Source organism: Hevea brasiliensis, chromosome 17 (assembly GCF_030052815.1).
Source record: "Hevea brasiliensis isolate MT/VB/25A 57/8 chromosome 17, ASM3005281v1, whole genome shotgun sequence".
In the NCBI taxonomy this organism is placed as follows: domain Eukaryota; kingdom Viridiplantae; phylum Streptophyta; class Magnoliopsida; order Malpighiales; family Euphorbiaceae; genus Hevea; species Hevea brasiliensis.
The window spans coordinates 8772066-8911069 of record NC_079509.1 but is presented as its reverse complement, the minus strand read 5'-3'; the positions used below and the strand labels follow the sequence as shown (position 1 = coordinate 8911069).

General features: G+C 35.1%; 16 protein-coding genes, 2 long non-coding RNA genes and 1 pseudogene across 31 annotated transcripts; 11 read left to right on the top strand and 8 right to left on the bottom strand.

The window, feature by feature from the left end:
- The first annotated feature begins 12348 nt into the window (after window positions 1-12348).
- On the top strand, window positions 12349-19033 carry LOC110642813 (probable boron transporter 2). Of its 2 annotated transcripts, none has more exons than XM_021794976.2 (12): window positions 12349-13731; window positions 13906-13988; window positions 14083-14275; window positions 14367-14505; window positions 14763-14928; window positions 15199-15365; window positions 15492-15665; window positions 15793-15888; window positions 17107-17244; window positions 17329-17648; window positions 17933-18203; window positions 18497-19033. In XM_021794976.2, exons 1-12 carry the CDS (start codon window positions 13628-13630, stop codon window positions 18806-18808), a joined length of 2163 nt encoding a protein of 720 aa, XP_021650668.2. In that variant the 5' UTR covers window positions 12349-13627; the 3' UTR covers window positions 18809-19033. The 2 variants fall into 2 exon arrangements, with proteins under 2 accessions (XP_021650668.2, XP_021650670.2); XM_021794978.2 differs by having other exon boundaries at window positions 12353-12628.
- A 2463-nt stretch (window positions 19034-21496) lies between these two features.
- LOC110642814 (GDSL esterase/lipase At5g62930) lies at window positions 21497-24792 on the top strand. Of its 2 annotated transcripts, XM_021794979.2 has the most exons (6): window positions 21497-21765; window positions 21888-21965; window positions 22078-22218; window positions 23183-23259; window positions 23887-24051; window positions 24164-24792. In XM_021794979.2, exons 1-6 carry the CDS (start codon window positions 21667-21669, stop codon window positions 24330-24332), a joined length of 729 nt encoding a protein of 242 aa, XP_021650671.2. In that variant the 5' UTR covers window positions 21497-21666; the 3' UTR covers window positions 24333-24792. The 2 variants fall into 2 exon arrangements, with proteins under 2 accessions (XP_021650671.2, XP_021650672.2); XM_021794980.2 differs by lacking the exon at window positions 22078-22218 and having other exon boundaries at window positions 21591-21765.
- A 1297-nt stretch (window positions 24793-26089) lies between these two features.
- Window positions 26090-28056, top strand: LOC110642815 (transcription factor MYB98-like). The gene is made up of 3 exons (XM_021794981.2): window positions 26090-26745; window positions 26851-26977; window positions 27384-28056. The coding sequence occupies exons 1-3, from the start codon at window positions 26192-26194 to the stop codon at window positions 27993-27995; spliced, it is 1293 nt and encodes a 430-aa protein (XP_021650673.2). The 5' UTR covers window positions 26090-26191; the 3' UTR covers window positions 27996-28056.
- A 2524-nt stretch (window positions 28057-30580) lies between these two features.
- On the top strand, window positions 30581-32418 carry LOC131175573 (uncharacterized). Its single transcript, XR_009145751.1, has 3 exons — window positions 30581-30930; window positions 31674-31730; window positions 32293-32418. It is a non-coding gene; the product is annotated as an uncharacterized LOC131175573 (long non-coding RNA).
- A 12835-nt stretch (window positions 32419-45253) lies between these two features.
- LOC110642816 (phosphoenolpyruvate/phosphate translocator 1, chloroplastic-like) lies at window positions 45254-49451 on the bottom strand. Its single transcript, XM_058139394.1, has 9 exons — window positions 48883-49451; window positions 47741-47863; window positions 47499-47651; window positions 47130-47215; window positions 46892-46976; window positions 46570-46689; window positions 46394-46462; window positions 45784-45913; window positions 45254-45699 (listed from the first exon to the last, which is right to left on the bottom strand). The coding sequence occupies exons 1-9, from the start codon at window positions 49270-49272 to the stop codon at window positions 45623-45625; spliced, it is 1233 nt and encodes a 410-aa protein (XP_057995377.1). The 5' UTR covers window positions 49273-49451; the 3' UTR covers window positions 45254-45622.
- A 1438-nt stretch (window positions 49452-50889) lies between these two features.
- LOC110642826 (probable BOI-related E3 ubiquitin-protein ligase 2) lies at window positions 50890-53921 on the bottom strand. 3 transcript variants are annotated; one of them, XM_021794997.2, is made up of 4 exons: window positions 53573-53921; window positions 53102-53208; window positions 52227-52588; window positions 50890-51628 (listed from the first exon to the last, which is right to left on the bottom strand). In XM_021794997.2, exons 2-4 carry the CDS (start codon window positions 53202-53204, stop codon window positions 51098-51100), a joined length of 996 nt encoding a protein of 331 aa, XP_021650689.2. In that variant the 5' UTR covers window positions 53205-53208; window positions 53573-53921; the 3' UTR covers window positions 50890-51097. The 3 variants fall into 3 exon arrangements, with proteins under 3 accessions (XP_021650689.2, XP_021650690.2, XP_021650691.2); XM_021794998.2 differs by having other exon boundaries at window positions 50890-51625; window positions 53573-53920; XM_021794999.2 differs by lacking the exon at window positions 53102-53208.
- Window positions 53922-54391: 470 nt separating this feature from the next.
- Window positions 54392-57494, top strand: LOC110642832 (uncharacterized). Its single transcript, XM_021795011.2, has 6 exons — window positions 54392-54958; window positions 55056-55169; window positions 55522-55602; window positions 56106-56278; window positions 56443-56539; window positions 57103-57494. The coding sequence occupies exons 1-6, from the start codon at window positions 54650-54652 to the stop codon at window positions 57211-57213; spliced, it is 885 nt and encodes a 294-aa protein (XP_021650703.1). The 5' UTR covers window positions 54392-54649; the 3' UTR covers window positions 57214-57494.
- A 2621-nt stretch (window positions 57495-60115) lies between these two features.
- Window positions 60116-64469, top strand: LOC110642802 (uncharacterized). 4 transcript variants are annotated; one of them, XM_058140168.1, is made up of 9 exons: window positions 60116-60359; window positions 61494-61937; window positions 62106-62139; window positions 62258-62485; window positions 62571-62660; window positions 62776-62841; window positions 62921-63012; window positions 63096-63143; window positions 63259-63699. In XM_058140168.1, the coding sequence occupies exons 2-9, from the start codon at window positions 61570-61572 to the stop codon at window positions 63374-63376; spliced, it is 1044 nt and encodes a 347-aa protein (XP_057996151.1). In that variant the 5' UTR covers window positions 60116-60359; window positions 61494-61569; the 3' UTR covers window positions 63377-63699. The 4 variants fall into 4 exon arrangements, 3 of the variants coding, with proteins under 3 accessions (XP_057996151.1, XP_057996149.1, XP_057996150.1); XM_058140166.1 differs by having other exon boundaries at window positions 60116-60532; XM_058140167.1 differs by lacking the exon at window positions 60116-60359 and adding an exon at window positions 60625-60757.
- Window positions 64470-64658: 189 nt separating this feature from the next.
- LOC110642801 (uncharacterized) lies at window positions 64659-70635 on the bottom strand. Of its 4 annotated transcripts, none has more exons than XM_021794953.2 (6): window positions 70302-70635; window positions 68452-70228; window positions 66954-67949; window positions 66509-66734; window positions 65832-65974; window positions 64659-65184 (listed from the first exon to the last, which is right to left on the bottom strand). In XM_021794953.2, the coding sequence occupies exons 2-6, from the start codon at window positions 70192-70194 to the stop codon at window positions 64894-64896; spliced, it is 3399 nt and encodes a 1132-aa protein (XP_021650645.2). In that variant the 5' UTR covers window positions 70195-70228; window positions 70302-70635; the 3' UTR covers window positions 64659-64893. The 4 variants fall into 4 exon arrangements, with proteins under 4 accessions (XP_021650645.2, XP_021650647.2, XP_021650646.2 ...); XM_021794955.2 differs by having other exon boundaries at window positions 68452-68793; window positions 68884-70606; XM_021794954.2 differs by having other exon boundaries at window positions 68452-70194; window positions 70302-70606.
- A 1850-nt stretch (window positions 70636-72485) lies between these two features.
- On the top strand, window positions 72486-78346 carry LOC110642810 (M phase phosphoprotein 10). 2 transcript variants are annotated; one of them, XM_058139265.1, is made up of 13 exons: window positions 72487-73295; window positions 73618-73655; window positions 75633-75747; window positions 75933-76043; window positions 76187-76324; window positions 76673-76741; window positions 76846-76887; window positions 77033-77101; window positions 77282-77353; window positions 77450-77503; window positions 77588-77729; window positions 77869-77934; window positions 78023-78346. In XM_058139265.1, the coding sequence occupies exons 1-13, from the start codon at window positions 72606-72608 to the stop codon at window positions 78028-78030; spliced, it is 1614 nt and encodes a 537-aa protein (XP_057995248.1). In that variant the 5' UTR covers window positions 72487-72605; the 3' UTR covers window positions 78031-78346. The 2 variants fall into 2 exon arrangements, with proteins under 2 accessions (XP_057995247.1, XP_057995248.1); XM_058139264.1 differs by lacking the exon at window positions 78023-78346 and having other exon boundaries at window positions 72486-73295; window positions 75639-75747; window positions 77869-77990.
- A 495-nt stretch (window positions 78347-78841) lies between these two features.
- LOC110642811 (uncharacterized) lies at window positions 78842-81432 on the bottom strand. Its single transcript, XM_021794974.2, has 5 exons — window positions 81157-81432; window positions 80363-80467; window positions 79397-79652; window positions 79232-79309; window positions 78842-79152 (listed from the first exon to the last, which is right to left on the bottom strand). The coding sequence occupies exons 1-5, from the start codon at window positions 81193-81195 to the stop codon at window positions 79013-79015; spliced, it is 618 nt and encodes a 205-aa protein (XP_021650666.2). The 5' UTR covers window positions 81196-81432; the 3' UTR covers window positions 78842-79012.
- A 1954-nt stretch (window positions 81433-83386) lies between these two features.
- Window positions 83387-84987, top strand: LOC110642812 (uncharacterized). Its single transcript, XM_021794975.2, has 3 exons — window positions 83387-84554; window positions 84670-84720; window positions 84792-84987. Exons 1-3 carry the CDS (start codon window positions 83738-83740, stop codon window positions 84839-84841), a joined length of 918 nt encoding a protein of 305 aa, XP_021650667.2. The 5' UTR covers window positions 83387-83737; the 3' UTR covers window positions 84842-84987.
- Window positions 84988-86425: 1438 nt separating this feature from the next.
- LOC110642820 (anthranilate phosphoribosyltransferase, chloroplastic) lies at window positions 86426-90702 on the top strand. The gene is made up of 10 exons (XM_021794986.2): window positions 86426-86855; window positions 86955-87098; window positions 87350-87511; window positions 87617-87700; window positions 88660-88848; window positions 89388-89478; window positions 89627-89686; window positions 89895-90013; window positions 90148-90282; window positions 90371-90702. Exons 1-10 carry the CDS (start codon window positions 86592-86594, stop codon window positions 90413-90415), a joined length of 1293 nt encoding a protein of 430 aa, XP_021650678.2. The 5' UTR covers window positions 86426-86591; the 3' UTR covers window positions 90416-90702.
- LOC110642821 (glutaredoxin-C1) lies at window positions 90591-91681 on the bottom strand. The gene is made up of 4 exons (XM_021794987.2): window positions 91312-91681; window positions 91123-91211; window positions 90939-91037; window positions 90591-90821 (listed from the first exon to the last, which is right to left on the bottom strand). Exons 1-4 carry the CDS (start codon window positions 91413-91415, stop codon window positions 90736-90738), a joined length of 378 nt encoding a protein of 125 aa, XP_021650679.1. The 5' UTR covers window positions 91416-91681; the 3' UTR covers window positions 90591-90735.
- Window positions 91682-92943: 1262 nt separating this feature from the next.
- LOC110642798 (uncharacterized) lies at window positions 92944-93866 on the bottom strand (annotated as a pseudogene).
- A 4273-nt stretch (window positions 93867-98139) lies between these two features.
- LOC110642817 (uncharacterized) lies at window positions 98140-99094 on the bottom strand. Of its 2 annotated transcripts, none has more exons than XR_002492516.2 (2): window positions 98705-99094; window positions 98140-98512 (listed from the first exon to the last, which is right to left on the bottom strand). It is a non-coding gene; the product is annotated as an uncharacterized LOC110642817 (long non-coding RNA). The 2 variants fall into 2 exon arrangements; XR_002492517.2 differs by having other exon boundaries at window positions 98768-99094.
- An 11964-nt stretch (window positions 99095-111058) lies between these two features.
- Window positions 111059-118222, top strand: LOC110642796 (homeobox protein knotted-1-like 6). The gene is made up of 5 exons (XM_021794950.2): window positions 111059-111545; window positions 112033-112155; window positions 112491-112626; window positions 117584-117822; window positions 117900-118222. The coding sequence occupies exons 1-5, from the start codon at window positions 111243-111245 to the stop codon at window positions 118056-118058; spliced, it is 960 nt and encodes a 319-aa protein (XP_021650642.1). The 5' UTR covers window positions 111059-111242; the 3' UTR covers window positions 118059-118222.
- A 3802-nt stretch (window positions 118223-122024) lies between these two features.
- LOC110642795 (cysteine-rich receptor-like protein kinase 1) lies at window positions 122025-126546 on the top strand. The gene is given in 7 exon segments (XM_021794948.2): window positions 122025-123220; window positions 123449-123559; window positions 123652-123993; window positions 124100-124334; window positions 124461-124605; window positions 124783-125044; window positions 125047-126546. Coding segments are annotated over 7 exon segments (2019 nt in total). The 5' UTR covers window positions 122025-122436; the 3' UTR covers window positions 125187-126546.
- An 8180-nt stretch (window positions 126547-134726) lies between these two features.
- Window positions 134727-138490, bottom strand: LOC110642829 (LRR receptor-like serine/threonine-protein kinase GSO1). 2 transcript variants are annotated; one of them, XM_058139820.1, is made up of 2 exons: window positions 137441-138488; window positions 134727-137209 (listed from the first exon to the last, which is right to left on the bottom strand). In XM_058139820.1, exons 1-2 carry the CDS (start codon window positions 137816-137818, stop codon window positions 134885-134887), a joined length of 2703 nt encoding a protein of 900 aa, XP_057995803.1. In that variant the 5' UTR covers window positions 137819-138488; the 3' UTR covers window positions 134727-134884. The 2 variants fall into 2 exon arrangements, with proteins under 2 accessions (XP_057995803.1, XP_021650697.2); XM_021795005.2 differs by having other exon boundaries at window positions 134727-138490.
- Window positions 138491-139004: the final 514 nt, after the last annotated feature.

Here is a 139004-nt window from a genome sequence, read left to right as displayed (position 1 = left end):
TCTTCATGCCATTCCACCAATAGCTATCTTTCACATCATGGTACATCTTGGTGGAACCTGGGTGGATCCTGTACAGTGTGTAGTGTGCCTCTTGCATGATTTCATTCCTGAGATTGTCCACATCGGGCACACATATTCTAGAACCTTGCACTAGGGCGCCATCATTGGCAAATCCAAACTCACCACCTTCACCTTGCTGTACTTTTTCTACGATCTTCATCAATTGTTGGTCTCTGTGCTGGGAAACTCTAACTCTGTCCCTCAAGTCTGGCCTCACTGAAAAGTGAGCCAACAATACCCCCTCATCTGAAAGATCTAGGATTAAACCTTGATCCATCAACTCATGTACCTCCTGAATCAGTGGTCTCTTTTCTGCTGAAATGTGCGCCAAACTACCAGAAGATTTTCTGCTCAAAGCATCTGCTACAACATTGGCCTTCCCAGGGTGGTACTGGATGGTGCAATCATAGTCTTTCAGAAGCTCCATCCATCTCCTCTGTCTCAAATTTAAATCCCTCTGTTGGAAGATGTACTTCAAACTCTTGTGGTCGGTGTATATCTCGCACACTTCACCATACAGGTAGTGTCTCCAGATTTTTAGTGCAAAGACTACAGCCGCCATTTCCAAATCATGGGTGGGGTAGTTCTGCTCATGCCTCTTCAGCTGCCTTGAAGCATAAGCCACTACCTTTCCATTCTGCATCAAAACACACCCTAGGCCAACTCTGGAGGCGTCACAATACACGGTGTATCCTTCACCACTCACAGGTAGTGTCAACACAGGGGCAGTGGTTAGACACTCCTTGAGCTTCTGGAAACTCTCCTCACAGTCATCTGTCCAAATGAATGGAACATTCTTCCTAGTCAATTTAGTTAGGGGAGCCGCTATCCTGGAGAAATCTTGCACAAAACGCTTTGTGTAGCCGACTAAACCCAAAACTTCGCACCTCGGTGGTATTTGTAGGCCTAAGCCAATCAGTTACAGCTTCAATTTTCTTGGGATCCACTTGAATGCCGTCACTAGAAACCACATGTCCCAAGAATGAGATGCTTTCTAGCCAAAATTCACATTTTGAAAATTTGGCATATAGCTGGTGCTCCCTCAAAGTCTGCAACACTTTTCTCAAGTGCCACACGTGTTCTTCCTCGGTCCGAGAGTATACCAGAATGTCATCAATGAATACGATGACAAAGCGGTCCAAAATGGCTTGAACACCTGTTCATCAAGTCCATGAAAATTTCTTTGGTGCATTAGTGAGTCCAAAAGACATCACCAAGAACTCATAATGACCATACCTTGTCCTGAAAGCCGTTTTGGACACGTCCTCATCCATGATTCTCAACTGATGGTAGCCTGATCGCAGGTCTATCTTGGAAAAGAATCTAGCCCCTTGGAGCTGATCAAATAGATCATCGATCCAGGAAGTGGATACTTGTTCTTCACGATCACTTTGTTCGGTGTCTATAGTCAATACACAACCTCAACGACCCATCCTTCTTTCTCACGAATAGAACAGAGCACCCCAGGGTGAAGTGCTCGGACGTATGAAACCCTTGTCCAAAAGCTCCTGTAGTTGCTCCTTCAGCTCTTTCAGTTCTGCTGGTGCCATCCTGTAAGGTGGCATTGAAATGGGGTTTGTACCCGGCACAACATCGATGCAAAACTCTATTTCCCTTCCTGGTGGCAACCCTGGAAGCTCCTCTGGGAAGACATCCATATATTCTCGACCATGGGAACATTTTCCATGATGACACCTTCTACAGATGTATCTCTCACCAATGCCAAATACCCTTGGCATCCACGCCTCAACATTTTCCTAGCACTAATTGCCGACACCAAGTTATATGGAGCCACGCTCCTGTCACCATCAAAGCTAAACTCTTCCACACCAGGTATGTGGAAGTACACCTTTTTGTTCCTGCAGTCTAAGGTGGCGTAATGAGTTGCCAACCAATCCATCCCCAAAATTACATCAAAATCCATTACTGGTAAAGGAACCAAGTCTGCTGGGAGGATCTTTCCATCCACTACTACTGGGCTACCCGGAAAAACCATATCTACCTCTATGTTGTCACTAAGTGGGGTAGCTACAGACAAAGGGCATTCTAAAGTGGCAGGGTTTCTACCCAATCTCATGGCAAATACAGGGGAGACAAATGAGTGCGTAGCACCCGGATCTATTAAAACACGAGCCTCATAAGAACAGACCAGAAGAATACCTGCCACAACTGCGTTTGAGGCCTGAGCATCCTGGTGGGTCAGGGTGAAAACCCGAGCTTGACCCCTACCCTGAGTGGCAGAACCCTGGTACTGACTCCTACCTCCTGATCTGCCTCCATATCCACGTCCCCCTTGTCCTCGGCCCTGTTGGCCACTGAACTGACTGCCTGCCATGTGGGAAGCACCCGGATACAGCTGGCGAGGAACGTTGGCAACAGAACCCTGTGACCCCATCTGTGGCTCACTGAAAACGGGGCATTCCCTAGCAAAGTGACCTGGTTGGCCACACCTGAAGCACACTCCTGATCCCATCAAACAAGGTCCTGAATGCCCTCTTCCACATTGTGCACAAGGTGCCAAAGAGGATCCTGATCCAGACCCAGAACTACTGTACCCTGAACTCTGACCACTGCTGGATCCGTACCCTGGTCTGAATCCTCGAGGTTTATGCCTAAATCCACTTTTCTTATTTCTACTCTTTCCTCTGTAATTACTCTGGCCACCACTGTCCTGAGTACCCATGGGAGGGACACCTGAGGAACCTTCTGCTTTGTTCTTCTTTGCTCTTCCATTTGTCATCCGCGTATGGCGATCTCTATCTGTCTGGCTCGGTCAACCACCACGTCAAAAGACTGATCAGACATCATGGCCAGGTTCGCATACCTCCTGTCCAGCCCCTTTAAGAACCTCTTCACTTTCATAGTTTCTGTAGCAACAGCTGTAGGGGCATATCTGCTCAATTCCAGAAACTCTGTAGCATATTCATCTACAGACCGGCCATTCTGTCTTAAGGCCTCAAAAGCCCACTGTTTCTGATCTCTGTAGCTTTCTGGCACAAATCGATTGATGAAAAGTTCTACAAACTGAGCCCATGACAAACCCTCCATCCGGGGTAACACGTAGTCATTCATCCATTGCCTAGGCATAGGCCCCATGACATGCTGTACACACTCTATCAGTCTTCTATCAGTCAACTGTAGTTCTGTTCCTGCCTGTCTGCAGGAATCCAAAAACCGATATGCGTCATCTGACACATCAAAAATACCAGGCACCAACTTCTTGAAGTTTACAATCTGTTTGTAAGGTTCTTCTCTTGGTGCGGTGAACTGCTGCTGCTGTGGGGGGCGGACCATATATTGAGCCATCATGTCGATGGTTCTCTGTAACCCAGCTAGGGTAGCTGCCATTGGGTCCATGGAACCCTGTGCCATAAAGGACTGATCCTGTACTGGGGGTGGCTGCTCCTCTACTTGAGCAGCTCTAGGCCTCCTACCCCGCCTCCTTGGGGCAGGTGCCTCATCCTGTGCTGACACCTCGTCAGGCACATTTGGTTCTGGTGCAGTGGCAGCTCTCACCTTCTCTACGCATTTTCACGAAATTCAGACATTAGCCCACAAAATTCAAAACTGCACATTACATAGCTCTATAGACTCATATTTACACACAATATATGAAGCAGAAACTAGAAGCAAAGACGACAATGCAAGACGAATGTGGACCCTAATTTTCCGCATGTGACTCCTAGTAGACTTTTCCCAACACTTAGACAAATTTTCCCTAAGAATCTGGAGCCTAAGCTCTGATACCACATTTGTCACGACCCAACCTATGGGCCGGACCGGCACTAGGACCTGGGCCAGCCTAAAGCCCCCGAGGCCCGTAGTAAGCCTTAACTGTTCATTTACCCAATTCTAAGGCCCATTGGGCCCAAATTCAAGAAACCAAACGGACAGAGTCCGGCCATAAAATGGACTTTCCAACGGGGAGTTTTTGACTCACCCGACCTGTAAACACAATAAATACTCAATTGGGGAGCTCAGCTCACCCTCCACATACTCATCAACATAAAATAAATGGGAGCTCAGCTCCCTCATCCAATCCATCAACATGCATAACATATTTAAGTTTACAGGTCCAACATGATAAAAATATTACAGACCAAATTCAAATAAATACTGCTAACACATGCGGAAATTCTAGGAGTAATTAAAATTACACAAACATGGATAAACAACCTGCGAAGGATAAGCGAGTTAACCCGAATAAAATATCCTCCTGTGGCTGTAAAAATTTTTGAGCAGAGTGGCGTTCGACTCGAGAGTAAAATATCAATCTTAACTATAATCTCTATAACTATCTGAAACTAATGCAACCTGTAGAGTGAAATGCAACATTAACATCATATTCACATCATAGCATCAAAAAGGTAATTTGGAGCACTCACGCACCCTGTAGCATCAATCATAATATATTGGGAGCTGATCCTGCATACTCTCTTAAATCCAACACAGTGCGGTGAAGAACTCAAGCGGACTTTCGCAATAAACCAAATCGAGGGTCCCAGCGAAGAACTCAAGCCGTGACTACCCCTCGAAGGAACGGGTCCCAGCGAAGAACTCAAGCCGTGACTACCCCGTCCTATCCATAGTCCACACCACATCACACGCACGCCAACGCACGCACACTGCTCCAAATTACCACAACAACACTCATGGCACATTAACAGTTATGAATGCAACATAAATCGTGCCTAGAGTTTAACTACATAAATATATTCATATAAGTGATGCATGGGCATGCTGAACATATAATAATATCGAAATTATAATTAAAATTAATATTTTACTCACAGACTTGACGACAAATTACTGTGGCGGCTGGGCGGAGGAAGAAGGCTGTCCCGGCTCACCTGACAATTACATTACATCTAATTAATACAATCTGACTCAATACAAACAAAGAAAAAGACCAATTACGTCCTAAGTCGTGCCGAAAATCCGGCAGAGTCTCCCCTATACCTAGGACCTACCCAACCTGCAAAAGGGCTAAAAACGCACTTCTATATTCACAATCCATATATCAACAGTTCAATCATATCACACAGCACCTCGTGGTTCCATCTAATCAATAATCCATAACAATAGGGAAAATTTCAATTTATTCCTTATTTTTGATCATTTTTGCAAAAGCGCCCAAACAAGCTCTAAAAATTATAAAACTTTGCCCCGCGGTCCTTAGCAATATTACTAAGCTATTGCAAAAAGAATCGTAATTTTCTAAGCTACCACGAATATTTTACGGATTTTTAATCCTATTTAAGCACTAGAAAATTACGAAAAAACAAGGTTCGGGTTTACCTTTGCCGATTCCGACCTCGGGGACGCGCTCGGGACGTCTGACAATGGGGGGGTAGGCAAAATCTCGGCCCAATTCGGAGACTTTTCCAGTGCAGTGCATGCGGCGAATTTATGAACCGGTCAAGCGTCGAATTTCGCGAATTGAGAATACCTACGAAGCCCAGAACACGGGGGTTAGTACATAAATTTTTCAGAATTTTCTAAGCTCATTTAATGCTCGGAAAAACACTGCGAAGTTCCGTGGGACCCACCGAAAAACATTGTCGAAAAATTTTGAAATTAATATCCCGCGAAGCTCTCGTCGAGTGGAGCGTGCTGGTAGCCTCGGTTTTCTCGTGGGATTCACGGTTTTCGAGAAATCTAGCCCAAAAGTCGAAATGGGCGAAAATCTTCCCGAGCAAAAATCGGACAATCCGCTCGATGGATTTCGGCGTTCTTGGTGTCTATGGAAAGCTCTCGCCGAGTAGATGATTTTAGACACAAGACCCGGTCCAATCGGTGGCCGGATCGGCCGGATTTGGTCGGAGAAACTAGAGCGGCAGCGCGCGAGGAGGAGGAGAGAGAAAGAAAGAGAAAGAGAGAGGCGGGAGAAGAAAAAGGAAAGGGGCGGTTCGATTCGACCGGTCCGATCGGTCGGTTCGATTCGGTCGGTTCGATTCGAAATACAAAATTTTGAATTTTTACTCTGCCTCGGGACCGAAAACGAGGTCCAAAAATTCTGAAAAAATTCCAGAAAATTCAGAAAAATACGTAGACTCCAAATATATTTTTAGTTTTGCCACGTGGTCTTTAAATTAATTTTTTTAAAATCATCAAAGTTTATATTTTCGGAAAATCGAACCCGATTTTTAAAATCCGAAAAATCTCAAAAAAATTCCTAAAATTTAAATAAAATTTAAATAAAAAAAATACTCATAATTAATAAAATTTTGGGGTGTTACATAGGTGATCATGCATGTGGATTGAGGAATGAGGGGGCCGGCGGCCTTCTTCCCACTGCACCTAAAAAGCAACCCACAACAACTTTAGAAGCTTTTCTCTTGGAATCTAAAACTTTATAAGGGCTAATTATTAAATAAATAAAATAAATCCAATCCTTCTAAGAATTCTTATCTTCCCTTTAAAGAACTCCACACATTCTTGATCCCTAATTAAATTTATTAATTTAAAATTTGAGAAATTTTAAAGAATGCATGTAGATAGAGCCTGACTAGAAACTACATTTGTTATTATTAATAAATATCAATATTGTCATCAGATTGGAGATTTAATGAGCCATCTCATCGGCTAATAGCATGTTGTTATTGAATAATTATTAAATTAGTCTATGATGCAGTAGTTTGAAGATTTAAATTTTAATTATCAATTAATTTTAATTTAATAATATTAAAATTATTTTCAATTCAAATTTTAATCGAAGTCATTTATTTACTTTAAGATTTAATAAATTTTTAATTTATATTTTTTAAGAATATTTTTAAAAATAGCTATAGTAACAATCACTATAGCTTTTCAAATAAAAGGACAAATTATAGGAAAATATTATAATTGATAAACTTGTGCTTACTCTTGCATTACATCATTTTACAAGCAATAAAATAGGCGGCAGAAAGGACAATGATTTAGGTATACAAAAAAGACACTTAATTATTAAATAAGAGTCAAATAACTCAAATCAAAAAGGATTTTTTTTTTTAATCTTCAATTAATAAAATAGATATACAATATTTATAATTAATAATATCAGTATTAATAAAATTACAATTTAATTTTATAAAATAAAGTAAATCTCTTAAATTACTAATTAAAATCTCTTTATGACTCATAAATAAATTATATTAATTTAAAAGATTATATCAATAATAATTTAAAATTAATAGATATTTTAATAAAAATATGAAAATAACATTTAAAAATAGTAAATTCAATATTAAAAAATGGATATAAATTTATTAAAATAAATTAAGGGTAATTAAAAAAAGTTGATAGGGTGAAATGAAGAATTCAGTTAAGAAGATATAATTAAAAATTAGGTCTCCAATTGGAAACAATAATTGTGAGTTGGTCCGCAATCTAATCAAGCATTATTTACTATCATATTCATTCGTGAACTACATCATTTTTTTTTTCTTATTTAATTAATTAATTATTTATAATTTCGCATGCCCTGTATTTTATGATGCAAATTTTGACTTTTGAGGAGCAAAATTCCAACTAACAACTAGCTACTGATTGATTTAATTTATTAGTTTGCAATTTGGTAAATATAAGATAGTTCAGTTGAAAATCTTTTATTTTGATAAACCTTATCTGTGGTAGCAGGTGGGATATCTTATTTTGATATTTTATATAATTTTGGCTGAGAAAAGCAACTTTTCGATCTCCACTAAGCCTTCATGTGTTATATTAAATTCTATTGATTACATTATTAGTGATCAAAGTTTCAAAATAAATAATTTTATCATATGAGTATATAAAAAGATAATTGATCGAGAGGAAATTTTTTAATAAGGGCATTTTGATTTAAAAATGTTATTATATAAATTTTGTATGACGAGACTTCTTGCCCTCGTTGTGGTGCAAATGGTGAATCAATCTCCCATATTTCCCTCCATTATAGGTCATCATGGTTGGTTTGCTGTTGGGTTGTTAATTGGTGGGCGGTCCAGTATTGCATTCCTGATTTAGTGTCTTCGTTGGTGATTGAATGGAAGTCACTGGCCTTCAGAAATTTCCAAAATCGCTTTTGATCACAATCTCTTATGCGATAATTTGGTATCTTTGGAATCTTTAGTAACAAAATTGTGTCTACTGCGAATACTTATTGTTTGACTTACATCGCATTGCAGTGTGGATAAAAGCAAATAATGTTGATTTTCCTTATATAGGTCTAAGCTTGCTTCTCTCTTCTTCGCAATCAGGTGTTGGACTAGTTCTAAGAAGCAATGCCCAAGTGTTTTTTTAGTCTCCACCAGTTTTTAATTGGATTAAGTGGAATGTAGATGGATCTTCCTTTGGGAAACCTGGACCAAATGTGATTGGAGACGTTCTTTGAGATCATTTTGGAAATTTCATTTGCATTTTCTCTTGTTATGTAGCTGTTGAAGATTCAAATGCTGTTGAACTACTTGCTATTGATAAAGCTCTGTTATTACTGTCTTCTAGGCTTGATATAGTCCATTGCATCAGGCATTGTTCTAAAATCAGATTCATCAGTGGCATTAGCATGGATTTCTTCATTTGATTTGGCTCTGTGGCTCCTTGGAGGTACTATTAATGCTATTGCCTGCAATATTAAGTTGTTTCCTTTCTTCACCTCAAGCATACCCTTGAAGAGGCTAATTGGTTTGCGGATTCATTGGCAAAACAAGGGTTGCAGCATTGAGCAAATCTCATTGCTTGGCTATAATCATTATTTGCTATGTCCAATTCTGTAGTTTTTGCTTTTTTGTACTGTTCATGGTTGGATTATTTTATGTGTCTTTAGTGCTATTTTTTAGCTTCTTCTGCTCTTTTTTTAGGCTTCATGTGCTGTTTATGGCTAGGTTTTTTAATGCGCCTGCTGCTTTATTTTTATCTTGTCTTGGTTAGTTGCCATATGCTATTTTGCTCTTTGTTGAGTGGACCTCCTCACTCTTATTCCTTTTTTGTGGCTTGATTGTTCTTGGATTTAGCAGTTTTGGTTTTGCATGTCCTCTTGCCCAGATTTTTTCACTTAGCATATTAGATTATAGGTTAGGTGTAATGGAGCATACTTATTGATCTAGATTTAGTTAGATTTGTTCATACTAAATTTTTTCTGATTTTAATTCTAATAATATTATTTACTTAAAAAAAATATAAATTTTGTAGACTTCATTTCAAATTCTATCAAATTTGATAGGAATTAATTTTAGTTGTGACTACAAAAATTGAATTCTACTTCTTTTTTATTTTTATAAAACTAAACACATAAAACATGAGATTCAATTACATTCCATAAAATTTTACAAAATGAAATTGAACACACATATATATATATATATATTCTATTAACGGATTTAGAAATTATATAATGAAGCTAAAAAAAAAATTTGTTAATTTTTGAAATTATTTCTAAATAATATCTCTGTCGTATGTGATTTGATATTTTAATTTAGAAGGGAAGCATTGATACGCTTCCGTGTAGAAATTGCTGAGCATGGAAGAATTCATTTGCGTGAATGTTGAGATTAATGAGATTAATGACCGAGTGATCGATGCTGCCCACATAAATTGTATGACAACTTACAGAGATGCCAATCCCATAACCATAAAAAGATAAGACTTACTTTTCAGTCTTAAATTATAAATTACTTTTTATTTTAAAATAATAATTTATTTATTAATTCATTAATACTTAAAAAAAATAAAATTCATTAGTTTAATAAAAAAAATTTAATAATATAAATTATTTAATTTTATTGAAATAATATAAGTAAAAGAAATTTATTATTTTATTAATTAATTTAATGTATTTTTTTAAACTATGTGAAAATAGAGATAAATATATTTTTATAATATATTTTTTGAGTTATATCGAGTTATTCTCAAGATTTTAATTGAATAAAAATAAAAGTATATATCATACAATATATAAATTATGCAATATTTAATTTATCCATATTTTACCATTGCCATTCTTAGTATAGAAATAGAAATAGAAGTAATTAACCTAGATAAAAAAAAAAAAATATTGATATGCAGAACTAATACCAAAGCTTGATGGATGTCCACCTAAGTGACTTAGCAGAGAGCTTTCCAGTGAGGATTGTTTCTCTTTTCAAGTAATTTATATGAAGGAATTGTACGTTAAAGAACGGGAACACATAAGTTAGGTTTGGAAATTAAAGCAAGAGTACTGATTAGAGAGGTGACCCCCGATCAGACAAAAGCCGCAAATTACAAGAAGACATGGTCGTCCTAGCCTAGTGGGTATAGCAATTGTTTTGGATTAGACCACTTAGCTCACCCTTCATTGGCAAATGACACCACTTGATAGACATGATAATTGAGAATTGTCAACTTGGAGAGGCAGTGTCAGCTTCGTTTATATATAATCGAGATAGCGTATGGTTCATTTTTTCATGACTAAAGAGTGAACAAAAAGGACAGAATTAGAAATGTAGCTTAATGCAACCCGCACCCAATCAATGCTTAAGCTAGCTTTCAAGATTAGATAAATAGCTAATTGCTTGTCACCTGAGACCATGCACTTAAAGTTAAGGATCAATGACAAGCAGCTGGATAGAGTTTGTTTATTCCCAGAAATGTCATCAAACTGGAAAAGAAATGAGCCAATTGTTTTTCTCTGACATAATAGAAGCTTTATATATATAGACAAGAATAAACTGTAAATATTAGTTTTAAAATCTTGATCTTAAGAATCGTCATTATAGAATAATAGAAGTGGACATAGTGGTAGAAACCTTCAACAGCTAACATTTGCTACTAATTAAAAGTGCCCCTTGAGGCTAGCCCTTCGAAGAAACAGGCTAAATCTATGGGTGAAATTAAATAAGATATACACTTTAGAAGTAGATGTTATATGTATTCTGTAAACGGTGACGATAGAATGATAATTCAAAAAAAAAAAAGCAGGATTATGGACATCCACCAGAGAGGATGTGCAAAACTTGATCCCAAAATTCTCACAGCCACTTTTCAGTTTACCTAAAAGGTTCCTTTAATTAGCTTTCTGGTAAAGTTTAAGGTGTCAGAAATCTTCATCTGAATATATCATTAACTACTTATCAGTAATTAAATATATGTATTGTTAGTGCGATTAAGTAGTTGCCATGCTAAATAATGATCTCACCCTCAGACCCACCTTTTCACAGTAAAAGCATGGTATAAACATGCACCGTTACAGATTTGCATGGAATTATATTCCAATGTTGTCCTTACGAAATACTACAACAAACCCTTTCTCCCAAATTTTGAATCTGTCCCAAATGTGGATGAGAATCACTTATATGTATACAATCATATCAACATCATAATATATATATATATTTGCACGTAATAAACTCTGTAAGGGGTTAAAGTTTAGTGTGGAATGTCTCTTCCAAGTCTTTCTCTCTTCCAAGTCTTTCTTTTGATCTCTTACTTTTTTTAAAAAAATTTAAATTTTATAAAAATGTACTTTTTTTTGTCAATTTTTATATTTAATATAAAATGATTCTTTTTAACTTAAAACAATTTATTTCAAAAGAAATAAAATTTTATAAATAATTTCTGTTATATGCAATTAGTATATATTATTGTATGTTTATTATTTTTTTCTTTAATTCAAATTTAAGTCTTAAATTCATTTATTTTTTTAAGTAAAAAAAAATATTAAAACCTCAAAAAAAAAAAAAAACTGGGCGCGGCTATACGGCTAGTTTTTTTTTAGCACTAAGGGTAATTTGGACATATCAAATTGACCAAATTGCCTCTTATTTATTTATTTATTTATATATATATATATATATATATATATATATATATATATATATATATATATATTTTTTTTTTTTTTAAAGCCTTTCTTGCAAAAGCTCAAAAGCACATAAAGCTGGTAGTTGCATCACTGTTTTTGTCTCACAATTCTTCTCCTTCTTTCCAGCCTAAGTCCTTTTCCTCTAAGGAAATAAATCCATAACTTGCTTCACAAATAAAAATCAGCATAATCTAGCAAGCCACATTCTCATCTTCATCATTTTTATTTATTTTAAAAAAATTTTAAAGATTCAGTACTACAAGCTCAAGGACAAGGCCATGTTTTCATTTTTTAATTTATATCATATTTGACTTTATTATTATTGAATTAATAATTCAAGAGTCAAATATTAATCTCCCGTTTATCTTATTATGTAAAAAATTTAAGTTAATTTTTTATAGGCGAGATTGTATGATTTTTTTTAAAATTATTTTGCAAAATATTCTACCTTTTTTCATGTTTCTGAGATGTAAAAAGCTGCAATTTTCGTAGAAAAAAAGAGTTTTTTAAAGATTAGGCCAACCGTTACGGTATTGTTTTCAATCCCTATCTCTCTCTTTCTCTGTCAGTTGTTTGTTTTATACTGCGCTTGAAAAGAGGCATCACTTATTTGCTTAGTCACCGCACACTACCTGCCTCATTCACGCATAGTCCTTCTATTTCCGGCTCTCTGAAAAAATCTTTCTGATTCTTTCTCTCGCTTTTGCTCCTTTATAGCCTCATTTCTCTGTAGCTGCTGTGTCTTCTTGCATTTCTGTGCTCTTTCAGGTCATGTAACACGATCTTTTCTCATCTGCTTTTCAAAGTTCTTGTATTGATGCTCCCAAGGATTTCTTCTCGATAATGTGATATTGGTTTCGGTGTTCTTGTTGCTTATTTTTTCTGGTTTATTAATGCCCACTTGCTCAAAAGTGTTGTAAATCAATCTTGTTCTGATTTCAATCATGGCTTTTCGTTAAATCGTCTCGTCAAGCTATCTGTGTGTTTTTTTTTTCGTGGTTTCTTTTGAATTCTGTTAATGCCTATTAGCTTCAGATTGTTTTGAACGGTTGAAAATGTTGTCTGTGACAATGGGTTTTCGTTAATTTGGTGCTTTCTTCTTTTAGTCTCAGTACTCTTGAGCTCGACCACTATTTTTGCTGTTTTTACAATTTATTACAGTAACATGTAATTTGAATCCATCAGCTGCGTGTTTTCTTTTATGTTATTGTGCTTTTTGGCGGGACTTAGTTGACAAATAGAAAGCCTTGCATGATAATGAAGTAAAAATTAGTTTTAATGGATCTTAATTTCATTGAAGTCAAAGGCTAGTAAGATCTAAGCACATGGAGAGTATCTGTTCTTTCCGGTAATTTAGAATCTTCTATTTCATCATGGATTCTGTTCGCTAATATCCTTGATTCTTAAGTGACACATGGAATTTAAGTGATTTGATTCATTGCTAAACAATTCTTTTCCCTCACAGAAAATATACCGAAATAATTCTTTATATATTCCTTCAAATGCAAAATTATTCAACTTATACATTTACCTCAGAACTTTATACTATAAAAGTGATTAGTTTGGGATTATATTCCTGTTCTTCTTACTGGTCCTTCTGCCTATAGATTCTTATTCTTACCTTCACCTATGCAAGCTTAGTTACCATATTGGCCTCTCGAGTACTTAAAATTCCGGTTAGAGTTGTTTGTTGTGTGTTTTAGTTAGTTGTTTGTGAACAAGAATTCAAAGACATACATAACTCATTCTCCAAAACTTGGAGCCATCATGGAGGAAACATTTGTTCCTTTCCGTGGTATAAAAAATGATCTCAAAGGAAGGCTTTTGTGCTACAAACAAGACTGGACTGGTGGCTTCCGTGCCGGTATCAGGTTTGTGAATCCTTTTGGTCATCTTTAGTGGCAAATGTGTGCCCCATTGTTGCAAGACATTCTGATTTTATTGACCACTATTTTAATAGTTATGTCAATTATAAGGACACCGTTTGCAGATATTTCTTTCAAATTTGTCTCATCAAAGTTATCATCATTGTTTCTTTCATTTAGGATCCTAGCTCCAACAACATATATCTTCTTTGCTTCAGCAATTCCAGTCATATCTTTTGGGGAACAGCTAGAGAGAAATACAGGTAGGACAGCTTCTATTATTGCTACTATCCTGTTATTAAGTACTTCAATGGTCATCTGCTAAGACTTACTTTTTTTTTTTTTAACACGTTGCAGATGGAACTTTAACTGCAGTGCAAACTCTTGCATCAACAGCACTTTGTGGCATCATCCATTCAATTGTTGGAGGACAGCCCCTGCTCATACTGGGAGTTGCTGAGCCAACTGTTTTGATGTACACATTTATGTTCAACTTTGTAAAGGACAGGAAGGATTTGGGGCAAAGGCTTTTCTTGGCCTGGGCTGGATGGTATTTAATTGGACAATCTTACTTAGCCAATATTCACAGGATGGTTTACTGGTGATTTTAAAGTATTTTCTTCACTTCAATTGGTTCTCAGGGTTTGCGTATGGACAGCCTTGTTGCTTTTCTTACTGGCAGTATTGGGTGCCTGCTCTATAATCAACAGATTCACACGTGTTGCTGGTGAATTGTTTGGTCTGCTTATTGCAATGCTCTTTATGCAGCAGGCCATAAGGGTGAGTAGTAGTACTCACATCAACTCAACTCCACTTAGCCTTAATATGGATCCATTTCAATTATGAGCGTTCAAATTTGTTTGAATAGTTGTAAAAATGAAATTTCAGGGCAATTTTGTTTTCTTCAGTAATTCTAAAGGCAGTATTAGATTCAATAAATCAGGATTTCTTTTTCTAAAAGCACCATGCTAAAAGCATAATATCAACTGAACCTGGTCCTTTCATCATATATTCAATTTATATATTTGATCCTATAGGGAGTCGTGGAGGAGTTTGGCATACCCCAGAGGGAAAATCCTAATCAGATTGCACTCCAACCTTCTTGGCGTTTTGGCAATGGAATGTTTGCATTGGTTCTGTCTTTTGGCCTTCTTTGGACTGCACTTAGGAGTCGTAAAGCTAGGTCCTGGCGTTATGGGACAGGTATTGGACATTGCATTGGAATTCCTATACGGCTGGTTTAGATGAGATTAAGAAAAAAAAAAAAAAAAAACCTTCGTTGCATGTTGTGGGTTGTAGTTCTATAGCAATGTCATCCTTAACTATGCAATTCTGATTTTGTGGTTCAGTTGCCTGTTCTTTTCTATAATTGGATAATCACCTTTATTTGGTTTCCAAGTGTAAGGAAAAACTTCACTGTCAGCTATATATTTCATTGGCTTTGACTTGATGCTTTTATATTTTTTTTTCAAGGTTGGCTACGAGGATTTATTGCAGATTATGGAGTTCCACTTATGGTGCTTGTATGGACTGCAATATCATACATACCAGTTAAAAATGTTCCAAGAGGGATACCAAGGCGGCTTTTCAGTCCAAATCCATGGTCTCCTGGTGCATACTCAAACTGGACAGTTATCAAGGTGAATAATAGAGTGCAAATGTGTGACTTCCTAAACATTGGACTTGCGTTAGTTGGGCGAAAGAGAGCTTGATCTGTATATTTCTTTTAAGGCTTGGAATGGTAATCGTACTTGTCATTTATGCAGGAAATGACTGATGTGCCTGCTTTATACATAGTTGGAGCATTTATTCCTGCAACCATGATTGCTGTCCTTTACTACTTTGATCACAGTGTTGCATCTCAACTTGCCCAACAAAAGGAGTTCAATTTGAAGAAACCATCTTCCTATCATTATGACCTTCTACTGTTGGGAGCTTTGGTATGCTGTTGCTCTGAAATATAAATTATTCTCATAATCTCAAGATAATTCTATTAGATGGTCCAATCATAAGCAGAATTGAATCTAGTGACTTCCTCAGTTTTCATGGTGAATTTTCCCTAAACAGGTTATCTTATGTGGTCTCATTGGCATCCCCCCATCAAATGGTGTAATTCCACAATCTCCAATGCATACTAAAAGCTTAGTTACATTGAAGCATCAGGTAATAGTCAATCCACATGTTTTAAAATTTATACAAAATATTTTCTAAAGTCAGTGCTTTGTTTCTATTCATTTCTTTTTTCTAGAGCTAAATGCTTTTGTTGGGAATATATAAGTGTGAAATTCCCATATCGGAAAAAGATGGGATGAGTGAGAGATATATAAGTGGGAAGGATCCGTAGACTCATTGCCTTAAGGTTTTGGGTTGGATATGGTGTCAAGCCCATGAGTGTGTTCTTTCATAAAACCCATTAAGAAGGATTCTCCCTAGGTGCTTTGGGCTCTCTAAATCTCTAACAAGTGGTATCAGAGCCTTGGTTTAGCAAGGAACGAGTATAAAATTGGTGATCAGTGATTCTCGTGATGCTCTTACACGTGTACGAAAGAGTTAGGTGACTCCTGGTAGGCCCAATGGAGTAGGAAGCCACTATTCTGGAAAAGAGCAGAAAGATGGAGTGGGACTCCAATGGAGTAGGAAGCCACTATTCTGGAGAAGAGCAGAAAGATGGAGTGGGAATTCTTGGTACACGTGATGGTAGAATACGTGATGGCTCTGCCATGTCTCTTAGAGGTGCATACTTGAGTGGGTTTGGTGGAGTAATTGGGCCTCTAGGTGACACCGTAATACTTGAGTTAAGAAAAAAGGCTTTCGTTTGAGGGGGAGCAGGCCCAGTAAGCCCAATGTAGAATAAATTCACACTTGAGGGGGAGATTGTTGGGAATATATAAGTGTGGATCGGAAAAAGATGGGAAGGATTCATAGACTTATTACCTCGAGGTTTTGGGTTGGAGATGGTGTCAAGCCCATGAGTGTATTCTTTCATAAAAACCCATCAAGAAGGATTCTCCCTAGGTGCTTTGGGCTCCCCAGATCTCTAACAGCTTTGATTGTGAGACCGAGAGAAAATATCTTGCCTTTTCCATTTGCATTGTTGGCTGGGAAGCAGTGCCTATGTTCAACCATTCTGCAAACCCCTATAAGATTTATAGCCATAGATTTTAAATTTGAATTTTGGGAGGCCAAATACCAATGTTGTGGTCCAAAAATCAAGCTTAATGGCCATTTAATAACTCTCCTATATATGCTTGGCCACCCTACTCGTGTTTGAACTCTATTCTGTTTGTTGATGTTTTCTTTGACATTTTTTAAATGTCTCTGTTTTAATATTATATACAAGCCGTTGGTTTTTATTATCTTTGATTCTTTTCTTTTGAGCAGCTTTTGCGAAATAAGCTCGTGTCAACAGTCCGAAAAAGTATAAGCAAAAATGCAAACCTGGGTCAATTGTACCGAAACATGCAAGAAGCCTACAATGAAATGCAGACTCCTTTAGTATATCAAATGCCACCTGCCCTGGTAATTTATTTAACCTGCTTATGAGTGTGATATGCTTAGCAATAATTTTATCTTCCTCTTTTCCCCGCACTTTTACTTATACAGGGACTGAAAGAGCTTAAAGAATCAACTATCCAACTGGCCTCAAGTGCTGGATATATTGATGCCCCTGTGGATGAGACTGTTTTTGATGTTGATAAAGATCTAGATGATCTTTTACCAGTTGAAGTCAAAGAACAACGCCTCAGCAATCTGCTTCAGGCAATGATGGTTGGTGGTTGTGTTGCCGCTATGCCTCTCCTGAAGAAGATCCCAACTTCAGTTCTTTGGGGATACTTTGCTTTTATGGCCATTGAAAGCTTGCCAGGAAATCAATTTTGGGAGAGAACATTATTGCTTTTTACAGCTCCAAGTCGAAGATACAAGTAAGTTTATGCTCATACTCCTAGCCATAATTCCTCTTATTTTTTAACTCTTCTATAATCTTAAATCTTCCACTTTATTCTTGTTTTCCATTGTTATTTTAGTATCATCTTCATGTATATTTTGGTTTCATGTGCTAATTTCTGAGAGGAAAGAAAGGGAATTAATTAAAACATTTAAATTTTTATAACCAAATTATGATCTCGTTATTAAGTAGATAGTTAATTATTTGTTATGGTTGTTCCTGGATGAATTGAACATCTAATTCTCAGTTTCTACCTTCCAGGGTGTTGGAGGAGTGCCATGCAACTTTTATTGAGACGGTGCCCTTCAAAACAATTGCTATTTTCACCTTGTTCCAGATAGGTTACCTGCTTGTGTGCTTTGGCATAACATGGATCCCAATAGCTGGGTTGCTTTTCCCACTGTTGATCATGCTTCTGGTCCCTGTACGACAGTATCTGCTTCCTAAATTTTTCAAAGGAGCGCATCTTCAAGATTTGGATGCAGCAGAATATGAGGAAGCTCCTGCTGTGTCTTACAACATGACTTTTGAAGTAAGTCATTCAGTAGGATCGCATAAGGATCAAGTTAATGCAAAAGCTGTTTCTCCTGAGTGCTATTTGATGGGATAAGCTAATTAAAATGGATCTGGTTTTTGCCACATCCGATTGAATGTTTAATCAAGAAGTGCTATCACTTTAGAGGGACTAAACTAAGATGGTACTTGGGTAGAGTTCATCATAGTGTTTAATATAGGGATCCATGCCTCTAAATGTTTGTCTGAATTAGGATAACGTTCATTCTTAAGCTTTGATCTTTAATCTGTGACATTCTGTGCATCTGACAGGATCAGGATCCTCAAGCAAGAGCATCTAACATTGATGGAGGGGAAATTCTTGATGAAATTATCACAAGAAGCCGAGGTGAGATCCGCCGTACACAAAGCCCTAAAGTGACAAGTTCCACTCCAGGTTCATTGCGTGATATAAAACCTGCATCTAGTCCACATCTGTCACAGAAGGCATACAGTCCGCGTGTTAGTGAACTGAGGACAGAATGGAGTCCCCAGTCTAATGGAAAGGGAGTTGAAATAAAGCGAACTCCTAGTCCGGGCCTGTCTACCCTTGGTCAAAGCAGTCGTGGTTCATCTTCAAGCTAAAGCCTTTAATACATAATTCTGGTGAGTTTAGTTGTCAATGTGCTCGAGAGGTCTTAAACTAAAGAGTATGTAAATGAGTGTTATATGTTTAGGTGTGTTTTGTCTTCTTGGTTCTGAAAATAGGATGTTGGTCAGTGCTTATTGCTTTGTATGTCCCAGATAGTTTTCTGGGCTGAGGACATATTGGTGTTAATGAAATATGTGCATTACGCTGAGAGAAAGAAATCCCACATTGGGAACTAAGTGGCCAAGAAAATGGGAAATAGATTAAGCAATTTAATAAACTTTACTTTGTATCCAACAATCTGCAAGAAAATGCAACTATTGTCTTATTCCAAAATGTCAAAAGTGATCAATGCACTTCGGAATAGTGCATATGAATGTAAAATTTGAAGATATAATACTTGTTTTCCTGCTTGCTCCTTCAAAAATTCCCTTTTTTTTTTTTTTTTTTTAGAAAATGAGCAACTTCTAGCTTTCTGAGCCTCTGGTTTGAGAAATTAATGTTCCTCTAAGATTGGCAACCTTTCATTCAGTGCATCTTGTAAGGACTTCGTTTGCTGGAAATGTTCCGCCTCCCTCAACCCATGTGTCATTTGGCTAACTCAGCTAACTCAACAGAAAGGTTTAGACCTATGTATTTTCTCAACCCCATGTTATCAATCAGACTCCCTTACCTCTCAATCTAAGATTTAAAAGCTACCAAGAAACATGATTAGTTCAAGAATCGATTCACACTTGTTATGCATCAGATGTTTATATGAAGCACACCAAAGGAATTCTGATTTTCATGGTTCCAAGCAAAACCTAAGTAAAATAACCAGGTACATGTTCGGCATGTCTCAGACTCCTGTGTCTGTAGCTTTGATTTGCTTTCATTTTACTAGTTATTGTATGATGTTAAAAATCACAAGACTAGTACAAAGCTTGCAGTAAGAGCTCGTGAAGCAGATGAGAGTAAAAATTCACAGCATGTCATCTAGCAGCACCAGAAAGGAACAGGTGCATAGTGTCTATCCTTGCATCTCAGCAACATCTTTACAGTTGACAGGCACCCTTTTCTAGAAAAAAGGTACTCTTAGGGGAAGCAGTTGTTCTGACAAGTGACACTGATGATGTTCATGTCAGGCTTCCACTAATGGTTCTGGAATGGTGAGAGGAATATCTTCAGGTAAATATCGCTATTAAGGGGAGCAATCCACTTTTGATTTGACTGTCCTTGCCTTGTACAGAAGCTAATGGGAGTAGCCTATAATTAGGTGGGAGCTGCCTTGTCCTTCGGCTCCTAACTGATAACATTTTATAATCCTGGATTTGATCATTTCACATATATATTATTGCGTGACTATTTTTTTTTATTTAGGATTTTTATAATCTTTTTTTTTTCAAATTGATAACTTTTCAATTCTTATCTCTGTTGTTGCTGGTTACTTTGATTATCTTGTTAGAGCATTTCCAGTATACACTATAATTTTAATATGTGTGCATACGGGTCACTACATCAGCATAGATCATTCAGATGGATGCGAAGAGGATTGCCCAAGACTCACTCAGTGACTAGCAATAAAGTAGGGTGCATTTGCTAGTGCAAAGCGTACAATTTCCTCCACTATCTCTACTCCAAGAGGCAGAGGGCCCAAATGGGGATTCTTCTAATCTTTGAAATATTTGCTTGCTTTAAGCAAGTCATGCTCATAGAAATTGATGACCACTTGCTGCCCTCCGCCTGAGATCCTGCTTGGACAAAGATTTTGTTTTTCAAGCTGATTTGAAAGTAATTAATGGACACTTCATCAAAGGGATAGATTCCATATCCATATATGTCAATATCAGCAGGAGATAAGAAAATAAATGTTAAGCATCCATTAAAAACTCTGAGCGGAAGTAGATAGTATCCGTTGGCCTCAAATTTGGTCTGAATTAGGTTTTGAAAGTGCCTTGTGTTTGTTAAGGAGTACGGCTTTGTTAGGTCTTCTTTTTTTTTGTTAAAAAAAAAAAATTTTTTTCCTCATAGCATCAGGTCAAGAACTATGCTGTTGGGGATAGTCAACATATAATCTTCCTCCATCCCCATGTTTAAATGCTGAATCTCCAGGATGAAATCTCTAAGTTTAACAATTGGATTGGATAGCCAATTATCTTTAGCTTTGTGTTATTAGAGTTTGTGTTTTCAGAAACTATGCAGAAGAACTTATTCTGAAAGGTGCTGCGGCTTGCAGGGTCCATGTATAATATGTTAGACAAAAAAACCTCAAACATAGATAGAACCTTTTTTTTTTTTCTGAAGAAGTTGATTCACTGTAGATCTTTTGACTAACATAACAATGCAGGTGGCTGATTAAGAGTTATCTGCCGCTTCCCACGTCGAGCAGATGACAGTGGGAAGTGAATTAATTTTAAAATAAAATTTTATTTGATATTTTATAAAAATAAAATATAGCTCAAGGTTGGCATGGGAGTTGGGCTTTCGTAAGGTTAATGTGGAGCTGGATTCTCAAGTATCTTTGGGCTTGATTACTGGAAGCCCAGTTTGAACCTGTTGGGCTTCTAACAAATTAAATATCTAAACTAAATTTATTATTTAGCTCAATTATTATGATACTTAATTTGGATTATTTTATTAAAATAATTACACAACAAAATCACACAGAATAGAATACAAACCGGTGCGTTTTCCACGAGTGGAGAGAGCCAGAGAGATGGAGTGCACAGGATGCGAAAACGGTGCGTTCAAGATACGCCACCCACCAACCCAAATACCCAGCCTCTCCGCTATCAATTTCTTGAGGCTGTAATATCACTCCGTCTCTTCTTTGCAGGATAGTCGGAGTACGGAAAGCAGTGAGTAAAAGAGAGAAATGAGGCCACAGATCGTGTTATTTGGAGATTCGATAACAGAGCAGTCCTTTAGATCAGGTAGTTGGGGTGCTTCTCTTGCTGACACTTACTCCCGCAAGGTACCCATTTTCACCTTCCATATCCAAAGCTCTTAACTTTCCTCTCTCTCCTTTCCTAGTTCTTGAATCTACCTTTTGCTCAATTTTAACTTGCTTTTATCATTCTTGATCTATAATGGTAGGCCGATGTGTTGGTTCGTGGCTACGGTGGTTACAACACTCGATGGGCTCTGTTCTTGCTGCATCACCTTTTTCCTATTGTGAGTTCTATATTTTTGTTTTTTGGGTTTTTTCATTTTGTGTCAATGTTGCATCATGGAATGCTAAGTGGGCTTGTTGGTTTTTTTTTTTTTTTGGCATTGATATCGGTAGGACTCCACAAAACCTCCAGTTGCTGTCACAATATTCTTTGGGGCTAACGATGCAGCTTTAAAAGGGAGAACTAGTGATAGGCAACATGTTCCTGTGGAGGAATACAAGGAGAATCTAAGGAAAATTGTTCAGCATTTGAAGGTTTTGTCCACTTCATATATATATTTTTTCAAGCTTTATTCATGCTTAAGCAAATTTTTTTAGTCCATAGTGTTCCGTTAATCTTTCATGTTTACCGTTTAGTTAGATGCTGTGCTTGATTTTAACATATGATCTGGTTCACATCCCATAATCTGTAAAGTTGCAATAAGTGTAGTGAACAATGAACAGTGTAAGATGGCCTGGTGGAAGAGTGTTCTAGGGATTGCTTCAGTTGAGACAATTCTCAAGTATTTGAAGGATTACCCTGCAGATTTACTGACAGAATCTTACTTAAATTTGATTAGAGCATTATAATAACAGCATTGATAACAGATCTCGACAATATATGATGTATACAAAACAAATAGACATCTCCTGGAAAGTGGACAGCTGCTGCCTCTGCCTCCAACTTGCCTGTACTTTTGGTCCTGGCTCACAATCAGCACAACAGATGACCTTGCTTGTTTCATACCAATTACCAAACATTTTGCGTAAACTTTTATGCAAATTAAGAACTCCTAATCCTACTGTTCTCAGTTCCTATGCGCTTGTAGTAATTCTTTGAATTGGTAATCGTAGCAGCATAACTATAAATCTAGTATATTAGAACCCATAAGATCTTGGCACTTTTCATATCTAGAAATGCATTTGCCAAAGTTGAATAGCAAGAATAACCAGTATATTATTATTATTATTATTATTATTATTATTATTATTATTATTATTATTATTATTATTATTCCCAATAATGATTCATGAATATCCTGTCATATTTACTGGTGAATTTGTACACAAATTTCTGCTAGCTGGACACTTGGTTCCTAGTCCCAGTCCCTAGTCCTATACTTTTTCTAATGAAACAGTCACATTTGTAACTGAAATATGCATTCCTTCAGTGAATATGAGTAGACATATAGTCAACTGATGAACCCATTTCTGATTCTATTTGTGAACTTGGTTGTAGGAGTGCTCGCCCACCATATTAATTGTGCTTATTACTCCACCACCTATTGATGAAGAAGGGCGCAAACAGTATGCCAAGTATGATACTCTATTCTTTCTTATTATACTGACAGACATAGCATGCAGAACATAGAAAAACAAACACAAACACAAACGCAAAACACAGATATACACAAGTAGTAAGTGAATTTGGCAACTTGAGTGCTGTCATTGCAAGTGGTTATTGGTTAGGGTTTCTTTTGTCCCTTGTATTTCAACCAAAAATATTAAAATTTGATATATTGTTTTTAGTAAGCTACTGCACATATTAGAATATGAATTTGCATAAAAAGTAGAATGGTGTGACATATTTTTTGGAATTGTATTGAGAAGATTCAAGATTTTTTTATTTGGTGTTGAGAATTTTAATAACAATTTATTTAATTTTCATTTTGCATTATTAGTTAATTCAGATTTCTTTTCATTTGTTATAAAAAAAAATGGGTGAATTTTGCTGGAAAATTTTATACTGCTGAGCAGCAGGTCTAATGGTCAAAGGTTGAGTGGGAGGGAGGGGAGAGTGATAGTGATTCTCCTATTTGTTTCTTGCAAATGCTTCTCATAACTAAGTATATTGCTGAGATAAGCCCATTTTGCTTAGTTCGTCGTTGTTCTCCATAATATAACAGTTAAGTGTTTGAATACATCAATGATAATGTTCTGCAGATCTGTTTATGGTGACAAAGCTATGGAACTGCCAGAAAGGACAAATGAAATGGCTGGAGTTTATGCAAGGCAATGTGTTGAGTTAGCAAAGGACTTGGGAATTTGCTCCATTGATATATGGTACAAGATGCAGGAAACAGAGGGTTGGCAGAAAAAATTTCTGAGGTTTGTGATATAAAATGGCTTCTATTCAAGAAATACATGAGTAGCTCAGTTGGTTCCTAGTTAAATTAAAATCTTAGCTGGTTGCAAGGACTAAATAGCATGTTAATTACAGTGATGGCTTGCACTTGACACCAGAAGGTAATGCGGTAGTCTATCAAGAGGTTGTAAGAGTGTTCAATGATGCACAGCTCTCTGCTGAAGAAATGCCGTATGATTTCCCTCACCACTCAAAAATTGATGGAAAGAACCCTGAAAAAGCTTTCAAGCAACAATGCGTATAGCACTGCAATGTTGTCATTTTTATTCTTTAATAATGAATCCATTGGATCAAACCAAGAAGTATAGGCGTGCCTGCCATCCACACCAGAATAAATGGAGTTTTCTAAAAAAACCTACTAGTTGAGGAAGACCTGCCAAGGATAAGAGACATAGGGCTAAAGAGAGCCAAAAAAGGATCTGTCGTGTATAATTATCCTGCATAATCTCGAATGTTATAAGTTCTAGTGCATAGAACAAATGATATAAGGCAAAGCAAAAGTTTCTGGATTCATGGAGATATAGAAGAGCATAAGAGTTATCATGCTTGCATATGTAGTATCTTGATTTTTTTTCCCCTGATTATTTGAATATTGCTGCTTCACTGATTGTTCTACAGAAAGCATTTGGTCTTTCTGCTGTTGTGTAAGGATAAACTTTTTCTATCAGTATTGAAATTGAAGCCACCATTTCCTTTTTCCCTTATATGGAGTTTTTCTACTATTCCACATCTGTTCATGCCTGTAATTTACTGCTCATGTCTTGACTTTGAAATGTGTTAAAAACATTTCAGCAGCATGTGAAATGGATTGGTTGAACTGCAAATATGGTTTTCTATGACGTTCTTGGTTTAACCGAATGGAACTCCAAGAACTGCGTAGTCAATGCTAGGATTTTTCGGCTAAAACTTCTAGGTATTATATTGTTCTCTAGCAACCAATTCTAATTGCTAAGTTGATGCTTCAATTATGAAAAATATACATTTTTAGAAAATTACATATTGAAGTACAGCTAGATAATGAGCTTCAAAAAAAAAAAAAAAAAAAAAAAGCGAATATCTAAATCCTTAATTGATTGCATTGAAGTACAGCTGATAGTAAATGGAATGTCTAGCGTTACCTTGACCTCTCTATTACAACTTTAAGCATAACTAATGAAATTAAACAAGCTTTAATTGTGTTCATTTATCCCCCAACTTTGATTATAAATGAATTTGACACCAATGTGAACGGGAAATAGATCATTAATGTCAATTTGTAATTAATTTCAGTTTCAAATTACTAATTCTCATTTATTAGTAGTAAAATTCTTTAATGTTAGTATTTCTAAATAAATTAGCTTGCCTTTCTCTACTTGTTGCTCAAGCACTCCATTACTTCAAATACCAAGCAGTATACTAAAATATTATTATTATTATTATTATTATTATTATTATTATTATTATTATTATTATATAATTTGAAACCCTTCCACCTCCTTAACATAATTTAATCTCTGCCATTAAACCATAGGTTAAATTGTCATTTCAAGCCCTTGCTTTTGGGCACTTTTACAAAATCTTTGTTGTCCAAAAGGGTACTCCAAATCTGCTCTCTTGCACATAATAAGCAATATTTTATGTGGCATTTCTTGATTGGAAAAATAAATAGGCTTCTAACAACTTTACAAATTAAAATATAGCCAATAGTATCTTGCCACGTAAGCAGGCATAGCATATCCATCATAACAGGTAGGATTAGGATTTGTTTTCTGTCTACCAGTTGACTACCATATTAACATGTTGTTTCTCATTAATTTCTGTAAATTTGCCAAATAAACCTCCAAAAAGGGACAGTAATAAGAATTAGCACCCAAAGTTTTTAACTAGCTAGAGAAGCTTGATAGTCACTAGTGTTAAGCAATGCCAAGCGATATCAACCATTGGATCACAAATAATCAAAGATCGTGATCAACATAAATCCCTTCCCAACCTCACCTATTAAGAACACAAAGGTAGTAGCAAGCGACCTTCTAATACTCTCAACCATTAGGCCTCAAATCTTGTTTTGCTTTGTCTTTTTTGGAGCTTGATCACAAGCTCACAGAGAACCCTCTCACCCAATCAATGTCTTTATCTGATTTTTACTCAAATAAACCATCCGTGAAAGATGGGTTCCCCTTTGCGGTACCTTCATCATCATCAAAGGGCTTTCTTCAAGATTTTCACCATTTTGATCAGTTTCATGCAAATGGGTTGTCTTTAAATCCCATTTTTGGGGTCCAAAGTGGGTCTAATTTCGATTCTTTCGATGCTTTCCCATATGGATCTTCAACAAATATGGATTTCTATGATTATGAGTGCAAGCCATTTGCAGATATTAATGGTGGGCATGGTCAGGTCATGGACAATTTCCAAAGTGGAAGATACTTGAACTTCCCTCAGAATAATCCCGTAGATATGATGGGCTACAATCAGAGCAACATGTCCTCAAACTTCCAAGAAATGAAGCCTATAAATTTTGTGGTACCGGATGAAGTTTCAAGCATTACTGCTAATCATGAATACCACAAGAAAGTTGGTCTGAATAAGAATAGGGCACAGCCTTCTACAAGAAGAACGTGGAAAGGTCGCAAGAAGAACAATTTGGTGAAGGGGCAATGGACAATTGAGGAAGACAGGTATGGAAGATGTCATCCTAACACACACATATATATATGCATGTTGGTCCAATATTCATGCTTGGATTGGTTTCGACTTATGCATGTGTTCATAATTAAGTACAGGCTCTTGACTCAGCTGGTTGAACAGTATGGAGTGAGAAAATGGTCTCATATTGCTCAGATGCTACCTGGAAGGATTGGAAAGCAGTGTAGAGAGAGATGGCACAACCATCTAAGGCCTGATATCAAGGTGTTTTTTTTTTTTTAATTTTAAATTACGGTACTATAAATTTAGCTATTTTACGTAAGCCATCTTTCCGGTCCGATCAAAGATAAGCAGAATGCGATTTTTTCAGACATAGGTGTTCTTCAGACATGGCATGTAGTTGTATATTTCAAGTATTCTATGGGTTCATTATAATGATATAGAGAGGTTTGTTTCCTGTTTGAACTTATTCCCCAATCATATTATCTGCAGCTTTATACTCAAAAAGCAAGTAGAAACAAAATCTGTTAGGTGAAAGAATAATGGGTTTATCACCAACAAGAATCACGCATGCATGACATAGAAAAATGACTTGGCACATAGAGATTGGCATATAGAATAATATTGATGCCAGTTCATTTTTCTTGATATTTGTTTATTTCTTTTCCAGAAGGATATCTGGAGTGAAGATGAGGATAAGGTACTCATACAGGCTCATGCAGAAATAGGAAACAAATGGGCAGAAATAGCAAAGAGATTGCCAGGAAGAACTGAGAACTCAATCAAGAACCACTGGAATGCAACCAAAAGAAGGCAATACTCAAAAAGAAAATGTCGCTCGAAATACCCAAGAGGGTCTCTTCTTCAAGAATACATCAAGAGCTTGAACTTAGACCCAGTTCCTGGTAGATATCAGGGAACAATGAAATTGAAAGCAAAGGGTTCTGGGACTAATGATGCCACAGCAGTTAATACTAGTTCAATGAAGGCACCAAATCAGCTGCAGCCACAGGACTCGGATTTTTTCCAAAACAATAATAGATTGGTTCCAAATTGTTATGATTTCAATGAGGTCCCAGATTTTGACTTTGATGAGAAATTGTTTCAAGTGGGCTGCAGCTTTGACTCTCTTCTTGATGACATAGCGAATTATGATCATGTCGTTGATGAGAAAAGCTTTGAGATGGACGTAGCAGTTGAGGATGTGAGTCCATTATTCATGGATTTTGAAGTGAAGAAGGAGCTGGATTTGGTGGAGATGATCTCTCAAGCCAAAATGTAATTCTCTAAAAGCCACCCATTATATACATTTTGGGTAGATATCATCATCATCGTCGTCGTCATCATCATCATTATTATTATTATTATTATTATTATTATTATTATTATTATTATTATATGTTCTTCAAATCAAATATATATATAGAGAGAGAGAAAAGGGCATTCAAATTGAAAGAAATTTAAAAAAAAGAAAAGAAAATCTTGGTTGTTTTATTATATAATTATAAGAAACTTGGTATTAATATAGTTTTTTTACAAGGATTTTCTGTCGGTGCTTTATTTATTATCAATAAGAGAATTTTGTGAAGTAAATATTTACTCATAAATTAAAGCTTTTATGTTATAGATTTGTTCAAATTAATTGAGTTATAGAACTACCCAACATATTTATATCCTTACGAATCTGTCTATTAGTTTTTTGTTAATGGTTTCAATGATTCTAAATTTTAAAAATTAATATAATTTAATTAATAAAATTAAAATATAGAATATATTATAAAAAAAGAACATAAAATATAAACTATGTTTTACTATTAATATTCCTCTGGTCTGGTCTATTAGAATTATGACAAATTTTCCTTCATCAAACTAAATTCACATATGCTCTTTTTTTCTATATATGCATAAATTTTTTAATAAAAAAAATTAAATTTTTATATTTATAAAAAATTATTTTTAATGCCCTAAATGTATATTATAAATTTTTGAATATTTTTCTAATTAGTGCCAACTTAGTGGGTCGTTCTTACATGTTAGAATTAAATTAAAATATATTAATCATAATTACAATAACATTCATGCCATGAATAGAGAATATAACTCTTAAGATTAATTAGAAAATATATATTTATAAAGAAATGACGTTATGGACTTATTTTTTTTTATTTTTAAGAAGAATCTAGCCAGCTTGAGAAAATTATAATCCAATCAATGTTCAGTCAACCCAAAAAACTGTTGGATACCCCCCATAGGGAGAGCCATTGTTCTCCTCCCTATGTCATCGAATAAGCATAAAAACCATTGTTTCTGATTCACCGAGCAGACTAATTATTTGATATATTGAAAGAAAGTAGTAAAAATATTAATTTTTTTAAATATAAAAGTTAATTTTTTAAAAAGAAAAAAAATATATATATATATATATATATATAATGTAGTTGATTTATCAATAAGATTGAATCTTAGCTATAGATAATTTATTATTTAATTCATATAATTTGTTACTATTAACATTTTGATTATTATATTTAAAAAATAAATTATATAATTTGTTTAGCATTATGGTTAAAGATTTAAAATTATTTTTGAAGAAAAAAATCATTTTAGGTAATTTTAAAAAAATAATTTGAAAAAAATTATTTTATTATTCTTATTATTAAAACTTAACAAATTTAATTCTAAATTAATTTTTTTAGTGTTCTCTTATTAATATATTTAAAAAAAATTATTTTTTAACGGCAATTTTAATCATAGTACCAAATAGACTGCAGTCTTTCAATTTTTTATTTTTATTAAAAGTTTAAAACCTTTTATCCATTTTTTTATTATAGTATTTGAAATAAATTATTATTTGTTCATTAGATTTACAATTATTTATAGTTTCATTTTTCAGTTTTATAATTATTTATAATTTTTTCTCTATCTTTTTGTCTTTTTCCCTAATCTCTCTCCAACATTTCTGTTTCTCTCCCTCTCTTCCCATTTATATCTCTCCATTTTTCTCTCATTTATTTCTCTCTCATTAGAGATTTACAAAGACTGAGAAAAAAGAAAGAAATAGGGCAGAGAGAAACAGGAGGGAGAGAAACATAGGCATGCAGAGGGATAGAAATAGGAGTGAGGAAGAGACAAAAATAAGAGATGGAGAGTGTGACACTCATAATTTTTAAATTAATTATTTTATGAATAAATATTAATATTTTATTTTATTTAAATTTTAAGAAATTATTTGAAATTTTTCGAATTTTCGAAATCGGATTTGATTTTCTGAAAATATAAAATTTTGATGATTTAAAAAAAAATATTTATTTAAAGACCACGTGACAAAACTGAAAATATATTTAGACTTTACGAATTTTTTTAAGTTTTCTGAATTTTTTTTTGAAATTTTTGAACCTCATTTTTTATCTCAAGGCAAAGTAAAAATTCAATTTCAGGTATCCTGAATCAGGTGGAATCAAACCAGATGGAGTCGAATCAATCGAATCGGACCGATCATCTTCTTTTTCTTTTTCCTTCCCCCGCGCACCCCGACTGTAACAACCAGGAAAAAAAAATGATGGGATTTTGGCGTGTTTCCACTGTCACAGCCAGCTTTAAAAAAAAAAAAAAAAAAATTTCAAAAACGGGAGGAGGAACCCCCCCCCCCCAATTTCTCTTTTCTCTTTCTCATCCCCTCTCTTCTTCTTTTTTCTTTCTTCGGTGACCGGCCGGCGACCTCCCAAGCGGCTCCCCACCCGACCGGCGACCCTCCGCGACGGCGTAACCACCGGCAGCGGCAAGAGAGGAGAAGAGAGAAAACACGCCATGATGGCGCGGCTTTCCAGTGCGATTCCGGCTTCATTCGATATCCGATCGAGGCGATTCAGGTGGCTTTGGAAAGCTTGTTCCGAGAGCTTTCTTTTGATACCAATTTTGCAACAAATGGAGGTCGGATGAGTGAGATATGGAGGAGAGAAGTTTCGGGTTTTTCAAGCTTTTTCGTCAGATCTACGACGATCCGACCGTTGGATCGACGATCCTAGACCACCTATGGACTGAGGAAGAGGAGAGGAACATGGTGGTATGATCAAATCCGGCAAATGTCGCCGGCGGCCAGCGGCCGGCCATCGTGCGCGGTGGTTCCGGCGGTGGCTCCGGTGGGCTATGGAGATTATTCAACTTCCAGAGGCTTTCTCATAAATTTTTGGAATTTTTGAGACACAGATAAACTTCAGGTAAGACAATTTCTATTATTTCTCTGTCTGTGAAGCATAAATACAGTGTTTCTTAAACAGGAAAAATTGGAGAAAAATTCTAAGAAAAATATATGATGAAAGTAAAATTATTTGGAGATATTCTATGGTGTTTGTTGAATTTTTGAGTGATTGTAGAATATTTTTGAAAAATATAAATAGATTTTAGTTAGATTTTTAGCATATTGACATATAAGATTATTTGAAATTAAGATATTTAAATTTTATATGATTGGTTGAAGCTTGAGGGTGGAGGTTTAAATATGTGAATATTGAATTGGGTTGAATTAAGAATATGTTAGCTGTTGGAAACTTATGGAATTGAGTAAAATTCTTGAATAAAATATTCATGGGTGACTAGAAAATTATAATTCATTTTGCAATAGCCTTATAATATTATTAAGGACCGCAGGGTAAAATTTTAGAATTTGTAGAGCATGTTTGAGTGGATTTTTACAAAATGTTAATTATAGGGACTAAAACATAATTTTTAAGATTTTGAGTATTATCTGATTTGGAGGGCCTAGGAGGGGCCATGTGATATTGATGAGATGTGATTGTGGAAATTGAGAATCTAGAAGTGTTATTTGAGCCTTTTTGCAGGTTGGGTAGGTCCCAGGTATAGGGGAAACTCTGCCGGATTTTCGGTATGAATTAGGTTGTCTATTGCCTCTTTAGAGTTTTATCTTAACTTATTACTAATAAATTTATAATTTAATTATTAGGTGATCGAGGACAGCTATTTTTCTGCATCCAGCAGCCACAATAGTCATCGGTGTACTGTGAGTAAAATATTAATTTTAATTGTAATTTCGATATTATTATATGTTCAAGCATGCCCATGTATCACTTATATGCATATATTTATGTAGTTAAGCTCTAGGCACTATTTATGTTGCATTCATAACTGTTAAAGTGCTGTGGATGTTGTTGTGGTAATTTGGAGCAGTGTGTGTGCGTTGGCGTGCGTGTGATGTGGTGTTGGCTATGGATAGGACGGGTAGACACGGCTTGAGATCTTCATGGGACCGGTCCTTCGGGTAGACACGGCTTGAGTTCTTCGGGACCCCGATTTGGTTATTAAGTGGAAGTCCGAAATGAGTTCTTCACGCACAGGTTGGATTAAAGAGAGTCAGATAGGATCAGCTCCCATATATTATGATTGCTATTATTGGGTGTGTGAGTGCTCCAAATTACCTTTTTGCTGTTATGATGTGAAATTATTGCTGATGTTGCATTTCACTCTACAAGGTGCATTAGCTTTAGATAGCTATAGAGATTATGGTTAAAATTGATATTTTACTCTCTGAGTCGAACGCTCATTCCTGTTCAATATTTTTTCAGGCCACAGGAGGAGTTATTTTACAGAGCAACCTGTTTTCTTCCTCGCAGGTTTAACGTCGATTATTTAATTGTTTTATTATCTTTTCTAAATTTAAAATCTAAAACTCCGCATGTGTTAGTAATAGTGTGGACCTTGTTAGAAACTGTGTTAATTTAAATTTTTGAAATTAATAAATGAAGATTTGTATGGTATTTAAACAGTTTGTAAATAAGGTAACAGGGTTGAGCTGGGCTCCTCTGATTTTAGTTTCTGAAAATTTCTGGGTTAAGTTAGCTCAAAATATAATTATAACAGTTTAATTTAAATTATTTTATGTGCATATTGGGCCTAAATTGTGAGCCTGGTTATGGATTTGAGGAATAGTTAGGCTTACTACGGGCCTCGGGGGCTTTAAGCTGGCCCAGGTCCTAGTGCCGGTCCGGCCCATAGGTTGGGTCGTGACACCGACACCCTCACTTCTCTCTCCGTTTTCTCTCTCTTCCCTCCTCCCCTCGCCAGCCAGCCACAGCCCCAACTTTCCCCGATCTCCGCCGCACCTCCAGGACCCTCCCCGCTGCCAGCCGACGCTCCAGGCCATTAGAAAACGGCCCAAAAACTCCCCCATCTTCCCGGCTAATATCCGGCCTATCCGGCTACCAATCGGACCGGGTCTTGTCCCAAAACACATCTACACCTCGAGAGCTTTCCATAGACAACAAGAACACAAAAATCCATTGAGCGGTTTGTCCAATTTTTGCCCGAGAAGTTTTAGCCCATTTTGATTTTCGGGCTAGATTTTTTGAAAACCGTAAATCCCACAAAAAATCGGAGAGTACCAGAGTACTCCACTCGTTGAGAGCTTCGCGGCAATACCCATTTCAAATTTTTCCGACATCATTTTCCGGTGGGTCCCGTGAGACTTCGCAGTGTTTTTTCGAGTATTAAATGAGTTTAGAAAATTTCATAAAAATAATATACTAACCCCCGTGTTATAGGCTTCGCGTATGTATGTTCAATTCGGGAAAAATTCAACGGTTATTCAGGTCTGTAATTTTGGGCTGGGCAGACATACTACTGGGAAAGTTTCAGAATCGGGTTGAAAATATAGGCTACCCCACCGTTTTCAAACGTCTTGAACACATCTCCAGGGTCAGAATTAGCATAGATAAACCCGAACCCCATTTTTCTTAATTATTTAGTGCATGATTTCGATTAAAATTTTATAAAATATTCGTGATAAGTTAGAAAAATATAATTTCTTTTGTATTAGCTTAATAATATTGTTAAGGACCGCGAGGCAAAGTTTTAGGATTTTTAGAGTTCATTTGTGTAGTTTTTGCAAAAAGGGATAATTATAGAGACTAAATTGTAATTTTTTAAATTGTAGTTGTTGACTGTTGGATGGGCCCATGAGGGGCCATGTGATGTGATTGAGTTGTGAATGTGTGACTTATGGATATAGAAGTGCATTTTGAACCATTTTGCAGGTTGGGTAGGTCCTAGGTATAGGAGAGATTCTGCCAAATTTTCGGCACGACTTAGGGTGTTTTTGATCTTTTTCAAACTTATATTGAGTCAAATATATTAAATAATTATAATAAAATTTGTCAGGTGAGCCGGGACAGCCTTCCTTCTCCGCCCAGCCGCCTCAGTGACCTCAATTTAAGTCTGTGAGTAAAATATTAATTTTAATTATAATTTCAATATTATTATATGATAAAGCATGCTCATGCACTACTTATAAATATGTATCTATGTAGTTAAACACTAGGCATGTTTTATATTGCATTCTTAATTGATGAAGTGCCATGATTATTGTTTATGGTAATTTGGAGTAGTATGCATGCATTGGCGTGCGTGTGGTGTGTGGTATTAGATATAAAATAAGACGGATAGACGCGGCTTGTGTAACACCCCAAATTTTATTATTTATGAGTATTTTTGATATTTTAATTTTATTTAAATTTTAGGAATTTTTTTGAGATTTTTCGGATTTTAAAAATCGGGTTCGATTTTCTGAAAATATAAACTTTGATGATTTTTAAAAATTAATTTAAAGACCACGTGGTAAAACTAAAAATATATTTGGAGTCTACGTATTTTTCTGAGTTTTACGGAATTTTTTCGGAATTTTTGGACCTCGTTTTCGGTCCCGAGGCAGAGTAAAAATTCAAAATTTTGTATTTCAAATCGAACCGGCCGAATCGAACCGGACCGGATCGGACCGGTCGAATCGAACCGGCTCCCTTTCCTTTTTCTTCTCCCGCGCGCGTCCCTCTCTTTTCTCTTTCTTTTCTCTCCTCCTCCTCCCCGCGCTGCCGCTCCAGCTTTCTCGCCAAATCCGGCCGATCCGGCCACCGATTGGACCGGGTCTTGTGTCTAAAATCATCTACTCGGCGAGAGCTTTCCATAGACACCAAGAACGCCAAATCCATCGAGCGGTTTGTCCGATTTTTCTGGAAGATTTTAGCCCATTTCGACTTTTGGGCTAGATTTCAAAACCGTGAATCCCACGAGGAAACCGAGGCCACCAGCACGCTCCATTCGCCGAGAGCTTCGCAACGACATAAATTTTGAATTTTTCCGACACGTTTTCGGTGGGTCCCACGGAACTTCGCAGTGTATTTTCGAGCATTTAATGAGCTTAGAAAATTCTGAAAAATTTATGTGCTAACCCCCGTGTTATGGGCTTCGTGTAGGTATCCTCGATTCGCGGAAATTCGGCTGACCTGTTCGCAAATTTCGCCGCATGCACGTGACCGGAAAAGTCTCCGAATTGGGCCGAGGTTTTGGCTAGCCCCATTGTCGACGCCCCGGCGCTGCTCTCAAGTCGGAATCGGCAAAGGTAAACCAGAACCGAGTTATTTATTAATTTTCTAGTACAAAAATAGGATTAAAAATCCATAAAATATTCGTGGTAGCTTAGAAAATTACGATTCTTTTGCAATAGCTTAGTAATATTGCTAAGGACCGCGGCAAAGTTTTATAATTTTTAGAGCTTGTTTGGGCGCTTTTGCAAAAATGATCAATAATAAGGACTAAATTGAAATTTTGCGTATTGTGATGGATGATTGATTTGATGGGCCCAGGAGGGCTGTGTGATATGATTGAACTGTTGATGTATGGATTGTGAGTATAGAAGTGCGTTTTAGCCCTTTTGCAGTTGGGTAGGTCCTAGGTATAGGGAGACTCACGATTTTCGGCGACTTAGGACGTAATTGGTCTTTTTCTTTATTTGTATTGAGTCGATTGTATTAAATAAATGTAATATGATTGTCGTGTGAGCCGATGCCTTCTTCCTCCGCCCAGCCGCCACAGTCATTTGTTGTCATGTCTGTGAGTAAAATATTAATTTTAATTGTATTTTCGATATTATTATATGTTCAGCATGCCCATGCATCACTTATATGCATATATGTATTTAGTTAAACTCTAGGCACGAATTATGTTGCATTCATAATCATAATGTGCCATGAATGTTGTTGTGGTAATTTGGAGCAAGCGTGCGTTGGCGTGCGTGTGATGTGGTGTGGACTATGGATAGGACGGCGATCCACGGCTTGAGTAATTCATGGGACCCGATCCTTCGAGGGTAGTCACCGCTTGATTAATACACTGGTACCATCTATTTGGTTATTAAGTGGAAGTCCGAGCTTGAGTAATTCGCTGGCACCAGGTTGGATTTAAGAGAGTTGTATAGGGGATCAGCTCCCATATGTGATGAGTGATTTTACAGGGTGTGTGAGTGCTCCAAATTACCTTTTTGATGTTATGATGTGAAAATGTTGTGTATGTTGGATTTCACTCTACAGGTTGCATTAGTTTCAGATAGTTATAGAGATTATAGTTAAGATTGATATTATACTCTCTGACTCGAACGCTCACTACTTTTCAAAAATATTTACAGGCCAAAGCAGGATATTTGGTTCTGGGTTAACCTGCCTTTTTACCTCGCATGTTGTTTATCAATATTGTATAATTTTAATTACTCCTTGAATTTCCGGATGTGTTAGCAGTAATTATTTGAAATTGGTCTGTAATATTATATTCATGTTGGACTGTAAACTTAATATTTTAAGTCCGCTTGATGGATTGGATGAGGAGCCGGCTCCCATTTATTATTATGTTGATGAGTATGTGGAGGGTGAGCTCCCAATGGATTGTTTATTGTGTTTACAGTCGGGTGAGTTGAAAACTCCCGTTGGAAAGTCCATTTTATGGCGGACTCTGTCGGTTGTTTTCTTGATATTGGGCCCAAATGGGCCTTAGAGTTGGGTTAATGAATAGTTAAGGCTTACTACGGGCCTCGGGGCTTTAGGTCGCCTGTGTCCTAGTCTTGGTCCGGCCCATAGGTTGGGTCGTGACAAATGTGGTATCAGAGCTTAGGCTCCAGATTCTTAGGGAATGTTGTCTAAAGTGTTGGGAAAAGTCTAATAGGAGTCACATGCGGAAAAATAGGGTCCATATTCGTCTTGCATTGTCGTCTTTGCTTCTAGTTTCTGCTTCATATATTGTGTATAAATATGAGTCTATAGAGCTGTGCAATGTGCAGTTTTGAATTTTGTGGGCTAATGCTGCTGAATTTCAGGAAAATGCGTAGAAGCAGGAGAGCTGCCATTGCACCAGAACCAGATGTGCCTGACGAGGTGTCAGCACAGGATGAGGCGCCTGCCCCGAGGAGGCGGGGTAGGAGGCCTAGAGCTGCTCAAGTAGAAGAGCAGCTACCCACAGTTCAGGAACAGTCTTTCATGGCACAGGGTCCCATGGACCCCATGGCAGCTACTCTAGCTGGGTTGCAGAGGACCATAGATATGATGGCGCAGTATATGGTCCACCCTCCACAGCAGCAGCAGTCCACCGCACCAAGAGGGGAACCTTACAAACAGATCATAAATTTTAAGAAGTTGGTGCCTGGTACTTATGATGTGTCAGACGATGCATATCGGTTTGGATTCTGCAGATGCAGAATGTAATTACAGTTGACTGACAGGAGACTGATAGAGTGTATGTAGCATGTCATGGGGCCTATGCCTAGACAATGGATGAATGACTACGTGTTACCCCGGATGGAGGGTTTGACATGGGCTCAGTTTGTGGAACTTTTTATCAATCGGTTTGTGCCAGAAAGCTTCAGAGATCAGAAGCAGTGGGCCTTTGAGGCCTTAAGAGTAATGGCAGTGCAGAGATGAATATGCTACAAATTTCGAATTGAGCAGATATGCTCCTACAGAGCTCTGAAACTATGAAGGTGAAGAGGTTCCTAAAGGGGCTTGACAGGAGGTATGCGAACCTGGCCATGATGTCGGATCAGTCTTTTGATGTGGTGGTTGATCGAGCCAGACAGATTGAGATTAGCTATGCTGCGGATGACAGTGGGAGAGCAAAGAAAAACAGAGCAGAGGGTTCCTCAGGTGTCCCTTCCATGGGTACTCCGGACAGTGGTGGCCAGGGTAATTACAGAGGAAAGGGTAGGAGCAAGAGAAGTGGTTTTAGACACAGACCACGAGGATTCGCACCGAGTACGGATCCAGCAGTTGGGGTACAGCAGCCTGGTCTAGTTCAGATCCTCTTTGGCACCGTGTGCACAAAGTGTGGAAGAGGACATTCAGACCTTGTTTGATGGGGTCGAGTATGCTCGTGTGGCCAACCAGGTCACTTTGCTAGGGAATGCCCCATGTTCATGAGCCACGATGGGGTCACAGGTTACATTGCAAATGTTCCTCGCCATTGTATCCGGTACTTCCAACATGGCGGCGATCGATTCATGGCCAGGCGAGGACAAGGGGACATGGATTTGGAGGCGGTCAGAGGTAGAAGTCGAGATCGTGGTTACGCCACTCGGGTAGGGGTCAAGCTCGGGTTTTCACCCTGACCCACCAGGATGCTCAAGCTTCAAATGCGATTGTGGCGGTATTCTTCCGTCCATTCTTATGAGGCTCGTGTTTTGATAGATCCGGTGCTACGCACTCATTTGTCTCCCTGTGTTTGCCATGAGGTTGGGTAGAAACCCTACAACCTTAGAATGCCCTTTGTCGGTAGCTACCCCACTTAGTGACAACATAGATGTAGATATGGTTTTTCCGGTAGCCCAAAGAGTAGTGGATGGAAAGATCCTCCCAGACTTGGTTCCTCTACCAAGAATGGATTTCGATGTAATCCTGGGGATGGATTGGTTGGCAACTCACTATGCCACCTTAGACTGCAGGAACAAAAAGGTGTATTTCCACATACCTGGTGTGGAAGAGTTTAGTTTTGATGGTGACAGGAGCGTGGCTCCATATAATTTGGTGTCAGCAATTAGTGCTAGAAAAATGTTGAGGCGTGGATGCCAAGGGTATTTGGCATTTCTGATAGATACATCAGTAGAAGGTGTCGCATGGAAAATGTTCTGTTGTCGAGAATTTATGGATGTCTTCCCGCAGGAGCTTCGGTGGTTGCCACGAGGAAGGGAAATAGAGTTTTGCATCGATGTTGTGCCGGGTACAAACCCCATATCGATGCCACCTTACAGGATGGCACCAGCAGAATTGAAAGAGTTGAAGGAGCAACTATAGGAGCTTTTGGACAAGGGTTTCATACGTCCGAGCACTTCACCATGGGGTGCTCCTGTTCTATTTGTGAGACAGAAGTATGGGACAGTGAGGTTGTGTATCGACTACGCATACCGAACAAGGTGATCGTGAAGAACAAGTATCCACTTCCTGATCGATGATTTGTTTGATCACCCAAGAAGCTAGATTCTTTTCAAGATAGACTGCGGTCGCTACCATCAATTGAGAATCGGGAATGAGGACGTGTCCAAAACGGCTTCGTGACAAGATATGGTCATTATGAGTTCTTGGTGATGTCTTTTGGACTCACTAATGCACCAAAGAACCTTCATGGACTTGATGAACAGGGTGTTCAAGCCATTTTTGGACCGTTTTGTCATCGTATTCATAGATGACATTCTGGTATACTCTCGGACCGAGGAAGAACACGTGTGGCACTTGAGGATGGTGTTGCAGACTTTGAGGGAGCACCAGCTATACGCCAAATTTTCGAAATGTGAATTTTGGCTAGAAAGCATCTCATTCTTGGGACACGTGGTTTCAAGTGACGGTATTCAAGTGGATCCCAAGAAAATTGAAGCTGTAACTGATTGGCTTAGGCCTACAACAGTCACTGAGGTGCGAAGTTTTCTGGGTTTAGCTACTACAAAGCGTTTTGTGCAAGATTTCTCCAGATAGCGCCCCTAACTAAGTTGACCAGAAGAATGTTCCATTCATTTGGACAGATGATCGTGAGGTGAGTTTCCGTAAGCTCAAGGAGTGTCTAACCACCGCCTCGTGTTGACACTACCTGTGAGTGGTGAAGGATACGCTGGTATCGTGACGCCCAGAGTTGGCCTAGGTGTGTTTTGATGCGTAATGGAAAGGTAGTGGCTTATGCTTCAAGGCACCAAGAGGCATGAGTAACTACCCCACCCATGATTTGGAAATGGCGGCTGTAATCTTTGCACTAAAGATCTGGAGACACTATCTGTATGGTGAAGTGTGCGAGATATACACCGACCACAAAAGTTTGAAGTACATCTTCCAGCAGAGGGATTTAAACTTAAGACAGAGGAGATGGATGGAGCTTCTGAAAGACTATGATTGCACCATCCAGTACCACCCTGGGAAGGCCAATGTTGTGGCAGATGCTCTGAGCAGAAAATCTTCCGCGCTTGGCACATTTCAGTAGAGAAGAGACCGTTGATTCGGGAGGTACATGAGTTGATGGATCAAGGTTTAATCCTAGATCTGTCAGATGAGGGGGTATTGTTGGCTCACTTTTCAGTGAGGCCAGACTTGAGGGACAGAGTTAGAGTTTCCCAGCACAGAGACCAACAATTGATGAAGATTATAGAAAGAGTACAGCAAGGTGAAGGTGGTGAGTTTGGATTTGCCAATGATGGCGCCCTAGTGCAAGGTTCTAGGATATGTGTGCCCGATGTGGACAACCTCAGGAATGAAATCATGCAAGAGGCACACTATACACTGTACAGTATCCACCCAGGTTCCACCAAGATGTACCATGATGTGAAAGATAGCTACTGGTGGAATGGCATGAAGAGAGACATAGCAGACTTTGTGTCCAAGTGCTTGACTTGTCAGAAGGTGAAGTTTGAACACTGTGAGACCGTCGGGAAGCTGCAAGAGCTCTCTATCCCGTAATGGAAGTGGGAAATGATTACTATGGATTTTGTGGTAGGTTGCCTCGTACCACGCGAGGATATGACTCGATATGAGTAATTGTAGACCGCTTGACCAAATCACTCACTTCTTACAGTAAAGACTACATACTGCGGGCACAAGATGCCCGGCTCTACATTCGAGAAATAGTCGATTGCATGGAGTTCCTGGCCCATAATATCCGGCGAGGGCCCCAGATTCACTTCTGGTTTTGGAGAAAGTTGCAGAGGCACTTGGCACACTGATTGAACTTCGATGACCTTCCACCCTCGCAGACGGACAAATTGAAAGGACGATCCAAACATCGAAGACATGCTTCGCATGAGTGTCTTGGATTTTGGAGGTCGATGGGATGAGCAACTAGCTCGTGGAGTTTGCCTACAACAACGATTATCACTCCAAAGATAGGGTTGGCACCCTATGAGGCATTATATGGAAGAAAGTGTAGGTCTCTCTGTGTTGGACAGAAATGGGGAAGCGAAAGTGCATGATGTAGACCTAGTGCAAGACACTTGGTAGTTCCTTTAATCGTGGAACGATCGAGGACAACTTTCAAGATGGCGTAAGAGTTATGCGGACCCTGACGGAGGATGTGGAGTTTGCGATGGCGACTATGTATTCTTGAAGGTTTCTCCAATGAAGGGAGTCATGAGATTTGGAAAGAAGGGCAAGTTGGCACCTCGGTATATCGGACCTTTTGAGGTTACCGATAGCTGGAGCGATTGCCTCTGGTTGGAGCTACCACCCAACCACTCTCACGATCATACCGTGTTTCACATCTCCATGCTCAGGAAATACATTCCCGATCCTTCTCATGTACTGCAGCCGGATGTGATAGAGCTAAAGGAGAACTTGACATTTCAGGAGCACTGAGCCATAGTGGACTACCAAGTGAGACAGCTGAGATCCAAACAGATCCCTATGGTTAAGGTTTTGTGGAGGAGTCAGTCAGTGGAAGAGTGCACCTGGGAGTCAGAGCGGGACATGCGTAGCAAGTACCCTTACTTGTTCAATGCATAATCATGTGTTTTATTCTGCCTTGTGTAAAAATTCGAGGACGAATTTTCTGTAAGGGGGGAAGAATGTAACACCCCAAATTTTATTATTTATGAGTATTTTTGATATTTTAATTTTATTTAAATTTTAGGAATTTTTTTGAGATTTTTCGGATTTTAAAAATCGGGTTCGATTTTCCGAAAATATAAACTTTGATGATTTTTAAAAATTAATTTAAAGACCACGTGGCAAAACTAAAAATATATTTGGAGTCTACGTATTTTTCTGAGTTTTATGGAATTTTTTCAGAATTTTTGGACCTCGTTTTCGGTCCCGAGGCAGAGTAAAAATTCAAAATTTTGTATTTCGAATCGAACCGGCCGAATCGAACCGGACCGGATCGGACCGGTCGAATCGAACCGGCTCCCTTTCCTTTTTCTTCTCCCGCGCGCGTCGTCCCTCTCTTTTCTCTTTCTTTTCTCTCTCCTCCCCTCGCTGCCGCTTCCACTTCTCGGGCCAAATCCGGCCGATCCGGCCACCGATTGGACCGGGTCTTGTGTCTAAAATCATCTACTCGGCGAGAGCTTTCCATAGACACCAAGAACGCAGAAATCCATCGAGCGGTTTGTCCGATTTTTGCTCGGGAAGATTTTAGCCCATTTCGACTTTTGGGCTAGATTTCTCGAAAACCGTGAATCCCACGAGGAAACCGAGGCCACTAGGACGCTCCATTCGTCGAGAGCTTCGCAACGACATAAATTTCGAATTTTTCCGACACCGTTTTTCGGTGGGTCCCACGGAACTTCGCAGTGTAATTTCGAGCATTAAATGAGCTTAGAAAATTCTGAAAAATTTATGTGCTAACCCCCGTGTTATGGGCTTCGTGTAGGTATCCTCGATTCGCGGAAATTCGACAGTTGACCGGTCTGTAAATTTCGCCGAATGGACCGTGACCTTAAAAGTCTTCGAATTGGGCCGAGGTTTTGGCTAGCCCCCCATTGTCAGACGTCCCGAGCGCGTCCCCGAAGTCGGAATCGGCAAAGGTAAACCCGAACCTAGTTTTTACGTAATTTTCTAGTGCTTAAATAGGATTAAAAATCCATAAAATATTCGTGGTAGCTTAGAAAATTACGATTCTTTTTGCAATAGCTTAGTAATATTGCTATGTACCTCGGGGAAAAGTTTTATAATTTTTAGAGCTTGTTTGGGCGCTTTTGCAAAAATGATCAATAATAAAGACTAAATTGAAATTTTGCGTATTGTGATGGATGATTGATTTGATGGGCCCGGAGGGGTGTGTGATATGATTGAACTGTTGATGTATGGATTGTGAGTATAGAAGTGCGTTTTTAGCCCTTTGCAGTTGGGTAGGTCCTAGGTATAGGGGAGACTCTGCTGGATTTTCGGCACGACTTAGGACGTAATTGGTCTTTTTCTTTATTTGTATTGAGTCAGATTGTATTAAATAAATGTAATATGATTGTCAGTGAGCCGGGACAGCCTTCTTCCTCCGCCCACCACAAGAATTTGTTGTCAAGTCTGTGAGTAAAATATTAATTTTAATTGTAATTTCGATATTATTATATGTTCAAGATGCCCATGCATCACTTATATGCATATATTTATTTAGTTAAACTCTAGGCACGAATTATGTTGCATTCATAATTAATGTGCCATGAATGTTGTTGTGGTAATTTGGAGCGCAGTGTCGTGCGTTGGCGTGCGTGTGATGTGGTGTGGACTATGGATAGGACCAGGCGCCACGGCTTGAGTAATTGGGACCCGATCCTTCGAGGGGTAGTCACGGCTTGAGTAATTCGGGACCCTCGATTTGGTTATTAAGTGGAAGTCCGAGCTTGAGTAATTCGGCACCAAAGTTGGATTTAAGAGAGTTGTATAGGATCGGCTCCCATATGTTATGATTGATATTACAGGTGTGTGAGTGCTCCAAATTACCTTTTGATGTTATGATGTGAAAATGTTGTGTATGTTGCATTTCACTCTACAGTTGCATTAGTTTGAGATAGTTATAGAGATTATAGTTAAGATTGATATTTTACTCTGAGTAGAACGCTCACTCATGTTCAAAAATTTTACAAAGCCACAGGAGGATATTTTGTTCGGTTAACTCGCTTTTTACCTCGCAGTTGTTTATCAATATTGTGTAATTTTAATTACTCCTAGAATTTCCGCATGTGTTAGCAGTAATTATTTAAAATTGGTCTGTAATATTATATTCATGTTGGACCTGTAAACTTAATATTTTAAGTCTGTTTGATGGATTGGATGAGGGAGCTGGGCTCCCATTTATTATTATGTTGATGAGTATGTGGAGGGTGAGCTGAGCTCCCCAATGGATTGTTTATTGTGTTTACTTTTAGGGTGAGTCGAAAACTACCAGTTGGAAAGTCAATTTTATGGCCGTACTCTGTCCGTTTGTGTTCTTGATATTGGGCCCAAATGGGCCTTAGAGATGGGTTAAGGTATAGATATGGCTTACTACGCCTCGGGGCTTTAGGGTCGCCCAGTCCTAGTCTTGGTCCGGCCCATAGGTTAGGTCGTGACAGCTTGAGAGACATTAACTGGGACCCGGTCTTTTATGGATAAGTCGGGGTAGGCACGACTTGAGAGACACTCGCTAGCTCCCCCATTTGGTTCATTAAACGAAAGTCCGGCTTGAGATACACTCACTGGCAGAGGTTGGATTAAGAGAGCTGTGTAGGGGATCAGCTCCCATATATGTACTCTTTGAGTATTATTGGGTGTGTGAGTACTCCAAATTGCTTTTTTACTGTTATGATGTGATTTGTATGAAAATTCTGATTATGTTGCATTCCACTCTTTATGATGCATTAGCTTTAAATAGCTATAGAAATCATGGTTAAAATTAATATTTTACTCTCTGAGTCAAACGCTCACTCCTGTTCATCTTATTTTTTTAGGCTACAGGAGGATTACTTATTGTGACTAACCTGCTCTTCTTCTTCGCAAGTCAATTAGTAATATCTAATGTATTTTGTACAATTTAATCAAATTTTAGACTCCGCATGTATTATGAGTATTTTAATCAATTTGGGACTGTAATATAATATTGTGTTAAATTTGTAAGAATATTAAATGCATGTATGACTGGATTGGATGAGGGAGCTGAACTCCCATTGGATTTTATGATATTATGAGTATGTGGATGGTGAGTTGAGCTCCCCAAATTATTATATATTGTGTTTACAGGTCGGACGAGTCAAAAACTCTCCATTATATGATCCATTTTATGACCAGACTCTATCCGGTTGAATTTTTGAAATTAGACCCAAATGAGTCTTAGGATTGGGTTAAGAAATAATTAGACTTACTACAGATCTCGGGGCTGTAGACTGGTACAAATCCTAATGCCGATCCAGCCCATAGGTTGGGTCGTGACAGAGAAAAAAGAAAACAAAAAAAGATATGTAAGAGAAATTGTAAATAATTACAAAATTAAAGGATAAAATTATAAATAATATAAAATAAATAAATTAAATAACAATATATCTTAAATACTAACTGGAAAATTAAATAATCTATATGTCAATTTATCATTAATGTCACATAGAATCATGTATGCACTGTAAAATTACTATTTACCACCCGTCTTCGATCGGGATACACATGGGTACAATTGCGCACTTAACCACTCGTTCGTCAGCCCCACTCATTTTCTGTCGAGAGACGCTAATAAATTTTTAACATTAAAACAGTTTGAAAATTATGCAAATATATTTTCACACAGTGATACAAATATCTACGCGGTTCATTTCCGCTAAATTAATTTTACCAAACACCAAATTTTCCAAATGCTACACTCACATTTTTCCTTTGACACTGCATTCGGCTAATAGGGCAACTCCACGCCCTTTCATGTGCCCACTACTCTCATCCTTGGAATGTATTGCGCGTTAACCGCGACAAATTCATAGAAAGAAAACGGAAAATTCCTAAGCAGCATACTTCCACCCATACATTTTTGGGGCTGGAAGTCCACTAGTGTAAATGAACAAACCAAAGAGTCTGAAACCCAAAAATAAAGTTAATAAAATTTCCGGCTGATTCCTTGCTATCATCTAACAACCCAATTTAAACACAATTTCTCCACTTAACTTCAAGCTGTCTTTGATTTTGGCTTAATGCGCTTCACTCTTGAATACAAGAAAACACCAGCAAGGGCAATCCCAGTGCCTGTATCAAATCCACGTGAATAAATTTCAAGAACGAGGAAGTTGAAAGAGTAAAAAGTAGGGAACATGTTTAAAGTAGGATTACCGAGAGAGTTTATAGGTGAGACAGGCGTCTGGAAGAAGATGACAGAGCTCACAATGACCACCACACGCTTCACGCAATTGCCCACAGAATGGGTAACAGGGGACACCCTCTGCAATATCATGTAGGATACCTGCAAAATATAACTCACAATATCAAGCATGGCTTGTAGTAGCCCATATGTTTGGAGTTAGAATACCAATGGTAAAAGTTTTGAAATGCTTTTACAATTGTGTTGAGCACTTGGTTCCGCTGCCTTAACTCTTCAGATTGTCTATTTTTTCATAATTACAAATGCGCGTTCGAAGTTCATTTCCAAATTGTATGAATTCACCATTACTTATGTAGTTCCACTAATTAAGTATAGCCTTGAAGTCCCCACCAAGTTAAAGAGATCAATTCAATGTTGAAATTACAGAAAATGAACTTTTCTCCAACAATAAGCAATACAAATATTTAACCTTCAAAAATTATTACTTTCAAATGTTTGAAAGACAAGTACTACAAGGTACAATAAAAATACTTAAGAAAAGGCAAGTGCAAGTAATCATTCATAAGAAACACAAGTTGTGTGCTTGAGGAAGATAAAAGTCATATGCAAAATGGACAATACCTGCTGATAGGCATGGAAGCAGAGAGCAGCAAAAAGAGACCTAATGTACACCTCTTTAACATTCAACCCCTGTCACACAAATAATAAATACACAAATCAGACAGCAACTTATTTTAATCACGCGAGTTGGGAACCCAACACTTTTGTGAACTTTCAGCTCTGTGGACAAAACTCACAGCAGATTGGAGGTAGGCAGGAGTAAACTTGACACCTTCCATGAAGAGAGATACAGGGGCTAACAAGATAAAGGACATAATTGTTATTATTGAGAAGAGAGTAATGTTGTCCACGGATTCCTGTTAATGAACAAACCACAAATCATTCACAAATTAGAACAAAATAATCCAAATTTAAATATCAAGGCATAAGAAGACAAATTGGTGCATGCAACTAACTTAAGAAAATGGCTTATTCTGTAATTCAATCAAGAAACAAAACCAAACAAGTCCAAATAAACTAATTACTGGAACTGTATGAATCTGAAAAGGTAGAAATTACCTCTTTGTTAACCATGACCTTTTTGCTTAGGACATTACGAGATTGGTTTGTCAAATTGGAAGCCATTGCACTCCAAAACCCCGCCCTTTTACAAAAAAGTAACAATAAAATCATATATACAATTTAGAATAATGTCTTTTAATGAAATCGAGTAAAACCCTCCTAATAAAAACAGTACACCAAAAATATTTCCAGTCACAGTATGACAATTACATACATATCCATATATAATTCTTACCAATTGAAAGAGACCTCAGTTGCTGATGCAAGTGCTACACCACCAACAATTGGTAGAAGGGAACCAACTACCCAGATAGTAGGCAACTGTACAACCAGAATGACAAGAAACAGAGTCAAAGCAGCTTAATTAGCATTTTGGACAACATTAAACTACAAATTCTTCAACTGGTTTCCCTAAATAAGTGATGCCCATGTGGTCAGCTAGTTCTGAATCTGCAACAGAAAGCCGCCATTTCCACAACCCAATAATAAAAATGGTTACTGATATGGCTTCTTTGCAAATCACCTTAACTCGATCCAACGTTATCAAAAAATGCAAATGAATGTGAATAAGAACAAAAGTTAAAGGTGCATAAAAACCTCTCACCTCACCAAGAAACATAGCAGAAAGAACAACTGAGAAGAAAGGTTCCATGGCTTTGATCGTGTGAGTGAATGAAACCGCCACTTTCCCAAGACTCATATTAGTGAAAAGGTTGCCTAGTGTGTGAACCACTGCCAGTGGCACAATTGCAGCAAGCTGTCAAAAGAATTGTCACAATAAGCCTCAATTTTATTCTAATCAATGACCAGACACTATCCACATAAGTTCTGGGATAAATCCAATACCTGAGCTCCACTAACTTTTGGCCTTTTGTAGAGATTGAAAGTCCACATAAGAATCACTAGCAATGTCCCAACAGCAAACTGAACTACAGTAACAGTTACTGGGTATGGATAGACCTTCAAAACCTGTGTGACAAGGAACATTGGAAATTATGATCCATTCCCTTCATTAAGAATTATATTAAATTTATTAAGGCAGGGATGAGCTCAGTTCAATTAACCTAACTTGGTTAACCAGTTTTATAGGTTTTTCTTTTTTTTTTAAGCCAAATTCAATATATAAAAATTAACTTAAACTCAAATCTTTGCGATGGTACCTTAAGTAATGCGCCTTTTTTGCCACAAATTTTTTTATTTTATTTTAATACTTATTGCTATCATTAGAAAGAATATACAAACATTTTTCCAGATTAATTACGTAGCATATTGAAAGGTTAAATTAGAAATGTATAAGGATTTATGGTTGCAAAGTTATAAGTGTTAAAAGAATATTTATTTGATAATATTTAATAAATTATAAAGTAGAATAAGATGCTTCAGTTAATCAATGGTTTTGTAAAAAGATTGTGCGTAAAACCATTTCCTAAAATATCTATTGGCCTACATAGTCAACGGATCGGTCCAATTTGATTGCTGAGAGCCTGATACCGTCCATTTTTCAATGAGAAGACTGACTAAAAAAATTCTAAAGAACTCATATATTCACTAATACCACTCCACAGCAAGCCAGCCCACCTAAATTTCAATTATTGCATTGCTTCCCCCTTGACATATGATCTTTACTGTTTTGAAGGAAGCTATTCTGCATACAATTTATACTCAAACAAACAATATAATAATAATGCAAATCTAACTTTTAACAGGCGAAGCACTTTTTTGACTTAACAGGCGAAGTACTTTTTGGCGAATAATTCCTCAAAAGTGACCATAGAAACGTAAATCTCCACCATTTGCAAAGCGATCTCACATTTGCAACACAAAAAATTCACAATTGACATTCATATTACCACGCACACTCGAAGCAAAGTGAAATCACGCTTAGAACTTAGAAACATCATTCACATAAAACCCCCCCCCCCCCCCCCCCCAAAAAAAAAAAAAAAAGAGAGAGAGAGAGAGAGAGAGAGAGAGAAGAAAAAACGAACCTGCTTGTTGTAGATATTGAAATATATATTGAAAAGAAACCAAAGCCCAAACAACAATCCAAGCTCCAAAGTCTTGGTCAAGCTACTCGATTTCTCGGCCTCACCAGCATTCTCCGGCACTGCCGTCGCCCTAACCTCGAACAGCTCCGTTTTAGGCTTGGAAACTAGAGGAGGCAGAGGATTCCAAGGCCTGAGCTGCGAGGAAGACGAAGCTAAGGACCAGGATCGGCGGGGGAAAACAATATTGCTGGAGTTGTCTAGATCCTGGCGTCTAGATGAAGCGCAAATAGGATCGAATCTAGCAGTAAAGCTAGTGTTAACCAAAGACCTCGGAGGCTTAAGAGGAAGAAGCGAGGGAGAAGAAGAGACAGTGAAGGCTACGCTCTGCATTTTCGCGATCCGAAAAACAGAGCGCCCTTCTTTTTTCTTTTTAGCAGAGGAATCAGGGAAGAGAAATAAGTGAGGGTTTAATAGAAGGAGAAAAGCGTTGGAGAGACCGCCGAGCGCTTGCAGCGAATGGCAACAGGGAAGAGAGGATATTCCTTGGGACTTATTAAGAAGGAAAAAAAAAAAAGTTGGTGAGATTTTGATTTTCTCGCGAAATCCCGGTTTATTAAAAAATCTAGGAAATTTCTTGGTAAGGAGAAATATTGGTGAGGGCAGGAAATGTTTGGTGGGCGAAGGGAAGCAAAAGCCACTCTCTCCACGTCTTGACTTGAGCCAAATTGGAAATCCATTTCTACCAACCCCCACTTTCATTATGAAATTTGGAGATGCCTAACTTTTTGTCCATAATTATCTTTTTGTATATAAATACTATGTTAAAACTGTCAATACAAATTTGAAAATGTGTCCATTAATGAGAAAGCTCTCTATGAGCTTGGAGATTTTTGTACCACACAGACCAATAACCCAATTGCAGTAATTAGTTAGAAATTAGAATGTTCATTGATGGGACTTGCTATATCTTTTTTAGATAATAAACGTTTTGTGTTGCTTGATTAGAAAGCACAAAGTCTCTTCTTCAATCCATTAAACACTTGGCATGTTTTCCACTGGCTCCGGCTGCTCTGCTTTTGGGATCAATAGTTGAATACTTGTTACCCTGCTCAACTGAAGGATTCTAGTGTGACCCGTAATCTTTAGATTCTGCACATCACAAAGAACTTCCTAATATTTGTCAATATCAAGGAATTTCACAATTATGTTAGCCGTTTAAACAACGAGAGACTATTGTTTTCCTTTTTATTCTCTATAATACAATCAGTGTATCACTATCCCTATCCTACAAAATCACAATTATGTGGTAATTCAAACTTCTATTTGCTATGATTTTTATTTTTATATTCAGGGATCACAATGTGCAAGGTATCAATAAAAATCATTTTATCTAATTTCAATTTATAAATTTTATATTTCAATCCATCCTAAATTTGTTTAAAATTCATTTTAAACTATATCTGCTCATACTAAATCCAATTATTGTTAATTGAATATTATCGAAATTAGTTTAATTTTATATATTTTAATAAATAATTTATATGAAGATAATTTTTTATTAATAATTTACATTTTAATAATAAAAAAAGTTATATTTCATAAATTCAATAATTCTATAAAATATTTAATTTTTAATTTAATTAAAATATAATATTCAAAAAAATTATAAATACTATTGTAAAATATATATCATGTTTAATTATTTATACAAATGAATTCATTTAAGATATAAAATTTAAATCCAACAAATATTAATTTTTGAATTTAAATTTTTTTAGAATTTAATCCAATAAAATATCTAAAATTAATTCTCGACTCATTGCCATTCCAATGTGAACCCATGTTGCCAGAAAGCCCCGATAAGAAACCACTTCTCATTCAATGCAATGCATGACAATATACTCGTTATAAATAATATAAGACAATCAACAAAATTAATTTATTACCAAAAAAAAAAAAAGCGCAGTTTCCATCATCTTCCAATTATCTGCGGAAAGCTGCTACAACTAGTTAGAATAGATAGATTAATAGAATAAGATGACTCCTTCAAGTTCTGACCAGCCTTTCTGGTAAAAAGGCATGGCATCAAACTCGCTAATATGTTCAAGCACAAAACCCAGAACCATCGAGACAACATAATTTAAACAAATGCGTTTCCCTATATGCCATGAAGATTACAAGTGCTTAGGTATATGCCTTAACAACGTAACATAGTTTAAGACATAAATACTTCAACACCTGCAGTTTTCCTTGTCTGGCAAATTAGGCAAGTATCTACGAACCCTGCACAATCTTTACACAAACACAAATGTCTACATGGCAATAATAAAATAGAGGCTTCCTTTGATTTGCAAGCTCTACAAGTAATCTGCCTTTCGAAGGAGATTGAGTTTCCTCCCATGATGCTCTTATGGTTCTGATTAGCATTAAAGGCTGCATTATCTACCTCACTATCCCCACACCCTTCCTTGCAATGACTAATGCACTGTGCCATTACCTGCTTCAGATTGCTTTTCAAAGCATTAACTAGAGACTCGTTATACTTTGCTCTGCACTGCCAGGAATGAACTTCTGTACTAATTTGCTTTACTCTTTCTGCTAGTTCATTGTTCTTGCGATTCATGTTCTGTATTTGAAGTTCTTTTTCGAGTAGTTTCCTGCCAATTCCTGTTTCTATAGCACTTAATAAAGAAATTGTGTGTCTATGTCCCACTTCCCTCATTTCCTTTATCATATTCTCTTCCTGCTGGAAAAAATCCAGGTAAGCACTAACCAATAACTGTCAAATGTGAAAGTCACCAGAAACTTCAAGATAAAGTAAACTACTAAAGCATACAGAGTCTCATAAACTTGTACTGTGAAAACATTTTGTATCTCATCTCAGAACACAGTAACAAAATTCTTTTTTCTTTCACCCTCAATTGTTCAATGGATTGCCACTTCGAAAATTGTAAGGTATAATTTCCTTTATGATGACAACACAATTGGAAACAGTTGGAAAATTTTTTGCAGTTAAGAACTTCATTTGGTAGGAGATTAGAAGGGGGAAAATAGAAAAAAAAAAAAAAAAAAAAGAATTATTGAAATGATTCTTCCAAAGACAATAATAAAAATAATGAAAAGTCTTTTTCAGAGACTTTGCTGGATATATTACATAACAATCACTCACAGGCAAGGTAACAATGTCAACAGTAAATAAATGGAGACAGTCTAAGAACCCGAATATATGATTAATAAAAAGAACATGGAAATATGTGTGCCTTTTCTTAACAGTAGCATGAGAGATGTCAGATTAATGGTAGACATCAACACTACAGTTGAAAATTTTAACACTAAAGTATCACCTGAAGTCTGATATGGTGATCAAATTCTTCTTTCTGCCGATCAATCTCAGCCTTGACACTGTCACCTAGAGACAACATAATGGGGAGCGCAGCTGTCTTCTGATCACTTGCAAATTTGACAGAAGGGTTGCATTCTTCTTCCTCACAGGAAACGTTCAGTCCAATTGAAACAAGATTAGGATCCAAAAACTTTCCAAGTTGACCATCTTCATATTGATGAAAATTATTATTTGAAGATATTTGATGCTTTTGTTGTCTGGAAAAGGATTCTTCCTCCCTCCTTCCTTTAGGAGGCCTCTCAATGATAGATGTGTGCTCATTTCCCATGTCATTTATGGGACCTTCAATGCATCCAACAGGGTCTGTGGCATATTGCAATATGACAATGAAATTAGGTCAACCATGAGACATTCAAAACAAGAGGAAATGAAAATTGGAATAAGCAAAGTGAACAAGAACAAGAAGTGCAAATGCAACAAGTTAAAACTATAGGTAGCTGCTAGAATAAAATTGACATGGGAGGGGGGGAACCACCAAAGAACTCCATCTAAAAGTTTTGCCTTTCCCTCTTTCTATGCCAATATATTGAAATAGTTGCTGTCTAAAGCAAGCAACATGGACTTAAAATCATATTCAACCCCTAACTCCATATTAGATGCATACATCAAATGAGAGCCTCCAGGCACTAAGCATAAAACAACCTTCAGCATATCAGAACACACACAGACACACACAAGAAAAAGTGCAAAAAAGCCATGGATGAATGGCGGCAGCACAAATACCATTCTAGATCGCCCAAGCAATAGTGTTAAACATTTTCGAGCTACAGTCTATTAAACCCCAAAACTCAGATTGGTTTTTAGAAAGCTCACTACCTCTGAACAACTGCAGCTGAGGCAAAGGATTAACTTCACCCGGGAAACGGTTTTCTCCAAGGGAAATCGGCAGCTGAGAATTGCCATTATTACCTCCAAACATGTCCCTAAATAAAAGCAAGAAAATGATGAACTTAGACTCCATTGGTGAATCAAAGTCAAATGTTTTCTTGCAATACTATAACCAATGAGTATGGAATGTGAAGAACGCCCCCTAAAATTCAATTGGATTTTTTTTACAGAATATATCGATCAAATGAAATATATTTGAAATATCTGTGAGCTAAAAGATTCCCTATAAAAAAAAAGAATCACAAGTACCCAGAAATGCCAGAAAAATTACAACCCTATGAGCCCTCTGCTGAATCGCCCATCGCATCACATAGTAAAGGAATTCATCAAACGCTACAAGGAAATCAATCTGATATAAAAAATTTTGGCGAAAACATAGTAACCCATAAATCAAATTACCTGAAATCGGTGTGATCTTGGGAAATAACGATATGGGAAGCGAAGAAGAAAGGGAAAAAGAAAGAATTGTGATGGTTTAAATAGCAGTATTGGGAAGGATGATGGGAGCGGTGGTGGCGGTGGGGTGCGAAAAAGGAAGCGTAGTTGAGAGGTAGAAGTGAAGAAGAAAATCGAGGATTCCATTGGTAAAGGACTTGTTAATGTTGTTGATGATGTTGTTGGCATTGTTGGTGGTGGTATTGGTATTGGTGTTGTGATCTTCATCACTCCCATCCAACGTCGTCAGCCTGGCCTGCTTTTCGTTTTCTTACCCGTAACTTGTTCAAGGCGAAGCGATTCTTTAATCTTTTTATTATTTTATATATTTCTTTTATAAAATAAAAATTATATTTCGATACAAATAAAAGTACCGTAAATTAATTATTTTATTAAATTATAGTTTTTTTTTTCACAACGAAATATTTTTAAGAAAGTTAATAATTTTCATATGCAATCTAAAAAACTAAAATATAATTTCGACTTATTTTTTAACATTTTTTCAAAAAAAAAAACTTATTTTTTAACATCCAAATAAACAACAATAAATAAATTATTTTTTCATAAAATATTTTGGTAATTAAGTTATTTTTCATTAAATTTATTATATGTTTTTGTAAATTAAAATTATATAATCTGACGTAAGTAATAATTTCCATTCCAAATGCAAAGGTGAAACGTGTAACGTTCTCTCCCTTACGTGTAATCTACAATGAAGCCCCCCACCAAAAATATCAAACCTGCTAGATTCTCCTCCACCACCACTTTTATCCATTTCATATTTTTTTGTCCATCCACGTCCAAGCGCGGCCACCATAAATGTCTTCCTCTTTTTTAACCATATTTCGATTTTACCCTTCCTCTCTAATATCTCCACCCTCTGCATCAGGGCTAATTCTGTCACTTCGCACACCGTAAATATAGAGCCAGTTAAAATTGCCTAAATTCGTTCGCAGTCACAGATACTCACTTTCTCTCTCTCTTCAAATTCGCATTCCCGATTCCATCATCACAATTTTTTCTCCCCAAACCCATCGGAAAATGCATTTGCTGCCCAGTCTTAAAGGGTTTACGGATTTTACCGCCGGCGCCAGGACCTTCTTGCCGGTCCGGACATCCGGTTTCGAGAGAAGACACTGGCTCAATTTTGCGGATTCCTCTAGGAATTGTAGGATTGTCGCGTGTTCCGTTGAGAGAAATGGGAATGGCGGTGGAGGAGGAGCGAGTTCGAGCTCCAACTCGAGTTCCGGGTCGGACATGGGCTCGGATTATAGGGCGAGTTCGTTTTTGTTTCGGACTCAAACTTATGCTTTGTTGAAACAGCAAATGGAGGTTGCTGCCCAATCTGAGGTTGGCCTCTTTTTCTTCTTTTTTTTTTTTTTCCCTTCTCTCTTTCTATCGTTTTCTCATTTTGTGTTGTTTTTATGAGTTGGTTATGGTATTTTAGGACTACGAAGAAGCTGCCAGAATTCGTGATTCATTGAAATCCTTTGAGGAAGAAGAGCCAATTCTGAGACTTCGCAGGTTACTCAAGGAGGCCATCAGTGAAGAGCGGTTTGAGGTACCGATTTCATATACATTTCTGGAAACTAACGTAGTTCTGAAGCAATGGTAATCCATTTCAAGTATTTACGGGTTGAAAGAAACTAATTTGAACTAAAAGGGTGCGAATGGAAGATGTGAAGGCTGGTCATTTCATTGTAGTTATCTTTGAATTACATTTACAGTAATGTATGAGAGCTTGCTTACTTCTCTCTCTCTCTTTAATAAGGTTGTCATGCCATCAATTATCATCCATAAGTAGCTGCAACTATTTGATATAGGGGCTATTCAATGTGACTATATTATTTCTTAAGCTGTTCGTTTTATTTTCTTCCTGATAATCTTTTATCCATTTGGTGATTCTTGGCCAGGATGCTGCTAGGCATCGAGATGAACTAAAGGAAATTGCACCACATTCCCTCCTGAAATGTTCAAGCGATGCAACAACCTTGGTATGCTCACAATCTGAACATTGTAGCAGTAAATGATGCTGTTTTAGAAATGGCATTCTTCTTATTATCTAATTTCATGTGGTCCATGTTATTTATCTCTTTCTTCCTACCTAGGTCCATTATCATTTGGTTGACTTAGAATTTGATGAGCGTCATTAAGTCTTTCCTGTTTGGAACTATGATTTTGAATAATTAAATCAGAGACATTTCTGGCATTCTTAAAGAACCATTTCACAGGAACATGACCCCTCCCCCAAATATTGCTTTTGAAAAATTAAATACTAAATGTCTGGAAAACACTTTTGAAATCAATGGAATACATAGGAGGGTGCAGAATAGATCACTGATTATTTTGTGGGTCATTTCTGGACTTGGTTAAATTAGATGTTCAGCCTGGTGGGCTAAGCCTGGACAGATTCAGCAAGAGACTGCTGAATGTTGCTTATGAGAGCAGAAAAAAAGAGTAATAAAAACTTAACTTGTAAAAATCTCATGCATTTCAGGGGATCAGAGTTCAGGTTAGGAGTGTGTACATTGAAGGCCGAAGTCAGCCTTCAAAGGGACAGTATTTTTTTGCATACAGAATAAGAATCACAAATAACTCAGATCGTCCTGTTCAGCTTCTCAGAAGACATTGGATTATCACGGATGCCAATGGAAAAACTGAAAATGTTTGGTGAGTTGTTTACTTTTCTTGTCTTTTGCAATTCTGAAAAAAACTAAGAAATTTTTTGGTGATCGTCAAGATACTTTATTTTCTATTTGTCTTTTTATTGTCATGTGGACTTGGGCTTAAAATTTTACCAAAATTGATCTTGTGCATCATTTGCCATTCATCAGGGGGATTGGTGTTATAGGTGAACAGCCAGTTATACTTCCTAAGACAGGGTTTGAATACTCATCTGCTTGCCCATTATCTACCCCAAATGGCAGAATGGTGAGCTACAATCTCTTCCTTTCTTTTGCTTCCATTAAGAACTGCCAATTTTTCTTTTTTGCTTCTATGGTTTTCCTCCCTTCCTTCACCCCCTCTTTCCATATCTTTCTTTGAAATTTGTGGCGGGGGATACAGTCGAAAAGCATGATACACAATGAATTTTCCTCTTGCCCAGAAATTGGTTTAAATTGCATTCCGAAGTAGGGACACACTTGGATTCCTAACATATGTTAGATTTTAGATTCTTTTATTTTATTAATAATATTATGAAATAAATTCTTAGTGGTGCATGTTTACTAATAAATAAATGTTAGTATTGTTAACACTTTTTGCTAAATGATTTGTTATTACTTATTTTACATTTCGAAACGTTTGCTGGATTAAAATGCAAGCTAGTTAAAAGAATTGTAGCTTGGAGAGAAGGGTTCTTTGTTGAAAATCTATTAATAGATATTTGCTTTCTTTTTATTGTTCATCGTTTATCCTTTTATTTGTGTGATATCAAGCTCCAAATTTATGAGAATTGATTTTTGCTAAAATTACTTAATTATGTACAATTGCAGGAAGGTGACTTTGAGATGAAACACATCGATAGAGTAGGGTCAACAACTTTCAACGTGGCTATTGCACCATTTTCTGTGTCAATACTAGGAGATGAAAGTGAACCTTTCTGAAATATGCAGGGGCAGAGGAACTGCATCTGTTCCATGCAATGTGCCATTTACCAAATTGAGTGTTAAAAACAAAAACTACAAAATAGCATCTTTTTTTTTTTTTTTTTTTTTTAAATTATGCAAATGTAAAAGCCATCTCCATTATTGGGGAATATTCTCATAAATTGTTGTCTAGAAGGTTACAAATTCTCATAATTGTATTTGTATGTAGTGATCTCGTGGAAGAAATTTGTTAGTAGAGATGATCAAAGGTATGCCAATAATAAATTTTCGATTTGTGATTTTAAGACTTAAATTACTAGGATTATAACAATTACAAGGTTGTTTATGAGGTATAAGCTCGTGAGGTGTGAATGGTAATGTTATCTTACCTGTAACTAGTAGTTAACATTCCATTTAGACGCGTCTCTCTTTGGTTTTCGTGACGTATCTTCGTAAATATGATGAGTCCGGGTATCTGAAAGATAAGCGAGTCTTATCCTGCACTCTTCAATTCGTTGTCAAAGCGAGTTTCTTCAGTTCAAAAGCAGGCATTATTTCTCATAATGTTAAAGAGGCTTATTCTTATGATTTAGTAGGGAAATTATTTCATAAATCTTCTCTTTTCTTTATTAAAATTTTAATATACTCACTTTAAATTTGGGATAAAAACATAACCCACGTGTGCACTTCAAAATCTACTCCAAAGTATAATGGTCATTCATGGTGAATTAAAAAGAATAGCTATGTGCTTTAAAAAAAAAAAAAAAAAAAAAAAAAAAAAACAATAGTAAGACGTTATCACTCTGAGTGAAATCCACTTGCATAGTGATGTGGCCCGCATGCATGGTTTGAACTAAGATTCGGCCACTGTCCAATTTGAGCTCTGGGTCGGATTAGAGTGATCTAATTTGGGATGAAAACCAGACCAGAGCTTCATGAATATGTACTGGATCAAAATAAATTCATATTAAATTGGATCAGATAGCTTTGGTCTAATTTAATTCGAAGCAATATTTTTTTTTTGTGTGTTTAATAAGTTTAAAGTCATATAAAAATAAATTTAATTATAATTAAATTAAATATTTATATCGAAATATGTGTAAAATTAATTAATGTTTATATATAAAATATACGAATTTATATATAAAAATTTAATCTAACAGTGAATATACTTATTTTTAAATAAGCTTAAATATCTCATAAATACACTCATTTTTTTTTTTAAAATAATTTTTGAATCAATTCACTGAACTGAAATCGAAACCAAAAGCTACTGCTCAATTTATGATCTTTAATATCTTGAACTAGAATTATGGGTTTTAATCCAAAACCAGACTGAAACTGGCCGGTGTTCGGACTACTTGGAGCTGTGAACTGGTTAGAGTCATTTTTCCAAACTAAAAGCATATTTTGGCCTAGTTAAAGTGGTGTAATTCATTTGAATGCCACAATTTCCATGCAAAGAGAGAAATATAAACAAAGACGTTTCTTTTCCCAGAGGTTTCGTTGCCAACACATGACTTTATTTTTAGGTTGTACGCATTTCACTTCTGAATTCATGGAAACCAGTCGGAAAATTATAGAATATTTCTACCACTAAAAAACAATATTCCTCATAATTGTCAAATCGAGATTTAAATAAAAAATTGAGAATCAAAATTTTATTTTTCTTAATCACGAATTGAATAAAAAATCTCAAAATTAATTAAAAATAATATTTATTATAAAAACTAAGTAAAATTAATTAGTAACAATATATTTTTATTATATTATATAGTTTTATTTTATAAACTCTTAAATTGTAGAGAATAATTATCTTTATCTCTCATTTAAATTTGATTAAATAATTGAATAATAGAAAAGATAGTGCATTAAATTAAAAGCTCAAATATATTAATATGAAATGTCATAATTTAATAACTTTAATTAAAAGTGTAAGTTAAAAAAAAAAAAAAAAAGAAGAGGGAGAGTAAAAAAAAATTACTGAAAGAAAAGTATATAAGAGAAGGTTTTACGTACACTTTTTATAATAAAAATAAAGTGAAATATTAAAATTTAAAATTATATGATGTAATAATCTTATAGAGTCGGTTATTTATATTGATTCTTTTTATTCATTATTATTCTTTCAATTTGCTCACAATTAAGGTACATTTGCCGTTGACTCCGTAAATTCATTATTTTTGCTTGGTCACCACGGTTGTCTGCCATTTACTGTTGGTTCACATCTGTCCCCAAAAACATCCTTTGAGGCTTGTCACCCTCTTATCGCTGTCATCTTACCATTACCTTTTCTTTTTAATTATTTAACTCTATTTAATTTATATATTTATTTACTATAATTTAAAAAAAAAAAAAAAAAAAAAACAATCCCATCTCTGCCTATTCATTTCTTTTCTTTTGTTTGCTTTTTGTTGCTTTTTTTTGGCTGTGGCAAAACTAAAAAGAAAAAAAGAAAATAAAAAAAAAAAGCGATGAACGTCGGTGAAAAAGCTAAGACGTGATACGCGTCACCGCCGGGTGAATCAATTCAGGCACTCCTGCGAATAGCCACAATCCTATGCTTCACGATGTATTCCGTTTCGATGCGACTTCGCTCATACGCTCAAAAAAGATTCCTAACTGCACCCGCGTGCCTTTCAGTCCATTCAAGTTGCATAACCACCAATATCTCAATCACACGTATCATCTCAAAACTGAACCCTAAATTACCTACTGAGAATATATATTAGGACACGAACAAGCTTGGCGTGGAAGAAGAAGAAGAAGTTGTGACCATATTTTGGGTGACAGGCTATAAGTCAAAGAATTCATAATAAGGGACCCACAATGCGACCCATCACCGGTCGCATTCTCTAGCTGTATGAAAGCTAAAAAGCTAACATCAATTTCCCACATGATTAACAAATCAATCTTAAATCTTTTCTGCAATCAGGCCAAAACTGTGTCTCTCCTACAATGGAGAGGCTTTGGGATTTAGGTGTTGATTGATGAATCATGAAAGCCGCCATGGATGGCTTTCATTATTACTCTCAAAAATGGGTCTAGCTCTCCAAATATGGAGCTACAGTGCAGGGAATCATTTATTACCTAGTTGCTTTATTCCTTCTTAAGGACAGCAAAAACAGCACACACCCCAAACCATTGTTCTTGAATTCCCAAAGGTAAGTAAGAAGGTAAATGAGAAAAATTTAAATGACTGAAAAGGGATGGTAATCCAAGAAAGGGTGACAGAAGCTTGCATGTCTTCAAAGAATTTTATATTTGCATGCATACAAGGAGATTGGGACTAAAGAGAGAGAGAGTCTCTGGTCCATTTTCAAGATTTTATCTAATCGTAAGTAAAAAAGAAAGAAGCTTGGACTCAAAGCAGACAACTTTATCTCCTCACTTTCTGTCTCTCTCTCTCTCGCTCTCTCTCTCTATATATATATATATATTTTTTCTGCTTTCATCTCTTTTCCCTCTTTATTTATTTTTTCTTTCCAAAGCATACAAGCAAAGCATCTACTTGTAGGCTCTTGCACACCACCACATTGTCTATTTGTCTTTGCTTTCCCTTGTAAGTATCCACCTTTCCTTTCCTTTCCTTAGAATTTAGCTGCTTCTTTTATTCCATTTTTTCAATATTATAGATTTGAATTTTAATCTTTCTCTGCAAGAACCCACCTAAAGTTTGGAATCTCTGATTAGTTTTGGCCTTTAACGAAGATCAAAATATAATCAACCTGGGATTTTAATATTCTTAATTTCCCATTGGCCCAAATCATTTCTGTTTGTTGTGATGTTGATATTTCTATATGAGCATCCCCTATTATACTAATGAGAACTTCCTCTTAAACTTCTCTTCAAAGTAGTCTAATGGCATTTTAGGCTCTCTGTTGGGTCTTCAAGTTTTAAAAAATGTGTGAACTCAAGGATATCTGTGTATGTTTGACGGTGCATTGGAGCATTTGAGTTCTACTTTTCTCCCAGTCTGCTCTTGTTATGAATTATTTGAAAGCAGTTTTCTTCTGGGTTTAATATGTCTCAGCTTTCCTAAAGTTTCATTTGCTATTGTGAAATTGTATTATCAAAATATCCGTGATTTTTTTTGTTTTTCTTATCAATTTTTTCTTCCTTTCCTTCCTTAATTATTCACAATTTTTCGTTCTTTTCCCATCTGGAAAATCATTGCCAATATATACGTACTCATGATTAATCATAGATTCTTTTAAGAAAATTCCATTTCTTGCTCTATTCTAGCTATTCTTTTGTGGGTAATCTGTCTTCATTTCTTCTTTCCCTGTGATAATCAGAAAATAATTCTATCTACTATACCTGAGCATCAAATATAGTAAGTGCACAATCAGAGAAGTAGAAGTGACAAATTAAATGAGTTTTGTAAAAGGATCCTCCCAGAATACTTGGCATCCTGCCATGACTGCTAATACAACCCTGGCCAGTTACTGGCTAAACTGGAGGCTCCTCCTTTGCACCATTTGGGTCTTAATCTCAATAACTATTGCATCCATCCTTATGTGGAAATATGAAAACTTTCACAAAGCCGAACGGGGTAGTGGAGACAACAAGCAAGAAACAGAAGCAGATTTGTATGATGATGAAACTTGGCGACCCTGCCTAAAGGGAATCCACGCTGCCTGGTTGCTAGTTTTCAGAGTTTTTGCTTTCTTTGTGCTTTTGGTGCTGCTGAGTGTTGTTGCTTTAGTGGATGGGGGCAGCATATTTTACTACTATACTCAGTAAGTTATCCATTTTCTTGATCTTGGCTCAAGCCTTGCTTAAATCTCATTTAATCATGAAATTAGAGGGGATAAAAAATGCGAACTTTAGTTTTCAAACATAAATTTCTGTCACTTTTGATCGTTTGAATTATAGATTGATCAAAGATGTTTCTTGGTCCTGGACAGGTGGACATTTACTTTAGTCACCATTTACTTTATGGTAAGTGCTGTGCCTTGAAAGAGTCTTGTCAAATGCTTTTGAGAACAAAATTTTTTGGTGATCTTAATTTTCCCTTTTGTCAATTATATGCTTAATAATTTAATTATCATTTTTGAAGCTTGGATCATTTCTGTCCGTGCGCGGATGTTACCTATATCACAGAAGAGTTTGTCGAGATAAGGTTGATAGCGTAGAGGTAGATTCAGAGCAAGGAAACTGTGCTACTCCTGCACCTGGAGAAAGGTCCAATACTTCCATAGAAAAGAGAAGCTCAAACTCAAATGAACAACTTGACAGGAGGCAACCGGCAGGGAAATGGGCTTTTCTCTTTCAAATAGTTTTCCAGGTAAATCAGCTAGTCTATTTGGCCTCCCCTTTTTTTTTATTTGAATACAGTTATAGGTTATTGACACTTTCTTGCATGGAAACAGATGAATGCAGGGGCTGTTATGCTCACAGATTGTGTATTTTGGTTTGTAATTGTTCCATTCCTTGCAATCAAGGATTACCATCTAACTGCTGTGAGTATATGTATCATTTCAGAACTTAAACCAACTCCTATATTTCTCTCTAGCTTGTAAATTTTGCTTCTTTTCTTTGTTTCCTAAACAATGTGTTTGTTCTTTCTCATGACAGTTGGTTATAAGTATGCATTCGATGAATGCCATTTTCTTACTCTGTGATACTGCCTTAAATTGCATGGTAAGCTGCTTTTGCACAAGGCTCCCTGCTTTCCAAATCTTTTCAGGAACTTCTTTCTAATTTCAATTTTTTTTTTCAGCGGTTTCCTTGGTTTCGAATTGCATATTTCTTCATATGGACAGTAATATATGTTTTATTCCAGTGGATTGTCCATGCATTTTTCAGAATATGGTAAAATCCTTTCTCTTCTCATTCTACCACTTAAAGGGTGTTTGCTCATGCTACTGTAACACTTAGCTGTTATTTTATAACAGGTGGCCATATCCATTCCTTGACTTGTCATCTCCATATGCCCCTTTATGGTACAAACTCTTAATCACCATCTCCTTGCAAAGTTAGAAAATTGTATCATAATTTTCATTGAGCATTTATTTAGTGCTTGTTAACCCATTTCTTTGTCTGAAATGGAATTTGAAGGTACTTCTCTGTGGGTGTGATGCACATCCCATGCTATGGTATTTTCGCTTTTATTATAAAGCTGAAACACACTCTGTTCTCAAGATGGTTCCCTGATTCCTATCAATGTCCAAGGTAGCTGAATTTGCGAGCTTGGAGACCTAAACCAGTTTCAAAATGTTGAAGAAAATGTGGATTATCAGCATATATAGAGAGTAGCAAAAAGAGAATAGAGGAAGACAGAAGACCAGAGGTAACATATGAGACTAGTGACATCATTTGTCATCAGAAAGCATAGAGAAAATCATTTCAATCTGCAAGTTTTTGAAATATAAAAAATGGTCCAACAAGAAGGCAGCAATCTGAGCTTGTATGGCCATTGTTAGAGTAGCATGGCTGTAATTTGCAACTATATACAGATTCTGAAAATAATTGAAAGAAAAATTCTAAATTATTTCTATACATTTTTCTTGTTTGATATACCTTCTTGAAGTTCACTGTATACAATATGGCGAGTGTTTGTGTACCCAGCAGGCAACAGTTTGCACTTTGCAGGTTCAAATCCTTCCCATAAATCATGGCCAAAAAGAGGAATAAATCCTTCCCTTTAATTAGCCTGATTTTATAAGCAATTATTGCAATATAAAGAAAACATTCACAAAGTGATTCGCTTGTCCTGTGGGTTATTATAACCTAAAAAAAAAAAAGAACAATTCAGAGACGAGACAAATAACATTTTTTTTTTCTCTTCACAGATTCTGATTCAGGGAAAGCAAAATACCATGACATTCGGGGCTTTTGGATGAAGATCATCATCAACTGCCCTTTTATGACATTTTTTTCCTCCATTCTTTTCTTGCTTGCTAGCTGCTTTTATGTCATGTCATGCCAGGACCCATCAGCCATAAAAGGAAAGTTGCCTCGTTGCTTAGGAAATTGAACTAGTTTCCTCCTATTTCTCTCCAACTATTTCTCTTGAATTGATCAACTATTCTTTAGAAAAAATAAAACTTTTTGAGCTACCTCTCTTTGTTGATAATCATATTCATACGCACTTCATTTTCATTGGAATCACCATCACAAGAAATTTGTAGGTGGGGGCAATATAGAGTTAGTTGGACTTTTCCACCTTGTAAATTTAAAGTTTTTTTTTTTTCCAATGAGTAAAATATGTATTTAGAAGAAACAAGTGGGCCAAAATCAATAGTTAATTTTATGCTTATTTTTATTTATATTTTTAATCAAGCACAAGATCAATTCCAGATCCACAAGAAAATCAGTCCCAACTCAACAATTTTTCATAGTTGCAGATTGGTCTCTTTCAGGATCCAATGGCTGCAAGGCAAAGCCAATGCCGATGACACAACTGAGATGCACTTTGAACTAAAGTTAATAAATCATGAGAGAGACTGAGGGAAGGGTGAGGGGGAAAAACAATAATATTTATAAAATCATAATTTACAAAGAATGCACCCAGAATTCAACTCACTCAAAAATTGAAGACCGGGGAAAAAAAAAAAAAAGCGCCTAGCTTCAACATTTTTGTTACAATGATGTACGCAACTTTCGGTTTTTCAGCAAACACCTAAAGGTAATACAAATGAACTCCAACTTTAGCAAGACAATATATAAATGGTACATTACAATTAAAGGTGATCAAAGAGAAGTGCTCGGTAAAGAACCCATTAAAATAACAGTGTCACTGTCCTGGTAATCCTTCATCATTTCTGGCTTTGCCCTTGAAAATAGTCCAGAAAGCAATCCCATAGGCAAAACAGAGCCCGATTTCCTTCCCAACAAATCACTAGCCTTACGGCTCAGCTTATTAGTGGCCCCCATGGTCTTCTCCTCTCCAGTAAGTACTCCACAAGAGCAGTTTGTGAGCCTTCCGAAGCAAGTCTTATGGAATACAGACTCGCAAGATGTACACCTTTCAATCTCATCTTCCTGTTTGAGTTTTGTTTTTGATTGTCAGAATACATGTAAGTTTATTCAAGAGATAATATATATGCATACATATACAGATATCATAAGGTTTGGCCAAATTCAACAGTCCTAACAGTGTTGGATGATGTTGACTTAGCAAGCATGTGGCCTGGTACGCAGATGGCATGTCGACACAATGACTTTTATCAACAGAGCTATCCTCACAGCATTGAATGTTGAAACTGCTAGTAACTACATGCTTTTTTCCCTTTTCAATTATTTTTTGATATCTTAAACCCCACTTTGAACTTCTCTCACTATTTATCTCTCTCTTCCTGCCTATCTATCAATCTACCATAGCAAATCACATGGAAGCTGAGCTTATTAGGCAAAACATACATAATAAAAATGAAATTAAAACTTTCTTTTGCAGAAAGAAATATAAAAAATCAACTTTTTGGTTCTCATGCTAATCAATTTGATTACTCCAATTTCAAGGCCCTAAGAAGTAAGAACTTCAAAGAATATCACATAGTCAAACAACAAGGACTGCACAATAAAATAAAATTGCATTGCTTGCCAACAGAAGGACTAGCAACCTGAGCACTTTTTTCTGAGCTAAATGAATGATAATGTCAATAAGAAACATAGTTTTATGTGAAGCCCACCTGAAAAGGGAAAATGAGTGAAGATGGATTATCACAAGCTTGTCGGGCACTGCAGGGAACTCCCACATCACAGCAGATGAGGCAGCGGTCCGTTATATGCTCCAAAATTTTTCTTGAGACAGTCTCCACCATCACGGGTAATGCTGCAATTCAAGTAGAGAGAAAGAAAAGAAGTTATATACATACAAAAGGTCCTCAATATTCACATGCAACTTCTAAGGTATAATGTTGATTCATCTGATAATAAGTAAAACACAGAACTCATTAAAGAAGAAACGAAAAGAATGAAAGTTCGTCTTGGGAGAAATTAAGTCCAACTATGCATATTACATGTACAAGCTTGGCACGTAGCACTTTCAATACCATAGATCAATAACACGCAACCACCTTTCAAACTTTGACGCAAGAAACATTTAAGGTCTGTTAGTGAAATATGCAAATGCATCCAAATGTACATATATGCAAAAAATGTCAATGTACAGCACATATTCAAGGATGCTGTGTGTGTGTGTGTGAGTAAGGGCATGGAGAAAAAGATTCAACAGGAGGGAATGAGCTTAATGAAACGAGAAACCCACAACAGCACGCACACCACCCCCCCCCCCCACAAAAAAAAAAAAGCAAAACCTGGGGCCCCGTCCACCCAACTACCTGTTAGATTGTGAATAGATATTAACCTGCAAAAGCCCCTTTTGAGAGATCAATGAGGTCTCTAAGCGCGAAAAAATCATTGCTTTCAAGAAGATATCTACGAGATCCAAGTCCTCTGTTGATGGTCCTGCGGAATGGGCAGCGAACATATGGAAGCATAGTTCCTATTTTTTTCCTCACACCCATAATATGGTGCAGGGCTGGGACCTTTGAGAATAGGAAAGGATTAACTGCACTCACACAAAGCATGGGCTGCAAAACAAAAGTACATCTCACATGACCCAGATAAAAACCAAGTATGAATTGTAACCTTAACAAGAATCTAAAATATGCAAACCAGTTCATCATCAATAACAAGTGCTTGGTGCAATCCACTTAATATTCCTACCATACCACATTTTTAACTTGAAAAATTCCTTCCATAATCCATATTCACTTAATTTTGTCAAAAGGTGTCAGTTATCAGATTACCTGCTCATGTATGGAATCCAAGTATGACTTAGCCAATTGAGAGACTGGATATTGAGTAAAATCCCAATAATGTAGAACTCTTGCTGGCAAAACTGCAGTTTCATTTGTATGGCATGAAGAACAAAACAATTGACCAGTGTATTCACAAATTTGAGGCTTTCCCCATCCAAGTGCTTGCACAAAGTCTCGCACTAGTGTCATTCCATCATCAAAATGTTTGTGGCATCCAGCACAAGTATAATGTTGGGCTTCTAGCAATTGTTTCATAGATTTGTATGGCTTAATTTCAACAATAAGTGATATTGTCTTCCCTAAAGTGGAGATGTTCCCTGGTTCTGCTTCTCTGTTAGAGAATGTAGACCAAGGCACTGGTTTTTGTGATGTAGGGGAACTAGGAACTGGATCTTGAGGACTCAAAAACCAAAACAATGCACTTGGGGGACTGGAAAAATAACCAGAATGAATAATTGAATGCAAGCACTCTTGAATCAGTACACTTCTCTCAGAAACAACATCTGGAGATGCATTCCCAAATATTTTTCTAGATTCCTTTTCCACAGAGGACCAGGGAAGAGGAAGTGTCCAGCCCTGGTCAGTGAATAATGATTTCAGCCGACGATAGAGTGTGAAGAAATCGCGATATCTGCGTTCAACCTCCCACTGATCCTGGCCACTCCACACTCTTATTCTATATACAGTATATCCTTTCACCCCAACCAATCTTTCACTAAGAGAGACATCTCCTTTCTTCTGCTTGGCACCAACAACTTCAATCCCATCAATTCTCAGTGGCTGGGTGATTAGTGGGAAGGAATCATCTGGACCTGAAGTGGAAGCAGTCAACCCACCGTCCCTTAGAGGCAAAGATAGCTGTGATTGTGACATGCGATTGCGCTGAGGGAACCTAGCCCCTGGAGACTCACTAGAGTCAAGTAAAATTTCTTCCATTTCATTGACAATTTCATCATAAATTTCATTAAGCTCAACTTTGTCTGCCTGCCAAAAGAGGTGGAGTGCCAAAATTTAACATGAAACAAAGAGGCCACAAGATAAATAAATGCCCATTGGGAAAAGTCAAAAAACATGCAACCAGATCAGTGGAAAAAGTAGTTTTGCAACTAATATGCCAAATTATTCCAGGGAAAGTTTGGCGTATCAATGATCAAACATTAAGCAATAGTTAAAAGGATAAACACACTCTAAAATACTATGAACTGAATGCTATCAGCTCTTGTACAGGAATGAACTTGCATAACTTTTTGGTCATTCCAAGTTGAAGAACCAATCAAACATAAATGATGCATGTGGCAAGATTCACAGGTACTTCTAATTTCCCCATTTTCATATCTAAATGATTCCCTTGAATATGTTATGTATGATAAAGTATCAGGGAAAAATGTAATACACAGGATTACCATATGTAACTTAATTTTATAACTTAGAAGACATTACTAACCAGAGGTTAAAAATGACCACTTAGCTACTGATGGAGACTAACCTTAACTGGTGCAGGATCATCTTCAAAAAGATCTACAGAAGAGTTATTCAATGTTTCACCCCTGTTAGTCTCAAGCAACAATGGTGTTGAATTTAGTTTATGGTCTTCAATGAATTTCACACTTTCATTTTCAAAATGTTCAGTTGGATGGGAATAAAGTTGATTAGTTGCATCAGAAAGGGGATCCACTTTCACATTTAAATTCCCAATCTCTTGATTATCTAAAACTTTGCTGTCATCAACACGAATGATCTCAGATTTCAAGCACAGACACTTCCCTTGCATGCTGCAATCTGTGATATTTGATCCTAACTCTCTGGGATTTTTTTCTACAAAAGGATCCTGCTTCACATCAAAGATGCCACTCTTAAAAAGATTTGTTGTATCATTAGCACCTTGGACTAGTTTGAAGGTATCAGAAATGCCTCTTACATTTTCTTCCTGTAACTTGCAAGAACTTGGTAAATGAGATGTTGCAATTGAGGTACTTGTGTAATCTTTGGCTAATTCACAAGTTCCTTGGACCTTACAAATAGAGACAGGAATGTCTCTTGCTTCTTCTGCCTGCATCAGTCCACAATTCTGAGAACCAATAGACACAGGAATGTCTCTTGCTTCTTCCGCCTGCATCTGGCCACAATTCTGAGAACCAATAGGTACTGCAGAAAAAGTATTGAAATCTTCTATTAATTCATTTTCTTCAACCTGTTTGATGCTAGAAGATTCCGTACTCACATCTTTCCCTCTCTCAGTAAGACCAATAACTGGTACACATATTGAGGCTGTGGACTTGGAATTAAAAAGGTTTCTTTCAGTTACAAAATCCTGTTTTTTCTGCTCCTGAAAGTTATCCAAAGTCAGAGATGTGAGATTGCCTCCCCCTGTTTCTTGCTCAAAATCATCCCAATCCTCTGAACCAAATGCTACTGATGAATTGATAAGCAGCGGATTCTCATTCTCAACATTTTCATTCTTGCTATATTGTATGCTGCTCTGAGTATACAAATTCTTCCTATTTTCATCATCTGAACCACAGCCATACATTGAATCGTCTTCAGAATGTTCATATCGAGATGAGATCTCATCTTCCTCCCCCCCCTCCTCCCTTCCATCAAACTCCAAACCCAAGTCTGAATCCAACCTGCAGAAGCGACCATCATTCCCTTCACTAATAGCTAGACCCAAAGACCCTTCTCCAACATCTGACGCAAAATTCAATTCATCTCCAACTCTACCACCAATGGAGCCCCTCTCACTGGTTCTCCCATTAACAAATTCTTGCCTACTATCCAAGTCATTATCGATTCCACAACTTTCCCCACAATTCCCTTCGGCACAATACAATTCCAATTCACTAATTCCATTGTTTGCGATCCCCTCTTTCACACTCCCTTTCAAAAGATCAAAACCGGAACCAGAAAGCTTCCGCTCCTCCAAATTCCTATCAAACCTCCCTCCCAAACTAAAATTTTCCAAACCACCATCCAAACTCCTCAAGGACCCGAACTCAGACTCTATAGAATCGTTAAGAGGTCCAAACGAGCTACAAAAACTAGGCGTGCCCATGACAGAGTTCGCACTACAATACCGCTCGAACTCCGACTCTCCTCCGCATGAGGAGTATCGCGACAGCGATTCAGGGGATACATCGCCGCCGCCGGACAACTTCGGCAGGAACGACTCGAACGGATCAGGAGAGGCAGGCCCGGAGACGTCGTCGCGAGGTCCCTCTCCATCGATCATCTGGTTCTTGTTATTGTCGAAATTTTGGCAAAATCTATGAAAGCGAATTAAAGAAAGAAACTTTGAACAAACTCAGAATCACAAAATCAATCGGTATAGCAACTCACCTGATAAATATTGCAGTGAGAATCGGATTGAATAAGTAAGGGAAACGAAGTTTGGAGTTGCAGGGAGTGTAGGAGAGGCGATCGGTCCTTGGTGCTTGAATTGAAGCTTGAAAGAAGTGAGCAAGTGTGGTGAGAAATTCGAAAATGGAAAAAGGGTGATTGCTAGTGGTGGTGTTTAGCCTTTTTACTCTGAAACAGTTGAGCGATTTGTTTGGTTTTGGTCTGGCAATTGGCTTTGGCAACCATTGATGGACAAAGGAATGGTTGTTGCGTGCTTTTCTCTCTCTTCCTTTTTTTAAAAAAAATCTGAAAATAAAAATTTCCACTTTCCACGAAATTATAGCTAATTTTCTGCTTATCTAATTACTCCATTCCTATCATAAAAATAAAATTTCTTTTTTTTTGTTTATCTTAAATTAAATATTATTTTTTATTTTAAATAATAATATTTAATTTTATAAGTATAAGTGAAAAGTATATTCATAAGAGATTAAAAATATTTTTATTTTAATTATATTTAATATGAAAATAAAAGTAAATATATTTTTATCAAAAAAGAGAACATAATAACTTTGAGAAATAACTTTAAAAATTAAGAGTAATACAAAAAAAAAATGAAAACAAGACAATAATATGATAAATAAACAGTCTAATTTAATTTATTCAATAATTGAAAATATAATACTCAATTTAATATAATTAAGTTTAAGTCTTTAATTTTCAATCTTTCTACCTAATAAAAAAAATAAATAATGATAGATAAGCAATTAGATCATTTAAATTAACTCATAATTTTCAATTTGATGACAAGTCTACTACCGCTACATTAATAATTTTATTTGACTTGGCAACATGTCATTAGGCAATAAAAATCAAACCAATTAAATTTTTTGTGTCTCATAAAATTAGTTTTTTTTAGTTAATATGGATTTTTATCATTTCATGTTGAGTTAAATTTGTGTACAACTTTATTTTGGAACAGTAAGTTGTTTTTTCTAAAAATGAAAAATTAAACAATAAAAAAAATTTACAATTTAATTTTTTAGATTTTGTTCTATATATATTTTAATCTTTAAATTTTGAAAATTAATTATTATGTCCTTTAATTTTATATCATATTATATATTACACTCTAATTTTTAAATTTTTAGAAATTAATTATTTAATTTATTTAATTTTAATATATAAAATAATTTAGTCTCTATAATTTTAATATTTATAATAATTTTATCTATTAATAGAATAATTAAATTATTTTATATATTAAAATTATAAAATTAAAGTGTGATATAATTTAAAATTAAAGGATTAAATAATTAATTTTAAAAAATTTAAACACTAAATTATAATATAATGTAAATTATATATATATATATATATATATATATACTCATAAAAACATGACATGTATTTAAGAAAATAATTTAAAATTTTATCATTTCTCATTTTTTAAATACAGTTATCACTAATATATGTCACTTATAAAAAATATTATCTTTGAAGCTGATTTAACTTAAAAATATAAAATATTTTAAATTTAAATAGTAAAAAATATTTAAATTTTAATTTAACTGTTTTTTTATATTTTAATTGTTAGTTATAAAAAATATTTAAAATTTAAAAATATATTTATTGAAAAAAATATTAGATAAGCCTAATTGTGTAGAAATTTTATTTTATTTTTTTAATTATAAATTTAATTATTAATATTAGATATGTTTGACTTAATAATTTTATTTTAATAATTATTGATATTAAATGATAAAAATATATTTACCAAAGAAATTAAGTAATAAATGTTTTTACAGAAGTGTCATTTTTATTCATATCTCTCTCATCATTAATGATGCTAATGTTTAAAAATTTAATAAAATTTAATTTATATTTAATATAATTAAATAAAAATTTTAATATTAACAAAATTTAAATATAATTTTAAAAATATAAAATTAAATATTAAATTATATTATTAAAATAAATAAAAAATAATTCCCATAATGCACATTTAATACAACTAATTAAAGTGTAATATAGAGAAATTATAAATCCAACAATAAAATGCTATGAAAGAGGCACTTTCATTTTTCCTCCAAAATTACAAAATAAACCATAGATTTACTTATCTTAATAATCTAGTAATCCACCGTTTATTTTGTTAATAATAACGAATTAACCAAGGATATATTTTATTTGCATTCGCAACCCCGTAAACCTCACGCAGAAACAAAGGCTAAAGCCTAAAACCCTAACCCCAACTTTAAACACAGGCGCACACAGGCGTGCAGATATCGATCAAATTTGGGAATGGCTAAACCAAGCGAAACAGGGATGGAAGCCCTGCACCACCTGAAATCCACGGACCCTCCAGCATTGTTGGCACCATCGCCCACGCTCTCCCAAACAGCGCGGACGGCGTCTCAACACCTATTCTCTTGCCTCAAACCATACGCTCCCAAATCGCCGTTCGATCAACTTTTAACTGATGGCTTTGATGCCGAGCAGATTTGGCAGCAAATTGACCTGCTTTCGCAGCCTCTGCTCTCCACCCTCCGTCGACAAGTCAAGCACTTGGAGAAGCATCCCGAGGAGAGCAAGATAGTCTTGAAGAAGGAGAATGAGTTCCTTGATGGGGAAAGGAAGATTCTAGAAGAGAAGGAAACCAAACGCTTTGATGATGATGTTGATGACGATGACATGGATATGGATATGGATGAATTTGATGATGAGGAAGAGGAAGAGGAAGGTGGAAGAAGAGAGAGTGAGAAGGGAGAGAGTGAAGATGAGAGTGGTGAAATGGTGGAGGGGAAAGGTGGAGAAGGAATAGAGGATAAGTTTTTGAAGATAAAGGAATTGGAAGAGTATTTGGAGGAGGATGAGGCAAGGGAATATGGATTGGATAGAAAGAAGAAAAAGGGTGAGCTGAAGCTAGAAGAAGAAGAGGAGGAGGAGGAGGAGGAGGAGGACGAAGAGGAAGAGGATGATGATGATGACGAGGTGCTGTATCAATACTTAATTTTAATTTTAATTTTTTTTTAATATTTGGGTTGGGAATTTTTCTACTTTTGATTTAGAAGTTGGTATGATCATATTTTCGTAAGAATGTTGGCTTCTCTCGTTTGGTGAAATCCACAGCGTCTGTTCAAAACCCTAATCAAACAGAAAATTGACTTCATAATATATTTGATGACTTGTTGATTATGCACGCGAAAAGGCTTCTCTTCCTTCTCTCTTTTGTTGCTTTCTTCCTTCTGTTAGAATTTTTTCTTTTTGCTTTCTGGTTCATGTTCTTTGCTTATTCCAAAATGTGATTTTGCAGCTTGATGATGAATATGAAGATGCAGAGGAAAATGCTAGGTACTAATTCTATCTATTTGCTTTCTTGCTTATTCTGATCCAATGCAGTTCATTATCTGACAGAATACCAACTACAGTATTATAGTTGCATGCTTATACCACAGTAATTAAAAGTATATTTCTTTATATATAAACAAAAGTTTCCCATTTCATTGCATCATCCTCATTATGATGTAAAAACCATCATCACTGCAACTAGCAATGCCACAATTTTATTGCTGCTAGCAGCTCTGTTGGTGTATTGCAGTATTACCAGTTGTATGGCTGTTTCAATCAGGCTTTCAAATAGTGGCTGTTATGTATCATTTTTTTGCCAAACAGTTTGTGACAGGCATTTGAAAAAGAGATTTGAGAGAGAAAGGATATAATATAACAGCTGCAATGATCACAAAAATCCTGAATTTTGGGCCAAATATTTCAGTTTTGTCTGCTGCTTTTAATTAACAATTTATCAGAGACTTTACAGCCAGTAACAATGTTTAGGAATCATTCAATGAGGCATTGTTTATGGATGATGAATTGGTATGCTAGGATGACTAGGCAAGTTGAATAAGATTGGATTCTTAAATGATGCTCACATGAAGCCTTCTAATCCCTTAGATCCTTTTCTCTCTCCCAATATGCAAAACAACAACATTTTAGGGTTAGACTGCTTTGTGTGAAATTCATTCAAATGATTTAAATCCTACTAAGGCTATCTTAGCCATGTCTGGCCAATTCAATATTATTTCAGCATAGATGTGTTGGAATTAATTTAACTATGGGCTGACCTAGTCTTTAATATTAGGAGTTTTGGTTAGTCATAAGATTGTGATTCCTTTTTATTGTGGAATTGATTGTTTACGTACTAGCATATAAGGATTTTATTCAGTGAATAAAATAGTGTGAGTGAGAATGAGTTCATTCCACTTCAAAATCTCTTAAGATGCTTCGTCTTTATAAGGTTACCCTTGGGCCCCAAACCCCCAATATGCGGTATCAGAGCTTCAATGATTTTATGGGGTATGTGAGAAAAAAATAGTGTTTTTTGAGAGAAAAAATTGTGAGAAATCTTCTCCAAAAAATATATATATATATATATATAAAACACAACTTGGAAATATGAGATTTGTGAATGTGCGTGATACATGTTTAGGAGTTTCTATTAAAAAAAGGTTTATAGTGAAAAGTGCATGAAAATTTTCATGGGATTATTGGAGAGAAGTGCTTCAAGAAAATGTTTGATGAGAAGTGTTGTGCATTAACAAAGATGAGAAGTGCATTAACAAGAAGTATTGATGAGAAGTGCATAAGCAATGGAGATTGGAGAGAAGTTTTCCAAGATAATCAACCAACAACTCTGCTAGAGAGAAGTGATCCAACACAAGAATACAAAAAATATATCAAGGAATTTTCCATGATGAACCCATATTGAATTAAGGGAGGAGATGTTGGAATTAATTCAACTATGAGCTGACCTAAGCTTTATTTGTTTGTTAATGATTTCAGATTTTTAGATTTAGTTCCATATTTTTAGAGTTAGTTTCATGAGATTTTATGATTGTGGATTTTTGTTAAGAATCCTCCTCTTCTGAGATTAGTTAATATTTGATTCTTGATATTAGGAGTTTTGGTTAGTCATAAGATTGTGATTCCTTTTATTATGGAATCGGTTGTTCATGTATAAGGAGGTTATTTGATGAATAAAATGATGTGAGTGAGAATGGGTTCATTCCACTTTAGAGTCTGTTAATATGCTGCTTCTTTTTAATTATTTTCTTTTTTCCAATGAGATTTATCCCTTAGGCCCTAGATCATGATTCTACTCTGGATACAACAGCTACTCATTATAAACTTTAAGATAAAATTGAAAATTAGCACAAAAAGGGATGAATGGTATTTCAGCCATGACAATCACGCAGATGATACAAGTACTGCACACTGAAATAGCTACACTGTGATTGCCGCCACAACTCTGACTCCTTTCCAATTCTTTGGTTTTAGATATGAAGATTTCTTTGGTGCTAAAAAGAAGACAGTCCCAAAAAGAAAATCCAGTTTATCAAATGGGTCTGATGAAGACTCAGGCTTAAATGATGATGGTGCTGTTGAGGTAATGTATTGTGTATGTATATCTACTTATGTTGAATGAAAGTTTTTGCAGCGTCTTGGCAGTATAATCTTACCTTTGGAAATACACATATACCTAAAATTAATCTTATCTTTGGAAATGCGTGCATATAAATTATCATTGTTATTCTTTTCTTTTCTTTTCTTTTGTTTTTTTTTTCTTTACAGAAAAAGGGTGGTCTTTCTACCCATGAAAAGCAACTTGAGAAGCTTCAATCTGAGATAGAGCAGATGGAGAAAGCAAATTTGGAGCCAAAAACATGGACAATGCGGGGAGAGGTGATTGTTATTTTATGCATTGTGTTTTACAAAATCACTGTTGTAATTCAGTGCAATGCCATAAAATGTTCTTATTGGATATAAATCAAATCCATATATTAAATAGCTTTTTTTTTTTTTTTAATCATGGATACTAACAACAGGTCACGGCCGCTAGCAGGCCCAAGAATAGTGCCTTAGAGGTCGATTTGGATTTTGAGCACAACGTAAGGCCCGCCCCAGTAATCACAGAGGAGATTACTGCATCAATTGAAGATATGATTAAACAGAGGATCATTGAGGTGAACTTCATATTCCTCCAGATGAATTTCTGAATTAGTTACTGAACAGTTACAATCTAAAATTTGGTGATAAGGTGACATTTCATGACAAAGAGAACTTAAATCCTATCTGGTGCTTTTAGAAATACATTTGCGTCTTCTGTGACTGGCAATACTGGAAGTATTGTGAATAATTTCTGGATGGAAGATTTTTCATTTTGTTTAGTTCATGCTACTAGTCTACTTACTATTGCAGATAGATTGCACCCATTGCACACTGCTTGTTCATTCACTATAGAGTATAATTTTTGGATACATGTAAACTACATTATGAATTTTAATAATAAAAAATCTCTCTGATGTTTCTAGGGACGGTTCGATGACATTCAAAAGGTTTCTAGTTTACCCTCTACAGCACCAAAAGAAGTAAAACAATTGGTAAGCACCATGCTGTTGAAAGTGGTAGTTTGTTAAGTTCCTGTTATACTTTATCTTATCATAGAGAATTAATTATTAAAGCTGGAATTTTCTTAAAATTGCAGGATGAGAATAAGAGCAAGAAGGGTCTTGCTGAAGTTTATGAGGTTTGTCTATCGCAAAAATGATATGTTGTTGGGTTTCTAATCCTGTAGACTGGATGTTATACTGTTTGCAATCATTTCGGACTTTATCATACTTCTGTTATCAGAATCTGAACATTGAAACTAAATTTCACTTAATTATTTGCAGGAAGAATATATTCAGAAGACAAATCCAGCTGCTGCTCCAATATCTTTCTCTGATGAACAGAAGAAGGAGGTAGACTTCTATGTTGTATTCTTTATCTGTTCTATTCTTACCCTGCCTTTGTTGCTAATTGTCATATCTTTGCCCAGTCTCCGGGCTCCAGAGTTCTTTCTTGTGTATCCATTTTTTTTTTGAAGTCAAAACGTATATCTTTGATTTAATTAATCCTGTTGTTGGCATTTTCTTTGCTAGGCAAGTATTCTGTTCAAGAAACTGTGCTTGAAGTTGGATGCTCTCTCTCACTTCCATTTTGCTCCAAAACCTGTATGCATCACAATTATTATAATAATGCTTTTTATAAGGAATTTTGAGTTTCATTTTTTATTTTAAAATTAATCCCTTACATGTTGACTTGACTAGGTTATAGAGGACATGTCTATTCAAGCTAATGTTCCTGCTCTTGCTATGGAAGAGGTAAAGAGCTTTGCTTATTGTCTTTGGTCTGAACTTATTAGTGACTTGTGACTTACTGGCACACATGATATCTTCCATGGGTAGATTGCACCGACGGCAGTTTCAGATGCAGCCATGCTGGCTCCTGAGGAAGTCTTCTCTGGCAAAGGGGACATTAAAGAAGAAGCAGAAGTTACTCAGGCAGAGAGGAAGAGGAGGAGGGCTAAGAAGAAAAGAAAATTTAAGGGTGAGCTTTGATAGGAAGAATAGTGGTGTCTGAGAGGCCTTTTCTAGTTCATCTCTGCATTTATAGTGAAGCAGTTAGTAATTTTGCTATTATCTTAAGAGTATTTGCCCATTCATGTTAGCATTTTTTGGGATGGCAGCTGAAGCAGTGAAAAGGATGACAAAGAAAGCGCGAGACAACACCGCATTGCTAAATCACAATGAGGGTAACCATTTATCTGTGCCGAATGGTGGTTTATTTTCTTGATCTGAACCGAATTTTATCCCCTCTCACCTCAATCTATTAAATTGCAGGGGAGTGACGACTTTTCCTCTAATATTCATGCACAGTGACCAATTTCAACTTATGGTTTCAAGTTCTTGTGACCATCAGATGGAGAGGGAAAAAGGCAAAATAGAATGCCATTTTACATTTTAAAGATTTCTCAAAAAGTTAAGGAACAGTTGGAGGGAACAAATGATGCTGCGAAGGATGATGAAGGATTAGAAATGCTCAAAGCTTGTGAAGAAGTTAGCTCCTGTGTTCAAGGATCAAGCATAAAATTTTGCTGTGTAACTATTCAACCTGCGAGGTATCTACATTCTAATTATAAATCTTTTGATTGCAGATTATGGTCATTCCTGTTCTTTCACGAATCTGTGGAATTTTATTTTATTTATTTATTTTTTTCTATACTTAAAAGTAAAGAAAGATAATGTGGGTTCTATTAATACGCATAAAAACACTGAGCCAAGTGTGAAATGAGATTTGAGGTAGACTGCATGATATGTCCTGTATGATTAAAAGTGTACCGAATGACACACCTGACCGTCGGTACAGAAAATTACCACTACAAAAAGTCACAAGGCTTGGCCAATAACACCGGAAACGCATGGTGATATCCGCATGTAGCGTTGTTTTTTTTTTTATATTTATTTTATAATTCAAATATCATTAAACCTTAATATCTTTGGAGCTTGGAAGTCTTCCAGTAGCGGCTCTTAATAAGAAAGAAGAAGAAGAGACGAGAACTTGTATCATTCGCCCGTGGAGGGGAGAGACTTGAATTTCCGAGTAATACTAAAGGCTAAATCTTCTTCTTCTTTTTTAATCAATGAAAGACCCAGGAAATCTAAAAAAAGGAGCCTTCAAAAATTGCTAAGGTATAGAGAATATTGTAGTATTATTTCACTCTCATGGACCACTGAGAAAACAGAAGAAAAAGAACCAGGCGTGTGGCCAATGTATTACATTTTTGACCTATGGGATGTCCAGGAGGTTATGCCCAACAAAACTGAGATTGTTTATTCAGCTTTCAAGTTTCCTTCAAGCCTCTCAATTGCAGCACCTACACCACTCTTCGCTTGTCCCCTTCCATCTAAATCAGGATTAAGGGCCGGATTTCCTTCATTTGCTTTCTCTATAAGCTTCAAGTGAATCCACCCTGTCACAAGATGCATAACTTTATTAGAAGTATCCCTTCCTCAAATGAATAGTATTCATTTTCCAACAGCGTTTATTACCAAGAGGGAAGCAGAATGCTGCACCCAGAACTGATCCCAGCAGCACATTCCTTGCACGCCATCGGAAAGATCCAGGCACTAATATGCAAATTTAGTTAAGAAAATGAAAAGTAGGGTACATTCAACAACCGAAAAAAGCCTGATGCATGGGATATGAATTATTACAAATTAAACCAAATGTAGCAGCAGTGGCTGAACCGGCTCCCACAACATTGAAAACGTCATGTAAACCCCGTTTCTCAGCCAGCAAATTTTGTAAACCGTAGAATGCAGCAGTGAACATTCCAAGGCGCACTCCACCAACTATTGAACCACGAGTGACTCGGATAAACCTTTTCTCCATTGCATCCCTCATTAATCGATACTGTTCACGCTTGTCTGGAGTGCTCCCAAGCTTCAACATTACTTCTGCATCCTTGCTCTGAAATCATAGTGAAGTCCTCCCAAGTTTCAAAATATGCATGCATATTTAAACGGGACAGCTATTTGCATAACTAAACAAACAGCATTCAACATGCAGCAGGCAACATTTCTTTCTTTCTTCTTTCTAATTTTTCTTTTATTTTTTCCAGTAGATAATACAGCAGAGAGGCTTCGCTTACATAATATATATGCATGGAATATTAATGACTTCACAAAAATCTCAACCTCGTAAGCAAAATTGTCAAAAAGAGCATCCTGAATGTCCAGTATCACAAGGCAAAAAAACCAAGCACATTAGTCATGCATGAGGGAAGCATTCATCTTGCCTCTTCGATTTCTATTCATTACACCTACTAAAACTGTTAATTCTTAATGTTTCACTTGCACTGTTTAACATAATAACCTTCTATCTCTCCTCCCATCTTATTACAGATGCACCAATGCACTCCCAAGTGACCAAGTCCTCAAGTAATTAAGGTAAATAAGAGTGAAACATATCTACATTTAAGTTAATATTGATAGCTTAAATTTCCACATTCTTTTTTCCTTTTCGTTTTAATTGATCAATGCTTATCTTTATATCCACAAAGAAATCTGGTCATTCCCATTAGATTAGGACAATGAAAATGGATGAATGTCGCAATAAAATACTATCATGAGTCACTGTGACAAAGAAATGCAGTGGTGCTTTAATCAGCATAAACTTACAACTGATGCAGCTGCCTCCTTGCTACCTCCATATAGCATGCCCGCAAACACTCCAATGACTGTTGCTGTGCCCCAGTTAGCAGTTCCAGCCAATTTTGGACTTGCCTGAATGGAGAAAGAAAAGAAAGGGAGAATTATTGTAAAAAATCGCATGGGTAACTTGGTATTTAGTACAGAAGTTGTTGTAAGCCTGGAGATGCCTTACAAGTCACAAGCATCTATCGTACCAAATGACATTGACACGAAAAACTTGAAGTTGGCAAATCTACAATGAGTAATTTCAATCAAAACCAGCTGTATTGAATACAACTTTGGACAGTTGCACTTAATTTCACTGTTAATAATAGACATCATAGGAGACGTTGGAATGATCAGAACACTTAACCTTCTTAAGATTCTATAAAATATAAAGTAGCTCCCATCTACAAAAAACACAACTCACAATGTCTCAATCAGTCGCAGCTGAGACTGCACTAAGGCAACCAAAAACAACTCCAATAACCAATAATAATTAATTACAGCTTATAATATATAAACTGATAACCATCAAATTCAATCCTTAATCTAGAAAGGGCAAAAAAGAACTGTAAAAGAAATCCAAAAAAAAAAAAGCAGCTAGGGTTTCTTATTTCTGTAATTTCAGTAAAATAAACAACAATGCTCTTAAAGAACTACCACTAATCCTAATCCTAAATTCAAAGCATTCTTTCACAATCCAACCGTAATTACAGGCCAACTAATTGTGGAAAAAGAAGGGACTTAAAAAGAAGCGAGAGATATAGAGAATGTCTTACATTTGAGACAGTTTCTTCAGGTTTTTCATTGGCTTCCATTGATCAAACACTGGGATTCAACTAATTAAAGGAGTGATTCAGCGCTGATCCGGAAATGGTGACGCCGAGAAAAATCTTGAACTTTCCTTAGGTTTCTCAGCAACCAAACATAAGTTATTTGATGCGGTGAAACGGCGTCCAGGGCGGCTCGTTCTCACTTATCAGTGATCACTGAAATGACCAATCCACCCTCCCGCGTGTTTGCGTTGCTTTTAGGGTGATTACACAAAAAAGTAAAGCTCGAGTTCATACGAGTATCACTTTTAGAATTATATATATATATATATATAACTTAAATTTATATTATATTAAATGCATTTTTTATGAAAGAAATTTTATAAAATTATATATTTTTAAATAAATATAAATATTTTTTTATAAAATTAAATAAGTTAATATTTTTATTATAATAATAATATTTTATTAAATATGAAGTTATTTAGCTTTAACAAAAAAATATGAAAACTCATTTAACTTTTTTTTTTAATCTTGAAAAATGCTCAATTTACTATTTCTATTTTTTTCATTTAACCCTATTAAAGTATTAGTACTTTAAAATTTTTATTTAAGTTTAAATAAACTAATTTTTATAAAAAAATAAAATAACGATTTTTTATTTTTAAAAATAAAATATTAATTTTACATTTTAAATATAAAAATTATTTATTATCTTCAGATCCACCCGAACAACCTATCGAGAATCATTACAATGTAAACCACTAAAAATTTTGGGAATCTAAACCCGCGAAGCAGGGCTGCATTTGCAGTGTTGGAATGGCAGATCTGACAGGGTAAAGAGAATCTCTAGATGATGGCTGGGTGCAAAGGTGGGTCCGGCGTCAGTACCAGTTGAGATTGGACTGGATCTTGAGTCGGGTCTAAGCCTGACCCGGATTGATCTTGTTTTCCGATCGACATTCGACACCTGGATTGCCTTGGGAGGAGTTGAACGCGGTTGACGAGGCTCCTAGAAAGCCTTCGACGTCAGGCGGCAGCAAGTATGGGGCAAGGCAGGAGATGGAGCTGTAAAGGAAGATTGGGATGCAGCAATGATGGTATTGACGAGGGGATTGAAAGAGTGAGAGGAAAATGAAGGATTTGACGGGAAATGAGAAGGTTTAGAGTTGTACCAGAGAATTGAAAGAGAGAGGTCGAGATTTGAAAGGGATTCGAGAAGAGTGCTTTGTTTTTTTTAAATTTTATTTTAATTGAATTAGAAAATATAATATTTTATTAAACCGACAAATTTAAACTTAAATAAACATTTTAAATTAATTTAACCTAAATGCAGAAATTGGGGTAAATTAAACCCGTCAAAAAATAAAAAGAGACAAATTGAATATTATTATTTTTTAATTAACTTTGTTATCCTTTGTATTGGAGAAATTCTTTTAAAGTAACGTGATGTTTTTTAAGATTTGAAAATCTCGAATAATATAATTTTTAGAGATTTCTGAAAATTTTCTAAAATTTTCCATTTTTCAACTGTTTAATAAAATTTTTCTCTTTAAACATCTTTTCTATTTTTCTTAAAAAGCAAATTTTCAATTCAAAAATAGAAAAAATTAAATTTTAAAGTTAAACGTATGAACTAAAGTGTAGATTAGCATATATTTTATATTATTAAATCTAAATCTCTAATCATGTTGTAAAGCATAATTATATTTCATTTACTCCATCTCAATCCAATTTCATAATTTAAATCTAATTGTAATATTATCGTTTGGAATATAATCATTTGGATGTCCTTATGAAAAATGTGAAATGTGAGATTTAAACGAATTCCCTTTCTTCCTTAATTCTAGGCTTTAAGCAAATTAATATCAATAATATGGAAGCTTCTTTTTTTTTTCCCCATTTTCAATAAAGCTGGCATTTGAATGAACGAAACTATTTTACAGAGTCCTACTATTTGTGAAATTAAGACTTTGCTTTTGAGTTTTTAATCTAGACTGCATATGTGCAAGTTTGGATTGATGAAGGATGAGAAAGGAATGTGTTTCAACAAAATTACAAGGGCCAAGGGTTATGCTTTAAATTGCAGAAGAAAAGGGAATCAAAGAGATATGAAGAAACTAGATTTTTCTTTCTTTTGGAAGCAGCGAGAATCATCACTTGCAGTCCCACTGCAATAGTCATAATCATAGACAAGCTAGAAATGTGACTTGATTTTAAAGCAACCCAAGCAAAATCATTTCACCATGCCTCCCTAATCACTCTGCACTTACCAAAAAGCAAACTAAAGCTAGCTACGGAGCACTGCAGAACATCAAAAAGTCAGCTGCACAGCCCATTATCTAAAAGAAAATCAATTCCTTCAAAAAAGATGAGGAAAACCCTTAAACAATACAACTCATACAGATTCCTCAGCACTTCCATGTGCATAAAGTTTCCAAACATTCATGCCTGCAAGCATTAAGCATTTCCTCAACCATCCAAGCAAAGTATCTGTAATCTGCTATATCTTCTTCCCCCAACAGTATTCTTTCCCTTTTTCACATATCCCCTCTTATTTCTTGATATCTGTATCTCACTCACAGCCATGACTACTCTCTTCTTGACCATTTTCACAATTTTTCCAACATTAATACTCCATCTAGCTTCTGCCAATGGCCATGTAAATCCCTGCCGATCTTATTGCGGAAATATCAGTATAGATTATCCTTTTTCACTCCGATATGGCTGTGGTCACCCTGGTTTTAGAGACCTTTTGTTTTGCATAAACGATGTGCTCATGTTTCACATTTCCTCAGGATCATACCGGGTACTAGAAATAGACTATGCTTATCAATCACTTACTCTCCATGAGCCTCACTTGTCAACTTGTGACACCATCGTCCTCGGCGGCAAGGGTAACGGCTTCTCCGTGGAGCCGTGGCAGTCACCCTACTTCAATCCAACCGCGGATAATGTGTTCATGCTCATAGGCTGCTCAGCTCAATCACCGCTGTTCCAAGGTTTCCCTGAGAAGCACTTGCCTTGTCGGAACGTTTCAGGCATGGGCTGCGAGGAGTACTACGGTTGCCCGGCCTGGAGTCTAGTGGGCCACAGGCAAGTGGGCTCGAAGTTTGGGTCTGGCCCGCCAGAGTGTTGTGCGGTGGCGTTTGAGGCTATTAAAGCAATAAATCTGAGCAAGCTTGAGTGTGAAGGATATAGCAGTGCTTATAGTCTTGCACCATTGAGGGTTGATGGGCCTAGCGGATGGTCTTATGGAATACGCGTGAGATATTCTGTGCAAGGGAATGAAGAATTCTGCAGGGCATGTGGGGCTACCGGTGGCACTTGTGGGTATGGTACTGATGGAGTTAGGCAGATGTGCATGTGTGGGAATTTCAATTCCACATCAAACTGTGATTCAGGTAAGATTATAATTCTTTGTTAATCTAATTATTTTTATTATTATTAAAATTAGGTCAAAACCAGACCCTTATAGCCCTCCTCCAAATTGGCATTTATTACTATTTTGATTTGCAGTTAGTTCAGCAACAAGCAGCAGAACATGGTCTAGGGTGAGCACACTAGCAGGTACCCTTTTTTCCACCTATATTATTGTACATTATTTTTATTATTATTAATTTTTTCAATTCAATTTGCAGGCTGTTTGATGGGTATATTAGGATGGATAGCTGCCAATCCCAAGCCATAAGCCCACCAACCATCATACAAGACACAGAAAAAGGGCATATTTATCTGAAGACAAATGGTATTTAATTAAGAGGATCAAATCATGTGTGAATTTTTGTGATTAACTTTTTTTTTTTTTTGAAATGATATCTATCATTATTCTTCCCATATATTGTTTCTCTATTTCTTCCATTCACGTGTTTCAATTAATTTATTTATTATCACTTGAGAAATAATTAAAAAAAAATTGAAATGGTCCAATGCATTTTCACATGCCATGCCGCCTTCAAAATTATCCGAAAATAGAAATAAAAAAAAACCATGCTATATTCTTACTATATAAGCACTTGATAGAGGAATCAAAAGCACTTAAAAATTTGAAAATATTGTCATTAACATTGAAATCTTTTAATTTTTTTTTATTATCTTTACTTGCAATTTTTTTTTAAATTTATTTTTTAATTAACTTTTAAAATTTTTATATTCTTTTTATGTGTTATAATTATTTGTAACTTTTAAAATTAAAAAAAAAATTATTAAACTCTTTAATATTCACTATTATTCTTGGCCCAATCTTACATTCTGGCTCTGCCACGCAAACACCTTCAGAATTTTTATTAATTTACATGAAGGGAGTATCTTTTTACTTAAAAAAATGGATACTCGCAATATATTAATATTTTTTTTCCTTTATATTTACATTTTCTTTAAAAAATGGAATAAAAATAACATGCATAATTTTTTAATATTAATATTCATGATTAGTAAATGATGCTGATTAATTATAATTTTATTAAATTAATTGTAAAATAAAATAAAATATATTCTTAATCATTCGATAATTTTATTATTAAAATTTAAAATTTTACATAAAATAATATTTTTATTTTTTAAACAATTATTTCATAAAAATGTTAAATTAACATAAAAACAATGACACTTCATATATAAGCAGTATTTTACATTTTAAAGTAATTATTTCATAAAAAATATTTAATTAATGCATTTATTATATTTCAAACGAAATTATAACTTTATGAAAATTTTTATAATTTATTTTGCATATGTGCATAAAGTGATTATATTAAATTTAAAAATAAAGCAATGTAATAAAATAAAAATTAATAACAATGAATTAACTTTTTTTACATTTAATAATAAAAAATAAATTGTGCAATTCATTTTTTAAATTCAGAATAATATTTTATTAAATTAAATTTTGTAAAATTATTTTTTTATATTTTTTTAAGTGAGAACTGTAGTGTCAAACGCTAATTTTTGATAAAATAATCACTCTATAAAAAAGCTATTATTTTACATAAATTTTATAAAATAAAATATATAAATTTTGGAAAGTTTTAAATTTTTTCTAAAATAAAATCATCATATCATAATTATTAATTATTATGATTGTAAAATTTTTTAAAATGTTACAAATCATTAATACTTGAATTTACGATTCTTTCATGTTATAAAATACATATTAATTAATTAATTAAATTATTTATTTAATAATAATAATAATAATAATAATAATAATTAAATGTACATTTTTTAATTTGCATAACAAAAAATTATTTTGTGAGTCAATTTTGTGTTTTCGAGGACGAGTCTGATTGAATTCATTTCCGATTGGAAGCGAATCTTGCGTGAAAACTAACCGCTGCAAATCTCTGCGTCCTCCGCTGTCCTTTTCTTCTTTTTCTCAAGCTATTTATGCTCCCATTCGACTCTCTTACCCGGTGGAGAGTTCATTATTATTCTCAATCCAAATGGCGGCAGCAGCTTTTGCTTTCTCTTCACTCTCTTTCCGTCAGCCTGTAATTCCTTCTTCATTAACTCGTCCACCGCTATCGCCAATTTACCATCTTCGAGAAGGCAGCTGCTTTGTTTCGGCAACAGAAATTGACTGTGCCAATCAGATGAGCGCAAACAGATGCGGAAGTAGAAGTAGCAGCAGTAAAAGTACCACTCTGGTTACTGCCCTTTCTAGTGTTAGCGAAAACTCGTCTCCACCCATAACTGCAATTAATGAGGTCTTCCTCTGAATTTAATTTTCTCTTCGTGGGTATCTTATTTCTTGTGATTCTGTTTTCTGGGTTTTTTTTTTTTTAATTTCCCCCCTCTTTTTCCAGTTGATTGAGTGTCTGATTAATCGGGTGGATTTGTCGGAATCCGAGGCTGAAGCATCGCTTGATTTTTTATTAAATGATGCCAACGAGGCGTTGATCGGTGCCTTCCTTGTCTTGCTGAGAGCCAAAGGGGAGACTTATGAAGAAGTAAGTGTGTGTTGTCTGCCTTGGAGTTACGGGACTTGTTATTTGGAACCCAAAGCCTATGGCTTGGTGCATTAATTCCTTTCGGAAGTAATAATTGCATCCATTTTCTTTTATTGTTTTCAGTTGTGGCATTAATTTAATTCCACAGAGCAGTTACTTCTTTCGAAAGATGTTACTACACGAGATATGTTTTAGTTAAGCAATGAATTGCAATAGAACATAAATAATTCTGGGATTTCTTGGGCTAACAGGTTGTGGGATTGGCAAGGGCGATGATTAAGCATGCTAGAAAAGTTGAAGGGATAGTTGATGCAGTGGACATTGTTGGAACTGGTGGGGATGGAGCAAATACCGTTAAAATTTCTACGGGGGCATCAATACTTGCGGCTGCTTGTGGTGGCAAAGTTGCCAAGGTCACATTTTTCATTCTCTAAAGTAACACAATAAATTTTTATGCTACGTCAGATTTTGATCATTACATGCTAAATGTCATAAAACTTTGCTTGTTTGCTTCACAGCAAGGGAATCGATCGAGTTCTTCTGCATGTGGAAGTGCTGATGTATTGGAAACGTTGGGGGTAGTAATTGACCTGGACCCAGAGGTAGGTTCTTCATGAATGAAAGGTGTGAGGAATTCATGTTAAATGTGAGAAGGTGGAGGTTTTTAACCCATAGTCCTGTACCTTACGGACAGAAAATGAACGTGTACCATATTCTACCAAGCTAGTAGTTATTGCACTTGTTTAGTGGTCATGAAATTTTAGCCCCTCTCTTTTACCATTTCTGTGTGGCAGTGACACGGTAAAAGAGTGAGTCCTTCATGCCAAGACCTACAAAATGCTAGACCATCTAAGGCATATAGATCTGTACTTTAGAGCCTTGATCGATTAATCCATGTATAAAAATACTTGTAAGTGGGGTTGTTTTAACTCACGTCATATCTGATACAATTTATTAGAAGTAAGGGGATGAAATTTTTAGCTAAATCCGTCTGCAACTGAACTCCTGAATGAGTTTTTTTAATATATTATATGGGGTTACACTTTTATTGAGCTGCAGAATTAACAATACCCACCAACTTGAAACAATAACCAGTCCATGTCTAAGAAGTATCAGTGGTAATGTGCCAATTTCTTTGCTAGATTCTGTTAGCATTTCTTATAATTTTTCTTCTTTAGCTATGGATGAAATTCTGTTCTGGGCATAGAATATCTAAGAAAGGGTATTGCTGTGAAGTTCCAGTTGACATGATGTCTACATTTATTGGGCTTTAATCTATACTAGAGCTGTAAATAGGCATGCATATTTTTCTATGACCTTTTATATTATTTTCTCTTTGTTTTCATTTTTTTTTTTTTAAATATAATTGGTGTTTGAATATTGTGTTGTCATTATGGTTTCTCTTTTGTTGTGAATTTTTTAATGGATTACCTAGAACATTGCTAGGTGAAATTCAAACCATATGTTTGCAAATCCATTTATTTGTAGATAATATTTAATGTTTTTGCATATATTGATTTAGTTTGTTTTCTCTCTCTCCCACCTCCCCTTTTTAACCCAGGGGGTATCAAGGTGTGTGAATGAAGCAGGAATTGGTTTTATGATGTCTCCAAAGTACCATCCTGCAATGAAGATTGTAAGCCCAGTGAGGAAAAAACTAAAAGTAAAGACAGTTTTCAATATATTGGGCCCTATGTTGAATCCTGCTCGTGTACCTTTTGGTGTTGTTGGAGTATACAAAGGAGACTTAGTAAGTGCCCGTACCTTGAACTATAGATATGATAAACTATCTTCTCTTCGACAATTGAAATTGCTAATCATTACTTACATATATTGAGAAACTGAATAGTTCATATTGAGCTTATTGACTATCTGGCATAAGTTGAGAAGCCAATCTAATTTGGGCTTTTATCCTACTAAATTTTAAGCGTTTAACATGTTAATTACATGCAACTGTGACTTCTATAACCAAATCTTTTAATATTGTGAGCACTGCACTTGATTCTCTGCAGTTTAAGGTAGATGCTCTTACATTTAAGTCAGAATCATACATAGAAGCTAAGTTAAACCTTAAGATTCTTAGAGGGAGAGCTAGGGTGAAATTCGAGGTGGGGCCAATTCAGAAGTTTGAGGGAGGGGCTATGGGAAACTTTTGGTGCTAGACTACGTTTGGTACTTCCCACCTGTTCTCCCCAAAAGGCTGTTCTTTTCAAGTAACTTGCGTACTTTTAGGTAACTATTGTCATAACAAGTCATCTCTTAAAGAATTGTTTTATGTTCCTTGTGTAGGTATACAAAATGGCTAAAGCATTGCAACGATTTGGGATGAAGAGAGCGTTAGTTGTTCACTCAGAGGGCTTAGATGAAATGAGCCCCCTTGGTATGATTTCTTCCTTTTCTGTATCCCAAGCTCTGCCTAGATGGTTGGATGACATAATTAGACTTTTTTTTACTGCTAATTTGATTATTCCATTTTACCTTTAAGCTTTGTTCTTATCTTATTTATTTGTATGTTGATATGAATACAGGACCTGGTATAGTCCTTGACATCACTCAAGAAAAGATTGAGAAATTCTCATTTGATCCATGTAAGATCTTATCACTGACGTGAGGAAGAAATTTGTTCATTTCTGTCTTTGAATAAGTAATTTTATGTGGCTCAGCTCCTCCAAGTACTTGAATGGAGTAGATTAAGACTTGCAATACATTACTTGTCCTGAAGTATGCTTACATCTGCGGAAGTGTGGATGAGTGATGATTTAAATTGCTGATAAACTGAGACTGTTTACCATACAGTGGAATTTGGCATTCATCGTTGCACTTTAGACAGCTTGCGAGGTGGAGGCCCAGATTACAATGCAGAAACACTAAAACGAGTATTATCAGGGGAGAAAGGGTCCATTGCTGATGCACTTGTGAGTTTCTTTAACCCATTTTGATCAGAAAGCTTCCTTTCTACTTACTTGTTTTTGTATGCATACTAATTCATAACTAGGGACTATCATATTACGTGTGCATACTAATTCAAAACTTGGGACTATTATATCAGATCCTAAATGCAGCAGCAGCTCTCTTGGTAAGTGGCCGTGTGAACAGTTTAGCAGAAGGGGTAGCTTTGGCTCGCGAGACACAATTGTCAGGAAAAGCTATGAAAACGCTTAATTTGTGGATAAAAATTTCAAAAGTAAGTTAAACTCTCTCCATTCTCGAACCTTTTGGCATTTGCTGGAATTGAACATCACCAGTTTTATTCCATCCGTTTTATTTGACAGGAGCAGAAGGCGAAAGAGGAAATGCTTGTCCAGACTACCGAATAATGATTGGCGCATCTAATGCAATATGATCTCGAAAGTTCATCCAAACCATAAAAGAGAGAGGGAGAGAAATACTAAAAAAAAATGTAGTATGCTGGATATGAATATAATTTTGCAGTCTCTCCTTTTTTAAGCCGGGAAAATTGCAATATTCGTGAGTAGAAAGAGAACAAAAACATAGCAGGAAAAACCATTTTAACTATACATTCAACTATGAACTATCCATATTTTGTATCAACGTTAAAAGACACCATTTAGTTTGGTCCATAAGGAGACTCATTTTATTCTAATCTTGCTACATGATCATCCTGTTTCCACATCATTCACAGCTGAGCAGAGTTGTTGGCAATGGCGCCAGCATCATTGAGAAGAGACAAGAGCTCACCTTTTTGGTACGTCTCCAGTGTAGCTGCAACAACCAACCAAACAAGGTAAAGGGTTTAGAAATGCAAATAGAAACCATGAAAATTGAAGAGACAGATGACAAGATGAAGAAGACAAGAACAGGTATGGAGTGTGGCCTTACAGTCACAACCACCAATGTGTTTTCCACCAATAAACACATTAGGTACAGTCCTTAGCCCAGTCCATTCTGCTAAAGCTAATTGAATTTCAGCTCCATCACCTTCAAAAGAGAAATTTGGTTTAAAATGTAGGAATTTTTTTAGCTAAAAAAAAAGAGGCAAGGCAAAGAGGTCTTACGCCCCTACTTTCCTCATCCAGTTCAATGACCTTGAAACTTGCTCCTAATTGTGTCAGCAGCTGCTTGACCCTATTGCAATAACCACAGTATGTTTTGCTGTAAACAAATGCACCCAGACATTAAAAAAAATAAAAATAAATATAAAAAAAATAAGGAAGAAGAAGCAGAAAGAAAGAAAGACTGGGAAATGAAAAACCTGAAAACGACGACAGGAGCAGAAGTGGAGATCTCCTTTGCTTTTTTAAGTGCCATTTCAATTTCTTCCTTGGTCTTTTTGGTAGAACTCAAAAGCGAACCCATTTGTGTCTCTAATTAATAGTTATTGTTGGAGAAACAGAGAGAAACAAACGCAGCCGAGAAGGAGAACAAGTGTCTTGTGATGGATTTTCGTGGAAAGTTTTGGTAGCAGCAGCAGAGAAACGCTGATCCACAGGTGTCTAGTGGATGTTCGCTGTTGTAGCTAACTGACGCCTAGCTTCCACAGGTGTCTCGTGGAAAGTTTCGATACCAACCCAAACGAATAATCGAAATTCGTCAGCGTTTTGATCCATTCGCCTCCAAGTGGGATGGATCTCTGAACCCAAAACCATATTCCACTTGGGTCTTTATGTAAAATTTTTAAACCTTCTTAATACTCTTGCATATGAATCCAAAAATTAAAGATTTGTCATATATTTAAGTAAAATAATTTTTTTCCTAAATTACTCTCATAAAAAAGCTTTTGAGGAATTGAAAAATTAACATTACTTCAAGCAGCTTATCTAGGATGGTATCCATGCTATCCTTGTAGGGTGGTAATAATAATAATATCCCCGTAAGTCAAAAGATAGAAACGACAACCCATTAAGAAATTTGGTTAGGCACAATATACCCGATCAAAGTCCCAGGCAAAGGGCATAAGTCTACCAGGCAGACAGAGAATCTCTTCGATTAGACTTCTAACGTTCTCTGAAACTAAATGCCTAGGATTTGAAAATAAAGTAGCTATATATTCAACTATGAGGTTGCTTTGAGCTATACAAGCTCTTGAGTGCAACTATTTATTACCAAAAAGCCAAAGCCTTAATGTACATTTTTAAGTTCGTAGGGTGACTATGAATATTAAAGTAAGAAACTGTCCAACATAGTTGAAGAGAGTTGTTGGTTTAGCAGATGAAAGTGACACTGTCAGGTAAAAGCAAATCAAAAAAATATATGACCTATGTGAACAAAGCTAAGGCAACCACCAAAAATGATAAGTGATATTGATAAGATTCTTTATGTTAACCAAACAAGCAAAACAAAATTCACCACCATACACCAAATATGCATGATATGCGACTGAAAATTTTGATTACTTCAACACCAATGACATGTATATCTTTTTCTCGTCCACCGATTAGACAATGATAGAAATGACCAACAAAAAGAAGAGGAGACCAGACCACAACTAACATTATTGCTCCTATAACAGAATAGAACATTAATGTGGGCAAGGGAAAATTATATTTAACAATCATAAAGCAACAAGGAATTAATAACGAAAAGTAAACACGGTAGCAGCATAATGAAAAGCTCTCACTATCAGGAAAAGTAAACACGGTAGCATATTATTTAGGGCCCTTGTTTTATGGATGGATGTTTGAGTTCGTTTCTAGATAGCCTTTCATTCTCTAAAATAGTCAAAACTTGAAATTCTTATTGTAAATTACCACTGAACCGAGAGAGAGAGAGAGAAGTTTAGACACCATGGATGATGCATACCTATCAAAGCATATGCCCAAAAGCAGCGGCAAGGCATGGTTTGAAAATAATACTGAGACATGTTAGTTGCACTGAACATAATCAGTCATTTAAAGTTATCTTTTTCTAGCATCCATATCCGCAGAAGCGGATCATAAAAGGAAGAAGTAGCCATCACACTGCTCTTCTGCTTGTCCTCTTGAGATAATTCCCTTTTTGCCAATCTGCCCCATAAGCAAGTGAGCCACGTTTACCATAAGTTTCAATCAGCTCACATTTCTCATCTTCAGTATTTACAATTGCAAACCCGTTGTGCATGGAAGTTGCCAAAACCAGACCTGGAACATATGGATGGTGCTTGACTCTCCAAACTCCTCTCCTCCCCATCCTCCCCCCAACCCCGCGCGCCCGCCACAACCCCACCCCCCAACCCCCCCCCCCCCCGGGGCCACCCTCACACCCTCCCACCACAACTAAATGAATTGAAGCCTCATTTATTGGTTTTGAGATTGATCTTACATCCCAAACCCTTAGATACTCATCATAACTCCCAGTAAGGTATTAAGATTACTAGAACACTTTGCAATGCAACAAATACCCATCTTTTGAACCTTTGAATTCTGAAATACAATATTTGGAGGACTATCCCGCATATACCAGCAACTGAATTTGCATTCATCCGTGCCAGTGTATAACAATTGTGGTTAGTGCATACATATCAAAGGAAGCGGCCCGTAGCTCAAAATCTTGAGCTTTCCATTCTTGAATTATAGTATAGTCGGGACTCTGAGAAGGAGATTATTGAGACAGAACCATCTGACGGTCAAATCGAGACAGATGTGGCTGATGGATTCCAATCCAAGCAAAGGCACATAGAGGAGCTGATCTTAGAAAGCTCCCTTCCTCAAAAATTAATAGGAGTAACCAAAATCAACCAATAAAACAAAAAACAAAGATCAGCTAATCAGATTTACAGACGAGTACCGTGGATGTGGTTGCCAAAGACCTCAAAAGGGAATTCATTTTCATTGTCACTTCTATCAAGTATGAAATGGGTTCAATTTCTTGAAAATGCATGGGTAAGGCCATGAAAAATCTAAATATTAACTAATTATCATTTCATTGTCAAATCTTTCCCTTTCTTTTTTATTTCTAAAAATTTAAAAATACCGTTTGTTATGTAATTGGCGTTTTCTCATATTTTCTCATCTTTTTCTTCATGTGAAAGAGCACTCTAACTTATAAATTCTCAAGCACCATAATTATTGAAAGCTTAAGGCACACTAAAGCGCTAAGGGTCCTATAGCTTAAGCGCAAGGTGCAAGCACATACCGAGTGAAGTGAGGTGCGAAAATTAAAAAAAAAATTAAAAAATTCATAAAAGTCAAATAAATGTGAATATTTCATCAACTTCAAATAATATGAAAATAAAAAATAATAATAACTAATAAGCAATCAAATATTTAATATTTTTGTAATTCAAATAAAATAAATATAATTTATTATAAGTTTTGATTTGATGAGATTTTGATTACTAATTATCACCAACGATATTAATTCCAAAAGCTTTCTAATGCGGCAATATAGGATTTTCCTTTGAGGACTTGACTATGTGTATAAAAATCTGTCTATAAAAATGTACAAATGGAGGGTAATTTAGTAAATTCATGACAGTTTTCTGATATATAATGTCTATTTAGTCTTTTATGATTTGAATTTCAAAATTTCTAATTTTTATTTCTTCTATTATTTCCAATTTATTATGTTTCACCTATTATTCAATCAATAAAAAACCATCCCACCATTTATTTAACCTATCAAAACCTATCATTCTTTTAACCTATAAGAGTCTACCATTACTCTAATCAATAATGGCACATCTCAACCTCTAATTCCATAACTTATTCTCAAGTAAAAGACTCCATACCCATCTGAAGTATCTTCTTCATATATCCATTTTCGATTTTTTCCCGAACTAAATTTACATTTTTCTTCTCATACATCCTTCAAGTTCTATAATAATGGGAAACGATTCGATTTTCAGAAGAGGAAGAAAAAAAGAAAATATTATGTTGTCTCTAACATCAAACCGAATAATCCAAAAAATTTAAAAATAAAAATTGAATCGAACCAAATTTCTACAAAAATTAAATTGAATTTACAAATTAAATCGGTCCGGCTGATTATTTCAGTCTGAACTTAATAATGCTTGTCCTTATCTAATTGATTAATTATGATGTACTTGATCATGGTTGTTTGATTTATAATTTATTTGACTAATAGTTATTTGATTAATTAATCTAATTGTTAATAATTACTTGATTAATTAATTGGTCAATTAATTATGATCCACTTTATTATAGTTACTTGATTTATGATCTAATTAATTAGGTGGTTCAATTTTCACAAGAAGGAGGAAAAAAAGGAAAATATTATGTTATCTCTAAAATTTAACCGTATAAACCAAAAATTCAAAAATAAAAACTAAATCGAACTAAATTTCTATTAAAACTAAACCGAATTTCCAAATTAATTATGTTCGATCAATTAGTTATTTCAGTCTGAAACAAATAATACTCACCCCCATCTAATTGATCATGCTGTAATTGATCATGGCTGATTTATACACTAATTGAATATGATCTATTTGATTAATTTATAAAATACTTGATAGTACTTTATCTAATTGTTAATAGTTATTTGATTAATCGATTTAATTAATTGTGATGTAATTAATCATATTTACTTAATTTATGATCTAATTAATTGTGATACACTTGATTAATTGATAAAATATCCGATAATACTTAATTCTGATGTAATTGATAATAATTAATTGATTTAGATTTAATTGATTATGATGTACTTGATTAATTAATAAAAAATTAATAGTACTTTATTATAATCTAATTGATCATAATTAATCGATTTAAAATTTAATTGATTAATCATTACTTGATTAATTGTTCTAATTGATTATGGTGTAATTAATCATAATTACTTGATTTATGATCTAATAGCTTAATGGTTACTTGATTAATTGATATAATTATTAATTGTTACTTGGTTAATTGATCTAGGTGATTATGATCTAATTTAGCATTGTTACTTGATTAATGATCTAATTGATTAGGTAGTCCGATTATCACAAAAAGAAGGAAAAAAAAAGGAAAAACAATATTTTGTTATCTTCAAAATCGAACTTAATTAACTAAAAAATTCAAAACTAAAAATTGAACCGAACTGAGTTTCAACAAAAATAGAATTGAATTTTCAAATTAATTACGTTCGATTAGACGGTTATTTCAATCTGAACTAAATAATACTCATCCTTATGAATTGTTTATGATGTAATTGATCATAATTACTTAATTTTAATCTAATTAATTATGATCTATTTAATTAATTAATAAAAAATTCATTAATACTTGATTATGATCTAATTGTTAATAGTTGTTTGATTAATCAATCGAATTTATTATAATATAATTGATTAGAGTTATTTAATTTATGATCTACTTGATTAATTGATAAAATACCCAATAATGCTTAATTATAATGTAATTGGTCATAATAAATTGATTTATGATCTAATTGATTAATTGATAAAATATCGATAGTGCTTGATTATGATCTTATTGATCATAGTTACTTGATTTATGATCTAATTGATTAGGCAATTTGATTTTCAGAAGATAAAAGAAAAAAGAAAAATATTATATTGTTTCCAAAACCAAACCAATATATATTGAAAAATTCATAAATAAAAATTAAACCGAACCAAATTCCTATAAAAGCCTAATTGAATTTCTAAATTAATTTGGTTCAATCGGTTTTTTGGATTTAAACCAAATAATGCTCACTCTTATCTAATTGATTAATTAATTATAACGTAATTAATCATAATCACTTAATTTATAATCTAATTTATTATAGTTACTTGATTTGTGATCTAATTGATTATGATCTACTTGATTAATTGATAAAATATACTATAGTACTTGATGATAATGTAATTGATTATAGTTACTTGATTTATTAGGTGATCAACTATGATATACTTTATTAATTGATAAATATTCAATAGTATTTAATGATGATGTAATTAATTATGGTTACTTGATTTATGATCTAATTGATTAAGATATAGTTGATTAATTAATAAAATAACTAATAATACTTGATTATGATGTAATTGGTTATAATTACTTGATTTATAATCTACTTGATTAATTAATAGAATATCCGATTGTACTTGATTATGATCTAATTGATTATAGTATTTAATTTATGATATACTTGATTAATTAATAAAGTACTCAATAATACTTGATTATGGTATAATTGATTGTAGTTACATGTTTGACATCTAATTAATTAATTGATTTAATTCTTATTAGTTACTTGATTTATTTATCCAATTGATTATGTTGTAATTTAACTTAGTTACTTGATTCATGATCTAATTATTAATAGTTAATTGATTAATTAATCTAATTGATTATAGCTACTTAATTTATATTCTAATTGGTCCACCAGTTACTCGCTCAATTTGGATGGATCAACTCCAATTTGCTAAATAAATGGATTAAAGCTTGAATTGAACCAGTCATTAACCCGGTTCTCATTTAAATCGATTCGACTAATCTGATTCAGTTCGATTTTAATACACTATATAAATCAATTATGATTGATTGAATTTTTAGTGTAGTTAGACATAATTGATTGAATTTTTAGTGGGCTATGATTGGTTAAGAGATTAATAGAAGTTATTGATTGATTAAAAAATTGGTGAGATATAATTGGCTAGATGATTGATAAGAGCTAATTAGTCAAAAAATAAAAAAATTATGATTGATTAAATTTTAAAGAAAAATAATTTTGGTGGGAAACTAAATTAAGTTGAAGCATAAATAACTTAAGGAAAAAGTGAACATTTCATTTTATTTGTATAACTTTTATAAGTATTTTTTACACACCAAGCATTTTCGTTTGATAAATTGACAAATACCAAGTTTAAATTTAGCACTTTTTGCTAATGAAAGTACTCACCAAATATAAACTTAAGAAAAGCATGCATGTAAGAGCCTTGTGCTTGAAATAAAGGCACACAAGATGCTAGAATTCGAGTCTCGTAAGCATTGAGCCCCAGATGTGCCTGAAGTGCAACTTTAATTACTATGTCAAGCACCCATTGCCTGCCCCAAGAACCTCCAAAATTTAGTATTGTGATTTGAAAGCTCATTCTGCTTTCCTCTCTCTCTCTCTCTCTGTATATATATATATATATATATATTAATAAATTATTTTAATATTTTATTACTAAAATTTAAATTTAATTTTAAATATTTTTTAACATTCTCTTACAAATATATCTTAAAAATGTTTATTCAGTCCCAAACAGACACTCTCGATATCAAAGATCTCCGCCGTTTCACACGAAGAAACAATAAAAGCGACCGGCATCAGCATCAACATCAAGGATCGAAATGCTTCCAGATCGACTCAGCCAATCACCCTCTTGCAGAGGGTAAGTTGCAGCTGCTAAAACGTAGCGGTACAAAGTCATGTGGACAGAACTCTACTGCATCTGCATTGCCGTCAATATAGCAGTGTGCCACTTCCCTTCAAATGGTAGGGGCATTTTTTCAAACAGCTTGCCGAGCCAAAAGTGCCTAATTAAAGAGTGAGAGGCTTTAAGAGAGAACATGCGAAAAAAGACAATACAGAAAATACGCTACCATTTTATTAACTGGAAACTCAAAGAAAATAAAATCATATCAAAACATTGAAAATATGGGAATCAAAATTAAGTACCAAAAATCGCAAATAAATTATGAGATTTTCCATTATGTTTGAACATTCACCTAATTAAGTTCAGATATAATTCTTGTTTTCCAAAACATATGGGGCGTATTCCATCAACGAACCTGAGGTCGTTGTTTGTCGCCCGAGACAGTCCACATTCGAGAGGCAAGAGAAAGAAAAACGACCCAAAGAGCAGCAGAAGCACAACGAGAGAGAGAGTCACGTCACAACATCAGTTAGGATCGATGACAACAATGAGAAAAAAGAGCAGCAGAGAGAGAGTCAAACCATGGCAGCCTCAGAACACCGAAGGAATTGATCAAATGACCACCAGCTAGGGTCGTTGGAAGGGATCGTACGAGAGAGGGACAGCAGTGGAATTGGAAAAGAGAGGAGGGGACTGAGTAGCGTTTTACTGTTTTAGCGCCTTTTTTTTTTTTCTTCTTATCTGTTTTGGCACTTTAGGTTTCATTAGATTCAATAAACTGAAAACTATGTCGTTTTTTAAGTTCAAAAAAAACGCCTCATTTAACTTTTAGAATTAAACTTTGTTTTCTTAAATATAAATTTAATCACTTTTACCAAATCATATAATCTAATTAATTTAATAAATTATATAATTATAAAAGAAAAACTATAAAAAATTATTTTATTTTATTATATATTTTACTTAGATTAAAATAAAATTAATGTATTTAAGAATCATGAAGCTTGTAAACTTAATTAATTTTATTGAGTAATGTAATACTTTTTTTATAGGAATTATTTTCTTTTTTATTAAAAAAATTTAGATGATTTTCGTTTGCATCAAGATGATTTTGTTCTCGTCTTATTTATTAAAAATTTTCAAAAACTATACGATAATATCTCTCTCTCTCACCATTTGAACAGGAAAAATTAAGAGAAAATCCACATTAATTTTTTAAACTATTTTCCACCTAAATAGTAAATAAAAATGTTACTACATATTCTTTTCGTATATATATATATATATATATATACATGTCTTTTTTTTCAAAACAAATGGACATGAACGAGGGGGGCCGTGGCCTTGAATTGGGCATTCAACGGTCATAAATTGAGCAGTAGTGCGGTGATGATGTGATAATGTGCTAAAGATTTAAGTAGTGTTAGAACTTAGATTTTTTTGGGGAGGGTGAAAGGCATATGGAGTAAAAATTTTATATTGTTTGAATACTTGACGTTAATATGACTTATTTATTAATTTAGCACTTTGAACCTATAAGTCGACTTTTGGATTGATTGAAAGGCTTAAATGGTTCTGGCTCTAATAATGATGTCGAAAATTAAAATTAAAGCAAAAAAACTATTTAAACTTTTAAAATTATATTAAATAATTATCTAATTTTTAAAAATTTTAAAATCTAATGAATCCTTTTCATTTTTAAAAGTAATTAAATAAATCAGTTTATTGTTTTGAGGATAAATAAATTTTTAATTTTTAAAAATAAAAAAAATATAAAATTATAATTTATTTTTAATATAAATTCAGTTAAAAACATATATAAAAATTACATATTTTACACTTAAAGAACAATTTATTAATATGCTTTGCGATGTAATAAATACTAAAAGATTTTTATGCACTAAAAAATTTTTGTACATTTTTTTGCTGAATTTATATCAGAGTTAAATTATAATTTCACATTTATTTATCTATTTTTAAAAGTTAAAGAGTTTATTTGTGTCAAAAATAGTAAAATAACTTATTTTATGTATTTTTATAATTTGAAATACTTATTTGATTTGTTTTTAAACTTGAATGGCTTATTATCATTAAACACTTTAAAAATTTATATAACTATTAACTCATTCTTTAAAAGCTAATCTAAAATTAAAATCACAATTAAATGGAAAATGGAATATCAATATTTTTCATCTTCAACAACAACAACAACAAGAAAGCAATCCTTAATATTTTTCTTCTTTTTTCAGGCCAGTCAACCATCTATACTTACTGCTTGTGTACCCAGTCACGCACCTAGGGCTGAGCATTTCTCGATTTGAACGGAGAAACCAAACAGAACCGATCGATTTTGGTTCAAACGATTAAGTTATTTAGGTTTCAATTTCGGTTCGATTAGTATATTTAGGTAATTTTTAATTTTCGGTTGTAACCAAAAAAATCAAATAAACCAAAATTTAAAGCCCAAAAGTTTAACCAGGCCCTTGTCCAGACCAAGTCCAAGGATAAAAACATAACCCTAAGCCTAAATATAATCATCTATCCTTGTTCCCTCTCACTACCGTCCTCTGCTCCGTTGACCTCTCTACTATTTCTTCTTCTTCTTTTTTCTTCGTGTAACATTATTATCTCATATTCTCATCGTATTAATGGCCTTACAGCTTGTCAATTGAGTTATCTCTTTGCCTTGCATGTCGCTTTGTAGCACGAGATTCAGTCAGTTGTCGCTCACCAACTCACATGTCACTGCTGCTATTGTTCATCGACTTCTTCTTCTTCATCTTTTGCGCTAGAGCAGATGGGAGATGATTGAAGCGAAGAAGAAAATCCGCTATTGCTCAAATTCCTTTAGTTTCTCATGTAGGTTCGATGTTTTTTTTTTTTTTTTGATAGAAGTTTGATGTATTTGGTGGGTATTATTTTTGTAATGGGTATTACAAAATATAGGCATATTGTGAGAATTTGTAATTTATTGCAAAATGTAAGCAGATTGTAAAGAGTATTGCAAAATTTACTATTGAAATTTTGTGTAATTTTTAGTTTTTTTTCAATAAATTGAGTAATGGGTACTACATCTGGAATTCTGTTCTTGCATCTAGAAGATTGAAATTGATTATTATGTTTTTGTTCATAAGATTGTTTGAGACTTTGAGTATTTGAGATTTAAGAACTTGATTTGAAAGTCTTCAATTTGCTGTTGTAATGTTGAATTTGAGGTTTATTCTTGTTTCTGTTTAAATTGTTTGAGATTTTTGAGTTGCTGGGATGAGATTTATGTGTATAAAGTATGTGTGATGTTAAATTTCTAAAAAGTTCGGTTTAATTGGTTTTGAACCGAACTGAATCAAATTAAATTGGTTACTTCGGTTCAGTTTCGTCTTAAAATTCGATTCTGTTCGGTTTTTAAAAATCCTTAACTTTGGTTTTCGGTTTATTTGGTTCAAAACCGAACCGTTTCTTTCCACACCCCTACACGCACCTCCTTTTTACTTTTTTGTTATTAATTTTTTTTTCTCGTCAACTCTCTCTCTCCCGTATCTCTTTATTCTATTCTTCTTATATTTTGATTGCGTTCGCCATGGAGGCAGTGGAAGACCCTAATTAATCTAACACCATTCAATTTAAGACCCTAATTAATCTAACACCATTCAATTTAATTAGGAATATTTTATGAGTAAATATGGATTATAATCGATAAAATTACACCAAATTTTAATGGGAAATTGAATATCCATTTTAACAAAAAAAAAGAATTATTGAATAAATTGAATCTCCACCCTATAATAATCATTTATTCTATAATTACTTGGTTTAAAATAAAGTAAAATTATTTTATTATAAAAAATAAAGTAATTTAATAAAATTTCATAATTAACTATATTAAATTTTTATAAAATAATGTTTTTTTCATAAAGTAGTTAATTATAAAAATTTATTAATTTAACGGAAAAAAATAAAATTTTGTTAGCATCTTAAATTTTAATTAAAATAATAGATATTAAATATGACATGCTAAATAAGTATACCATGTTTAATTTTATTTATAATATTTTTAAACATTATTAAAAAAATATTATATATATTCTTTTACGTGAAAAATTTTATTTTTTTATTAAATTAATAAATTTTTCATAAGTAATTACTTTATAGAAAAATATGAATAATAAAATTTCACTATATTAATTTATTTTCTATAATAATATAATTTTACTTTATTATAAATTAAGTAATTATAGAATTCATCATTATTTAAAATGCAAACTATCAGAAATTTGAAGAATCAGAATAAATATAGAGAATAGTTTTCTTGTGATTTTCTGTTACTAATTATGAGAATCAGAATCCTATATACATAGAATTGTAACCTAGTTAAGAAAAAGATGTCTCCATTGGACCTTCATTTATTAGAAAGAATATCAATAATTTAAATGTTGATTCCCATCTACATATAGAATTGTAACCCAGTTAGCAAAAAGATGTCTCCATTGGACTTTCATTTCTTAGAAAGAATAATAATATAATATAATATAATAGAATAATAATATTTTAAAGGAAATACCTTCATATATATAGTTCAACTTAGAAAAAATAATATAAAAATGTGACATTCAAATTAAATTAAATTGAAGAATACTCACAGTATATGACAAAATGTAATATAATTAAACTGAAATGGCATGCCAAAGTTATATTTAGGAATCAAAATCTCTTTTATGCGTACATATATACTTTGATTTTTTTTTTTAAGTATATATACTTTGACGTTATTTGTATACTGTTAAATATATTTTTATTTATTCAAAAGCAGATACTTACATATAAAATTTATTTTATTTTATAATTTGATTGTAAAATTTAATATTATCTAATAAATTAAAAAACAATACTCATGGATTGGTTGAAAATTTATTGTTATATGTATCATTACACACTTGAATCATTTGAATTTTGTCTATTGTATACTTAAACTAATTTTGTGACTTATTAAACATATAAACTTTAAAAAGTCATTACACTTGACACAAACATATTAAACATATAAGCAAGGAGCTTGTTGTCACGCAAGAATAAGTGGCTGATAGATTTTCTATGTACATGGCACTCACCATGCCCCCACCACATACCTGCTGTGTGCACCCCCACTGCATGAACATCCACCACCTCCCTCTCTAACTAGAGAAATTATTAAGTGCACTTAGTGCACATACACTATCTCTCACATTCTTTCACAATTATGTAGGATTTACTCCCTGTATTGTAAGAAGAATTCATATTTCTGTGAGAGAATGAACACTATTTTTTTGTATTTCTGATGCATCTGATAATTAACCCTAATTAAGGGCGAAACAAATTGCCAGCGAGAATTTCACCATCGGCGGTTACCAGAGAGCCATTTACTTTTACCTAGATATGTTAAAAACCTCGAGGACAATTGCTCCTATGTTTTTGTCTTCATCGCTCTAGCCAGTAAGGGCACTGACATTAGCAACTTGTTTGAGCTCACCCTCATTAATCAGAGTGGCAAAGGCAAGCAAGTAATCACAGAAATGTTTTCATTGATGGATACTGATAACGATGGTAAAGTAACGTATGAGTATCTAAGGGCTGGTCTTTAGAAGGTTGGTTCTCAACTAGATGAACCAGAGACAAAAATGCTGATGAACGTGGTAAACCTTTTTTTATAAAATCTCAAAAGCAAAATATCAAACCATCTTGTTTTCGGTCTCCCTTCCCACTCCCATCCAAAAGATAATCAATTCAACCACAAAAAGGTAAAACAAGGTGTTCAATATTATTCAAGTAAAAAAGTAGCTTCAGATAGAAAAAAATATATACACTTGAAGTATTTATAGCATCTCTTATGTTACTATAGTTTATAGACCAAGAAAACATAGCAAATCTGTTTTCTTTCTTGCAATGGGCGAGGTGAAGGTGGATGAAATTGGGTCTATGAATTATTAAGCATAGAGGTTTGGATAGGCATTGAAAGCAAAGAAGGGTATTGATAGGAAGCTGGAGGAGGATGTCGATGATATTGCGAGAGATTTTGGCCGTATTATCTTTTTGTGAGATTGTTTGGCTTAAAGAAAAAGGAAAGAGAAAGTAGGAATGTGGAAGTGGGAAGTATAAATGGATCATGTTATGTTTTTGCTTGTACATGAAAGTATCCAATTGAATAAAAGCTGTGTGCACTTCATACATCTTTGTGCCTACCAATTATTTGAATAAATTATTCTTAAAACCAATTCATTGTCTCTTTGTTATTTCAGACCCTATTTTACAACATTCTGACCCGCCTCTCTTTGTTTTGCTTCAGTGCGCACCATTAGCCACCGCTCCACCAGCGATAAAGCCACTTGCACACTATCGATGCTAAAGGGACCAAAAATAATGGCAAACGGCGAAGAAATGATAGAGAGAGATTCCAGTTATGACCATTATCATAATTAAAAGGACCATTAAGTTTTTATCATTTGGCAGTCAATTGACACGTCATTGTGTGCATATTTCACATTCTTGTGTCAACGTAATGATGTGTTTAAGTTAATTAAGGATAAATTTTAACAATTGTCCCTGAACTTATATGATTATAACACTATAGTCCTCAAACTTTAAAATGTAACATAAAACCTCTTCAACTTTCAAGTTTTGCATAGTAAAATCTCTCTGACTTTCAATTACTGATTTTCCAGTTAGATGCTAACGTGAACAAATCCAGCGTAGTACTTAGTCGGTATTTTTTTTTCATTTCTCATGCAAAGTGTAAAATTATCCTCTCAACACATGAAAAATTATTTTCTCTATATAGAATAGAATGATTCAATTTACACATGACTTGAGAGAGGAAAGAGAAATAATGACTAAGGGTTACTCTAGAATTGTTTAGGTCAACGTTTAACTGGAAAACCGGTGATTGGAGATTAGAGAGATTTTACTGTGCAAAATTTAAAAGTTGAGGAGATTTTATGTTATATTTTTAAATTGAATGACTATAGTGTTACAACTATATAAATTCAAGGACAATCATTAAAATTTACCCAGTTAATTCATGTGTGCAATAGACAAAAATCAAATAATGAAATGTGTGATTATATGTTTAGTCAAAATCTATTGTAATTTCAAAGGGTTAGTTATCGTCCCTCAATTTTAAAGATTATTTTATTTTCATCTCTTAACTTTAATTTGTTATAATAAAATTGTTCAATTTTAATATACATTTCAAAAAAAAAAAAAATCTCTTTTATATAACAACAAGTTTACAAGCCTCACTCTTAAAAACGCTCTCCCCTCTCTCTTTAAAAGTTCTTCAATGCAATGCAGTTCAGGGGGAGGTCCAATCTTTTGATTGTCGACCCTCCCTCTACTTCCCTTTTATTAGATCGTTGTTTTGTAAGTTCTTTCGGTAATTTTCATTATTGCATTATCTTAATTTCCTTTAATCTCCCTTTAGAGTCTTAGTGCATCTCTTCTAGATGGGACTTTTGTGTATTTGCTATGGGATGCATGTTGTAGTCGGCTAGGAGTGTAAACGAATCGAGCCGAGCTTTGAATAGTTCAAGCTCGGCTCGTAATATTTTTTTCCAGGCTCGAGTTCGATTCGAGCTTTAATATTCAAGCTCGAGTTCAGCTCGTTACATATATATTAAACTCTAGCTTGATTTGAGTTTGGCTCATATCAAACTTATTTATAATATAAACGAACCAAGCTCGAGCTTGGCTCGTTTATAAACTAAAAACAAACTCGAATTCGAGCTCAACTCAAGTTTGTTAATATTATTTATATTAAAATAAATTTTAATTTAAATAAAAGTAAATTAAAAATTAAATTAATTATAATTAAGATATATTTAATCCTAATTAAAATAAATTTAAAATTGAAAGAAAAATATTAAAGAGCTCATTTGGGCCCCACATGTTAGCTTGCTAGCCAATAAAAGAAAACCCACCCCCCACCCCTTCCTGTGGGACAGATTTTTTTTTTTTTAATTTATTAACTTTTATTTTTAAATTTTAACTTATTTTTATTTTATAAAAATAATTTTACAATAAAAGCCAATGTAAAATTAAAATTTTATCATATTTATTATTATATTTATAAATTTTTAAGGTTTAAATTTAATTAAAAATCATATTTACATATACACATATTTAATCTAATTTCATGGCTCTTAATGAAACTCAATAGTATTATGATTTAATTAAAAAGATTACTATATGATACAAATTCAAGATGTTATATGCTATCAATATATTAATTATAATTATAATCAACTCAATTACATGTGTATATATATACACACATAATCTAATCTCATGACACCTAATTAAACTCAATAGTATTATAATTTAATTAAAAAGATTACTATGTAATATAAATATAATATATTATATGATATCAATAGATTAATGACAATTATAGTAAAATCAATTACATAAATGTATATATATATATATACACACACACATAATCCAATTTTATAGCTCTTAACTAAACTCAATAGTATTATAATTTAAATTTAAAATATCAACAATTTAATTTTTAGGGAAGAATTGGATAATATTTAGTAAGAAAAGATTTAGGAGAGAAATTTTTAAAGTATGCATAAAAAAAAAGTGCTTAGAGAGAGAGAAGAATAATAATAATTGATAAATAGTTTAGTATTAAAATTGAATATTAATCTTTTAAAAATTTAAAGTTCATATAAAAAAAAAAACTAATCAAGAGATTGAAAGTGAGACTACATATAGAAAGAAAATAATAATAATTGTTAGATATATTAATGTTAATTTTGAAATTTAATCTTTTAAAAGTTTAAAATTTTAATAGAGAATAAAAAGAGGGAGAGAGATATGATTTATGTTTCAAATTACACTAACGTCAAAAGTATGTAATTTTAATTTCTTTAGTTATTTAATATAGATAAAACAGTTCACAATAATTTTTATGTATTTATTATTCAATATTATAAATTTATTCTTATATAAAAATTAACTTTTTAAAAAAAAATTAAATCTAAAGCATGAATAACTATATAATTATAAATATATTTTATATATTGTTTATATCATATTTTTAAAGAATATATTATTTTTAAAATAATTATAAACAAAATAAATATATTTATAATATTATAAAATTATAATAATTAATATAAATGTTTTTATAAAAGAGCCAACTCACGAACCTATTCAACGAGCCAGCTTACGAGCCTGTTCAATGAGCCAGCTTGTGAACTTATAAACGAGCCGAGCTCGAGTCAAATACTACTGAGCTCGAATTTGACTCGTTTATTAAACGAACTTAAAATTCGAGCTCGAGTTCAATTTATTCAAAAATCGAGCCGAGCTGAGCCGAGCCGAATCGTACCAAGCTTTTATAGAGTTGAATATTAAATAGCTTACGAACAGCTTGATTTATTTACATCCCTATAGTCAGCTCCCTTGATGCTAGTGGTAAAGCTCTTCGGAGCACGATTGAAATGCAACTTAGACGGTGGGTATCGTTTTCGGTCATTGTTGCTTAGCCCATTCCTGATTCGCCTGGCAATGACCAAGTTCCTAATTTTTTAGTGTTGCTGCATGTTCTCCGCTTTCTTCGTTGGCTTTCAATTGTAAGAAGGTGTTGTTTTCCTGTATGTTAGTTTTTCTAAACTGTTTGGCTGCTTTCCCCTTTGATGGCCAATGATGTGTTGCTAGTTGTCACGACCCAACCTATGGGCCGGACCGGCACTAGGACCTGGGCCAGCCTAAAGCCCCCGAGGCCCGTAGTAAGCCTAACTGTTCATTTACCCAATTCTAAGGCCCATTTGGGCCCAATTTCAAGAAAACAAATGGACAAAGTTCGGCCATAAAATGGACTTTCCAACGGGGAGTTTTCGACTCACCCGACCTGTAAACACAATATAGTCAATTGGGGAGCTCAGCTCACCCTCCACATACTCATCAACATAAAAATAAATGGGAGCTCAGCTCCCTCATCCAATCCATCAAGCATGCATAGCATATTTAGTTTACAGGTCCCAAAATAATAATTTAGTTTACAGACCCAAATCAAATAAACATTTCTAACACATGCGGAAATTCTAAGATTTAACAAGTTTATACAAACAGTAATAATTGACCTGCGAGGGAGAAAGCAGGTTAACCTCAAAAATATCCTCCTGTGGCCTGTAAAAAATTTTTTGAACAGGAGTGAGCGTTCGACTCAGAGAGTAAAATATCAATTTTAACCATAATCTCTATAACTATCTAAAACTAATGCACCCTGTAGAGTGAAATGCAACATCCACATCATTTTCACATCATAACATCAAAAAGGTAATTTGGAGCACTCACGCACCCTGTAGCATCAATCATAACATATGGGAGCTGATCCCCTATACAGCTCTCTTAAATCCAACCTGGTGCCAGCGAAGAACTCAAGCCGGACTTTCGCTTAATAAACCAAATCGAGGGTCCCAGCGAAGAACTCAAGCCGTGACTACCCCTCGAAGGATCGGGTCCCAGCGAAGAACTCAAGCCGTGACTACCCGTCCTATCCATAGTCCACACCACATCACACGCACGCCAACGCACGCACACTGCTCCAAATTACCACAACAACATCATGGCACTTTAACATTTATCAATGCATCATAAATCGTGCCTAGAGTTTAACTACATAAATATATGCATATAAGTGATGCATGGGCATGCTGAACATATAATAATATCGAAATTACAATTAAAATTAATATTTTACTCACAGACTTGACGATAATCACTGTGGCGGCTGGGCGGAGGAAGAAGGCTGTCCCGGCTCACCTGACAATCATATTACATTTATTTAATACAATCTGACTCAATACAAACAAAGAAAAGACCAATTACGTCATAAGTCGTGCCGAAAATCCGTGAGTCTCCCTATACCTAGGACCTACCCAACCTGCAAAAGGGTTCAAAATACACTTCTATACTCACAATCCATACATCCACAACTCAATCATATCACACAGCCCCTTCTGGGCCCATCAAATCAATCACTCATCACAATACGCAAAATTTCAATTTAGTCCTTATTATTGATTATTTTTGCAAAAACTGCCCAAACAAGCTCTAAAAATTATAAAACTTTGCACCGCGGTCCTTAGCAATATTACTAAGCTATTGCAAAAAGAATCGTAATTTTCTAAGCTACCACGAATATTTTATGGATTTTTAATCCTATTTAAGCACTAGAAAATTACGTAAAAACAAGGTTCGGGTTTACCTTTGCCGATTCCGACTTCGGGAACGCGCTCGGGACGTCTGACAATGGGGGGCTAGCCAAAACCTCGGTCCAATTCGGAGACTTTTCCAGTGCAGTGCATGCGGCGAAATTTGCGAACCAGGTCAATCAAATTTCCGCGAATCGAGGATACCTACACGAAGCCCATAACACGAGGGTTAGTACATAAATTTTTCAGAATTTTCTAAGCTCATTAAATGCTCGGAAAAACACTGCGAAGTTCCGTGGGACCCACCGAAAAACGGTGTCGGAAAAATTCGAAATTTATGTCGTTGCGAAGCTCTCGACGAATGGAGCGTGCTGGTGGCCTCGGTTTTCTCGTGGGATTCACGGTTTTCGAGAAATCTAGCCCAAAAGTCGAAATGGGCTAAAATCTTCCCGAGCAAAAATCGGACAATCCGCTCGATGGATTTCGGCGTTCTTGGTGTCTATGGAAAGCTCTGCGAGTAGATGATTTTGGACACAATACCGGGTCCAATTGGTGGCGGATCGGCGGTTGGCCGGAAGTCAAACGCGGCGCAGGGGGAGGCTTCGCGCATTTTCGTAGTGTGGCGTAGGCCATTGGTTGGTGGCTGGCCGGAGGCTGGGGGTGGAGAGGAGAGAGAAACGAGAGAGAGAAGAGGGGAGGGAACGTCGCGCGCGGGAGGAAGAAAAAGAGAAGAGACCGGTCCGATCCGGTCCAGTTCGATTCGGCCGGTTCGATTCGAAATACAAAATTTTGAATTTTTACTCTGCCTCGGGACCGAAAACGAGGTCCAAAAATTCCGAAAAAATTCCATAAAACTCAGAAAAATACGTAGACTCCAAATATATTTTTAGTTTTACCACGTGGTCTTTAAATTAATTTTTAAAAATCATTAAAGTTTATATTTTCGAAAAATCGAACCCGATTTTTAAAATCCAAAAAATCTCAAAAAAATTTCTAAAATTTAAATAAAATTAAAATACCAAAAATGCTCATAAATTTAAAATTTTTGGGGTGTTACACTAGTGGAAGAGGATGCGGGTTGAAAATGGCAAAGGGTTGTTGATTAAGAATGCATATGCGTCAACTCGTTTAGTCAAGAACTCTAAGTCTATTTTGGGTTTGGGTTTCTTAGCTTGGATTAGTTTAATGTAGTAATATTTGGATGGGCTTCGCCGTGTAATCCTTATTTTAAAAATAAAATTATTATTTACCTACTTTTATTCAAAATAAAATTATTATTTTATCCTTTTGGACCCAATCACCAGCGGGTTCCTGCGCGTCATAAAGGCATAAGCATGGAAAGAGTAGCTTTCTTAAGTAAACAGCCAAAATATTATCCAGTAATAATAATAATAATCTCTTTTTTCTCAAAAAAAAAAAAAAATGTATGCTCTCTCTCTCTCTCTCTCTCTTCTTCATATCTCTCCCTCTATTATATATTTCCTCCTGTTAAAGAGGGGCCGGGAAATTCCTGCTACTTACACTTCTTGACTTGCTCATTATCAATTTATCGTCTTCTGCCATACTGCTACTGCTACAGCTAACACTACTTTCTCTATCGCAGTTCCTCTACTTGTGGAGCTATAAAACCCTCTCCTTTTTTCTTGTCTGTCTGCATTTCTTTATTCCTCTGCTTAATACTTCTTATTGCGAGCCATGGATGAGCTGTGTACTTTCCAATCTGCTGCTAGTGATTACTCTATGCAGTTTGTGCCTGAGAATATGATTCCTGCTCCACCTGATTACCATGCCTTTCCGTCTCCTGGGGCTTCTTTTCCTGTGCTGGGGTCGGACCAGTTCTTTTCTGGGTCTTCCGTGTCTGACGCTACTTCCATGGTGGCTGAGATGCAGAGAGGTGGTGGGGGTGGTTCAGAGGAGTTTTCTAGTTCAACTAGGGCTAAAATTGCTTCTCACCCTCTTTACCCCAAATTGATTAAAGCTTATATTGATTGCCAGAAGGTATTATATAGATACAAGGCTTTTGTGCTACTTTGCCTTACTTTCCAAACAAACAAAAAGAAAAAGAAAGACGAATGTAAAACTCGAGCAAAGCCAGAATGGCGAAGTTACTACTTATTAGGCCCAAGAGAGGAGAGTTTTGGTTTTCCATTAGCCTCAGGTTTCAAATGATAGAATTATGGGGAAGAAAGACTACTAATTATAAAATCTTGATGTACATCTTTTGAAGCAGTTACTGAGCAGTGCTTTAAAAGTTTGATCAAGAATTAACAAAAAATAGATACACTTTCTTCGAGTCTATATAGAGTTGGAACTATTTCTCTGGTGTATTTGATGTGCGTGGTTGCAATTGCATGTGTCGTTTCTTTTATGAAGCGTTGCCCTGCTCTCATATTAGTTCCTTTGACAAATTTTTTCTCCTACAGTTGAAAGAAAGACTCTTATGCTATTGGTCTAAGGATCGTCTAACGTGGCTTTCTTGTTGCAGGTGGGAGCACCACCGGAGATGGTCTATCTGTTAGATGAAGTCCGGCGAGAAAGTGACCTTTCGAAGAGGTCCCCCGTTGTTCCCTCTTGCCTAGAAGAAGATCCCGAGCTCGACCAGTTCATGGTTGGTCTCTCTCTTTCTCAAGCAACTTTCTATCTCTATCCCTCTTCCTTCCATGTTAGAGGGCCTTTATTTCCTTCTCTCTTTTTCTCTTTACCCTTTTCTTTGGCTTTTATTTACTACTATTATTTACTTAATTATTTTTTTACTGCTTTTTAACGGAGAAACTGCGCCGTATCATTGTCTTCCTCTTTCCCAGTTTCTCTTTATCTGATTTCTTGCTTCTGGGGCTCTAGGTTTTCTCCTTCAAATGAAGTTTTATGATCTCTTCTTCTTTAGGTTATCTTTATAATTCGGACGGCTAAAGCGTTTCTTTGTTCTTAATTTTCTCTTTGTAGGAAACTTATTGCGACATCTTGGTGAAGTATAAATCGGATCTCTCGAGGCCTTTAAATGAAGCCACCACATTTTTGAACGACGTTGAAGCACAGTTAAATATCCTCTGCAACAGTTCTTCCAGAACCCATGTTTCTGGTCTCTCTTTCTCTCTCTCTCTCTCTAAAACATATATATCCAGTTCTATTTTATTTTATGTATTTATTGATGTATGCGCTTTGGATTTCTTTTTCTCATAGTTAAATCCTCTCTGTAGTGTGGGAGTCTGGGATTGTGATCACATGGTAAAGAAAACCCAAACCACAAGGGGGAGAGGCGCACCTTAGGATAAAACCTAGCGCACTTTAGCAGGACATACTCGCATGAAGATAATAGTGTTTGCTTTCATAGGCCAGTTTCCCATATGGATCTGGACTAAACCTGCACCTTTTTCAACATTATTTCTTCTTCTTCTTCTTGCTGTAGAATTAATCTAGCTACTGACCAAGGGCTTATATATTGCCATGTTGAAGCAGCCAAAGTAACAAAACCCTAAAATGAAAAAAAAGACCCTGTCCCTAGAAATGGATTTGCATTGAATACACCAACAGACGTGGCTTTACCTATTTGACATGGGCTAGGAATTGTTGGCAGGTTATCCATATATGTACCTTCCTTTTAGTTCTTCATGGAAGACATTATATTCTTTTCTGATAAAAATTATCAACCTTCAACTACATAAAATTAGGAAGACAACAGCTCTAAAAGTCAAACCTTGGTAGTTCTTTGTTCTCTGCAGTTTTTATTTTTTTTTTCCTCAGTCTTGTTTTCTAGGCCTGGCAATACAAAATTGGTGTTTAAATAAGTTTTCAATATGGAATTTTTAATCAATTTGAAGTTTCTGACTTTCTGGGTTCACTTGATGACATAGCTAGTCTTATTGTTTAGCTTAAATATATTGACATTTTATATATATATATATATATATATATATATATATATATATATATATATATAAGCAAGAAATTTTATTAATTGAACCAGGAAAAATTTTGCATGGGCACATTCGAGCTAAACCCTCGCCGATAGACCAGTCAGAGAAACGCAACTTAGGACATGACATGCTAAGTGGAAAAACATAAAAAGAGGGTACAAAATCTTCCAAGAAACATAGAAACGGTTTGTTGATAGGTTTTGCTAGGCTAGTAACATGACCTGGGTTCATGTCAGTTCTAAAAAATATCATATATATATTGAAAACCACCTTTTTAATATAATAGTTGAGCATGCGTCCAGATTGTTTTTAGTCAGGTATTCATTACCTATGAGTTCATTTAATTTGTTCTTGCAAAGTGTAAAGAAAATAAGGAAATGAAAGTGCTTGGGGGAATAATAGAGAATGCTTTATTTGAAAAGAGTCTACAAGTGGATGCTCAGATCTCTTAAATCCTTCTTCACTTGATGCCTCGTAATTGTTCTTGGGCAAGACTCAAGAGGATCCTCACTCATAGGTACACGGTTCTGGTGAGTGTTGGGATGCTGCCCTTTACTGATGTGAGTACAAATGGTAATGGCGGTTTGCTTTAAAAAACTGGTCGTCGCCTTTATTATTAATTTGAATTGTGATTAGAGATTAAAGCTTCAATGGAGCTTGAGTTGTAGTGCATGCCATAGATGGGAATTAAAAAGTATTCCTTAGGTAAAGGTCTTAGGATCATTGGATTAATTCTGGCATCCATGAAGTGAAAGTCTGGGAACTGTTTTCTTTGCACATAAACAATTCATGGGGAAGAGTTTCAGGGAGTTGCAACTGTTATCTTTTAAGTTTAACCTTATAACATAAAGCTTAAACTGAAAGCAAGTCTCTTTTCAGCTTAATCATCCACATCATTAGATTAATTAGATTCCAAGCTGAATCTCACAACGACAAGGTATTATGGCAGACTTGAACCACCAGGGGTTAGGTTTTCAAAGTATTACATATGGTCTTGGGCAAAGAAAAAGGAGGAGAAAAACATCTGCTCGTGTTAAGATATTTATCCCATTTTCCTTTGTCGTCTATTCCTTCCTTTTAAGATACTTGACCTCCTTTGATCTCTGCTTTTGAGGCTTAATATAATTCAATAATGGTTGAAACCATTTGCTTTTGTACTTACAGATGGAGGACTTTCTCCTAGAATTGCAGGTTCAGTAATTTTTTCGATGTGGCTAAGGCTACAAGATCACTTGTATAATATGTTTGCTGGCTATTTTTAGTATCATCATTTTGACAAGCTGCTTTTCATGCACTGTTCCCAGTTGTTAGCATGGAGTTTGTGGATTTTGTTTTGGAATAAAAGCTTTTTACTTTCATTGGTTGAATTATTATATTATTTTCACGTGCATTAGACTAAAATTCTAATTTTGTGAGTAGATTTGGTCTTGAAGGTAATACTCTGCTAAAGATTAATTTGCTTAAGGTTATTTTCTATAGACATTCTCTTGTCACTACAATGCTCTACTCATTCCGTGATTTTCAGCGATTACCATATCATGGTGCTGTTCTTAAGGTGTTAAGTGAATTGTTTTGAAGCTTTTTAGACAAACTTTTGTGCCCAGGCCAAATTGATGTTATTGTTGATGCGTTTAACTTGGGATTATACTAAAGCATACCAGACTAAAGTTCATGTTTCGAAGTCTTTTTTTTTTTTTTTGTTTTTTTTTTCCAGGTCTCTTCTTGTTTCTTTCTCTTCCTCATGCCTGCCAAATTTCTCATTTGGATTTCATTTTTTCCTTCTAAAGCATGAGCAAGTTATTATGTCATTATGTGAAGTTCATCATATGCAAGGTTCAATTTATTTTACAATGTTTGTGAAGTAATAGAACCATGAACCAAATTAAAAAGACTGTTCTATCCAAATTTACAGATTGGCACACACATATGCTGCATAAGTTGGAGTCAGCATGTAGCAATCGAGGTGTATGCTATGAAATTGAGTTCAACACAGACTAGGCAAAGATTTTCTTTCTATATATATTTTCTTGCTTCCTCATTAACATAGTTGAAATTGTTGTTTTTTCTGCACATGAATCTCTTCCAGTTGAATTTGCTATGCTGGTGTGCTAGTGTTGGCTGGACAATTATGATTCTAGTGTTATTCAGATATATCAACTATCAAGGAGAGAAACTTTCTTTTATGTTCTCATTTCATTTCTTGCTCCACATTCCTAGTTCAAGATAAACGTTCTCTTTCTTGCAACATTGCAGTCCCATCATTGATCAGGGGTTGCCATTAGAGACGTTAAAGATCATAAAAACCTGAAATTTATTTTGAAAGTTCTACCGTTCTCTTGATCTTTCTTCTCGTTGTGTGATTGTGAAGCACGTTATAGTTTATAGACTATATGAAGGAGGGGCAGGGGCATGCGTTACTTCCTAGTCTTCCTTGTACTTGCGTTTCCCTAGGTATGTTCCTTTGTGGAGGATGAAGATTTTATCGCATTAGCCTCGGCCTAGTGGACAGAAGGAGGAGAACCCCTCGTGTCATAAAACCTTCTGTCATCAACTAGTGCATCTGGATTCTAGTGCATCTGGATTCCAGAGCGTGGAGCCAAGTCATTTCTTATCTGTCGTTACATCAAGGACTTCAATTTTTTAGTAAATTATAAATTAATTTTTGAGATATATTAAAATTATTTTTTAAAAAGTTAATGTTTAAAATTTTATTTCATTTCCAGAATAATTTATTTATTTAAATCATATTTTGATTTTAATTCATTATATTATATTTTTTTATATTTATATAAATTGTAATTAAATTCTTTATTTTATATTTATTAATTTTATTAATAAATAATTATTATAATAGTTATTTTTAATTTTATGTAGCTTTTTTATTGGATGATTGATTATATATATATATAATTATTTATGTGTAAGAGTTAATTTAATATTTACATAATGTTTTATATTTAATGATTCGGGTGGGGTGCACGTGTGTTAACTAATAGAGTCGAAACGACGCTGTTTTTTTTTCCCTTCTACCAGAGTGCCTTTTTAAACTTTTTACGAAGTGGATGGTGGCAGCAGAAGTCGTTTGTAGATTGTAGTGTATAGTCGTTTGTAGACTGTAGTGTATAGTCGTTTGAGAGATGATATTTCAAAGGTGTGTCAGTGGAGTTAAAGGTTTGTCAGTGAAGAGTGCGTGCCTTGCGCGTTATCTCCTCCAGCTTCCTAGTCTCTGGCTGTGGTTTACTCATTACTGATGGTTTTCCCTGTTTTCTTTTCCGAGGAACGCCACCCTTTTTCAGTGGAGAATTACTCTTTTCACTGACTGGACACCGGACACGACCCAACAAACCTCTGCTTTTTTTTTTTCTTTATGTGACCCTTACTGTGTTATCCAATAAGAAAATGGAAAAAAAACTTGTTGGTCCCAAGGTTCACACAGCAGTGAGCAATCCGTGGTGATAGTGCAAGTGACATCACATCCGCCATTACCTCCATCTGTTCTCTCTTCTTCTTGGCCCACTGCTCCACTTCCCCACTTGCTTCCCTGTGCCCTGGCCTGCCTATCCCTTTAACCTCCTCCTTTAACCTTTGAGCTCTCAGGGATCCATGGGTGATTGATTTGTTGGACTGGTTTCAATTGCTGTCAATAATTCGTCAAGTGAATTCCCTCTCTTTAGCGGTGAAAAAATGAATTTCATATTTTTATATAAATATTAATGTTTTACATTAAATAGCTAGTTTTGCTTAAGCTTTAAGATTAATGTAGAATCATTCATTTGGTAGTTTTTTTAATTTGTGGGATATCTTGTTTGAAGGTGGATGGAGTTTTTAAAGGTGAATTTGGTGGTGGTTACATAATTTGTATTCTTAAGATGCTGATTAATCTCTTGAATATTTTACTTTTATATCCATAGTGCCTTGGGCATATTTTATGGCCTGAGCTTATCCTGACATCATATTGTAAACTGGAGTAGAGATTGGACCCTTTCTTGCCTCATTCTTACTCTTGATTTTATGAAAATGTAATTTATAGGAGTTTAATTATACATTAATTAATACTAACAACTCACAAAGAATGCTTTTCGGCTCAGTGTTTGGCACTCTTTAATGTCATTCTGTTATCAGATGAAGCTGTGGGTTCATCCGAAGAAGAAGGGAGTGGAGGAGGGGTAGAGGTGAAGGATTGTGTTCGAGCAAATGAAGATCGAGAACTTAAGGACAAACTGTTACGTAAATACAGTGGCTACATAAGTACCCTAAAGCAGGAGTTTTCAAAGAAGAAGAAAAATGGAAAGCTGCCAAAAGAAGCAACGCAAATCCTACTTAATTGGTGGAATATTCATTACAAATGGCCATACCCGACGGTAACCACTACTTAAAACCCTAATCTATCTCCAGCACGTTATATCATATTATTAGGGTTTTCTCCTAACTCGTGCAGGAGGCAGATAAGATAGCTCTAGCAGATGCAACTGGGTTAGATCAGAAGCAGATTAGTAACTGGTTTATAAATCAGAGGAAGCGGCACTGGAAACCATCGGAGAACATGCAATTTACTGTTGCCGACAGTACATGTGGACCATTTTTCATGAATGACTGAGGACTGCGGTTGCGAATTTTCCTTTTCAACTTTGGCTCGTTTTGTACATTCTTGATCAAAACTCTCTAGCTGATGCATGCCAATTACCACTTCAATTATATCTTATGTTAAGCAATTGAATGTACTAGAATTATCATGATGAAATTCATGGGAAATTCATCACAATTAATGACTAAAACTAAGTAATTATATACACTTACTTTTTACCAAAAAAGGTTTTCCTCTTGTGAGTTATCACCATAGACTAGTGACTGTTGAAGAAAGTGAGTTGACAACCAGCGTGAATGGTCCATTTCTTTGAAATGTGGAGTTTGGATGAGTTCAAAATTGTTGGCTTGGACGAAAAGAAGGGTATTGCATCCTCAAAATTCCATTATAAATCGCGTGCATGCAGTGCGCTCAAAAATCAATCTCTTGCTAAGACTTCCCACGGTCTACAACTTTCCTTGGCTTTGAAGCTATTTTAAAGAAATAAGGACTCATGCATGTGTGTGTCTTTCCTGTGCCGACCTTTGACTAGTAGTTCTTTTTTATTATTTTTTTAAAAGAAAACTTTAAAAAGGAGGAAAAAAAAAAAAAGAAAACCCTTAAAACTAGTCATCCCTCTTTGAGCTTCAACCAGACTTACCTTGCAATAACTTAGATTGCTAGTTTATCTGTAATAGATTATCTGTAATAAAAATAAATTTAATTGAGTTTTTATATAATTATATTTTATTTTTATTTTTTTAAATTAAATATTTTTAAATCGGATTGTAAAATTTTATATTTTAGACAAGAAGAGAGTTGAACAGTTGAAGAAAAAGGTGCATGGTTGATTCTTTTACTCTATTTCTCTGAGAATCGTACATTGCAGCATTTAAATAAAAGATAGGCATGAAAATTGAAGGTTTATTGAAATAATTTCTTTCAAGAAAAAGATAAATTATTGCCCTTAAATAATCCACGTCAGAGAGGAAATTTTCTTCAATGCATATGCAATAAGAGTCAAGTATTTATGGGTATTTGATTTGATTTAAGAATAATTTGATAGCATATAATTAAATTTAATATAGATTTAAATTTTAAATATTAAGTATCTCTTATAAAAATTTTTATTTATATAAATAATTAATTAAATATAAAATATATATTTTTATAATAATATTTATAAATTTTTATATATTATATTTTAAATAAATATAATTGAAATATTTTATAAAATTATTATATTTTTAAAATATAAATTATTAATAAAAATATATAAAATTAAATAAATTTAAATATTTTTTAAATAATAATAATAAAATTTAAGATAAATTTAATTATTAAATATATTAATAAATTCAAATATATTAATTTTTTATAGGTATTATAGTCGTTGCTATCCCAAATGCATCTTCTTAATTAATGCCAATTGTCAAATAAAGATGTATAGAAAAATTTGGGTGGTGACAATACGATAACGTGATCTCTCCTTTTTGTAGAGAGAGTTTTTGCTCTCTAGCTCCTCTTTCGTCACCTAGGGCTCGGCACTTGTCACTACTACTTGTCAGTCTTCCCCTGCCCATTTGGCAGGAGAAGGCTTCCCTCTCCCTAACTTCGCGTGGGTTCCCTCCCTTCCACAGTGTTGGGTTGTGTTTTGTAGTTGGATCGATATTGTTTGAGGGTTTTGTTGAGCTGCCCTCTTTTATATTTCTTGTTCCGCTTGGTTATGTGATGTAGGTATCTGAAACTCAGGCATTGGCCTTTTTTTTCCAATTTAAACGATGAAAGGAGGCACTGCTTGAAGAGAATTATATCTAGTCAAGTTTGATATTGCCTTGTAAGGCGCGAGTAAATCGCCAATAAGCTCTGTCATCTCCTTCCTCTGCAATATCTACGATGCTATGAGAGTTCTTGTTTTCCTTCGGCCTTTGTTTTCCTGATGCTCCGCTAGACAACAGTTGTAAAGAGGCTTCCTTGCTCTTCAGTGGTTATCTAAGTCTTTCATGGTGATAAAAGTTCAGAAATCCTCTGCACTTTCACCTTTCCTGGCTCTACAAGTCGTCTCTGGCAACGGTGGGTAGTCTAATTAGCGAGGTTCTGCTGCTGTTGCTTCTTACTTATTCAGGTCCTGATTTATGGGTCACTTTTTGCCCGTTGCACTAGCCATTATCATTGACCCAGCAAATCAAATTTTGACATCCTTGGGTGACCTTTTTTTTAATTATTATATTTTGTTTTATTTTTTTAATTTAATTTTGGGTGCAAGGAATTTTTTTTATTGGGATGGTAAGCAAGGTTGAAATCCATGGCATGACGCATAAATGCTAAAAAGTTGCCTCTAGATACTTAATAAAAGTCAAATTAGGCATCATTCACAAGCTTATAAGATTTTCTAGGAAATTTAATAATAATAATAAAAAAATACAACCCCTTCCATAAATACAACTATACGTCAATTTTATTTCTCATCACATAGGCATTGTTATGTCAATTTTTTTAAATATGAAAATTACAATTTAATATATTGAGTATTATTTAATTTATTAATTAAACGAGGCATTATATCTTAAATAGAGACTATTTTATAAATTATATTTAAATAATTTGAATTTAAAATTTAATTATTATTTTTATATACGCTATAATATTCTTTACATTTGACTAAAAAAAAAAATAATTGTACAGCTAAAAGAGTGGCAGTGAAATTTTGACCACAAGGCAAGATTTTCCTCTCGCTTGTTCTACAAGAAGCAAGAATTGTCTTTGAAGATGACAAGCACTAATCTCTAAATCTCATCATTATGCTATTGGGTTTTTCAAACATGATCAAAGATCCCATCTCTACAATCTCTTGTTCTAACTTAGGTGTAGAATGCATCATTATAATCTTTTAATTTGGAAATTAGTGACACAATACTTCCATTATTGATAAAAATTTCTTTACTACTTTTGTTAATTTTTTTTAATTATTTTGAAAAATAAAAAAAATTGCAACACGGCAAAGCTCAACATGTAATGTTTTAATATAATGAAAGTTTTGAAAATTAAATTTAAATACAGAAATTATAGCATATATTTAAATCAGTATTTCTTTATTTATGCAAATATGGAAAACATGAATTTAGAAAATATTGTTATTTAATGCTTTGAATATACCAAATAATCTCTTATTAAATTAAGTAAATGACTAATATAAGAGTCAGGAAATTAAATTTATAAATTTTTTTTTCTTTTTAAAACTTTTTAACCAAAATTTGATGATTTTTTCCTTTTTAAAAAGGTGGTAGTGAAGCCCTAGAATCCAAGAATTAAACTTGTCAAGTAAGTCCCAGTTATTTAATAATTAGGGTTTTTGGCCAGAAATATGTTCTCAATATGCCCTTAAACCCACCATTCCATAAATTGCCATTTACAATATGTTTTTGGATAAATTATAGGAGGGGAAGGAAAATAAAGGGAGGAAATTTTTTTTTTATTTTTCATCTTTTATTTATTTATTTTTTTTTTGTGTTTGGGAAAGAGAGAAAATAAATTTATTTTCTCTTGTAAAAGAGTGAAAACAAAATAATTAAAATTACTATTTTATCTTTATCTTATAAATTATTTTTTTTATGCGAATAAAGATTTCAATTTAATAAACACTCTATTAAATATATAATTATGAAAAGGGGCTCATAAAATATTACTCCACTATTTTATCATTGATGTTAAAATATTAAAAAAAACATGCAAATAATTAAAAAACATTAATAAATATAAAAATAAAATAATTATTATATAATTTTATAAATTAAAAATATGACTTTATCCCACACTATTTCTTTTTTCTCCAAATAAGAGAGAACGAGTTTAAAAAAAAATATTAGATATTTTTCTTTCAATCCTCAATTTTCCTCTATTTTCCAAATAAAAAAAAAATATAACATCATGAATATTTTTCATAATTTATTTTCCTTCCTCCCTCTTTTCCTCCGATTCAAACAAGCAGTTACGGAACACATTATGAGTAAAATGTATGCGATGTTCATATAACCATAATCTAAATGAAGAAAACAAAACTAAATCCAGGTCATTGATTGAGTCTTCTTCCATCTCCCTCTCCCTGGAGAGCCAAGAAACATAGCCAGAAACTACCATGAATGCGACAAAAACAAACAGAAAACCTTCTCTTAAATAAAACCACTCCATAATTCATCCCAAATAATACTCTCTCCGTCTCCATTTCCCTCTGAATCTCTCAGAGGGAGATAGGGAGAAAGAAGGAGAGTCTGGTTGTTGCAGAGAAGATTATCCTATTCAAAGTGATGATCCCACGTACTCTCTTCTTTTTCACCTTCGACATAAAACAGGGGAGAACAGAGCGAAACAGAGGGAAAATAGAATAAATTAGAGCAAGTCCCGTTTTATTTCAATGCAACTATCATTCAAAATCCTTCAGAATCTCTCATGGACATTCTTGATTTTTCTTATTTTCTTCTTTCTCTCTTCTTCTGCCACCCGTAATTCTGAAATCCAACTTACCTGCGGTTCCCATAAGGACGAGCTCAATTCCACTATCTCCACGTCTTTCGTTCCAAATTTTGTCAAAGTCATGGAATCTATCCAACAACAAGTGTCTAGGAGAAACTGGGGGCATGCTGCTGTTACCTGGCCATCGCCTCAGGTCCATGCCTTAGCCCAGTGCCACAGTGATCTCTCTACCCTTGATTGCAAACTCTGTTTTAGCCAGGGCAGAGTAAAGCTTCCCGGTTGCCTCCCCAGTACGGCTGCTCGTATCTTTCTTGATGGCTGCTTTCTTCGCTACGATAATTACAGCTTCCTCCATGAATCCATCGACCCTAATTATGATAATGTGAACTGTAGCCAGGCAGCAGGTGTTTTGATAGATAGCTCTTTGCACATGGATTTTAGGAGAAAGGTTGCAGATGTGATCAAGAATGTCACTGAAAGAGCCCTTGGCAACGGAACGTTTGCCACTGTAGAGGGAAAAGGAGGAGTCGTTCCAGCTTATGCATTGGCTCAGTGTTGGAATTCACTTAACTACAGGGAGTGCAGAGATTGCTTGGTGAAGGCAGGCTCACAATTGAGGACATGTGCTCCTGGGGCACAGGGCCAGGCTCTGTTTACCGGTTGTTATATGCGGTATTCTACAGAGAGATTCTTTAACACCAGCTCAGAAGCAGCAGACCAAGGAAGTAAAATTGGTTTTAACCATTCTTCCACTCCGTTTCTCTTCAAATTTTGGTTTTAGTTGGATTAAATTGCCTGGTATTAAATGTTGTCAGTGGTTTATCCTCTGATTGGAAGTGTTAAATCATATTTTCCGGCTTTCTGCTTATGGGAATAGAAATGAGTGCTTGTTTGCTGTTATTCCATCTCTGCCAGGTGTTCTTATAATTTAACATGTTTTGCTAAATGTACAGGCTCACATGCTGGTATGATAGGAGCAATTGCCTTAGCAGCAGCAGCCTTTATCGTGCTGGCTTCCTTTGGTGCTTTTATTGGGTATGGGAGATTATCTAAGAGGAAAGCAGGTAAAATTCCAACCAAAAATGAATATCCTCTATGGTCTCGCGATTTGATATTCATCCATTTCCTATTTCCTAACATGACGCACTCTGTGCAGAGCAAAACAATCTTAGGGGCCTTACAAACTGGTCTAATTTGAATTTTAAGTATGAAGTGCTTGAGAAGGCAACCAATTTTTTTAGCGACGACATGAAATTAGGTCAAGGAGGGGCCGGTTCTGTATTTAAAGGAAGTCTCCCAGATGGAAGAACGGTTGCAGTTAAGAGATTGGTCTATAATACACAGCAATGGGTTGATCAATTCTTCAATGAAGTGAACTTGATCAGTGATATTCAACACAAAAATCTTGTAAGACTTCTGGGTTGCAGTATTGAAGGCCCTGAGAGCCTTCTTGTTTATGAATATGTACCCAACAGGAGCCTTGATCAAATTCTTTTCAGTAAGTTGCCCAACTTGATCTTTTTCATATCTTTAGCAGCAGCAGAATAGAGTTATTAGAAGCTTACTTCTGAATTCCTCATTTCTAAACCCTTAATTTCTTGCAGTGAAGAACACAATACATATCCTAAGCTGGCAGCAGCGGTATAATATCGTCCTTGGAACAGCAGAAGGGCTTGCGTATCTTCATGGAGGTTCAGGAGTAAAAATTATCCACAGAGACATAAAAACTAGCAACATTCTCCTTGATGAGATGCTTACTCCAAAGATTGCTGATTTTGGACTTGCTCGTTGCTTTGCGACTGATAATACCCATATTAGCACAGGGATTGCAGGAACACTGTAAGAAAATCAATCCCCATACAAGTTACTGGCTACAATCCCCATACAAGTTACTAGCTAGTCTCACTTTTAATCTATATTTTTCTGTTCTTCTAAATTATTATTATTATTATTTTCTTTTTACAGGGGTTATATTGCTCCTGAGTATCTTATTCGAGGACAGCTAACAGAGAAAGCAGATGTTTATGGTTTTGGTGTTCTTGTTCTGGAGATTGCAACTGGCGAAAAGAAGAGCATTTATTCACAGGGATCGAATTCAATTTTGCACTCTGTAAGATTCTTATTCCTTGTTTTCTATTTCGTGGAAACTTGCTATTGTCGACATTCTGAGGCCATAATTTAAGGTAGGTTTGAAATTAAGAAACAGCAACAACCAAAGGAAAAATCAATTGATATCAGATAGTTGTAATTGATACTCAAGTGACATAGCTTTGTTATGTGGCATCAGGTTTGGAAGCATTACAAGGCAAAAACACTTGCTCAAGCCATTGATCCCAGGCTTAGAGATAGACATCCTGAAAAAGATGCAGAAAATGTGCTTCAAATAGGACTTCTATGCACACAAGCTTCTGCTTTACTAAGACCGTCCATGGCTGAAGTAGTTCAGATGCTAACCAATAGAGAATGTGAAATCCCTTCACCAAAGCAACCTCCGTTCTTAAATGCTAGTCTAATTAATGCAGATGACTCCACAGAAAACTCTATTACGAAATTTCACTTACCAAGAGTACTTCCATAACCATAAATCCGCAAGTATTAACTCAACTACCCTCGAATGATGCCCAATATTCATTTGTTACAGCTAGTCCCACGTGGAGTTGTGCTTCATTGGAAAATTCTGAGACAAGATAGTATCAACTCAATAGTGTATATTCAATAAATGGACCAATGTATAGTGCATATTCAAGAATTCAAGTCAAGAGACAGACCTCTTTGCAGTACCTGAAGTGGGTTGGTAAAGAATCGATCGAGCAAGACATCTGCCAGTGGAGAATGACGTGTTTCAGCCATTGAAGTTGAAAAGAGTTGGTACACATAAAGTGGAAGGACAAGGTTGGCTTATCACGCGGAGATGCTTGGCTGCTTATGATACTTGGAATTTTTCCATGGATAGGGGAGATTCACATAGTTTTTTCTTTTATTTTTTAAACAAAACCTTATGTAATTTTGGGTCATTCCCTCGTAGATCTTTAAAAAAAGGGAAGAAGAATCTTTTTTTTGCTCTTCCTTTTTCTTTCTTTCATGTCCTAAGGTCTACGTGGGTTAATCTCTTTTAGGTATGGCCTTTTTCAAACATTTCTTTCAGGTGGCGTATTCTATGAGAACAGAATTAGAAAAATGTGAAATGGGTTTGTTTGTCACTCAATTTTTCCTGCAATGTGGTCATGTCGGCATCGAAAGGCATCACCAACTACTACTCATGATGGATGAAGTTGAAACCTATTGCCATCCACAGTGAGTGGTTCTGGCTGGCACTATGGATAATAGTAATAATAATAATAGGAGGCTCCCTTGCCGATAAATTTGTTTTAAAACCATCTCAAACTCCACTTTAATTCATTCTATGCTGTTGCTCAATAATCTAGTTCATTGCATTGTGCTAAAATTTAGTCTAAATTTTGCTAGGGGTTATTTTCGAGATTGTAACTTGTACCGCTAAATTTAGGCATCTTGCTCTCACCTTTTCTTTTCTTACCTCTTCGTCGCCAACTCACTTCATGTCAGGTCATTTCTTCCTATTGTTCTCCATTTTCAAATTCACACTTGCTGCATCCCAAGCCTTTTTCTGCCTTTTGCAACAATGTCAAATGTAAATCAGTTAGTCGCCTTTATGCACTGGATTGGTCGCCAAAGGAAGAAGAGGAAGATGGAATCGGTCTTAGACTCGGAGGGGGCTCTGAAAACTTCACTACCGCAACCTTCACCATCCAATCCTTTCCCTTGTCCTATTCACTGTCGCCATTGTTGTGGATCTGTCATGTGCTTTAATGGAAGAAACCATCACAACTTGTACTTTATATTACTATCTGGTAAAAATAGAAATTTTTTTAAAGAGTTAGGCTTGACATCTGTTGAGATCCTACATTGATTTTGGCTTGGACACTCTTTTCTCCTTAAACTAACTTTTGGGGTGAGTTAGGCCCGATCTATTTTAGTATTTCACGTTTTAGGTATTCGTTCTTGGGCATGAGAAAAGTTTATTAAGATTCCATATTAGTTTTTGTTGTGCATGCGAAAGCCTGTAAACTGTAAAGAAATAAAATAAACACACAAAACACTAATATTTACGTAGTTCACCCTCTCAACATAGGGCTATATCCATAGGCATGACATCTTCCACTATCATCAATAATGAATTATTAATTACAAATTCAAATTATACTATCAATCGACCCAATTACACCCAAGAAAATCCATACATCAAATTATATTTACTCATAGTAAATATATTAGTTAGTCTCAATCAGTCCTCTAGACATAACCCAATATATTTACTATTACAACACTATACCACAAAAGGTGTCTTCAACTATATGGGCAAGAGCCCTCCCACCAATAGACAAGAATCCATTCCTCTTGAATTCTTATGTCCTTACTCTACTTTAGGTCGAAGCCTATCTCCACTGCAATGACCAAGTGCTCCTCATCAATGGGCAGAGCGAAATACTCAGTAATTGGCAAAGCCCCTCTTTACAATAGGTGACAGCCTCACTCCATGGGCTAAAAGCCATTCTCTTCAATGGGCAAAAGTCAAATAACTTTTTCCATCATTCTTCTATTTATAGTGTTAATTTCCTAAATCCTTATCTGATTACGAGTCCCACACTAAATTTAGAAATAACACTAAAATAAGAGTTCTACTCATTATAGGAAATATTCTTTCATCCTATTGAGGAATATTTCTCTCACTCAATTAGGAAAAGATCTCTCTCAAAATCTCATTAGGATTTTGAGTCATAATTCTAACAGTTTTGAATAGGGGTAAAGTGTTAAAATAGTCTATTTATAATATGGCAACTCTTTAAAATATTTGAATATTCAACTTCAGAGTACATGTGACCGATCGTCTCATTCGATGATGAGTTCAGAGTTAACCAGCCCAAATGACTAACTTGACATTTGAGGAATTCTCGTGTCTAACTGTACCGAGATAAGGAATTGACAAGACATTAATAGAGAAATTGACATCAAGTGTGTCCAAGTATGCCCTTGATTAGGAGGTTTGTGTATAAAGTTTCAATAAGGGAAGAAACTTTAGATATAGAACTTAATGGAAGGTATTGATTGGTGTGTAAAATTTTACTGATTAGAATTATATGATAGGTTGACATTAGGATTGTTTAGGATGAAAAGTATCAACATAATAAGCCACACATATATCTTTTTTGGTCTCATAAAAAAAAGTGTGAAGCTAAAGTCTCAAGAAAATTCATAATAAATGACGCGTAAAAAGAAATATATCATTATTACCCCACTTCACACAAATCCCTTTGTAATAATCACAAACATAACAGAGTAATAAATAATCCAAAAAATATCACCAATATGACTACATGTGCTTTACTATTAATTATAAATCATACATGATTAGCAGCTACCCATCGATAAGAATATGTACATCTAATATAAAGCACGATCTCTCTCTTGTTTTAAGAGAGAGAAAATTTCTCTCAACGTTTGGTAGCTACTTCTTTTTCTTAGTTTTGCTGGAGAGTGTCAGTTGTGCTTTCCCTGCCCTTTGAAGTGAGGGAAGCAATTGCCATTTTGTTTCTCTAAGCTAGATAAGGGATGGCTCTCCCTCTATCCTCGTTTCAGCATACATATTTGTTGAGTTTGTTTTTGTCAAGGAGAACTTCGCCTAAGTAGTTTGTGCTTAGTCGGTCCTAAGCCCGGATAAAGGAAGAGGGTTGCAGTAGGTGACAATCAGCGTAAAAATTTTATCACACCTTATGATTTGGATTCAAATGATATAAACGTTGGGGCGTCCTCTACTTATGACACGTTACATAAGAGTCCGGGTGTAGTGAGAAATATGCAAGGGTATAGGGCGTTTACCGAAATCGACACGCCATGCCAGTGATAGTGAGTTCGCAAGTGCACGAGTCACAGTAGTATAGTTTTAAAAATAATATCGTTCCCACAGGGAATTGCGCTTAAATTGAAAATAAAAGAATAAGCTAATTAGAATGGTAAAATTTAAAGATATTAAAAATGAAAATTAAAATTAAAATTGGTATTTGAGGAATTTAAACTAAATCAAACAATTAACTAAATTAATTAAACTAGATTACCAAAATTTAATTTGAAATTTCTATTTATGAAATTAGGAGGAATTAAATCTAAATTCAATAAAAATTAAAGTGATTCTAGAGATTGGATTTTCAATATTGTTTGCATGTGGTTTATCCCTAATTTAGCCAAACACATGAGAATTGCAATTTTGAGGGAAATCAATTCTTAGTTCTTTGAAACCTTTTTCAAGTATTTCAAAGTTGGTATTCATTAAATCAAATCCTGTTTTCACGGTATTTCAAACCTAACAAAAACCCAATTAAAGCTCTAATTGATTTTGGAAAGTCCCCTTAATCCTCTTAGCTTATCTCTAACACCAAGAAAACTATGTTTATTGCAAGATTATCTATCCCAAATATTCACTTTTAGTCCATCTATTAAGGATTAAAGCTTAACTTAATGAGGGCCCATTCATCAAACAAGGCAACAAGCTCACAAGCAATAAATCAAAATGTAACAAATCTCATTTAAATGACTAAATCAGTTCAAAACCACAATACAAAGCAATATTTACAAACCCATCTCTAGAATCTCAAACAACTACTCACAAATCATAGTTTCAAGTCAAACCCAAGTGTAGAAATGAAGAAATAATGAAAATCTAAGTTAAGGAATAGAAAAACCCAGAAGAATGCTGATGAATCTACTGTTGGAGAGTGCAGAAAATGGCCTCTACTGCTGCTGGAAAATGGCTGCCGTCCTCCTCTCTTTCTCTCCTTCTTTCTTGCCAAAAATGCCTCTCTTCCTCCTTGTGGAAAGAAATAGATAAAGGAGGTTTTATATGGGTCAGAGATCTTCCCTAGAATGGTAAAAAAGTAGAAGATTCCAGAGATTCCAGAGAAAGTGAGGTATAAAATCAGAGTAACGAAAATGCCACGTCAGCCATTTCCAGTAAAAATGACATAAGCTGAATCGGTTGTATCGCAGGTTGTGCAGCTCTCGGCCATTTTTAACTCAACTTCAAAATTTTTGCAATTCAACTTAAATTTCCTCCAAATGGCTGCTCTGATCAAAATACACTAAATTTCTCTAAATTTAACCTACAAAACAAATAAATTCCAAAAGTTAAACTAAGAAGTGTAAAATTGTAAAATTGACTAAATATATGTTAATATTTATAGTAATAGCTATGAACAAGAGTAAATTATGTGCAAGAATTATACCTAAATGATGATATAAAATGCATGCATTAGCCATCGCTCGGGTGTGGTGTTAAATGAGTAAGGGTTCTCACATCAAGTACCGGTGTGGGTAAATAAGTTAGTCAATAGGACAGATAGTAGAACAGATAATAGAACATAACACAAGATAGATATAGAAAATAATAGAAGATATCATAGAAGGAGACCAATTAGGAAGGAACAAGATAGGAGGAGGATCAAGGTTGGTACTTGAAATGTTAAATCACTTACAAAAAAATTAATGGAGCTTGTGGATACCTTGGAAAGGAGAAGGGTAAATATTACTTGCATTCATGAGTCTAAATGGGTAGGAGAGAAAAGCAAGGAAGTGGGTAATTCAGGGTACAAACTGTGGTTTGCTGGAAAGGAGAGAAACGAGAACGGAGTGGGCATAATCATAGACATGACATTAAAAGACACTGTAATAGCTGTGAAAAGAGTAGGAGATAGAATTATACTAGTAAAGCTAGTACTAGAAGGAGAAATAATAAATGTAGTTAGTGCTTATACCCTATAAATAGGACTAGATAGTGAGAGTAAATAAAGGTTTTTGGAAGATATGGATGATTTAATGCAAAGCATACTGAATGAAGAGAATGTTTTCATTGGTAGAGATTTGAATGAACATGTAGGAAGTGATAGGCAAGTTATGAGAATGTTCATGGAGGTTTTGGTTTTGGCAGTCGAAATAAGGAGGAAAAAAACATCTAAGATAAGAGTTGCAGAGATGAGAATGTTAAGGTGGATGAGTGGCCATACTAGACTAGATAAAGTCCGTAATGAGAGTATTAAAGAAAAGGTAGGAGTTGTGCCAATTGAGGATAAGTTGAGAGAAAGAAAATTGAGGTGGTTTGGTCATGTGAAGTGTAAACATACGGAGGCTCCAGTTAGACAAGTAGAGCACATTAGGTTAGAGGATAGAAAGAAAAAAGAGTTAGACCTAAATTGACTTGGAGGAGAGTAGTACAACATGACCTAGAAACATTATACATTTCTGAGTATTTAACTCAAAATCGTTTAGAGTGGGGAAAGCGAATTCATATAGCCGACCCCAAATTTTTGAGATGAAAGCTTAGTTGAGTTGAGTTGAGTTGTAGTTTTTGTGAAGGGGAGGAGAATGAAGAGAGCTATCTAACAGCTCTTGCCAGTGTTAGTACTCTGGCTAGTTGCTAGTTATCTGTGGTGAGGAATGAGTCCACCGATTAAACCTTCAATGGCCGACTCAATTTAAGTTAGAATGAAATGCCTCGGACCTTGCATTTTCTACCCACCTTCCCTCTTTGATGGCCATGGTTGGTCGAAGTTGGTGACTTGGGTCTAGTGGTGGCTGGGTGGTCTCTCTCGGGCATTAGAGGGTAAGGCGATTCTTTGCCTTTGCTTTGATGCTTTGGTTCACTTTCTCAGTCTCGATTCTAGCTCTGGCCTTAGGTGGTTCGATGAAGCATTGGCATCGCCAGTGGTTTTTGGTTTCAGCGTGTTTAAGGATGCTGGCGATTTGCTAGTTTTGATGCATGGTGTCCTGGTTTGGGGTGGTTTCCTATGGGTTTGGGTTGTTGTATGGAGCTTGTTTTTATTTTTTTGGGGCTACCTTGGGCCTTTGTTCTCTATATATTTGGTTTTATTGTGTTTTGCCCTTTGAGCCTTGGTAATGCAATGAATTTACATATTAAATATATATATATATATACATCTATTCTACTCATTAAGTCATGCAAATAAATATAAATAGAAAAAAATGAAGACTAAAGTAAAGATGCCTACTTATCTTTTACCTTATTTTTATTGGGCTTTTTTTTTTTTAATCTTAACCCTTTTCATTTTTTTTAATAAATTATTTACTTAAACTTTTGAGGCTCATTGCCAGAGAATCTCACAATAATTTTTTTTACATGATTATAAATCCTTTTGTAAAACATCTAGGATTTTTTTTTTCTTTTCGAAAAATAAGATGGATTCATTCAGTAAATAACAACCATTATAGATTCAAGGCCATAATAGATAATAAAACCATAGCAAGCTCAGACTTAGGCCCAATACAAAGAATGCCCCTAACTACAACCAAACTCATAGCTCAAAAACTTCAGGCTTAGAGTCTGACCACAAAAAACCCTATAACGATGGGGAAGCCAACCCACACGAGCAACACATGGACAAAGGCACCTCTACACCAATTAGCCGTGGAAGACTTAGCCGCCACTTGCGGCACCGTGCTGATGACCGTTGAACAAGTAACTTCGAAATGCAAGGAGGCATATTAACCTCGCTCCAATAGATAGTGTATCGAATGAAATTCAAACGAGGCCATATTGGAAACCCCCTGCAAAGAGTCAACGTCGCAGAGCAATCAACACAAACAATGAGCCAATAACCAACTCCACAACTCAGAGGGGAAGTATGGCAAAGTCCTTTGGCGGTTTCAATTTCTTTTAGCCATTAAGGAACCAAAGGCTTAGATTTTAGCTAGAATATATCCCTAAGAATGCCATACCCACATGCAGAACTCCTAAAGCAAAGCCCCTATGCCATTAGGAGGAACACAAGCAAACTAGAAAATAGAGACATACACAACACATAGAGCCATCGTATGCTGCAACATATGCTTCACCAAAGAGTCCTAATCCTACATGCAACAAAATCAAAGGCCAAAAACTTATATACAACCTTGCTTGAAAGTGGAGAGGGAGAGATCCAATATCCAGACGAAGGAAAGGAAGCTGTCCCTTGCCTGGATCAGACAGGGAACAGCCAACGATCACGGCAGAAAAATAAGATGAAGCCTCAAAGGACAAATTAAACCGGAGAGAAAAATCTCTCTTTACATTCCAAAGGGAGAAAAAAAAGATAACAAGTTACAAAACTATAAAATATAAAAAAAAAAAAAAAAAAACTATGAATTATAAGCATCTAGGAGTTGCCAATTTCCAACTCGTATCATTACATATTCTTATTGATTCGAAAACATCAATTAATAGACTTGTTGATCATATGCATAAGCATATGTGCTTCTAATTGGTTGCTTCTTGATATGATTATTGTTATTTATTTGTAATGGTTGGCAATTGAAACACATAATTGAATGGCAATTCAATGTGTCCGTGATTGAGGATTTGGAAGACGTTTCAATATTAGCCACACAGCATTAGAAAGTGATCAAATAGATAGATTAGTGGAACCAGAGAGAAGAGTGATCAAGTAATGCATAACTGGGAAGAGGGAAGGCATTATCGAGAACCCTACTTCATCATCTTGTGTTACTGGAGCCCTATTGAAGAGAGTCATTTCACATTTAATTGCAAGACCCATAATTTTTTTTTTTTTTTTTTTTATAATCACATTCTTCTTTTGTCAATATTTATTTCGATTAAAAGATCTAATAATCAATGTGCATATGAAATTTTAGCCGCTATGACAATTCAGCAATTGAAATTTATGTTTTACTTTGTAAAATTAAAAAAAAAAAAGTATATTTGCATTAAAAAGTTTGTAAAAGTCTATTTAACATTACCATTTAAACTTTTATTAGAAAACTATTATTTTAAATATGTTCGTTGAAGATTATTAAAAATTATTTTTATATAGTAATAAAAACTTCAAAATAATTGAATAATTTTTTAATATTATTATTAATATAATTTTTTAAATATTGTTATTGAAGCTGTTATTCTGAAAAAATATATTTTTAAATACATTAATTAAAAATTATTAAAAATTAATTTAAAATTAAAATTGACATATTTTAATTTTAAAATAATTATATAATTTTTTAAGATAGCTTTAAAATAATAATTTTTGAAAAAAAAAACATTTTTATCTTCAATTTCAATTTTAAACGAAACCAAAGAATATTTTATAAAGAAAGCATATTTCAATATCAATTCAATGCAAAATAGATTATAAATAAAACTGGAATTTGATGGAATGTCAAGTCTACTGAAACGTAGCTTGGGTTTCCACCGACCTTCCTCCACTAAAACGATAGCTCGGCCCCAGCGGTCTACGAATGGCCCCAACTCCAAATAGGCTCAGGAATGGTAATAAGGAGGTGAAGCCACAAGGCACCTCTTGCCTATATATATATATATATATATATATATATAACAAATGCAATGGATAACTCCATTCAAAAACAAATGCTTTATTGCCGACTATGGGGCATATGCAATGCTTCTCCATAGTCCTGTCATGTGAATAGCCATCGTAACCATTAGTTACGAACCAACAAATCCATGCCGGGATATGGGCCGCAAGAGATCCAATCATGGCACAAGCTGAAACACTAAGTTTAGGCACTGAAGAAAGAAGTGATGTTGACATTTTAACAAATGGTTTGCCTTCAAAGAGACAAATAAATTATTTAATGATGTAATGCATTGTATTCTATTATTTATACGATCCACAGGTTAATTTCATACTTAACTACAATTTTTCATGTATTTTATCAGGTGAAGAGGGGAATGCTTGAATTGGTAAGCCTAAAACTATTGTCATCTCACGCCATCCTCAGTGAGGGGATATTTTTAATGCATTGCAAACGATGGTTAATTCAGTAGAATCTTTTGGAGGGTGGTGAAAGCGGTGGATTTGTAATGGAGAATTAACAGACTTCACAATCCCATCACCATGACCACCTTAGTGGACGATCTTCAATGCTCAATTCAGGATGCCTCTGCCATCGGCAATTGGGAACTGCGATTGCTGTTCCTTTCTACTCTTCTCATTAGGCCAGCAAACTAGCAAGATATTCAAGATCAGTAATGGCTATATGCGTGAAAAATATGAATCAGGCAATCCAAATGTACATTCATTTAGAGCGGGCATAATCTCTTACTCTCGGGTATTGAAACAGCTATGATAAAATACTAACAGCATTTCAAGCCCATGAACGGAGTAGGTAGAGCCACTCAACAATAGCAAAGGATTTGTGACTATAGCCTATTTTGAAATGTTATCATTATCATTACAACAGCAAAGATCAGTAAAAAGAAGACAAATTTATAGAATTGTACAAACCACAAATCGCTTGCAAAAGTATAAATAGGAAGGAAAAAAGACTAAAAGGAAACAACACATATCTTCTCAAACCAATGTATTTCCTATGGGTTCTGCATCCATTTTGAAAGGGAAAATGCAAGTTCTAGAATTTCGGTTATCTTGTGAAGGAACCATTACCATTGAGTTCACTTTCCAGTAGTCACCATTCTTTCTCTTCTGCTCTCCACAAACGCATTTCTCTTCATCTCTTCTTTGTTCAGTTCCACCACCAACCAAGCTTGATACCGTAACTCTTCTCCAGTTTTGCCACATTTTTACCATTATGTAAAGCATAATCAAGCAAATTAGTGTGGAAGTAAAGACAATGGCCACTATAATACCCACAACAGCAGCGTTGGAAAGGCTCCTTTTCTCTTGACCCCCTGAGCCCCAGCACGATACTAATGGTGGGCCGCATAGCTTGTTATTACCTATGAAGGAACTAAGTGGGAATCCTGAAAAGGTCGAAGGAAGTTGGCCCTGGAGATCATTATTTGACAGGTTTAGCATGTGGAGGCTGGTCAGCTTTGTAAGTGAAAAAGGCACTTCTCCTTGGAGGTGGTTGAAAGAAAGGTTCAATCTCTCTAACTTCACAAGATTTCCAAGAGAAGATGGAATCTCACCGAAGAGAGAATTCTCACTGAGATCAAGGATTACTTGTAACTCAGTCAGCCTTCCAAGCTCAGGAGGTATGGAACCCGTCAAGAAGTTCTCAGAGAGCCTCAGTTCAAAGAGTTTCTTGCACTCCTGAAGTGTCGAAGGAATGGAACCAGAAAGGTTGTTTCTGTGCAGACTTAGGACATTTAGAGAAGTGAGATTTCCTATCTCTTGTGGGATCTTGCCAGAGAAGTTGTTGCTATGAAGAGAAAGCTTGAGTAATCTTGAGCAGTTCCCAAGCTGTGCAGGTATTTCTCCATGGAAGTTATTGGATGAGAAATCCAGCTCTCCAATATCTTCTATGCTCCCTAACCAGGAAGGCATGGTGCCAGTTAGTTGGTTGTTACTCAGTAGCAAGTGTTCAAGCTTTCTACAGTTTGAAAGTTGGGGTGCAACATCTCCTGTGAGATTGTTGAATGATAAATCAAGGAACCTAAGCTCAGTGAGCTTGACAAACTCATTAGGAATGTTGCCGATAAGACGATTGTGGGCAAGGCGAAGACGACTTAGATTTATTGACATGGCTAGTCTATAAGGAATAGGACCTGAGAAACTGTTATTGGTTAAGTCTAAGGCGGTCAGAGAATTTGAACCCAGAAGAGGAGAAATGCTTCCCATAAACCTGTTGTGAGAAAAATTGATAATTTGCAGGTTTTTTAGAAGGAAGAGAGATGAAGGAAGAGGACCTTCAAATGAGTTATTATAAAGAGTGACTTTGTACAGTTCTGAAAGGAATCTGAACGTTGGTGGCAATGTTCCAGAGAGCTTATTATCTGCTAAGGCCAATATCTGAAGCTTTCTGCAGTAGCCCAAGCTCGGAGGGATTGGACCAGACAAGTCATTCTGCCTCAGTTGAAAGACGATCAGATTCTTAAGCTTCCCGATACTTGGGGGAATTGACCCATTGAAGTGGTTTCCAAAGAAATCAATTTCCGTTAGGCTGGTACAGTTTGTTAACTCCACTGGTATTTCTCCTGACAGCTGGTTATCGTAAAGATAGATAATACTCAACCTTTTTAACTTGCCAATTTCTGGTGGAAGTCCCCCCGTCATCAAATTGTCAAACAGGTAAAGATTCACCAAGTTACTCATGTTCCCAACTTCAGGAGGCAGTTTTCCACTAAAACTGTTGTTATTGAGCTTAAGATCTGTGAGGTTTTCTAGTTCGTCGAGGTCAGATGGCAGCTCTCCTTCAAAGTTGTTATCAGAGAGGTCCAGTTGTTGCAAAGAGGAGCAGTTCAACAGCTCTAAGGGGAACTTGCCCGACAGATTGTTTTGATGCAGGAAAAGTTGCTGCAGATGTGAATTCCGCAGACAGAAATTGCTTGGAATACTACCAGTCAGATCATTATTAGACAGGACCAAAGTTTCAAGATTCTTTAACTGGGAACTGAATAGGCTTACTGGTCCGGAGAGATTATTTACTGATAAGTCTAGCTTCTCAAGTTGAACCAGGTGGTTGAGCTCCAAAGGAATTTGGCCACTTAATCTATTTCCAAGCAGATTTAAGTACTTCAAGTTGGAGAGATGGCTTAACTCGACAGGGATTGAACCAGAAAGGCTGTTATTGGCCAAATTCAGTACTTGCAGTGATTTCAGACTTCCCAATGAAGCAGGGATTTCTCCCTCAAGGCTGTTGCCTGATGCTGCAAAGTTTTGGAGCTCTTTACAGCCATGAAGCTCTTCTGGTAGGAGGCCACTGAAACTGTTCTTCTGCAAGTCAAGGGACATCAGACGCTTCAAATTACCAATCTCAACTGGAATGCTTCCATTAAATTGACAATAAGCCAGACGCAAGACTCTTAACTTGGTTAAGTTGCCAATACTTGGTGTAATTTCACCTGATAACTGGTTATCTCCTATTCTAAGAACTTGCAATTTCTCCAATGAGAATATGCCTTCAGGAATCTTACCAAAGAGAAAATTTGAATAAAGAAGGAGTACCCTCAAATTTTGGATCTTCCCAAGCTCGGAAGGAATGGAGCCGGTAAGGACATTTGAAGACAAATCAAGTGTTTCAAGCGAAGTAAGATGCCAGAGCTCGGGCGAAATGGAACCTGATAGTCCTGAGCTGGACAGATTCAAGCCCACAACATGGCCTTGGTCATGTGAACACGCAAGTCCACTCCAGTTGCACATATGAGCTCGTGGAGACCAGCTATCAAGAACTCCTAAAGGATCAACCAGTTCTGATTTTATTCTCAGAAGCCAATAGGAGTCCGTTGAATTATCTTCAGCAAAAGCAGCAGCAAGAACAGCAAAAGCTAGAGCTGAAAACAGCATCAAGTGAGAAATTTGAATACTACCCATTTGAAGTTGCATCACAGAGATGAGAGTATATCAGATACTTGTTTGGAAATATCCGTTATTGCTTCTGGGGAAGCTCAGTTCCATATCGAAAGAGAAAGGTAAGAAAACAAACAAGAGAAGCTCAAGTCGAACACAATCAGCAAGACAATAAACAGGAGACGAAATGAGGAATTAGAGGAAATTTGAAAAAAGTTTCAAACTACTGGGATGATGAAAGCTTTGAAGCTTATATAGTGCGGTTGAAGAAGGCATGCTAATCATAATTTGTATAGAAAGTTGACAATAATGCACTAACAGTGTAATTAAACTTTTAACTCACAGCCGTCTCTTTTCACCTTTTTTTAAGTTTTGCTAAAAGGTTGGATTCTTTTTTATTTTTTTATAAATTTCCCTCTCCTTTTCCTCTCAAGTCAATCATGGTATGTAAGTACCATGTACAGTAGCCTGTGACATGGAAAAACGTATGCAGATAAGGTAAGTGATAGGTACTGCTATATGGAGACCAGAGTTTGGGGAAATATCAAATACCCACTTGTGCCTATAAAGAATACTCTGAGGAGCCGGGTCTCTGGTTATTTTATAGTTTCCCATATCTTTTTGCAAGAATCCATTAGAATTGTTCCAAAAGATTAAGTAGAATTTGACTTTCTATGAGATACAGTCCAATCGAACTCCAACAACTGTCAACTTGAAATAGGTCTGAACCCATTATCTTCCCGAAATTATAGGATGCTTCAGTGACTCATGGATCAGACCAATATGATCCACTAGGGAAATTGAGTTAACAGTCTCCTAATGTTGAAAAAAAAAAAAAAAAAAAACTTGACTAGGCTTGCCTTAGATCGAATGGCTAGAATTTTCGTGAATACGTAGAATAGTTTATTTTCTTTTCTTTTTTCCCTTTTCTCTTCCTCTGTGGGTGGGTGAATGCATGCATTGAATCTGAAAACTTCCAAAATCTCTTCTAAATTATATAGCATTGAATTTTGTGTAGTCTCTCCAGATATCAAATCTCTTCTCCCTCTACCCAAATCCACCTAATTCCCAATTGAATACGAGAAGAAAAGAGGAGCAAAACAACTATGATCAACTTTAAAGTAGAAGCCGAAGTTGCTAAATGATATTCAAACCCACAAAAGAGCCAAGAACATGTGCTTTTGTCGTGCACATCCAACTCCTTTATGGCGACAATTATGTC

Excerpts from the sequence above, each read along its gene's own strand:
- LOC110642821 (XM_021794987.2), bottom strand. The coding sequence starts at position 91,415 with ATGGGTTCGCTTTTGAGTTCTACCAAAAAGACCAAGGAAGAAATTGAA. Across the intron at positions 91,038-91,122 it reads CATTGAACTGGATGAGGAAA|GTGATGGAGCTGAAATTCAA; the intron begins GTAGGGGCGTAA and ends TCTCTTTTGAAG. Across the intron at positions 90,822-90,938 it reads ACACATTGGTGGTTGTGACT|CTACACTGGAGACGTACCAA; the intron begins GTAAGGCCACAC and ends TGGTTGTTGCAG.
- LOC110642802 (XM_058140168.1), top strand. The coding sequence starts at position 61,570 with ATGAGTTTTGTAAAAGGATCCTCCCAGAATACTTGGCATCCTGCCATG. Across the intron at positions 62,842-62,920 it reads ATACTGCCTTAAATTGCATG|CGGTTTCCTTGGTTTCGAAT; the intron begins GTAAGCTGCTTT and ends TTTTTTTTTCAG. Across the intron at positions 63,013-63,095 it reads CATGCATTTTTCAGAATATG|GTGGCCATATCCATTCCTTG; the intron begins GTAAAATCCTTT and ends ATTTTATAACAG.
- LOC110642826 (XM_021794997.2), bottom strand. The coding sequence starts at position 53,204 with ATGTTTGGAGGTAATAATGGCAATTCTCAGCTGCCGATTTCCCTTGGA. Across the intron at positions 52,589-53,101 it reads TCAGCTGCAGTTGTTCAGAG|ACCCTGTTGGATGCATTGAA; the intron begins GTAGTGAGCTTT and ends AATATGCCACAG. Across the intron at positions 51,629-52,226 it reads ATCACCATATCAGACTTCAG|CAGGAAGAGAATATGATAAA; the intron begins GTGATACTTTAG and ends GATTTTTTCCAG.
- LOC110642796 (XM_021794950.2), top strand. The coding sequence starts at position 111,243 with ATGGATGAGCTGTGTACTTTCCAATCTGCTGCTAGTGATTACTCTATG. Across the intron at positions 112,627-117,583 it reads TTCCAGAACCCATGTTTCTG|ATGAAGCTGTGGGTTCATCC; the intron begins GTCTCTCTTTCT and ends TTCTGTTATCAG. Across the intron at positions 117,823-117,899 it reads ACAAATGGCCATACCCGACG|GAGGCAGATAAGATAGCTCT; the intron begins GTAACCACTACT and ends TAACTCGTGCAG.
- LOC110642812 (XM_021794975.2), top strand. The coding sequence starts at position 83,738 with ATGACTACTCTCTTCTTGACCATTTTCACAATTTTTCCAACATTAATA. Across the intron at positions 84,555-84,669 it reads CACATCAAACTGTGATTCAG|TTAGTTCAGCAACAAGCAGC; the intron begins GTAAGATTATAA and ends TTTGATTTGCAG. Across the intron at positions 84,721-84,791 it reads TAGGGTGAGCACACTAGCAG|GCTGTTTGATGGGTATATTA; the intron begins GTACCCTTTTTT and ends TTCAATTTGCAG.
- LOC110642801 (XM_021794953.2), bottom strand. The coding sequence starts at position 70,194 with ATGATCGATGGAGAGGGACCTCGCGACGACGTCTCCGGGCCTGCCTCT. Across the intron at positions 66,735-66,953 it reads TGGATTCCATACATGAGCAG|CCCATGCTTTGTGTGAGTGC; the intron begins GTAATCTGATAA and ends TTTGTTTTGCAG. Across the intron at positions 65,185-65,831 it reads CACTCATTTTCCCTTTTCAG|GAAGATGAGATTGAAAGGTG; the intron begins GTGGGCTTCACA and ends AAACTCAAACAG.
- LOC110642820 (XM_021794986.2), top strand. The coding sequence starts at position 86,592 with ATGGCGGCAGCAGCTTTTGCTTTCTCTTCACTCTCTTTCCGTCAGCCT. Across the intron at positions 87,512-87,616 it reads GTGGTGGCAAAGTTGCCAAG|CAAGGGAATCGATCGAGTTC; the intron begins GTCACATTTTTC and ends TTTGCTTCACAG. Across the intron at positions 90,283-90,370 it reads TGTGGATAAAAATTTCAAAA|GAGCAGAAGGCGAAAGAGGA; the intron begins GTAAGTTAAACT and ends TTTATTTGACAG.
- LOC110642811 (XM_021794974.2), bottom strand. The coding sequence starts at position 81,195 with ATGGAAGCCAATGAAAAACCTGAAGAAACTGTCTCAAAT. Across the intron at positions 80,468-81,156 it reads CTGAAGAAACTGTCTCAAAT|GCAAGTCCAAAATTGGCTGG; the intron begins GTAAGACATTCT and ends TTCTCCATTCAG. Across the intron at positions 79,653-80,362 it reads AGGAGGCAGCTGCATCAGTT|AGCAAGGATGCAGAAGTAAT; the intron begins GTAAGTTTATGC and ends CTATGATTTCAG.
- LOC110642814 (XM_021794979.2), top strand. The coding sequence starts at position 21,667 with ATGAGGCCACAGATCGTGTTATTTGGAGATTCGATAACAGAGCAGTCC. Across the intron at positions 21,966-22,077 it reads TGCATCACCTTTTTCCTATT|GACTCCACAAAACCTCCAGT; the intron begins GTGAGTTCTATA and ends TGATATCGGTAG. Across the intron at positions 23,260-23,886 it reads GGGCGCAAACAGTATGCCAA|ATCTGTTTATGGTGACAAAG; the intron begins GTATGATACTCT and ends AATGTTCTGCAG.
- LOC110642810 (XM_058139264.1), top strand. The coding sequence starts at position 72,606 with ATGGCTAAACCAAGCGAAACAGGGATGGAAGCCCTGCACCACCTGAAA. Across the intron at positions 73,656-75,638 it reads GATGCAGAGGAAAATGCTAG|ATATGAAGATTTCTTTGGTG; the intron begins GTACTAATTCTA and ends CTTTGGTTTTAG. Across the intron at positions 76,325-76,672 it reads TTAAACAGAGGATCATTGAG|GGACGGTTCGATGACATTCA; the intron begins GTGAACTTCATA and ends TGATGTTTCTAG.
- LOC110642813 (XM_021794976.2), top strand. The coding sequence starts at position 13,628 with ATGGAGGAAACATTTGTTCCTTTCCGTGGTATAAAAAATGATCTCAAA. Across the intron at positions 13,989-14,082 it reads ACAGCTAGAGAGAAATACAG|ATGGAACTTTAACTGCAGTG; the intron begins GTAGGACAGCTT and ends AACACGTTGCAG. Across the intron at positions 18,204-18,496 it reads CTTACAACATGACTTTTGAA|GATCAGGATCCTCAAGCAAG; the intron begins GTAAGTCATTCA and ends TGCATCTGACAG.
- LOC110642832 (XM_021795011.2), top strand. The coding sequence starts at position 54,650 with ATGCATTTGCTGCCCAGTCTTAAAGGGTTTACGGATTTTACCGCCGGC. Across the intron at positions 55,603-56,105 it reads CAAGCGATGCAACAACCTTG|GGGATCAGAGTTCAGGTTAG; the intron begins GTATGCTCACAA and ends CATGCATTTCAG. Across the intron at positions 56,279-56,442 it reads GGAAAAACTGAAAATGTTTG|GGGGATTGGTGTTATAGGTG; the intron begins GTGAGTTGTTTA and ends GCCATTCATCAG.
- LOC110642815 (XM_021794981.2), top strand. The coding sequence starts at position 26,192 with ATGTCTTTATCTGATTTTTACTCAAATAAACCATCCGTGAAAGATGGG. Across the intron at positions 26,746-26,850 it reads TGGACAATTGAGGAAGACAG|GCTCTTGACTCAGCTGGTTG; the intron begins GTATGGAAGATG and ends AATTAAGTACAG. Across the intron at positions 26,978-27,383 it reads ATCTAAGGCCTGATATCAAG|AAGGATATCTGGAGTGAAGA; the intron begins GTGTTTTTTTTT and ends TTTCTTTTCCAG.
- LOC110642816 (XM_058139394.1), bottom strand. The coding sequence starts at position 49,272 with ATGCAGAGCGTAGCCTTCACTGTCTCTTCTTCTCCCTCGCTTCTTCCT. Across the intron at positions 47,652-47,740 it reads CAAAAGTTAGTGGAGCTCAG|CTTGCTGCAATTGTGCCACT; the intron begins GTATTGGATTTA and ends TTCTTTTGACAG. Across the intron at positions 46,977-47,129 it reads ACTGAGGTCTCTTTCAATTG|GGCGGGGTTTTGGAGTGCAA; the intron begins GTAAGAATTATA and ends TTTTTGTAAAAG.
- LOC110642829 (XM_021795005.2), bottom strand. The coding sequence starts at position 137,818 with ATGCAACTTCAAATGGGTAGTATTCAAATTTCTCACTTGATGCTGTTT.